This window comes from Leptodactylus fuscus, chromosome 5 (assembly GCF_031893055.1).
Source record: "Leptodactylus fuscus isolate aLepFus1 chromosome 5, aLepFus1.hap2, whole genome shotgun sequence".
Taxonomy (NCBI): Eukaryota; Metazoa; Chordata; class Amphibia; order Anura; family Leptodactylidae; genus Leptodactylus; species Leptodactylus fuscus.
In genome coordinates this window covers 79,228,573-79,372,751 of record NC_134269.1, presented here as the reverse complement: position 1 = coordinate 79,372,751, position 144,179 = coordinate 79,228,573, and positions in this window count along the sequence as shown.

Sequence of the window (144,179 nt, the reverse complement as noted above, 5' to 3'; positions counted from 1 at the left end):
ATCTCCTTCAGAGCAGGTAAACAAGCTGACTAACCTCCTCAAGTATAAAATCATAACACATTCCCAGTTATCCACTTGCATTTAGTTAAAAATACATATAATATGGTTTAAATATTTGGAAACTAGAATATGTAGAGAATAATCCTCAGTTATTATTAGAGATGAGCGAACACTAAAATGTTCGAGGTTCGAAATTCGATTCGAACAGCCGCTCACTGTTCGAGTGTTCGAATGGGTTTCGAACCCCATTATAGTCTATGGGGAACATAAACTCGTTAAGGGGGAAACCCAAATTCGTGTCTGGAGGGTCACCAAGTCCACTATGACACCCCAGGAAATGATACCAACACCCTGGAATGACACTGGGACAGCAGGGGAAGCATGTCTGGGGGCATAAAAGTCACTTTATTTCATGGAAATCCCTGTCAGTTTGCGATTTTCGCAAGCTAACTTTTCCCCATAGAAATGCATTGGCCAGTGCTGATTGGCCAGAGTACGGAACTCGACCAATCAGCGCTGGCTCTGCTGGAGGAGGCGGAGTCTAAGATCGCTCCACACCAGTCTCCATTCAGGTCCGACCTTAGACTCCGCCTCCTCCGGCAGAGCCAGCGCTGATTGGCCGAAGGCTGGCCAATGCATTCCTATGCGAATGCAGAGACTTAGCAGTGCTGAGTCAGTTTTGCTCAACTACACATCTGATGCACACTCGGCACTGCTACATCAGATGTAGCAATCTGATGTAGCAGAGCCGAGGGTGCACTAGAACCCCTGTGCAAACTCAGTTCACGCTAATAGAATGCATTGGCCAGCGCTGATTGGCCAATGCATTCTATTAGCCCGATGAAGTAGAGCTGAATGTGTGTGCTAAGCACACTCATTCAGCACTGCTTCATCACGCCAATACAATGCATTAGCCAGTGCTGATTGGCCAGAGTACGGAATTCGGCCAATCAGCGCTGGCTCTGCTGGAGGAGGCGGAGTCTAAGGTCGGACCTGAATGGAGACTGGTGTGGAGCGATCTTAGACTCCGCCTCCTCCAGCAGAGCCAGCGCTGATTGGCCGAATTCCGTACTCTGGCCAATCAGCGCTGGCCAATGCATTCTATTAGCCCGATGAAGTAGAGCTGAATGTGTGTGCTAAGCACACACATTCAGCACTGCTTCATCACGCCAATACAATGCATTAGCCAGTGCTGATTGGCCAGAGTACGGAATTCGGCTAATCAGCGCTGGCTCTGCTGGAGGAGGCGGAGTCTAAGGTCGGACCTGAATGGAGACTGGTGTGGAGCGATCTTAGACTCCGCCTCCTCCAGCAGAGCCAGCGCTGATTGGCCGAATTCCGTACTCTGGCCAATCAGCGCTGGCCAATGCATTCTATTAGCCCGATGAAGTAGAGCTGAATGTGTGTGCTTAGCACACACATTCAGCTCTACTTCATCGGGCTAATAGAATGCATTGGCCAATCAGCGCTGGCCAATGCATTCTATTAGCTTGATGAAGCAGAGTGTGCACAAGGGTTCAAGCGCACCCTCGGCTCTGATGTAGCAGAGCCGAGGGTGCACAAGGGTTCAAGTGCACCCTCGGCTCTCCTACATCAGAGCCGAGGGTGCGCTTGAACCCTTGTGCAGCCTCAGCTCTGCTACATCAGAGCCGAGGGTGCGCTTGAACCCTTGTGCACACTCTGCTTCATCAAGCTAATAGAATGCATTGGCCAGCACTGATTGGCCAGAGTACGGAATTCGGCCAATCAGCGCTGGCCAATGCATCCCTATGGGAAAAAGTTTATCTCACAAAAATCACAATTACACACCCGATAGAGCCCCAAAAAGTTATTTTTAATAACATTCCCCCCTAAATAAAGGTTATCCCTAGCTATCCCTGCCTGTACAGCTATCCCTGTCTCATAGTCACAAAGTTCACATTCTCATATGACCCGGATTTGAAATCCACTATTCGTCTAAAATGGAGGTCACCTGATTTCGGCAGCCAATGACTTTTTCCAATTTTTTTCAATGCCCCCAGTGTCGTAGTTCCTGTCCCACCTCCCCTGCGCTGTTATTGGTGCAAAAAAGGCGCCAGGGAAGGTGGGAGGGGAATCGAATTTTGGCGCACTTTACCACGCGGTGTTCGATTCGATTCGAACATGGCGAACACCCTGATATCCGATCGAACATGTGTTCGATAGAACACTGTTCGCTCATCTCTAGTTATTATATGTTAGGATTATGACAAAGCCACGATAATGCCCTTGCTCTTTAAAAATACTCTTTATACAGAGATTTGCAAAATTAAACTGTATAAAAAACTTGTAATTTATAATTTTGTTCAATTTTTTAAAAAATCTTTCTGTTTCTGGGTGGAGCTTACCTATCAGACATTTTAGTCTAAAACCACACAGCAACTTGTGTCTCATTACAGTAATAACAAGCTCATTGTGTCGGCTCATTCCCAATAACTGCCTGATCTAATTGTGTTGGTGATCAACAATCTCATGGGTCGACTCATTCCCAATAACTATCTGATCTAATTGTTCTGCCGATCTAACTGTGATCACTCCTAACAACTATATGGTCTATTTGTGCAGGTGATCAAGAAGCCCATTGGTTTGCTCATTCCTAATAACTGCCTGGTCTAATTGTGTTGGTGATCAACAATCTCATTGGTCGACTGAATCCCAATAACTATCTGGTCTAATTGTGCTGCTGATCTACGAGTGCATTGGTCGGTTCATTCCTAATAACTGCCTGGTCTAATTGTGCTGACGATCTACAAGTACATTGGTCAGCTCATTCCTAATAACTGCTTGGTCTAACTGTGCTGACGATCTACAAGTACATTGGTCAGCTCATTCCTAATAACTGCTTGGTCTAATTGTGCTGACGATCTACAAGTACATTGGTCAGCTCATTCCTAATAACTGCTTGCTCCAATTGTGCTGCCGATCTAGAAAGTGCATCGTTTGGCTCACTCCTAACAACTATATGGTCTATTTGTGCAGGTGAGGAAGAAGCCCATTGGTTTGGTTCCTAATAACTGCCTGGTCTTATTTTGCTGTCGATCTAAGTGCATTGGTTGGCTCATTCATAATAACTGCCTGGTTTAATTTTTGTTGCCAATCAACAAGCTCATTGCATATCTGTGCAGGATAAAATATGTAGATTATTGGCAGCACTTTCCTTGGCCATAATCAGGTATGTTCTGCTATTAATCAATGTAATCTACATCAATACAAATGGGCAACAATTCACATATTTCCAAACACTCTGTGCTCATCCTGGCTGAGATTGGCCATTGTAATAGGGCACTTATTCTCATCCTATGTAGGGAAACATGTAGGTCTGTTTTATAATTGTCGGTACACTTTAAATGCTATAATGTAATTTATTCTGTAAAACATTTCTGCAGCGTGTTCTCATTCCCTCTGCTACACATCAAAAAATATTACACTGCTGTATTTTTATTAATGCAACACTACAGTTATGTACCTAACATTATTATCATGCATTGCCTCATTCATGAAAAAAAATGCAGTCTTGTCCTTGTAGATTATGATACAGACCTTTATGACAAACTGAAGCCTACATCTACTGTATGAATATACTCACATTTCTATACTCCCCACACATCTAAAACAGAAATATATCCAGAAGTTGCTCCTGGGCATGGTTATTATTAGAGAAGCAAAAAGAACATTTCACATAATATTTATAAGTTGCAAAATAAAATCACTTTTAACCACATCCATTATTCATTACCTTATAGCTTTCCTGCACGATGTACAGAAGAGTGACAGCCTGGTTTTTGTTTGCTGGAATATGTCTGCGTTCCAGGATATCATTGGAATTAAGTATATTTCACAGTGTGCGAGGTCTATTAGAAATGGACAGTTCTGATTTCTTACTTGTGATCGCCTTCAAGTAGTAACTTTTCTTGGAATAAGTTAAAAAATGTAACGCAATTCCATTTCTCTATATCATATTATTTCCTTCTAGTCAAAATATGACTAATCTACATCGAATGTTTGGTAAAACTGAGCTTATGGTTTGTATAAATGTGAATTTTCTTTGGATAGAGATATTTGCTTGCTGGTATACAATGCAAATAGTCTTTTATTACTTTCAGAGACCGAAAACAAGCAATAGGATTACTGTCAAACCAATCATAGTGACTTTGGAGCCCATGGTCTCATGGGATCTTGGCCCAGAGCAGTAATGAGACGAAGGAGGTACATCAGGGACCTTGGCAAAATGTAAAAAAAAAAAACAAACCAAAAAAAAAAAAACAAGAGTGCTAGCCAAAGTTACCCTTTGCTTTTGGCATGCACATACCCACCACCAATTACGTTTATGGTTTCCTGGTATCTTGCCATTATGAAGCCAGGTCTTATGCTGCTCCCACTCTCTTTCCATTCTTGTAGTGGGAAAGAGATGGAAATTGGACTAGGTTGATGGACTGTGTATACAGGGTGGAGCGTGTCTTTTCTCAGTCCCAAAGACAGATAGTTTAAGAAGTTGGTGAAGATAGAAGCCTCACTTTAATCTGTTAAGTAGGTTATCTGTCAGGATACGGAGTCGCCGCAGTCTCCTTGCTGCGCGGCGTCTCCCTGGGAGACGTGTTAGGAGTTCTATTGGGTGTGCTTAGGTCATTAAGGGTTAATCTTTTCCTTACCTTCAGTCTCCATGTCATTAGCCATCAGGTGTGTTCTCTGCTGCTATTTAAACTCCACCCAGGCATGGATCCTTGCCAGCCATTCACTTTGTGGTTCCTGGTCCCCCTGCTCAGTCTGATTCCCTGTCTGTTAATATTCGGTCTGTTTTCTTGGTTAATCTGCCCGGCTTGTATTTTTGACTATCCCTTGTCTTTTGATTTGGTACCTTTATTATATCTCCTGGCTCGACCTCTTGCTCGTCTGACCTCGCCTTCTCTTCTGTGTCTTGCTGGGACTTGTGGTCCTCCCTGGTTCCATGCTGTTTTAGTCTTTTGTTTTGCACTTCAGTTACACTGTGCTTTCTGTTTAGGTGTGACCCCCGTGACTCCAGTCCCTAGGACTTTCAGGGCCTCCTCTCCCCTTATCCTAGCCGCCGGATAGAAGTGTCAGGAGCCTTGGTAGGCGCACTTCAATTAGGAAGTGCATGGGTCTGCCTCATCTCAGATATTACAGCATAGTTATAGCTGCAGGGCCTGCGACCCCTTTTGTCATTAGTTGCACAGTGTTGCTTTCCCATCTGTGTCACTTTGCACTGCCTGCCCCTGACTCCAATCCTTACATTATCTGCTTGAACCCACAGTGCAGGCCAACAGAGTGTCCATAAAAGTTTTAGTATTAAGAAGAAAATGTTTGTTTTTGTACTGTGTTAGCCAGTGGGTATGAAATATAAAAAACAAAAAGCTTGAGAGTCTTCAGTAGATGATACCTTTTTTAATAGCTAACTCATAATGATGAAAGAATATAACATTTCAAAGCTCTTTGGCTTCTTCTTCAGATATAACTAAGAACAATTTCTGAAGGCTGCATATTTATGTACAACATGACACATAGGGATAGGCTTTCAGGAGAGGTGAAGAAGCTTATTAGTATAAACATGTCAATAATTCACAGTTCCCAGGTTCTTATCTTTATGGCTGTCTTAGTTCAGTGATTTCTATAGCATGACATGAACCCATGTGATACATTCATTCCATTCTCCAGAGTGTTAAATAGGGTCATGCTCTTGTATTCATGAATCAGTCGCTGTTTCCTTGATTAAAAATTCCCTCTTAAAATCAAAATTTTCATGTCATTGGTGATATTATGATCTTCATTGCAGAACTGTTTTGGCATGGGAAGGTCCATTGTCTGTTCTCTAATTGTATGGCGATGTGCGTTCATTCTCTGCATGCGCAGAGTGTCAAGGAACTTTCTTTCCACTGTTATCAGGGGCTGCTGTGATACTCCACTAATCTGGAAGAAGCCTCTTTCCACTGTTTGAGAATGTGGGTAGTCATAAACTTCTGCACTACCTAAAATATAAATATCTATGTATATAGTCTAGTATATTGATATCACTGTGACAATTGGCAATTCTCAAATAATTCATAAAGACTATAGTGCAGGGTCCATGACTATACTAATGGAAAAAAGATATATATCAGTCATTTACTGATATCATTAATGGGTTAATAAAATTGAAAAAGGTATTTTGCAGTTTAGGTTGATATGCCTCGAATTTACTGAAACTGAGTCACATTTTCACGTTTTATATTTTTGCTTTCAGACCAATTACCATAAAAGAACTTTGTATGCTGCTTTTGCTATATCTTCACAGCAGCCTGTGTAAAATATTCCAATACTGATTGATGCATGTGGGGCACGTTCCTTCTCTGTGCTGGTCACCAGGTGCAGAGAAGTGAGCAGGAGTCCTATGAATGGCGACTATAGAGAAACATACTCACTTCCACTGCCTGGGTCCCACACTGTATGTGCATTATACCATGTGAGAACTGGGACATTATATCGTCTGTCAGTTCAGGACTTTATACTGTATGAGAGCTGGGGCCATTATACTGTGTGGTGACTGAGCTTGGAGATGAGGGGCATTATACTGTGTGGGGTGTGTGCAGGAGTATTATTCAGAGTGGGTGCTGGGGGCATTATATAGTGTGGGGGGTGAGCTTGGTACTGTACTATTAAGGCATAACAAGACATTATACTGTGTGGGAGTCACGGGGGGGGGGCATTATACTATGTAAGGAAACTTAATAATGCACTATATGGGGTTACTAAGAAGAGTATTACACTTTGTGGGGCAACTCCCCCCACAAAACCACGTCCTGACAGACCCTCTCTGGAAAATCTTGTGTATACTCCTGTGTAATCAATCTGCTTAGCCTCTTCTGCTGTATATCATGCTGCCTGCAGATTACACTGCATTTTCATGGTGACAAGTTCACTTCCAATTATGAGATGAAGGGGTCAATAGCGACCACAGTATCTAAACACTTGAAGGGAGGGGGCCCATGAAATATTCACAATTTAAGATGGAAAAAAATAAATAAAGGCAATATTTTTTTTTCATGAAAGAACACAAACACATTTATGGTAGCTTGTTGACTTGTTCATATGTTTGTGTGCCTTTAATGGTTCAGATATGCACAACTAACTGCACTCCATGGCTACAATATTTTCATGTCTTCATAAAACCAGTGTGAGATACACTCATAGGATTCATTTACTTGCTTAGTCTCTGGTGTAGATCACTTTACAATTACATATGCAGACAAGATTCACAGTGGTTGACCTTTGCTTTTTCATCTTGACTGAGTGTCCAGAAATGAATAGATATTTCAATGCGGGCAGACAGAAAATAAATTAGTATTAATGATATTAAAACAACCTCCAGGAAAGAGCAATAGTTTCCTAGCAAAGTAACCATGATAATGTCCCAATAGGTAAGATAACGCATGATGTGCCAATATTGTGCAGTGTGCTCAATTTAATAATAGGCACTTTAGATTAAGTCAAGGAAAATTTCATGTGAGCTCTAAGATTCATCTATATAATGTTAATCTGTCATTATTAATACAGTCAATTGTTTTCAGACAATGGGAATCTTTTTCTTGATGTTTAGAACCCAAACTGGATAACCATGCAGAGCAAGGATTCCATACACAGCAGACTATGAATATGACTAAGGCCATGAAATGGATAGTACATTAGACCCCTGCAGAAAAGCATGTGCAGATTTAACAGCTGTGCACTGTCTGTAGCACATGAAAACTCACCGTCCACTGCACGACATCTACGGAAACTTCATTTAATTCTTGTGCTTTGCATTTCCTATACAGCGTGAGTCTTTGCATCTAATATATTATGTATTGCATAGTACATGGAACTGTTAGTCTCCACATGTGGCCTTAAAACCTCGGAGCTTGATTTTACCTTAGGACGCCTATTGTAACATACCTACAACTGAGACTGGCATTTCTGGTTGTTATGATGTATTACAATAGACTGCATTGGAGTAACTCAATTGAGAAAAAACATTTTCATTAATTGGTAACTAAATGACACTAAATGTGGTCTCTGGGGCAACACCATACTGTACATAAAGCTGAAACAGCAGAATACAACAATGACCTAATACAGTATTTGTCACAACTTGGTCCTTGACTATTGATCTCAGGGATATTTTTTGCAGCCTGCTTGTGGAATATCTATGGGTGTAAATCTCCCCATGGGTCCTACATATATGTGTGCTTACTTTTACCCATGGGTAGTAGAATAACAGTAGGTCTCAATAAACATACCTAAATTACCAATACTACCTCAATAAACATACCTAAACCCAGGGTTGGACTGAGATATCTAGGAATTGATTCCCTCCAGTGGAATTGATTCTAGGGGCTCTCTTTCTTAGCCCCGGCAGATTTATCATTTACGTCAGTTTTCTGGAATAAATGATGCCACAATTCTACACCAGCAAGGAGCTGGTATGGGGTTTTGTTTAGGCACATGAACTCCTAAGGATGTGCCTAATTTATGACGTGTACTTCATTATAAGTTAGGCAATACCCCGCAAGTGGCAAATATTTTTGTTGCTAAATCAGCCTTTATATTTTCTATATTACTCAGAGGTGTCACAGTATATATTGACTGCTGCATCTGAGGGGTTAAACAACAGAAACAAATTCTGCGTCTTACAGTAGCAATGAAGTGAATGAGATTCTGGCTAATCCCGTCCACACATTGTGGAAGGCTAAGGAGAAGCTGCATTTTCAAATACACAGCAGCATGTCAATTTTACCTGCGGAGATGCTTGCGTTTTCCCAATAGATTTAATAAGGGAAGAAAAACTGCAGAAAAAAAAATCACAGGAAAATTGCATAGAAAAATGCTGCAGAAAAATACAAGTTGCATTTCTGCTGCATTTTTTTCAGCAGTGTTTTTCACAGATATTTATACATAGAATTTGTCCTCAAGACTATACTTGTGGAAATTTTAATACGAGAAACCATCAACTCTTGAATTCTATATAGATCCTTATAGATAAAAATTAATGTGAATTATGTGTATATTCACATTGACTGAAGATATTTGTATTCATTATTTTTTTTTTATTTATGCAATATCCTGGCCAGTTCTCATTTCCGTATCTAAACAACTCTATGTAAAAATCTTTGTGCACAAAGATATCCATGGGATCAGTATGCTAAAGTAATATCAACTGTATCGCATTAAACCAAGATCACTACAAGCTTATTTTGCTCACTTCCGATTATTTTGCGCTTCTTTTCTAAGTCTCTTCTGCTATTGACATTTTAAGTTGACTATATCCTTCAAGATGTTTTATAGCCTGTTCTCATGATCTAGCTCCAGGACACTAAACTATATGACACCCAGTCAAACACAGATTTTAACAACATAGAATGACCTTTGCATCATAGCTGTTGGGCTGTTTCTTGGCGTATGTCTAGTCACTTCTATTTACTATGATATGATGTTATCTACTTAGAAGACTTCAACTACCTTATTAACATAAATCTTAGGTCTACTTTGGAAAAACTTGAATCAAGTGCCTTTAGGGCTCTGTTCACATCACAATTAATCCTTTCTTCGGATGTATGTATACTTCAGGAATACTTTGTACATCTCTAAGGAAAGCCTACAACATATGCCACAGCTCAGTCGTACAGCAGCATATGTCACCCCAGGCTCCCATGTTAAAAGACATATGCAGCGCAGTATACCAGTATACATACAGTATTTTAGTATACGTATTATTGCCTACTAAGTTGCATTACAGTAAGCAGATGCTTTTTTGGCGTATATGTCAACCCTCATGGTTCTCAGATGTGAACAGAGTTTTATACAAGAATTTGCTATGCTCCTGCATACAGGCATTTCTGTGGCACCCCAGAGCAGGCTGTGGCTGGGCTGAGGGTGATCTCTGGTATAATCGTATTACATTATATCACAAGATCCTGTCCCCTGTCTGCCTAGCCAAGCCCTGAAGAAGGTCAGGCATCATCATCATCTTGTAAGCATGAGCCTGTGGAGAGAACATTCTGGAACATGAGCTCCATAGCAAGTATCACAGGATGCAGGGGCTAAGGCCAGACCTGTGAAACATCCCACCACCCTTATTACTGCACCCCAAAATTCTGACCTATCAGGTCACATAACGTGAGTGGGGATATTGTGTGCTAGTATGGTGGTGGGCATCCTCCTATAACCCAAATAGGAACCCAGATGCTCCTTAGGGCTGTATTACTGATATTTAAAGGGCAAGGAAGACCTTTCATCAAATCTGCCCTGCACCCCAGGAGTTTGCTGTGGTGGACCCTGTTACTGTGTAATGAGGAAACTGTTTAAGTGTCTCCACACCTGTGGAAGAGTTTTAAGTAAAAGTTCATCTCTGTTTCAATGCTACAACGGTTTCTGTGTCTGACTCTGCACCGACAACATCAGGGCAACCTGAACACCACCAGTCAGCAACTATAGGGGAAGCACTCCAGGGGAACAATCATCACCAACATTTGTGCAGCCCCCTCATCACCGGTACCATTGTGCATGGTAAGCATACCTTTTTTAGGTTAAACTTAAAAACGGGGGGTGGGGGTGGGGGGTGGGTCTTTTATTAAATGAGTAGCAGGGCTGGAATAGCCTTTTTAAAGGCTATTCAGCAATATGTCTATCGCATCTTGCTGAAATTAAGTGATAGAGCCCCTTTAAACTCCAAATTCCCCTAATGTAATTCTTGCCTAAGATAGGAAATTGGAGGTGAGCATTGCTTTAGACATGGACTGAAGTGGATGGATATATTCTGTGAGGCGGAATATGACCCCCTTGTCAGTAACAGTATATAACTAAAAAACAAATCTTTGTAAATGACCCTTAGTGTATAATTGGGATATTGGTCATGTACAATATTTCCCCAAACATGTCATAGTGATTTATCTGTTTTGTGATAAATGGTTACAGGTCAATTCTGCATCATCATTAATGCATTAATGCACCTGCAATATAATAGTCCTAATAGACATTTAATTAGAAAGTAAGAATTTCATTGTTACAGTTAATTAGAAGCAACAAGCTGTCAATAGAATCCCTGATATGTTCACATGTAATTAAAGCCAATAAATAATGTGTCACCAGCCCATCCAATGAAAAATTTGATTCTCTGAAATTCAGGTTTAAATATTAATAGGACACCCGAAGTTATAGAACAGGAAAACGGGAGCAATGCAAATAATGACTGAATGATTTATAACATCATTAACAAATTGGACATTTAGACTTTGATTTAATTTTGGCCACAGTCTGAGATCCATCACTGCATTAGTCAATACAAACAATCGGCAAATTGTTTGCCAGTTGATAATTCGCAGATTATGCAAGTTGATGTATATTTTATGTCTAGGCCGGTATGTTGAGATTTCATTACATAAATTAAACACTTCATTCTTTTTAAACCCTATATTATAAATGGCCAGTAAAGTATTTTTGCTTTATTGAGGTATGGGTTGCTAAAATACCTTTTACTATTTCACACTTTCCATAAGATGTGCAGAACGGTGATGAAAATCAGTCTCACACATCCAAAAACAGGTTGTTTCTGCAGCAGGTGTGTGGATTATTTTTATACAGATCCCATGTATATTTATATATGGAATAACACAGAAATATCTATAAATCCTATAACTCTGCGACATGTGAACTCATGCTATATGGATTCTTGTTCTTATAACAGTATTATAATTCAGGATACATTTCTATCTTTTCTACAGCTTAGGGTAATATTCTGTAAGATGCTAGGCCCAGTCATACTGAGCTAAAATACAAGGGAAAATTAATAGCTGCAAATTACAATATCAATATGATAAGCATAGCCCTGGATCTGTGAATGATAGAGGCTCTGGTCAAAGAATTTCAGGAGTCAATAAGGAGAATGTAGTAGAGTGTAAGTTTGTAGTTTTCTGCAGTTTGTATTGGTGCAGTACTTCCGGCAGTATTTGCATTCAATAACTATGTGAATGGTCCCTTGCATATCAGCACCATTGATGCCAAAGCACTTGGGACCTTCTACCTGCTGTCAACACAGAAATCAGTTGCTTGTTAGAAAATTCTAGATTACTCTATAAAGATCTGTGCCCAACTTATTGCGGGTACTGTGTATATGAATATCACAAGCATATAAAAATGAGCTCATCTACTGTATATACTAGTTTTTGAATGTGCTATTCTTTCTTCATTATCCACCAACCTGAGTGTAACATGAACTTGGGAAAATCTGATCTCAAGCTATGTGAATGCCTATTTAGTTTTTTATGCTTATGTACTACATTGATAGTGCTTTATAGCTTAATAGTGGCTTACATATAGTATTATACGTGTGTGGGTGCGAGGGTGTCATCATTGAGCCCTTTTTTTAATGTAGATTGTGAGCCCCATATAGGGATCACAATGTACATTTTTCCCTATCAGTATGTCTTTGGAGTATGGGAGGTAATCCACGTAAACACGTGGGAGAACATACAAACTCCTTGCAGATGTTGTCCTTGGCAGGATTCGCCCTGAGCCCTTTTTTCACGTTTTGCATATTATTCAGTAATGTTGCTGTTTTAGTTTCTCAATTATTACATTTAGCATCTTTGTTGTTACGATCCTTGAATCCACTGGATTGCAGTGACAAAGGACACCTCATAGTAATACTTTGTACATAGTCCCCTTCACACATCCTGACTTCTAAAGACAATGGGAACCCAGCAATAATTACAATTATTACCAGGAAAAAGACAAATTAATTGTAATAGTCATTTGAAAAGGAGATGACCACAGGGCCTAAGTAATGGAAAACAGTACACAGGACCATTGCCCATTATAGCTACTTACAGCGAAGCTGCTTCATTCCCCTGTGGATTTTTAATCAAGTGAATTATAAAATTATATGGCCTATGATATTGTATAGTCATAGCAATGATCACATCATTTTGAAAATATTACATTCCGTTTTATCGTGTCTGAGAATGCAGAAATGAGTGCAAATTCAAGTCTATACCTTAGAAATCAGAGCATACATAGTATAGTAGTTGCTAGGATAGTCATTCATCATTATCTCTTAGCCGATCTCTCCACAAGGAACAACTGTCAGACCAGTGCAACAGAAGCCTGAAATAATGAGCATACCTTGGGAGATCATGCTAAACACCACAGTAATTTGGCTGATAAAGCGAAATCTGGACTTGCAAATTGTTAAAAAATAGATCTTAACTGAGGTTGGGATTTGGAATAAGGCTAATTGCAATCTAATGAAAGTAAAGGGTGAACCTTTGAATTGTGCAGACATTGTAACTTTTCTATCTACCCATTAGTCTTAGCTGACACCAACAATTCTATCCAAAGGGCCCCTATGATATTTAAGAAATATTTAAGGTAAATTTATCAATTTTTAAAAGTATAACTCGCCCCTACAGGTATTATTACTAGGCCCTATAACTAAAAAAATGATAAAAGTGTAACCACCACCATCATAATATAGAAGTGGCCAGTGCACAAGAAGAATCTTCTTTACCAGCATATTTGGCACTAAATACCTTTTTATGTCTAAGCTATTCATGATACAGTCCATATAATATATAAAATACCTACATTTGCTTTAGTTTGGCCAATAGAAAGAAATGGAGTAAGGAATGGCATCTATCTGGGATACACATATACACAGAGTTGGCCTTAAGTCGGACAGTGTCCTGTGCGCAATCTTCTTTTAGTGCTTTTCCATACATTGTAAGGAGGAAAGGATATATGTACCTTCAAAACTTGGTACAACCCTTATAACCCATTCCCCACTCAGTGGCCGAACGTATTATTGAAAAAAATGAAATGTCTACATTTCTCTTCCATATTGCTTTAATTCCCATGGTTTTGCTGCTTTTTTAATGAGCCAAAGCCAAGAAAACGTTCATTTGTGCAAATTTCTTACAGGCTTCATTTTTCTTTACGGCGTTCACTCTGTGGCCAAAATGACATGTCACCTGTATTCTGTTTCAGATTGATTCCAGGGATACCAAATTTACGTAGTTTTATATACATATTAACCATTTAAGAAAATTCTAAAACTTTGCAAAAAATGTTTTTCTAAAAGTTGCCATATACCTTATAAAAAATTTCTGTGTATGGGGGTTGCATAGGGCGTCTTTTCTTGCGTGGTCAGATGTACTTTTTAGCTATATTTTTTTCCCGCTATGGCGTTCACCACACAGGAAAAGTATTTAGTATAATACAGCCTAGACCCAGTGACCATATTTAAATATTCGACATTCCCCATACTATTACGGTGGGTTTCAGGAAGTGGTTAAATACATTACTGACCTTGGCTAAAAAATACACAAAAAAAACACAACAAAATCTGCAAGAAAAATTGCTGCACTTCCGCAATGTGGGGCTTTAGCCTAAGGCAGTTTTTGGCTGTATCATTAAGGAGTTAAAATTTATTGTTGAGGTTTACCATTTGTCATGTAGACTTTGAAACATGGATAATTACATGAACTTGTATACAAAACAGTTAAAAATGACAAGCTTTAAAAAATAAAAAATATCAAGATACAGTTGAAAATCAAGTTATGTTCATCTGCTTTAGGTGTTTGCCCCTAGGGAGATTTATGCATTCTAGAAGAACATACTGTCAAAATAAGCTATGCTACATTATGAGAAAAGCCACAGGATCCATATTCTTAACCTAAAAATAGTTCTAGACAGCAAAATATCACACCTTGTACAAAAATATATAAAAAAGAAAATATTGTAAAAAAACAAAACAAAACCAACATTATATATATATATATATATATATATATATATATATATATATACACACAGTCCTATGAAAAAGTTTGGGCACCCCTATTAATCTTAATCATTTTTAGTTCTAAATATTTTGGTATTTGCAACAGCCATTTCAGTTTGATATATCTAATAACTGATGGACACAGTAATATTTCAGGATTGAAATGAGGTTTATTGTACTAACAGAAAATGTGCGATATGCATTAAACCAAAATTTGACCGGTGCAAAAGTATGGGCACCTCAACAGAAAAGTGACATTAATATTTAGTAGATCCTCCTTTTGCAAAGATAACAGCCTCTAGTCGCTTCCTGTAGCTTTTAATCAGTTCCTGGATAAAGGTATTTTGGACAAACAATTCAAGTTCAGTTAAATTAGATGGTCGCCGAGCATGGACAGCCCGCTTCAAATCATCCCACAGATGTTCAATGATATTCAGGTCTGGGGACTGGGATGGCCATTCCAGAACATTGTAATTGTTCCTCTGCATGAATGCCTGAGGATTTGGAGCGGTGTTTTGGATCATTGTCTTGCTGAAATATCCATCCCCGGCGTAACTTCAACTTCGTCACTGATTCTTGAACATTATTCTCAAGAATCTGCTGATACTGAGTGGAATCCATGCGACTCTCAACTTTAACAAGATTCCTGATGCCGGCATTGGCCACACAGCCCCAAAGCATGATGGAACCTCCACCAAATTTTACAGTGGGTAGCATGTGTTTTTCTTGGAATGCTGTTTCTTTTTGGACGCCATGCATAACGCCTTTTTTTTATAACCAAACAACTCAATTTTTGTTTCCAAAATGAAGCTGCCTTGTCCAAATGTGCTTTTTCATACCTCAGGCAACTCTATTTGTGGCGTACGTGCAGAAACGGCTTCTTTCTCATCACTCTCCCATACAGCTTCTATTTTTGCAAAGTGCGCTGTATAGTTGACCGATGCACAGTGACACCATCTGCAGCAAGATGATGCTGCAGCTCTTTGGAGGTGGTCTGTGGATTGTCCTTGACTGTTCTCACCATTCTTCTTCTCTGCCTTTCTGATATTTTTCTTGGCCTGCCACTTCTGGGCTTAACAAGAACTGTCCCTGTGGTCTTCCATTTCCCGACAGGTTAAATCTCTGAGACAACGTTTTGTATCCTTCCCCTGAACAACTATGTTGAACAATCTTTGTTTTCAGATCATTTGAGAGCGGGCTGTCCATGTTCGGCGACCATCAAACTTAACTGAACTTGAATTGTTTTGTAGAAAGAAATGGTCCAAAATACCTTCATCCAGGATCCAGGAACTGATTAAAAGCTACAGGAAGCGACTAGAGGCTGTTATCTTTGCAAAAGGAGGATGTACTAAATATTAATGTCACTTTTCTGTTGAGGTGCCCATACTTTTGCACCGGTTAAATTTTGGTTTAATGAATATTGCACATTTTCTGTTAGTACAATAAACCTCATTTCAATCCTGAAATATTACTGTGTCCATCAGTTATTAGATATATCAAACTGAAATGGCTGTTGCAAACACCAAAATATTTAGAACTAAAAATGATTAAGATTAATAGGGGTGCCCAAACTTTTTCATAGGACTGTATATATATATATATATATATATATATATATAGGTATGTATAGGGTATATTTTTTTGCGTGTGTGTGATGTTTAAACAGTACTTAGTAAATTGCATATTAATGTCTAGAAACAATATTGTTCTATTATGCTTCTTATGAAACTGATCTCAGTCTTATTGAACATGTCTGAATTAGAGAAATGAAATTATGAGCTTGGGTTATGACAGGGACAGATATATGAAGAGCAAAACTGCTGAACACGGAGGTTCTAGAAATATTGAGGACTAAATATGTACAAATTTAATAAGCGGAAACTGATGTAAAAATGACAAAATGTAATAGCTGAGTTGAGTTAGGGCAGTTTTGAAGTAATCCAATTAAGTCTGTCTGGCATACAGTATAATGCTCTTCCACTGCATTAGTTGCATTTTACAGTAGTATATAGGTAGCATTGTGCTTCATTGAATTTAATAACCCACAGGAACATTCTGCATGGATACAGCTACGAACTGATTATATATATATATATATATATATATATATATATATATATATATATATATATATTTGGGTTTTTTGTTTTTTTAATAATCAGTCATATATTAACCACTTAATTATTTGTGCATGTTTCTATAATTACCATCTGTCCTGCAATGGAATAGCATTAGTAATGTTAGGCTTTTTTTCATACCGTGGCAGATTAGGAATGGTTGCTATTTACTAGCTTCCATCCTCATTTGTGTCCATACTTAAAAAACAAAACAAAACCTATATCTCATGATTTAGGTTTTTTTTCTTAACTGGGTGCAATGGCATGGGGAAGCTTTTCCGTGCAATAAAGAAAAAAACTAAATTTTTGCTGAATGCGGGTGATGAATTAGTTACAGCAGGGGTGTCAACTTATTTTCACCCAGGGTCACATCAGCCTTACAAGTGTCTATAAAGGGTCCTTAGGAATTCTGCAACTGTATAAATGGAGCTGTGCCAGTTTGGCCTAGTTACATTTACAGCTCATTGAAAGCAACCATAAGGATGATGTTATCAAGGAGTACAATATAAACAGCTGAGGGCAGAGGACAACGGAAAAGTTAGAGGAGGAAGCAGAGGAGAGCAGCTGGGTGAGGAGCAGAGGACAGAAGCCTTCTCTGTTCTTCTTGTTCTTTATCTGATATCTCCCTTATCACTTTCTTACACTCCTCCCAACTTTATCCTACTTATGATACTATTTTAGGTGAGGAAAGAGTGCAACCTATAACAACCCTGCCCCCAAAAACAGTACAGGAAGTGGCTTGGTGGTCAATTTAGTCATCACCTAGGAACCCCAGCTGCTTTTGGCAACATAGGGAGATAATTTGTGGACAGTTCGACTCTGGAGCATGTAGTCAGTGAGCCAGGCAGCCATAAATCAGTCACTGAACTGCTGCCTGGCTTGCATGTCATGGTCACCACTATGCTCTATACTGAGCCTCTGCTGCTGGCTTGTCCAGTGTATGTTGGCTACTCCAGGCAGAGTCGCGGTTTAATACTCTGCTACCGCCATCTTTATGCCCTTGTAAGTAACAGTATATAACACACAGAAAGGGAGCTTGATCAACTGACAGCACTTTGATTTCAAATGCAACTTTATTAGAAATTCATTGTAGCATAACATATTATTTAAAACCCTATAAATCAATGACAACACAGAAAAGTGTTATTCAGCCCATGTTAGTACATCAGAAAACAAGGGTTTGCAAAAACAACACAGCTTCAAACACTTCACCACACAGGGTGTTGGGTATTCTTCAAGTGCTAAAGGATGTAAGGTCAGGATGCTCACAATCTGAACATGCATTAGTGTTTTCTTATGACAGCTGCAGATTTTTTAATATAGCAATGAAAGGGAACTAAAAATCATACAATACAAAAATACATGTAATTATAGTACAATAATAATACTTCTGAACATTTTACAGCTATGTGATATAGAGATCTGTACAACCATTTTTACTTTGTAATTCAGTAGTTTTATTTTTTTGGATATACTTCATTTTTTTTTTCTTTTTAACAAAAGGTAGCCATATACATCACCTGCATCTGCCTATGTTATTGAAAAAAAGGAGATGTACTGAATTTCATGATTGATCCTTTCTTCTCAAGGGTATGAGACCACTGCTACAGGTGTCTGGCAGTTGCTTACTCCCCTTTCCCGCTTGTCTGAAGTAAGCAGACATGTGTATGGACAGGCTGGAAGAGGAACAATGGTTTGGGTGACAGCTGTGGAAAGTATATAGTCACCTAACGGCTGAGCGTGATATCTGATATGTGATATTATCTGACAATACTCTTTGTACTGTAATATAGGAGCATGGTGGAGAGAAGTAGAATATATGAATACAAGGGTTTTGCCTCTGAACTTCTTATAGCTTGGCTTTTACCTTCTTTATAGTTTAATATGTCTCTTGAATCGCTGTTCATTAATAAGATTTGTGATATTTGATATAATCTGTTTTCTGGTCATTCTGTCATTCTAGTTAAACGTTTAAACTTTGCCAATACCATTCTACTTTGTCTGCCTGATCTCGTTTAATTCTTTTTAGATAACGTGGCCTTTTATCTTAAGCCATACTTTTTATCCAACCTTCGCATTCTTTTTTATGTGTCACCTTAATGCCCTATTCCAGTTATTTTCAGTTTCTTCAAATACTCTCAACCCCCTTGTAACTTATCTTTGTAATTTAGCAAGTGCAACAAATTCTTCATTTATACTTAGTATTTATATTAAATAATTATTGTCCTTAGTCTGTCTGTAGTATGGATACATATAGACATAACAGTGGTATCTAGTTAACCCCTTCCCGACATGCGCCGTAATAGTACGGCGCATGTCGGGTCTGTAACTATGGCGACCGCCGTAGCCGCTGGGTGTCTACTGCTTTAAGCAGTAGACAACCGGCTCTAATGCCTCCGATCGGTCCCCAGACCGATCGGAGGCATTAACCCCTCCAGCGCTGCGGTCAAAGGCGCCGGAGGCGCCATTTTCCCGGCGGCGCATGGGCGTATGTAGAAGGCTCCCAGAAGGCTCCCAGGCTTGTCTGCAAATTCTCTCTTTTGCAGGCTGGTCTATGCAGCCTGCAAAAGAGGATGATTTTTTGCAATGCATTGCAATGCATTAGTATTGTAATGCATTGCATTAGTGATCAGACCCCCTGGGGTTCAACACCCCTAGGGGTATAATAAATGCAAAAAAAATTTAAAAAAAAAAAGTAAAAAAAAAATATAAAAAGTATTAAAAGTTCAAATCACCCCCCTTTCCCTAGAACACATATAAAAGTAGTTAAAAACTGTGAAACATATACATGTTAGGTATCCCCGCGTCTGAAATCGCCCGCTCTATAAATCTATAAAGATATTTTTCCTGTTCGGTAAACGCCGTAGCAGGAAAAATAGTCAAAAGTGCCAAACCGCCGTTTTTTCACTGTTTTGATTCTGATAAAAAAATTGAATAAAAAGTGATCAAAGCAATAACATTTCCCGAAAGTGGTAGAACTAAAAAGTACACCCGGCCCCGCAAAAAAATACGCCCTATGCATCCCCGTACACTTACGTATGAAAAAGTTACGGCCGTCGGAATATGGCGATTTTTAGAAAAAAATTTTTTTAACACAGTTTTGGATTTTTTTTAAGGTGTCAAAATGTAAATAAAACCATATAAATTTGGTATCCCTGGAACCGTACCGAAACACAGAATATAGGGGACATGTCATTTTGGCTGCACAGTGAACGCCGTAAAACCAAAGCCCGTAAGAAAGTCGCAGAAATGCATTTTTTCTTCAAATCCACCCCATTCTGAATTTTTTTCCTGCTTACCAGTACATTATATAGAATAATTAATGGTGGCATCATGAAGAAAAATTTGTCCCGCAAAAATTAAGACCTCATATGGCTCTGGGAGCGGAGAAATAAAAAAGTTATGGGGTTTAGAAGGAGGGGAGTCAAAAACGAAAAACGAAAATCAAAAAATGCCATCGGCGGGAAGGGGTTAAAAAACCTCTCTACATCTCAAAGCGAAGAACCAATGCAAATAGTGTTTCTTGCTCTTACTTACTCTATGTATTTTAGCCTACAACTGTCATAGCCTGCTGGGAGTTGTAGTTTTAGAACAACTGGAGAGCCTGAGGTTGGAGAAGACTGATATGTAATATAGCCACACATTCATTAATGGTTGCCATATTGTAACATACATTCAGTGTGACAACTACAGCAGAGAAAATGATTAGCCACATACAATAGAGATATCCTACAGATATGTGAGATCTGTAGCCATCAGCTGATCTCTGGGGCTGCTTCTCTGTAAAATGGGGTTGTTTAGCCCATCTATCTCTATATCTGGTGTGGGAAAAATATGCAAATCTGTTTCCCAAGATGTAAATAGGGAAACAGTGTCTCTGTTTGCTGCCCTCTAGGGGTAGCTCCCTTGAACATCATGCCTGACTTTCCAACATGCTGTATTGAAGAGATCCAACCAGATCAAAAAAGCGCTGTCTACAGCTGGGATACTAACTTGGCAAAATCCCGCATCATAGCAGTAAAGGCTTGTTGGAAGTCGGGCATGATGTTCAAGGGAGCTACTCCTAGAGGGCAGCAAACAGAGGCACTGTTTCACTATTTACATCTTGGGAAACAGTTTTGCATATTTTTCCCATAATCCCCCCCAGTGGAGCTAAAATGGCTTTTTGTAAGACTCCATATGCCTGAGAAGGTGGTCTCTCCTTAGGGAGTGACATTATCCCCAGAATCTGGTCTAGAAGTCTCTCACCTCTGCCAAGTCAGTTTTCCCTACATTGTGCTGAAGAGATCCGACCAGATCGAAACAGCGCTGTCCAAAGCTGGGATACTGACTTGGCAAAATCCAGCATCATAGCAGTAAAGGTTTGTTGGAAAGTCGGGCATGATGTGCAAGGGAGCTACCCCTAGAGGGCAGCAAACAGAGGCACTGTTTCCCTATTTACATCTTGGGAAACAGTTTTGCATATGTTTCCCATAATCCCCCCAGTGGAGCTAAAATGGCTTTTTCTAAGACTCCATATGCCTGAGAAGGTGGTCTCTCCTTAAGGAGTGACATTATCCCCAGACTTAAATCTGGTATGGTAAGTCTAAGCTTTCATATGGGTTACTACCGGGCAAATTAAAATGTCTATGTTTGTGTTATTCCTTCCACTATATAATGTGCTTTATTGTATTCTGCTAAAGGTTGTCAGACTATTGGTTGACTACTGAAAATGGATATTATTCAGTCAGACAAGGGGTTGTCCAATTTCTTGGAAAGTCCAAAATATAGTGTGACTAGATGAAGGTGCAACCAGTGTATTACTAGAATATACAAACATATTCTGCATATATTGCCAAGATACTACCCCAATACAGTTTTAAGTTGAATTTAACCAAATCACATTCTTGCACTTTCATCAGTTTTAATTTATGGTTTTAATATAGTTTGTTTTAAATAGTTTTCTAGTTCTTCATTTATTTTTTGCAGAGAAGAAGTTTGAGCAAGAACTAATAGTCTTCTTGTCTTCCCGAAAGAAATCAATTTATAGACAGTAACTTTTTTTTGCACTTAGAGAAGACTTTACTGATCCAGAGATACAATTTTATCAAAGCACAAACCAGTAGTGACATGTGTAGTATCGATGGAAGTTAAATAATGTAAAGCCTTATGAAAATATATTTAATAAATGGTGCAGACAAGAGAAGATGCAATAAATTAAATTAAAGTCGTCTGAAGGTGAAAAGTAATTTATTTTTTAAATGTTCTCTTTATGATACTATAATAAAAGCTCAACTGGGCAAGCGTGAGTATTTATTTTATGTGTTTAAATAGATGGACTATAGATATTATTTAAAGATTTCTCATTGCAGATATATACCCTGCACCCAGTTTTTAACTAGTGTATAAGAGTATAACATAAGAAAGTTGTCAACATTGCCTTCCATGATGGCAGAAGAGCTACAATGTTTTTTGGATACTGTACAATAACCCTAGGTCCAGATGGCCCATCTTTCCTTAAAGGGGTTGAGAACTTTCAGACCAATATTAAGAGACCAATGTTATTGTTTGCATAATATAAAGTTGTAAATTCCTCACAGTTTTCTAGATCTCTGCTTGCTGTCATTCATTTTGATCACTTCTAGTAGATGACACTCTGACCATGGTCATGTGATGGACACACAGGGACACAGCTCGTTATAGTCACAGCACAGTAATCAGACATCTGCCTGGTAATCATCTGTGCACCTGTGTGTCCATCACATGACCATGGACTGTAAATCACATGACCATGGTCAGAATTTTATCCAGTAGAAGAAACAGAATGAATGACAGCAAGCAGATCTAGAAAAATGTAATTTATACAGAAAATATATTGGAAAATTGTAGATCTTTTTATTATACATATATAACATTTGTCTCTCAATATTGGTCTGAAAGTGGCCAACCCCTTTAAGTTTAAGAAATCTAAAGTTTATGAAATCTACTTTCATTCTCTCATGAGATTATCTGTTATTCCAGGCTAGTTTAACAACAGGTGTTATGCGTACATGTGTAAAAAAAAATGTCATGTCTCTATTGAACGTTTGAGGCTATTGCCCCATGTTAAGAAAAAAAAAAAACTCTTGCAGAACTTTTACTTGCAGAACCACTTGCATTTTCCCTATAGATTTGGGCTGGGGCCCCACATTGCAAAAATGCAGCATTGTGTTTTAGGGCCCGTTCTCACGATGTAACGCGGCACTCATTCTGACACCTAAACACGTGTCACAGTGAGCGCTTCAAAACAGAATCCCATTGACTTCAATGGGTGCCGTCTTACGCACGCTACACATTGAAATCAATGGATTAAAAAGCTTCCTATTGATTTCAATGTGTAGTGCCCATAAGACGGCACCCATTGAAGTCATTCAATTCTGGGATTCTGTTTTGAAGCGCTCACTCTGACACGTGTTTATGTGTTAGAAAGAGCGCCGCGTTACTTTGTGAGAACGGGCCCTTACACTACCTGCAAAGTGGATAGGATTCTGTCTAATCCCATCCACACATTGCAGAAAAAAATTTGCAGTGGAATTGCTGCAATTTCAAAAACTTTCTGTGAAAAATATGATGCATTTCTGCTGTAGTATTTATGGTACAGTATAAGTGGAGTGATCGGTTACAGACTTTGTGGTAGGACCCAAGAACTTTGGTGTCTGATGAAGCTCAGAGACTTTTTCCATACTAGATATACTGTATATGGTAGAGTTGTAAGTGGACTGTTCGGTTACGTTTTGTGTTAGGGCCCAAGAACTGTAGGCTAGCCCTTTGGAAGTTCATATTGTCTGGCTAGTAAGAAAACCACTCCAGGACTGGTCCGGCTGACTTGCAAAGACTACAATACTCATAAAATTTTCTGTATAAAAGAGTATATAGGTCTTTCTGTAATTTCAGAGTTATGGAAATTATGTTTTCTCAAGTTCAACAGGAATGAAACAGAACTTTGGTGAGAACTTGTAGTTCTAAATATATTTTAAAGCCCCTGTGTTCTTATACATATGAAAGTTATAGGTTTGGATTGTGCTTTTTAGTCGATGCAGCAATTGTGACAGCAGGTTCTTTTCCTTTGAAATGGCTAGGGGTTTGCCCTTTCTCACCTCCAGCGATGCTCTTTATTGCATTGCAATTGATAAATGTCAATTGCTGTTGTAACTTCAGTTATAGTACAGCTGAAATGGTAACTACTGTGTAGTGTGATGAGGGGTCGATGCCAGAAGAGCAATATTTTAGAAAATGTTTTTTATGAAATATAATGTGGCCTGGGATTCTGAAAACAGCAGAATTTGGAAGAGCTGTAACAGTAATATGCACACTACAGTATGAGACGCATCAAGTCATGGCACATTGCTCACATGATAAATGTCCCTTCTAATGTATGTGCTCCTTGTGTCTGCCCATAGCCTAAATTGTTGCCAGTAAGTCACAGGGGCATGACAGGGTGCATGGCTATTTATTGGGTAATGATGGGAAAACCTATTTATCAGTTTGGAGTTTGACCAAGAAACATGTAGTCTGCTAGCCGCATCAGTTTAAGAGTTTCTAAAATACAAGTTCTAAAAGATAAGATATAAGAATTCACTACAGTAAAATTCTTCAATTTAAGTGACAGATTGTCATAAAGACAATCAATTCAGTAGGGGATTAACTTTGAAGAAAGAATTAGTCCTTAATTAAATAAGTCAAAACATTCCTACAACTTCATACAAAGTCTTCTAGAGAGGCTTCTATTTAAGAACCTAGAAAGAATTGAAATATATAGAAAGATGCTGCAGTGGGAGCAAATGAGGCGCCGTCCATATGGACCAATTAAGACAATAGAAGGTGAAGGTGTCTGTTTGACCAGCAGAACAAACACAGGCACCAGGAGAGCGCTGACTGGAGAAATTCCCTCATGTCGAGGAAGGCAAGCTATAATGATTTTTGAAGATTGCTGGAGATTCATTTTACTAACTCTCATATCATATTGGAAGATTGTTTTTTTTCTTAGAAAAAGCATGAGACCAAATATATCTTGCAAATTATTTATACTGCACATAAAAAGCTATAATCCTGAAGTCTATTTCTTAAGGAGGTTGTCTATGGTGGCCTGGTAAGCAGACATCTCTGTTAGTGCCAGGCCTGCTGTAAAAAAATAAATAACGTACCATATGTGACATGGATGGGCCAGGTCTGCTATAGTACAGTATGTTTTGGTAGGGCAATAGGGTTGTCTACATGACGCAACACCTTTAACACTAAGGCCTCAGGTTACGGAAAAGTTTACTTTTTTATTGCAGATTTCACTGCGTTTTTTTGAGCTAAGGGTGCATTCACACTACGTTTCCTGAAGCTTATTCTGAACGTAAAACACGTCCAGAATAAGCGGCGTATAAAGCAGCTCCATTCATTTCTATGGGAGCTGGCATACGAGCGCTCCCCATAGAAATGAATGGGCTGCTTCTTTCACTGCGAGCAGTCCCATTGAAGTGAATGGGAAGTGCCGGCGTGTACGGCACGGCATGAGCAGAGCTATCCGTATACGCCGGCACTTCCCATTCACTTCAATGGGAGTGCTCGCAGTGAAAGAAGCAGCCCATTCATTTCTATGGGGAGCGCTCGTATGCCGGCTCCCATAGAAATGAATGGAGCTGCTTTATACGCCGCTTATTCTGAACGTGTTTTACGTTCAGAATAAGCTTCAGGAAATGTAGTGTGAATGCACCATTAGACCAGGAGTGGATTTAGGAAAAGAGAATGTATAAATGTTTATTTTATATTTCCCATCCCTTTCCAAGCCACTCTTGACTTTAGCTCAAATGCAGCAAACTTCAATTGTAATACCTAATGTTATTCAGAATTAAAAATGTAATTGATCAAACCTATCATTTTAGTATGTCCCACATAGACATATATAACAAAAATTTACACGATACCTTACATGACCAGTTAATCATAAAAAGAAAAAATGAAATATTAGATTTTAGAATCCACTACTTGTTCATTCTCAGCTAAGAAACCTAGAAGCGGTAAGTAATCTATACTGTAAAACTCTACAAGTCATAGCAGATGGGGTTCTTACTATAGGATATTTCCTACAGAAAACTAGTTACATAACATATGACGACATGAGGGCTGTAAACATGGCATCGTTTGTACATGACATACAGATTCACATACATGATGCCTATCATATAGCTTTTACACCAAGTACTATTAACTACAAACAAAATATAGAAAAGTCAAATGTTTGAAGAACTGTAGTATTGTGCATTGTTCATTTTCAATGTCATATCTGTGCCACAAATGTGCCTACGTACAGTGGCAAAAGAACTAGAGACTGATGCTGTGTGAATGATGAGTTCGGGATTTATTAAAACTGATGGAAAAAAAGAGCTGAGATCTGATTAGTTGTTTGCGGCAATTGCGATAAAAGATAAATTGCTGATCATTGAGGGTCTGACCGCTGAGACCCCCGCTGTTCATGACAATCAGCAATCAGCAATTTATTCAAAGGATAAATATTTTAAATGGCATAACCCTTTTAATACACTTTGCACCAAACTTGATAAATGTCACCATTGTGTATGAAGATGTCCAGGAGGATTTGTCTGTGCCCTGAATGGCAATATTATTCACTATAGAAAGTGTATAGGACATATGTAAAAAGCTATCTGTTGCTCTAGGAATATGTTTTCTGTAAGGAAAATAACTGTATATGGCTTCATGGCAGTCGCCATACAAAGAACAAAAAAAAAATTAAAAGGTAGACCCAATACATGTAAGTGTTGAAGGTTAAAATTTTGTAAAAAAAAAAAAAAAAAGGAGCACAATGGGTTAAAAAAAATAAAATATGCATTACTCACCTCATCGATCCTCTGCAGCTGCAGGTTCAACACTATTAGGACCTGGTAAACATCGGAAATACAGCAACAAGGGATTGGTGAGATAGTGAAGGAGAACAGGAAGTTTGTGGGGTGGAACTTTGGCCAATGGCTTGAGAATGGGAAGCAATGTCAGAGAATAAGACATTGTCTGACATCTTCTCCTCTGTGGACAGAGCACCTTGTAAATTGGGGTGCCAGAATAAACAACGTAATGACCCTGATATGATATATAACTATAGTAAATCCCTACTAGGTTCATTTAACTGCATATGAAAATGTGCCAATAGTGTTGCTGTCTTTGAAAAAGAATATAAATTTTCTGCTTCTTTCTAAATATTCAGTGAGACAGACTGAACATTGTGAGTCTCTCTGGAAAACAAAGCCTTGCAAACACTGCAGTCTATTAATAAAGCAATGCATTACCCTTTTATCACTCATTCTGATAATTTATTATATTAGCTGCCTCCTGATACTTGTTTTCTAACTTTTATCCAGATTTTATTTCCATTTTTACTATTATTACTCATTTGTTTCTATATGAACTCGCAGACAGATATTTCTATTTGATTGTGAACTCCCATCCTGGAGATTTCATTATATATCATTTTTGGCTCCTTTAATTTCTAGGTCTTAATGGATTTTTAATTGACTAGGTTTAACTTTCTTCATTTGAACCCTATACTAAACATTACTATGATTTTACTATGATGTTTAGCAATGTGCTACAATCTCACCAAAAAGAGACATTAGTTCAGATAACTATCTCCATAGTAAATAGCCTGCAGAATAGATTCAACGTCTGCACATTTATGATTTGGATACTTGTACAATAACACATGTTGAATCCAGTTGGCAGCTGCATACTGTAGGGGCTACAGAACAGGTGAGGCCTGGTTCACATCTGCGTTCAGTAATCCGTTCGGGGAGTCCGCATGGGGCTACCGAATACATTGACAAGCAGTGAGCAGTGAAAGCACACGGACCTCATAGACTATAATGGGGGCCGTGTGCTTTCCTTACAGGTTCCCTTGAATGCTGGGTAACATACAGATAAGGCCGACTAAGGACTGCCAAATTAAAATCCTCCTAACTAAACCCATATCTAAGTTATGACACATCTATCTAGCTATGTTTTTCAGGAATCTGGGAAACCTGGGTGCTTTGCACAAAGTAGTTAAAAGCAACAAACAATTAATCCTTCCGTCTCCCAGATGTAAAACCTGCCCTGGAGCTGCACGGTTTCCATTACAGCATTAGGGTTAATGGAGGCTAAATCCTGCTCCCTTCTAGATAATCCAGACAAAATTTCCAGTGATATTAGGTTCATGTTTGTGTTTATAGTGGTTCTCCATCTGGTAATGGAGATACAAGGAGGCAGGAAGGACTGTTTTCACACAAAATGTTTCCAAAATGAATGTTAAACTGTGAAGTTTTGCTGTTAATCCTGCAGTCATAACTAGAGATGAACTACATAACTATGTCATGCATATCTTTTCATATTTTATCAGTGTTTAGTGTTAATACCGCAATAGCATACCTTCCAACGTTTGAAGAACTGAAAGAGGGACAAAATGTGCGGCGCGCTTAGCGCGCCATGGCATATTTAGCCCCGCCCACTTTTATGTTGACTCCGCCCATTCTCATTAATTTTTCATGTGCCCGCACACAGTATAATCCTCCTACAGTCACCCGTAAATTATATGTCCCCCCTCTATCTCTCCCCCAGTTTCATATACACCCTTCATCTGCCCCCAGTTTCATGTCCCCTCCATCTCTGCCCCCAGATTCATGTCCCCCATCTCTGCCCACAGATTCATGTCCCCTCCATCTCTGCCCACAGATTCATGTCCCCTCCATCTCTGCCCCCAGATTCATGTCCTCTCCATCTCTGCCCCCAGATTCATGTCCCCACATCTCTGCCCCAGTGTCATGCCGCCCTCTCCTTCATCTGTCTCCAGTTTCATGTTCCACCTGAGTGTACATATTACACTTACCTTCTCCTTCGCTCTCTCGCCGCTCTCTGCGCGCCGCTCTCTCTCTCTCTCACTGGCACACAGTTGTAGACGCGATGTGACGTCATCACTTCGTGTCTACAAAGCCAGTAGCCGGCGTGCAGCGGCGAAGCAAGGAGCTGAACTGTGTTCAGCTCCTTGCTTTAGCCGCGTATGTGTTCAACTCAGATCTGTGTCCTCCAACCGGGACCGCGGGACACGTCACCGGAATCGTGAATGTCCCGCGGAAATCGGGACGGTTGGGAGGTATGCAATAGCATAAGCTATACCACTACTGTGTGCCAAGATGTCAGTATTTGCAGATACGTGATGAAAAATAAAAAAAATACCATTAGGAGTGAGGTTGATAGTAGAAATAACTATAAGGAGCAGGAAAAAATTAAATAATATACCTGAAAACAAAAGAATACCTGGCTTTCTTCCCGCAAAAATAATGTATCTCTGTATGATAATTGTATTAATTGCTAAAGTGTGCGAAGAGTAATAATAATATTTGCGTCTACCGCCAGAAGGCCAAGGATATATTCACATGTAGTGAATGTACTGCAAAGTTCCCAGTGTAGAATGGTTTGCAGAAAATCTGCAGTGTATGACAGCACAGTGGATGAGATTATATATAATCTGCATTGCACTAGTATGTCAATCTATGTAGCAGGTTTTCATCATGGGCTTGACAATTTACAATGGATAGGGCAAAGTATACAGCAAACTTGCAGCAATTCCACTATGAATTGTGCTTTGAAAACTGCAAAACTGAGGGCAAAATATAAGCAACTGCTGGACATTGGAAGCATCTCCTCTAAGGCCGAGGCCCCACATTCTGAAAATGCAGATTTTTTGTTGCAGATTTTACTGCAGTTTTTTTTTTTTTAACCAAAGTCAGCAATGGTGTGAAAAGGAATGGAAAATATATAGAAAGCTCTTAGATGTTTCCCTTCTGAAGGACACACTGCAGACTTTGGATCATAAAAACACATGTTGTGAATACATAGCATTTTGGTTGCGGCAAAAAACACTGCCCATTATGGTACCTGCAAAGTGGATGGGATCCTGGCTAATCCCATCCACACACTGCAGAAAAAAAAATCTGCAGTGGAAATGTTGTGATTTCAAACAACACAGTTTATGTAAATTGCAGCATGCCAATTATGCCTACGTTTTCCTATTTCAATTATACCTGGTGTTTTCTATGTAGGTGTAATAGAGACAAAAAGTCTGCAGAGGAGATCTCAGCAACCTTTCTGTGAAAGCGCTGCAGAAAAACGCAATGATTTTTGCCATTGTCTTTTCTGTTGCACTTTTTACCTGTGGCTAGCTATGTGGGGTTTTAGCCTTAGGCCGGGGCCGTGGGAAAAATCGCAACGTTATACAGTGCCTACAAAGTGTATGGGATTCATGCGAATCCCATGTCCACTTTGCAGTAAAATCTGCAGCGCAAACATGCTGCGATTTCCAAAACCGGCGTGGCTTCGGAAATCGTAGCATATCAATTATATCTACAGAAACGCCGGTGGCTTTCCCATAGATATAATTGTAACAGAAAGTCTGCAGAGGAAAACACCACAATCATTCTGTTTAAAGCGCTGTGGAAAGCTGCGATGTGTTCCCGCTGCGTTTTTTTTTCCTGCAGCACTTTAGCGCTGCGGATTGTACTGTGGGGCCTTAGCCTTAAAAAGGTTTCTTTCACTCTCATGTTACAGTTTAGTAAATGTGTTTATGATTTATTAAAACTGGTTTACCCAATGAATAGAGTAGTCATATTTTAAGGCTTCATGCAGTTAGTGTCATCTTCAGCTTGCTCCATACTGTATTATAGTCTAGTCTGGTTAATGGGCAGCTACACTATTACCAAAATGCAGTTTGTATTGATCCTTAAACAATAGTGAGGTCTGTATTATTTAGAATAGTCTTCATAACAAAATCAGATTTGACACATTATGGAACATATCATACATGTCCTGACAGAAACCTTTCTTAGTATATAATATTCATTTATTCCAAACAGAATCCCACTCACTGCCTACACTAACCATTGCTACAAGAAAACAACATGATGACTCCATAGATCCCAGGATACATTCAGATAAGCCAGGAGGGTCTTGACATAAAAGATCTGAACAGAATAAAGCAGAGGGGGTGGATTCTCATTTTAAGGGTCATCCTGGAAGTCAGATCAGTGAGTAATTTGTCCCACAAAGCTGGAAGTGAATCAGTCGACACAGTCAGAATGGATAAACAGTAGGCGCTCTCTGGAGAAGCAACATTTCCACACTAGCTGTAGCCAACTGAAGAAGCAAATGCTCAGACACTATATTTAGATGGAAATGTTGGTGCCTACTTGCAATACAAGATAATAAAAAGAGAATAACTGGCTTAGACAGCATTTGGCGCTTTTGATGATTTCCTCCTTCAGATTCATTTACTGCAGTTAATACCAATTCAGGCATTACTAGATTTTATACGTAGTTGGATCAGATTTATATTTAAAGGTTTCAGTCCACTTTGTGTAATTTCCATCAGTTATGTGTTCTTCAATGATTAAAGAGGGGTCTATTGCTGGTATTTTGTTGCCATTTTCATACTGACCACTAGATGTCAGTAGAAGAAACATAGGCTCCAGACAAAGGTATTATTATTATTAATATTTATTTTTAGAGCACCATTTACTCCATGGTGCTTTACCGTTAAAGAGGGTTTACATACAGTACAAAAATACAAAAAATGCACAAAAACAAGTACAACAGACTATAACAGTGTCCAGCTGGTGCTGTTGGAGGAAGGCGAGGAAGGAACCTGCTTGCAAGGGTTTACAATGTATAGGGGCAGAGGAATAGAGACAGAAGATGAGGGTAGAAACTGTCCATTTAGAGGTGTAGTGACCCTGTTGCTATGGAAGGTTGTAGAAGTATACAAAAAACTGCCCTAGTAATGTTCATGGACCGTCAACTTCTTCCGAATAAGGATCTTTGTGTTGTATGTGCTGTACATACTGTGGCACTTTTCTAGGTAATGTTATATAGTATTTTGAATAAGACATGAAGGAAAAATGCTGGTCATACCTGTTATATATTTTGTTAGTAGAAATGAGCGAGTACTGTTTGGATCAGCCGATCCGAACAGCACGCTCCATAGAAATGAATGGATGCACCTGGTACTTCCGCTTTGACGCCGGCCGGCCTCTTAACCCCCCCGCATGCCGGCTACGTCCATTCATTTCTATGCGAGCGTGCTGTTCAGATCGGCTGATCTGAACAGTACTTGCTCATCTCTATTAGTTAGGTTCAGGGCTGCTCATCCTTTTTTTCATTTCTTAGGCTAATTTTCGTATAGGTATAATGAAAGCTATAGGTATAATGGAAACAAAGTCCGCAAAGGATTTCTGTGAAAAGCGCAGCAGGAAAAACCACAATGCATTGCTGCCGTGATTGTTCCCACAGCACTTTTTTGCTGCGGCCTGCTACATGGGGCCATAACCTTAAGGCCAACAGTTTTCTATTTGTGGATGTGGTCTATCATCTTGGTCATGTTCACTTCACTTATGCAGTCAATGCATAAAATCTCATTTTGGCCAGCTGATGCAAGTGTGGCCCTTTTGTACTGCCAAGAGGTACAATAATATGGAAGCCGTATACAGTAGAAGGCTTTTGCTAAAAAGTGAAATGTTGTATGTGAACAGATGGGATAGTTTATATTGTGCATTTCGGCTTTAATGTGACATATACATATACCAGGTGCATTTTGTATTGACAGGTAAGTGTTATAGACAGCTGTTAGACTTGCTGCAACCGTTATCAGATTTCAGATTATTTTTTATGCTGCTTCTGCCTTTTAGTGTAAATCTGTATGTCCTTTACCTACAAGTGATTTTGGCTGATGTAAGATAATAAATATGCTATTAAGATCAATAGACCGCAAGTGTATATTCTCATAGTCCTGTGACATATGATGTCTACCCTAGTGAAATAGAGCTTTACCATGACTACCTCATAACCAAGGAGAATAATTGCTTGCAAGCGTGAGCATTACATTTTGTGCATATCATATGTATACAATTAATCTTTGTCTGGAAATTGTAATTCTTGCCTGTTTTTTTTTATTGAGAAGGTAGACACAATAATTTGTTATCTCTGACACCTGAAATCCAAGTATACAATTATTCTAGGAGCGGATGTCTTCAGGGGGTATGCTATCTTGGGATCATTGCCTGGTGGTGATACAGAACATCTGTCTCAGTTGCTCGATCTACTTTCTTAAGTCAGTTAAACAATAATTTACTAAGAAACTATAGAAAAGTGATAATTAAAAAGGAGATCTCCATATTTATTATTAGTCTCCCAAATCAAAGTAAGAAATATATTGAGACCGAGGAACCTTTCTAGTCATAGCCTTGAAATAGAGTTACAAGCAGGCCATATAACAGAAGCACATATCTCTTGGGAAAAGACGCAGGTACATAGCTTAGTGTCTGACTGTCCTTAGGCTGAAATAAGTATAAGAGATTATGTGTGAATATGTAACAAACTTCAATACCATACTTTGCAAAGTCTGCAAAACAAAAAGTTAGAGAACGAAACTCCAGACCGCAGAAACTACAGACTAAACATTTCTGCTTAGCAAAATTAGTGCTGTCTGTCTGTAAACACAACTCCAAAATGAGTCCCAAAGGACTCTATAATGAATTAGATTTAATAATACATTTCCAGCTGAGGCCAAGTATTCTGTCTTCAGACTTGGGTTTTCAATAATATGTAATGGCTTATGGTTAAAATAGAAATAGTATGGATGGAAGCAATAAACATTTAAACTGAATTAGTAATGATTTAATGCCCAGGCAACCTCTCTGGGATAGGCAAAAAGAATAACTGCTTGCATTGGTTTTTTATAGGGACTATATATACATACTGATGGGAATTTATTAATAATGGGGTTCAGTAAACCAGCACAAGATATCTGAAATATTAAAAGGCTCTATCTCACTCCAACTTTCTGGCATGAGTTATAGTCCGTCTTTAAATTGGGCTGGAATGCACCAAAACTCATAATTGCAAAATGTTTTTCAGCATTCTGGTTTAAGTGTGTCTGAAGGGGAATGCATAACATAAAAATTACAGTTACTTAATTCTCCTGGCTCCAGGCAGCCTTCAGGGTCCACTATGGCCCACACATGGCCTCTGCGCAAAGTATTATGTCCCATAGTCACTATGGGGCATAATACTTTGTGCAGTGGCCGGTATGGGGCATAATACTTTGTGCAGGGGACACTATGAGGCATAATAATTTGTTCAGGGGCCAATATGGGCCATAATGCTGTGCGCAGGGGTGACTATGGGGCATAATACTTTGTGCAGGGGCCACTATGGGGCATATTACTTTGTTCAGGGGCCAATATGGGCCATAATTCTGTGCGCAGGGGTGACTATGGGGCATAATACTTTGTGAAGGGGCCACTATGGGGCATAATACTTTATGAAGGGGCCACTATGGGGCATATACTTTGTGAAGGGGCCACTATGGGGCATAATACTGCGTGCAGGGGCCACTATGGGGCATAATAGTGTGTGCAGGAATGGGGGGGGGGGTGTCGGGTTGTCGGTCTGTAAGGGTTTTGGGGGAGGCAAAAGGGGGAATTATTCCAGAGTTCCCCCAAAAATTTTTCCCCAATTTAAGCACTGGTTATAGTAAACTTGTCAGGCCAAGGCATCCATGCTCCAGGATACTTTGGACACAGCCTCATTCCATCCACTTTCATAAAAAGCAGTGAACGGGGCACAGAAGACACAGTTTGACGTATGTTTGGTGCATGAAATGCCTGCAGGCTAAAGATGTTCCACATTTACAGCTATTTTGGCAGAAAACTGATAGAGGGTGTGGGGAATCGCTCAGGTAGATGCTTGTAGCAGTGCAGGAAACAGGGACACAAACTGTTATGGTCTGGGGATCCCTGACCACGGACTGGCCCTGGACTGATAACTTCTCAGTACGGTACAGGAAAAACATATATAAAAAACCAACAATAATAAGTATGAGCAGTTTGGACTTCTAGTGTGGATCCTCCTACACCCTGCCTCGCACAACTAGAAGTAGCCGTGGGCCCGACTAACTTGCCTGAATGGGCACGAGCACAGCCGGAGAAGTAGCTAACCTACCAAGGGAAATAGAGCCCCTGTCTAGCTTCACGTTTACGAAGGAGAGGCAGATACAGAACAAGCCCCCCACGGATGTCCAGATGCGGACTAACGGTGAACATGAGAACACAAAAGCATAGGAAGACCATGCGTAAAGTGGCATAAACCCATCCAACCTCCTCCCACGGCTGATGTCCCCAACATAAATAGAAAACACAATACACTCTTGGATGGTTAAATTGTGGGGGCCGGCCACAGCTTTATTAACATATACACACGTCGGCCGAACCCTGCTATCCCCCTCCCTTTTCTAGACTAAGCGCGTCACCAGAATGCCCCGCCACCGTCTTGCGGTGTGCATGTAAGTGATATTCAACGGGTGACGCGCCTCATCTTCTACACCGATGACCAGCAGGGGATGGGAAGGGGAAGGTGCAAGGTCCCGCCAACATGCAAGCTGTGACACCTGAAATAAATAGAAACAAAATAAATAACATTGCAAGAAACGAAGAACCAATAAAAAAAAAAAAAAAAAAAAAAAAAAACAAAAAAAAAACAAAACCATACCTAAATCGAACAGAAAACAAAATGGGGAGGGAGGGTGGGAAAAAACTGGCTTCTCCGACGCTGGCGGGGGATCAAGAGGAAGTCCCCGCCCAGCGCCGGAAGTTAAATACCGCGGGCAAGCCCCGCCCCCCCCCCCTCAAACTCCGCCCAGGCCAGCGTCAGCCGACGGGAGGGAGGAGAAGAGGGAGCGAGGGTACCCCACGCCAGGTCAGGACCCGGACGGCTTAAACAGCCGTCCGCATCGCAGACCATGCGTAAAGTGGCATAAACCCATCCAACCTCCTCCCACGGCTGATGTCCCCAACATAAATAGAAAACACAATACACTCTTGGATGGTTAAATTGTGGGGGCCGGCCACAGCTTTATTAACATATACACACACGTCGGCCGAACCCCGCTATCCCCCTCCCTTTTCTAGACCAAGCGCGTCACCAGAATGCCCCGCCACCGTCTTGCGGTGTGCATGTAAGTGATATTCAACGGGTGACGCGCCTCATCTTCTACACCGATGACCAGCAGGGGATGGGAAGGGGAAGGTGCAAGGTCCCGCCACCGGAACCCGACGTAAACCTACAAAGGGGTCCGACCCCCCTCCAAGAGCATAAATAGTGCACGCTCAATGCCATCCTGAAGCCCGGACAAGAAAATGTCCAGGCCGATATCAGACAGATGGACACCATCTCTCCGGAGCAGCGCCCTGTTGTCACCCTCAAGCTGCCTGTGCCGAACCACCACTCCCGACCGGGAGGGGACGTGGCGCGACACACGCAAGTTGAGTAGGCGCCTCGCACGCTCCAAAGCTGCCGGATCTCGGGCATCACGCCACCTTGCCCGAGGGACAATTTCAGACCAGACAATAATGACATCTTGAAAAAAGGCAGGAAAGCGATCCACATCAGATCGAATCAGGGAAATCAACTCGGATAAACGCATCACACCCAAATCGTTGCCACCGGCATGAAACACCAGCACCACAGGGGCCTGGGAGGTTCTTCCAATCTCAACCACTTGTGGCAGCATCTGCGACCAGCTCATCCCTCTGATTCCGTGCCATCTCAGCTCCGCTGCCTGGAAACCGAGCTGCAAACCTCCAGGTCGGATTGCGGCACGCCGCGCTGCCCAATAAATATACGAGTGGCCTAAAATCCAAACCACTGGATAAGGACCATGTGCAGACCAAGTCGCAGCCGTGACGGATTCTTGCAACAACGGGCTCAGGACTGCAGAACCAGATCCCACAGCAAAGGAGGGCACGGGCAGCCCACCAAATCCGCTCTCGGATGCATGTCTCTGAAGCGCTCCCACTGAAAACGAGAAAGAGCATCAGCAACAATGTTATCAACACCCGGGACATGGCGAGCCTTAAAAACCAAATTAAACTGTAAACATTTCAAAACCAAACGGCGGAGCAAAGACAAAACAGGTAAAGAGCTGGACGAGAGACTATTAATTACCGAAACCACGCTCTCATTGTCACACCAAAACAAAACCCGCTGATTCGCCATGTCCGCGCCCCACAACTCCAAGGCAACCACAATTGGAAACAATTCCAATAGTGTAAGGTTGCGAGTCAAACCAGCAGACAACCAGCTCTGGGGCCATGGGGCAGCGGACCAATGGGAACCGAAAACAGACCCGTAACCAGACGAACCCGCAGCGTCGGTGAAAAGCTGAAGGTCGGAATTGCACAACTCCTTCTCAGGGAAACAAGAAACCCCGGAATAATCTAACAAAAAGGACTTCCAAACCTTTAAGTCCTCCCGCAGAACACTCGTTATCCGCACATAATGATGCGGCATGCGAACTCCTGCCGTGGCCATAGACAGGCGGCGAGAAAAAACACGCCCCATAGGAAAAATCCTACACGCAAAGGCCAGCTGACCCAGCAAGGACTGCAAACGGGACAGCTGGACCTTACGGGCCGACAAGCAAAAGTCCACATCCGCACGGAGGCGAGACAACTTGTCCTGAGGGAGTTGAAGGATCATACGGTCCGAATCAATAAGTATGCCCAAAAAGGAGAGCGCCGAAACCGGACCTTCAGTCTTGTCCCGAGCAAGAGGAACCCCAAAATAACCTGCAAAGAAACGAAAAGTGTTAAGTAAATATTCACACAAACGGGAAGAAGCAGGACCAACAAAAAGAAAATCATCTAAATAATGAATTACCGCCTGGGACCCCGTCTCCTGCCGAACAACCCACTCTAAAAAAGTGCTAAACAACTCAAAGTAACGGCAAGAGATGGAGCACCCCATGGGCAAACACATGTCATAATAAAAAGAACCCCCAAACTGGCAACCCAACAAGTGATAACAATCTGGATGTACCGGCAACAGACGAAACGCCGCTTCAATATCGGATTTCGCCATGAGAGCACCCCTGCCAGCCTTGACCACTAAGGAGACCGCTCTATCAAAAGAGACATACGACACCATTGTCTCCTCCTTCGGGATACCGTCATTCACCGATTCGCCCGGAGGGAAAGACAAATGGTGGATCAATCTGAATTTACCGGCCTCCTTCTTCGGGACCAAACCCAGCGGGGACACCCTAAAATTTGGAAAAGGGGGTTGCGCAAACGGGCCAGCTAAACGGCCCAACTCAACTTCTTTATCAATCTTAGCCTGAGCTTCAACTAAATCTTTCTGGACAGAACGTAAATTATCTGACAACATAACGGAAAAACTAGGAACATGAGGGATGTAGAAACCGAACATAAAACCATTAAGCAGTAGGTCTGCTTCCTGTCTCTTGGGGTACCTGTCGAGCCAGGGGCGCATCCTTACTGCGCTCACCGGCGTCCTCGGGTTTACCCGTACCGGATTTAGTGGCTCTACCGCGTTTGGCACATCGCAAGGCGGAATGAGCTCCTCCACAAATGGAACATTCATGCTTGAAACGGCATGATGTGAAGAAACGACAGTGTCCTTCATTAAACATCCAGCAGGCGCCTGGCCTGCGAACGGCCGCGGAGGGAGAACCGGCTCCCCCAGCGGCCGCTGATGGAAAGGGAGAAGAAATCGGCTTTGGCGATAGCATCAGCTGAATCCAAATGTCAGTAGCCTTAGAGGCCCAACCGACTTCCGGCTGAAGCGCCAGCCTCCGCCGAAACTCCTCGTCGTATCTCCACCATGCCGTTCCACCATAAAGCTTATGTGCTGTAAAAATAGTTTCAAGATAAACAAAAAGGTCAGCCGCCATAGAAGGCGCCGACTGACAGAGTATACAAGAATAAATAGCAAAGGCTTGTAACCAGTTGGAGAAAGTCTTTGCAACTTTGGGCTTCTTATCATCACCCCGACCGAAACCTCTCTCTCTATCTACAGTCATCTGATCAGGGGATAACAAGAGCCATATGTCAACGTATTCATTAGAAGTAATCTTATGGCGAAGCTCAGCTGATACATGAGTACCCAACGGAACTACAGCACAAAAATATGAGTCACGAAAACGTAAACCTGAAGGAGGGGGAACCGGCTCAGGCTGTGCATTAACTGCCCCTGGGGAAGCAATTGACTGCCCCCTACCTTCCAACTGAGTAACCATTGCTTTTAAAACATCCAACACGTCACCACCAGCAGGTGGCGTCTGAGAGGACCAAGCCTGTGAACATGATAACTCACCAGCCGGAATCACTGGAATCTGCGACGACGCGATCAGGGGTGGAGGCAACGGAGCCACTACAGGAGGAGGTTCAGGAACCACAACAGCAGGCACGACTGGGACGCCCTGGGCGGAACCGTATTCACTCCTCCCACTCCGCCTCCTGGAACTCCTGCTGTAATGCGATCGACGCGACCTACGCGAATCACGCGACGAGGAAGATGAACGTGACTCAGACCTGCGCCTGCTGTAACGAGACCCACGCCGCCTGCGGCGACTCCGCGACCGAGAGCGACTACGATAACGCCGCGACCGACTTGACCGCAAAGACACATCATCAGGCCCAATGCTCCTGTAGGAGCGGGCCCCAGAACCCGGTGCGTGACTAGAAAACGAAAGGGGGTGAGTGGGAGGTAAAACATGTGGAGTTCCGGGGACATAATCTACATCAAAGAACTCCTCATCACTTTCCCGGAACAAGACAGGAGAAGCTGCGGCTGGTATGGGCGCAGATGCTGGAGCAGATACACCAACCGCCATATTCTGATTAACTGTGGCACTGTCAGTCCCCGCAGGGGTGGTAGTCGCCCTCCCAAACCACCGCGCCAATCTACCCGGCTGCGGCGGGGGGGCCATCGGGGGCACAGAGGCCCTGGAGTCAACAGGCCCCATAGGGGGCACAAGAACTAGGGGCTGCTGGGAGGCCCCCATAGGGGGAGCACTCCCTTGCAATAACAAATCAGGCCCAGGAGGCCCAATAGGCAAAGGAGGCCCAACAGACAGGGACGTCCCTGTGTCAACATCAGTAACGGCCGGGGGGGGAGGGGGGACCCGGGGAACCCCGTCCCCAACCTGCGATTCCGACACATGTGCCGGGGGCCGGCGCCCGCGAGCCCGGGCGCCCGCGCCACCCGACAGTGAAGATGCGCGCCGCCCGGTACGTGCAGGAGCCCGGGCGGCACGTGACGCTGAACGCGCAGACCCCCGAGCCGGAGCTCGGCTCCGGCTACTGGGGGCCGCATCAGGGGACAACCGCACGGGAGGCCTCGCCGTCCTACTAGGCCGGCTAGAGGTCCCCCGCTGCGGCACCGGTGGAGCGGGAGGCAGGCTGAAGCCACCGCTCGAAGTGAGCAGCGACTCCAACCACGCCGTCCCCTCGTCACCCTCTGCTGCAGCAGCTCCATGAGCTGCTGTTGCCGGGTACTGCTCTCCATGATCCACCGACGAAAAACTGGCTTCTCCGACGCTGGCGGGGGATCAAGAGGAAGTCCCCGCCCAGCGCCGGAAGTTAAATACCGCGGGCAAGCCCCGCCCCCCCCTCAAACTCCGCCCAGGCCAGCGTCAGCCGACGGGAGGGAGGAGAAGAGGGAGCGAGGGTACCCCACGCCAGGTCAGGACCCGGACGGCTTAAACAGCCGTCCGCATCGCAGAGAATAAACGTGAAAATTCCAAACTTCCAAACAGAAAAATACCTAGGGCTCGCTGCGCCTGGAACACTATGTCTGGATACAAGCTCAATACTTAGCGAACCAGTCCTGTGTGAACAGGAGCAAGAAACTGGATGGGCCAGGATGCAGATGGTAGCAACTTCAGACAACAGACATTCACTGAGAACAGGAACAGACGTTTAAGACTGGTATCAGATAGCATGTGCAACAACCTTATATAGTAAGGAGAAGGCCTCGCCCATGGCCTGTAAAGTATTCAGCACTGCAGAGAACTTAACCCCTTCAGAGGCCAAGACACACCAGGCACTGATCCATCAGGCCACTCACCACGGTATCCACGCCCAAGTGCCAGAGCAGAAACTGCATGTCTGGTGTGAACATTCCCCTGCCGTGCATCAGGTGGTTCACGCGCTGAATGCCGTCCGGACACTCTGCGCCTGAACCTAACAGGCTGAGACCGGGTCATAACACAAACACAGGATTGCACACAAGTTCAGGCTTTATTCACATGTAATGCATACACTGCTTTTGTAAAGCCACAGGATAAACAAAACAAAACCCTTCTTGGCTGAGAAAACTAACTTAAACATAAGGAAACCTTTCGCTGACTATACAGGAGACTGGCTACCAGTCTCCCATCTTGGCAACAACAATGGGTGGCACAGTACCTGCTTTGGAAGTCCGGTCTGGAAAGTTCAACTCTGTCTGTGTGTGGTGCCACCCTGCTAGTCTTCACACTCAGACTGTTATTAGGGCCTGATTGGTCAGCTGACCTCCCTGGTGTGGGTCTCACCACACACCCCTTAGGTGCCTGGCTGGAAAATACTTGTCTTCCCAGACTACAACCTTCTCTCTCTCACAATGGGTTAATAAATTCTCACCACTGTACATATAAAAAATGTTTTAAAGCTACTTTTGGTAAGGACCACATGAGCAACATCACAATATTAAAACCTATTACATGGCTTAATGGATTTACTCATACCATAAATAGGTAGTTTTGAAGTAACATAACAAATAAAGAAAACAAAACCTAAGCAGCTTTCCAATATAAAACAGTATTCAGATAGTACAGCACGATAGTAAGACTTTAATGTATACATGGACTCTATGGTGTGAAATATAATGTGTAAAGGTCACCAAACCCATGGATGCCATTGTTAAGGGGGCAATCACCCCTGGATATGTTGTCATAGTCCTAATTGATATTGGTGACGTCACAGTGCTCGGAGAACACACAGTCAGACACACAAGTATCGTGATCAGGATGTTCTAAAATTTATTACATATTACTTAGCTTTTATAGAGAAATAATGGCTGTATGCTAATTTAGGCATAACAAACTACATCATATAGAAATATAAATTATCATTGGTCAAAGTACAAAATGGGCATTCACAAATGATAAATACGTGCATAAGCAATGCATGAGTTAACACATGGTTGTCCGTGTCATCCATTTTAGTGTGTAATTATGTTAGCACAGTCTGATGAAATGGATGCCATGACTTCCAGGTTTCAGTCTAGTGGATGCTACACAAAGCAAGAGATTAGAACTGACTTCATATCTTGTGAACATTATGTGTCTTGTTATGGAACACGATGTACTTAGGAACATTCCAACCTTTCCTCTAAATAAGAGAAAAGAACAGAACTGCAAATCTCAAGGTTTAAGCAAGCTACATGACAGAAAACTTTTATATAATGGAGACTTTCAGATCAAAATGGAGACTCTCATCTCAAGATGGCGGAATGAATGCTAATCTCTCTCTTTACACAGATATTTTCCCCTCACACCATTATTTAGGGAGTTTATCTGGGCAACCACAGGCTGAACTAACTTCTCAAATGTAAAAAATGTTTTAGAAACCGGAGTGTTGCAAACTATTTTTCTTTTTCTCATACTTCCCACAGCTGATTGCCCTCTACAGTCCGGAGGCTGGGTTTGGCACCTCTAAAATACCTTACTAAATGTGGTAAGTTAGTAATATTTCACTTTTGATTTTTTAATATAGTTTACTACCTAATGACAAAGTAAGGCTGCATCATGATGCTTATTATTCTTTATTGATAATCCCTGTTCTGGTTTCATCATAAGTCAGCCGTACCCTCTGCAGGACTGTATCCCTGTGCTGAAACCCTTTTCATCTTATATTTGGCATACATTCTCACACTTCATTTGTGCCAGTAAAGTGGTGTAAGGGCTAGTTCACATGGGGCTAGGGACCGCGTATTTTGGTCTTGATTTTGACGAAGCCGTGTCAGAATAGGACCAAAATCCGCCTACCACGACTGTCGCGGCTTCCTGCTCCGGAGTAGGCCCAAATGAATTGACCTAGTCCAGAGGGTGCTGTTGAGTCGCCCCGGCTCGGGCTCTGTGGATTCACGCTGCGAGCAGGCCCGGCACCAGGGGCGGCAGCGCCTTGAAAAAGGGGAGTTTTAAGCAAAAATGAATTAAAGAAAAATAAAAGTTTGTCGTGACGCCAGTTGGGGTTTCGGCATGAAGTGAAGCCGGGCACTGTAGACAGGGCCTCTTGGAATAGGTGGTGATGCAGTGCCAGATGTTATACCCTCCCCAACCAGGGCAGGTCCCAGGGCCAGATGATATAGGTGAAGAAGGGGAGATTTCCAGGAGGAGTAACAGAGGAGTGATGATCAATGAAAGAATACAGTCCAGTCCAGTTAACCAAACACTTACAGTTTACTTCTGTAGTCAGCAGGAGATAACAGATGTTACAGGAGGATTCACCTTGCTCCAGTATAGTGAGATGCCAGTCTTCCCTTTTACCATTAGTATGATTCAGCCTTCCACTGCTGCTCACACTCTCTAATAGATTTCCTCTGGTCCTGAGTTCCAGGAGCTCAGAGGTTAAGTACAACTGGGTAGATACCCCTTCTGGACAGCAGGTAACGAGAGTTCTTTGGGATGCTGGATGCACATTCTCACCCCAACTCTGTATGTTACTGAGCCTCCAGGAAACTTGCATTCACTAGGCCTCGGTCCAGTGCGTTTCTCAATATTCTAAGTGTTTCACACACTAGTTAGGAATTGACTGCAGCAACCGCACCTGCGAGGTCTTATCTCACCTCTGCAGGTCTCCGGCCTCCTGTGCTGTGCACACCATGCGGCTCCAGTCTGTAGCTCCACCCCTCTTCCTAAAGAGGCAATGTCTGTGGAACTGTGTATGCTGACAGGTTGACTGGATCTCACTATACCTTCACAGTACACAGTGTAGATCACATAAGATGACATTTGCAGTGACCCACTCTGTGGGGCTCTACACTGTCGCGAGCCAGACCCCCCTGGCTGAATCAGCCGCGGAATCTGCCTGAAGAAAGGGCAGTTCGCTTCTTTTTTCCATGAGCGGGAACAAACTGCCCATGGTAAAAAGAACGCTATCTGTCTACATAGACCTCTATTGTGATGGGGCGGATTTTGAGGTGAATTCGGCATCAAAATCTGCCCCCTCTTGCTCCGTGTAAACGAGCCCTAAATTCTCTTAAGTCTGACATGGTTGGTCGAACCTCCCACACCACATGCCTCGCCATGCCTTGTTTTAGGAAAGTGACAAGGACTGCATAAAAGAAAGAAATTGATGGGTATAAAACGGGTGTACAAGTCATGATACATTTACTCCAATCTATTTGGTTGGACCATGTCTATTATATATTAATAAGTATGTTGTATTTGTATCTCAGTTTTGCAATTGACAGATGTCTTTGCCACAGGACCAACCTTTCACCAGCTTATTGTTCCTATAGGTAAATATATCCTGTCTCATACTAATTGAAGACCCTGCTCATTTCTTTTGTTCCTATTTACTGTCAATCTCCCACAAGAATACAATATATAGAACATCTCATAAAACACAGAAAGAAATCGATTTGATTAAGGTTAAGGAAATAGTTGACATTGCGTTCACCCACCCGCAATAATGTCCGCAATTAATTTGCTCTTGTAGTAATTCATTATTGCAATCAATGATCCATTTTTATAGTTAACTTTAACACCCAGAATTTATATTCTTCTTTTGCAGCCCTAAACTTTCTTTTATCACTCTTCTTGTAAAATAAAATAAGTCAAAGGAAGAAATACTTCAGTTGGATGTAATGTATAAAAATCTTTTCGTTCCAAACCTCACTCATTTTGAGACTTGAGTCTACTTTGGGATTTGAATGGTACATGACTGTCTGTACTGAAACGTGCAGTCATAAGCAACTGTGAACTTAATGTTTTCCAAATGTACTGTATAATATATGTTTAGTGTACACTTTTAGTGCTATACCTCTGGCGTTTTATAACCCGCTGCACAAGGTAATGAATCTGTGCGGTTTGAGATATCTCTGAGACTACAACTAGAAGAAATGACTAATAAGTGAGAATAATAGTTAGGGGAAATATATTCAATCCAGTAATGATATATTTGGTAACGTTATTTCTCTGAAGATGATTCTTATTCAGTTTGATTATTGGCTCTCTCTGCAAGACATGAGCCATATTACAATGTAAAATTATTATATAGAAATTATGTGGATTTCTCATCTTATTTTTAACTTAACATCTTAAGATCCACCTTGATTTGTGATTCTACTTAGTCAAAGGGTGAAAAAGAAATGTATAATACATAAAAATATAAAAGAAGTATTTGCATAAATTCCATTACAACCAGTCATTATGAGGACTTTATTCTTAAAGGAAATCTGTCCATATATAGAACAGGAGGTGTGGAGCAGATTGATGTATAGTTTGGTTGGAAATTATTGACTTTTGACTTTACTGTTTCTAAACTTAGAAACAGTCATCTAGTCATGGGGATGGTCCCAAAAATCTGTCAATCACTGGCAGGCCCACCCCATGGCTGGCACCGTGACACTGTAGTTCATGTTATAATGGGAAATGTAACCCTGGAAATCCTCTGGAAATTAATTGCAGTTTGCAATTAAATTAGATAATGATGCAAAGAAAAAAATGACAATAAGTAGGGAAAAGCTGGTTTCTGCCCAGTATGTGATCATCTACCGATGTTCAGGTACAGGGATTGCTGCCGGCTTGTGTTATTAGGATGGGAAAGCCCCCAAATTGTGGGTTTCTCATCATGGTAATGCAATGCTGCCGCTGTACTGGCTTTTTATAAAAATGTGGAGGACCCCACATTGTTTCATTTTTATTATTATTTTTTTAAACAAAAAAACGTAGGGACCCTTTTATTTTTCACTAGATAGTTAGATACTAGACCAAACCCTGCTCTTCTCGGCATCCCTGATGATGTGGCTACAAGGGTAATTTAATGTAATCCACCTGTAATCCACAAATCGGATCTACAAAAAAAAAATACAAAACAATTCTTAGTTTAAAAAAATATATAGTTATTATACTTACCTCTCCTGGGTCTCCTGAATTCACAGCTTACTGGATCAATGTTTTTAGTGGCAACAGCCTCAGTCCAGAAATGCAACAAGGCCAGGAACTAGTTGCACCTTGTTCATGCAGGACTTGTTCCAACACCATGCAAGGCTCATCCACCTTTTCTGGATCCCCCTCTTTGGAACATTTCCTGCCCCTATCTTCACTAGGGCAAGGCATTGCTTCCACTCCTCTTCCTCATAATTAAACCGTACCTCCAGTTATAAACAATTTTTCATAAATAAATAGTACAGGTAAAAATAGGAAACTTTGTACTATATCTTATTAAAGATATCTGTTTCCTTCTCCACTTATTAAGCTGTTCCACTATTAAACCTTATCTTTAATCTTATTACATTATATTCCTCTATCTATGTACTGAGCCTCGCATACAGAGGGACTATACCATGGCCACCTACCTGGAGAGAATATGCCACCCCAAACACAGACAGACCCTGAGCCGGTATAGACTGAGTGCCCACAAACTGGAGATGGAGACACAGGTAGACATACAAGCCACGGGAGAACAGACTGTGCCAGCACTGTGACCAGGGGGCCCTAGAAGACGAGACCCACTTCCTGCTACACTGCACAAAATACTCAGCTGTGAGGGCCGTCTACTACCAAAGACTCTCTGCACACATCCCACACCCCACATCCCAGAATTCATATCTGCAGATGAGAAGAGGAAACTACATCCTACTGGGAGAAGAAGAGGCCACTGTGGAGATCGCTGTCCAATACATGTCCAGCTGTCACCAAGCAAGAGGAAGATGAGACTCCACGGACTGTTATAACCCAAACCACCCACCCCACCCCACCTCCCCATATAGCGGTCACCAACTAAGAGGAAGATGAGACTCCACGGACTGTTATACCCCAAATCAACCACCTCACCCCCATACCCACCACTCCCCCCCCCCCCGACTCCAACTCCCCCCCCCCACTTTACTAGCTTTGGCAATGCCAAATATCTATTCGGACGTGCCAATACAGCTTGTTTGATTTGATTTGAGAAAGGAGGGGTGGAGTGGGATTCTCCTGCTGGCTAGTTAATTGATTTATTGCCTTATTCTGTGTACTAGCAGCCTGTTATATACAAACACAACAGTGTTAAAAGTTTACAGAGCAGCAGAGTATAGGAGCAAAAATGACATATGTCTTTTCTATCCCGCTCCCCTATTCATAGACTAATATATAGAAAGTAACTCTGCCTGAAAAGTGGAGAAGAAAACATATTTATTCAATAAGATATATAAAGTTTTTTTTTATTTTCACCTGTATTATTCTTTTATGCAAAGTTGCTTAACTAGAGGCATGCGTTAAATACCCAACATCTGACATACTATCACGGCGGATGTCCAGTTAGATTTTAGATATTTATCAAGACTGCAAGACAATGGGTTGAACTACAGTAGTTAGACTTATGTCTATTTCATCCTTATTACATGATTACTATATTATTTATGCCCTTTATGGCGGTATTATAGTGGTACTGTATGGTACAGAAAAAAAGATATCAGATCCAAATTAGTCAAAACCTGAGCATAAAAACATATCAGGTATTTTAATTTGGCCTTATTTTTACAACATTTGTGATATTGTACAATATATTATATTACAGCTAAAAAGCCATTCCAATGAAGTTTATCAAAGATCTACAACCATTAGCTATCTGTATATATCACATGATTCTAACCAGCTTCTAATCTAATATGCCTCCTCACAATTTATAGCATCTCCCTACTGTTTGATATAGTACTTTACTTTTATTTTCTCATTAAATCTGACCTCTCTTATGCCTTTGTGTTCTTTCTTTCCCCTTAAAGCTATTATTTTACAACCAAGCTGGCACCATACACAACCACAAAATCAGCTGCCTGCAAGTGTACAACTGAAAAAACAAAGCCAGAACATTATACCCTACCATGACCCATTCTTAATGTGCTCTAAGCATAATCCTGTAGACAACAGCTGTCACAAGTTATAGTCATCAGGTTTTCTGATTCTTCATAATAATATTTGATTTATGATCATTTGTACTTATAGAAAGCAAGGCAGAAATATGAAACGTTGAATTATTTATCTTTATTAGTATTTATATAATACAACAGAATAGACTAAACTTCACAGATAACAGTGAATATACTTAAAGGGGATGTGCTGGGGCTGTAATCTCCACAGCACCATAGAAATGAATGGAGCACTGATCGCTCAAGGCTTTAGACTTTAGGCTTCCCACCCTCCTGATCACTGGAGGAGCTGGCGATCAGCCTCCTCCTCCCCAGTAAGTGGACATTTATTTCAGGACAGGATAAGTGATAACTGTCCAAAATGGTACAACCCCTTTAAGGGGAAACCAATGTACAGTAAAAACATGTCTAGTCTATTGATCAGATCCACAAGGATTTATATTTATATCATTATATTCTATTTAGATTATTATCCTAGAGGTATAAAATGTGGGTCCAAAGCTCCCACCACAGTTAGGAAGACCACCTGGAAGCTGCCCCTCTTGAAGAGTTATAACTGGAAAAAATTTTATGTGCCCAAAAAGCATAGAGATAGACGGGAGATGATTTATCTTAAAGGGGTATTCAAATTAACATAATGAGATCTACATTTATAGATAATTAAAAGTTCAACATTTTTGCAATTATAAGTAGTTAAAAATTCTGCAGAGTTTTAAGGATTTCCTCTAACTAGCTTAGTGGTGACAGTCTGTTGTCTTGATCGGTTGCCAATATATACTACCATGAATGTTGGAACTTTCTATGGTCTGGGACTTGTCAGGAACCCAGCTATGATTTTCTTATTGTAGATGGTTTATCAGGCAGGGACACTACATGTATCAGAAGATATCCCGGCCACAATAAGGAAATCTTGGCAAATTTTCTGACTTTAGAAAGTTCCTACATTCATGGTTGTATCCACTGGCAACCGATCAAGACAACAACATTCTGACCACAAGATATTTAGAGAAAATCTTTAAAACTCTGCAGAATTTTTATTTTTACATATTTAGATTCCCCTAGGAGTCCTGAGCCCCAGGGGTCTGATCACTAAAGCAATGCATTACAATGCTAATGCATTGCAACAATCTGGCATTTTTATTGCAGGCTACATAGAGTAGCCTACAATAGAAAGTACTGAATGACAGGCTAGAGAGCCTTCACAAGACTCCCGGCTGCCATATTTATTTAAAGACTTCTAAAAGGTGACATGATAATCAGGCCGCATAGTGCATCATGCATTATCATGTGACTGAACTTTATATAAGCCTTATCTGTGTGTGTGTGTGTGTGTGTGTGTGTGTGTGTGTGTGTGTGTGATATTAGGCATCTATCCCCTCTGTGGTTTGTGCGAGTGTAACTGGATGCTTTATGGGTATTTTCATACTTGTCAACTCTAGGCTATAAATTAAGGTGAAGGCAAGTATATCTTATCAAATATGTCTCTGTACAAATAGGAAGATGAGAAGTAGATGGAATGATGCATATTTGATATATTGATACATAGATCAGTAGATAAAAATTATCATATAAATAAATCATAAAACAACAGGACTACAATGTAACAGATTGTTAAAAAATATTGTATTCACAATATATGGTACTCATGAATAACATAATAATGTAGCTACACCATGAAATTATCATATCATGTGTAATTGAAGCACCAAGTACTATGCACCCTGTAAAATACAGCCACCTTACTGTAAGATGACGATAATGATTATGCTTCCTTGGCTGATATATTGTCTTCTGTTCCTGAAACATGAGGTGGATTCATCTAAAACTGACTGACATAAAGGCTGTTTTGTCACATAGTGGCTGGCAGGGTGTTAATAAAATATCACTATGGCTCTATTATTATTGCTGCACAGCTGAGCTTCCATATAGTCAAGTGTAACGTACCAAGTTAGGTTACATTTATCCTATCAATCTTAGGATATGATATTCCCTGGCTTCCCAAAGGAACATTAAAAACAATCCTAGCAAATAAATACTGTATATTATACTGAAGCATGCATTATGGTGAGAATAGAAGATGAGGGCCACATGTTATAATGAGTGCCCTATTATCATGTACACATACTGTAGTTGTGAATTATTTAAAGCCATGCTTTACAGCTGCTATAAAAAATGCATAAAACCTGGCACAATCGCATATTTCATTTTTATTCATTGTCCGATAATAAGTACATATTCCATTTTCCTCTGGATATTCCTATGTGTGTGTCAGTTCTCTCACTTTAACATACATGTTGGCAAAACTGCTATGATCTGGCACACAAACTGACTTCCAAGAAACCTACTAGTGCTGTGATATTTAGGAGTGAATATTATAAAGATTGTATAAGAGGAAAAAACAATAATGCAATACTGGTGAAATACTGCTATATCTAAAACTCAGTGTATAATGGAATTGTGTGAAAGGCTATCAAAATATGTTAGAGTAGTCACACATGGGAAAGGTCCACTGCAGGATGTCTATATTGGACTGGATTGTGGTGAAACCCCCCCTTCCCGAAATTGTCAGGTGTTTGCTCCCACTATAAGCCATGATTATAGGGTGGATGGTCCGTTTTCCAACCTATGGGTTTTCAGTGTTTGAGGTATGAAAAAAGGGAAAACCATAGTGGAACAGGGAGCAATAATTGACCTGCTGTGGGCTCAAAACCCACAGAGTAAGTGCATGCTGGGTAAATCCACAACATTAACCTCTAAGAAGGGCTAAATTTGCTCCAATTAAAAATACCCTAAATCTAATAGACTGGGAAGTGTACAAAGCAAGGATATAGACTGTTAGTGGTAGGGTAGTAAAAAGAGAGTAGAAAATCATATTCAAAATAATAAATGGGAAATACAGTAGGATGAGGAAGAAGCAATTCTATTTTCTTTTATACTATATTTAGGAAAATAAAATAAAATGGGGAATTATATCATGTTGAGTATCAGACTGTTTTTATATGTTGATACCAAGGATTTTTATTTTTTTTACAGAAACATCACTGTATGCATTATCCCTGTCCTGTAAGATCACAGTGCATGTTATACCTCTGCTGTAACCTGGTTTGGACAAGCCCACAGGGGAATAAGTGAATACTTCTTGTGCCCCTAAACCAGGATGGTCCCCAATCTCCCCTACCCCCTACACAAGTGGTACACAGCTTTCACCACACTGCATGCAGATAGACAGTATACAGTATCACATATAGACTAAGTATCTATATAATAAACTGGCAAATTATCATTTTTAAAATTAGCGAATAAACTACTAAGTTTTTTTTTATTATATAGAAGTGTTGTGTGGCTGAGATATATGTTGAAACATTATTTTTATTTTATTAATTAAAAACAGATGGGGTACAGGTGATGACTACTTACATGTTTTGTGGCATGCTAGCCCACTAGTCGTAGAATGTCATACCAAACAAACATTAAAATATTTCAGATAAAACCTCACCATTAGAAACACACCCAGCAGAACAAGTGATCAGTCATAGAAAATCAAAAATACATACCTGGCATGAATGCTGTCCGGATGACGTGTGAAATGGGCGAATCGGTTTGTACTTAGTCGGGTTCGACCTGAAAATTTCAAATTGGTTTTTTTCTTTTATGAAATCAAATGAAGATTCATCTTGGTCAAACTAAAATGTCTGCCGATTTATACTCTTCAGACCCAGGGGTGTAATAGGCAGTACTACTTACCTGGACACAATTGACTTGACCCTTTGGCTTCCTTTTCACCTGCTTCTCCACTTACACCGATACACTGAGGAAGGTCTATTCATGACCAAAACGTTTGTATATATCGGAAGTAATAAATAATATCACACATTGGAAGCTTCAAATCTGAGTGCCGGTAACTCTTTTATTATTGGTTATGGCAGTGAGAAGCCTTTTCCGGGCACCATCTACACTGACCGAGTGACGGTATATTACTATGTATGTTGGTTGTATGGAATCTTATTGTATTAGGGAGTTTCTATTTACTACTTTAATTCTTGTTGAAATAGCTCTAATGTTACTTCTACTTCATTTTTATATTTGTCTATTGATGACACAAATTCTATTTTGGTTACAGGCTATGCCCTGCTTAAAAAAAGAACATACAACCAATAGAGATGAGCGAACAGTGTTCTATCGAACTCATGTTCGATCGGATATTAGGCTGTTCGGCATGTTCGAATCGAATCGAACACCGCGTGGTAAAGTGCGCCATTACTCGATTCCCCTCCCACCTTCCCTGGCGCCTTTTTTGCTCCAATAACAGCGCTGGGTAGGTGGGACAGGAACTACGACACCGGTGACGTTGAAAAAAGTAGGCAAAACCCATTGGCTGCCGAAAACATGTGACCTCTAATTTAAAAGAACAGCGACGCCCAGCTTCGCGTCATTCTGAGCTTGCAATTCACCGAGGACGGAGGTTTCCGTCCAGCTAGCTAGGGCTTAGATTCTGGGTAGGCAGGGACAGGCTAGGATAGGAAGGAGAAGACAACCAACAGCTCTTGTAAGAGCTAAATTGCAGGGAGAAGCTTGTCAGTGTAACGTGGCACTGACGGGCTCAATCGCCGCAACCCAGCTTTCCCAGGATCCTGAATGGAATACACTGTCAGTGTATTCCCGTATACCCGATATATACCCCGATACCCGTTCCAACGGTGTGCCCCCCCACCTTCACCCCAGAAATACCCTGCAAGTCCCCTAGCAATAGAATTGGGGCTATATACACCCACAATTTTTACTACTGGTATACAGTGCCATTGTCTGACTGGGAATTCAAAGAATATATTGGGAATACAAATACCCTCATTTCTTGCTACTGCCATATAGTGCCAGTTTCTGACTGGTAATTCAAAGAATATATTGGGGTTACGTGCACCCACAATTTTTACTACTGGTATACAGTGCCATTGTCTGACTGGGAATTCAAAGAATATATTGGGAATACAAATACCCTCATTTCTTGCTACTGCCATATAGTGCCAGTGTCTGACTGGGAATTCAAAGAATATATTGGGGTTACGTGCACCCACAATTTTTACTACTGGTATACAGTGCCATTGTCTGACTGGGAATTCAAAGAGTATATTGGGAATACAAATACCCTCATTTCTTGCTACTGCCATATAGTGCCAGTTTCTGACTGGTAATTCAAAGAATATATTGGGGTTACGTGCACCCACAATTTTTACTACTGGTATACAGTGCCATTGTCTGACTGGGAATTCAAAGAGTATATTGGGAATACAAATACCCTCATTTCTTGCTACTGCCATATAGTGCCAGTGTCTGACTGGGAATTCAAAGAATATATTGGGGTTACGTGCACCCACAATTTTTACTACTGGTATACAGTGCCATTGTCTGACTGGGAATTCAAAGAGTATATTGGGAATACAAATACCCTCATTTCTTGCTACTGCCATATAGTGCCAGTTTCTGACTGGGAATTCAAAGAATATATTGGGGTTACGTGCACCCACAATTTTTACTACTGGTATACAGTGCCATTGTCTGACTGGGAATTCAAAGAATATATTGGGGTTATAAATACCCTCATTTCTTGCTACTGCCATATAGTGCCAGTTTCTGACTGGTAATTCAAAGAATATATTGGGGTTACGTGCACCCACAATTTTTACTACTGGTATACAGTGCCATTGTCTGACTGGGAATTCAAAGAGTATATTGGGAATACAAATACCCTCATTTCTTGCTACTGCCATATAGTGCCAGTGTCTGACTGGGAATTCAAAGAATATATTGGGGTTACGTGCACCCACAATTTTTACTACTGGTATACAGTGCCATTGTCTGACTGGGAATTCAAAGAGTATATTGGGAATACAAATACCCTCATTTCTTGCTACTGCCATATAGTGCCAGTGTCTGACTGGGAATTCAAAGAATATATTGGGGTTACGTGCACCCACAATTTTTACTACTGGTATACAGTGCCATTGTCTGACTGGGAATTCAAAGAGTATATTGGGAATACAAATACCCTCATTTCTTGCTACTGCCATATAGTGCCAGTGTCTGACTGGGAATTCAAAGAATATATTGGGGTTACGTGCACCCACAATTTTTACTACTGGTATACAGTGCCATTGTCTGACTGGGAATTCAAAGAGTATATTGGGAATACAAATACCCTCATTTCTTGCTACTGCCATATAGTGCCAGTTTCTGACTGGGAATTCAAAGAATATATTGGGGTTACGTGCACCCACAATTTTTACTACTGGTATACAGTGCCATTGTCTGACTGGGAATTCAAAGAGTATATTGGGAATACAAATACCCTCATTTCTTGCTACTGCCATATAGTGCCAGTGTCTGACTGGGAATTCAAAGAATATATTGGGGTTACGTGCACCCACAATTTTTACTACTGGTATACAGTGCCATTGTCTGACTGGGAATTCAAAGAATATATTGGGAATACAAATACCCTCATTTCTTGCTACTGCCATATAGTGCCAGTGTCTGACTGGGAATTCAAAGAATATATTGGGGTTACGTGCACCCACAATTTTTACTACTGGTATACAGTGCCATTGTCTGACTGGGAATTCAAAGAGTATATTGGGAATACAAATACCCTCATTTCTTGCTACTGCCATATAGTGCCAGTTTCTGACTGGTAATTCAAAGAATATATTGGGGTTACGTGCACCCACAATTTTTACTACTGGTATACAGTGCCATTGTCTGACTGGGAATTCAAAGAGTATATTGGGAATACAAATACCCTCATTTCTTGCTACTGCCATATAGTGCCAGTGTCTGACTGGGAATTCAAAGAATATATTGGGGTTACGTGCACCCACAATTTTTACTACTGGTATACAGTGCCATTGTCTGACTGGGAATTCAAAGAGTATATTGGGAATACAAATACCCTCATTTCTTGCTACTGCCATATAGTGCCAGTTTCTGACTGGGAATTCAAAGAATATATTGGGGTTACGTGCACCCACAATTTTTACTACTGGTATACAGTGCCATTGTCTGACTGGGAATTCAAAGAATATATTGGGGTTATAAATACCCTCATTTCTTGCTACTGCCATATAGTGCCAGTTTCTGACTGGTAATTCAAAGAATATATTGGGGTTACGTGCACCCACAATTTTTACTACTGGTATACAGTGCCATTGTCTGACTGGGAATTCAAAGAGTATATTGGGAATACAAATACCCTCATTTCTTGCTACTGCCATATAGTGCCAGTGTCTGACTGGGAATTCAAAGAATATATTGGGGTTACGTGCACCCACAATTTTTACTACTGGTATACAGTGCCATTGTCTGACTGGGAATTCAAAGAGTATATTGGGAATACAAATACCCTCATTTCTTGCTACTGCCATATAGTGCCAGTTTCTGACTGGTAATTCAAAGAATATATTGGGGTTACGTGCACCCACAATTTTTACTACTGGTATACAGTGCCATTGTCTGACTGGGAATTCAAAGAGTATATTGGGAATACAAATACCCTCATTTCTTGCTACTGCCATATAGTGCCAGTGTCTGACTGGGAATTCAAAGAATATATTGGGGTTACGTGCACCCACAATTTTTACTACTGGTATACAGTGCCATTGTCTGACTGGGAATTCAAAGAGTATATTGGGAATACAAATACCCTCATTTCTTGCTACTGCCATATAGTGCCAGTGTCTGACTGGGAATTCAAAGAATATATTGGGGTTACGTGCACCCACAATTTTTACTACTGGTATACAGTGCCATTGTCTGACTGGGAATTCAAAGAGTATATTGGGAATACAAATACCCTCATTTCTTGCTACTGCCATATAGTGCCAGTTTCTGACTGGGAATTCAAAGAATATATTGGGGTTACGTGCACCCACAATTTTTACTACTGGTATACAGTGCCATTGTCTGACTGGGAATTCAAAGAGTATATTGGGAATACAAATACCCTCATTTCTTGCTACTGCCATATAGTGCCAGTGTCTGACTGGGAATTCAAAGAATATATTGGGGTTACGTGCACCCACAATTTTTACTACTGGTATACAGTGCCATTGTCTGACTGGGAATTCAAAGAGTATATTGGGAATACAAATACCCTCATTTCTTGCTACTGCCATATAGTGCCAGTTTCTGACTGGGAATTCAAAGAATATATTGGGGTTACGTGCACCCACAATTTTTACTACTGGTATACAGTGCCATTGTCTGACTGGGAATTCAAAGAGTATATTGGGAATACAAATACCCTCATTTCTTGCTACTGCCATATAGTGCCAGTGTCTGACTGGGAATTCAAAGAATATATTGGGGTTACGTGCACCCACAATTTTTACTACTGGTATACAGTGCCATTGTCTGACTGGGAATTCAAAGAATATATTGGGAATACAAATACCCTCATTTCTTGCTACTGCCATATAGTGCCAGTGTCTGACTGGGAATTCAAAGAATATATTGGGGTTACGTGCACCCACAATTTTTACTACTGGTATACAGTGCCATTGTCTGACTGGGAATTCAAAGAGTATATTGGGAATACAAATACCCTCATTTCTTGCTACTGCCATATAGTGCCAGTTTCTGACTGGTAATTCAAAGAATATATTGGGGTTACGTGCACCCACAATTTTTACTACTGGTATACAGTGCCATTGTCTGACTGGGAATTCAAAGAGTATATTGGGAATACAAATACCCTCATTTCTTGCTACTGCCATATAGTGCCAGTGTCTGACTGGGAATTCAAAGAATATATTGGGGTTACGTGCACCCACAATTTTTACTACTGGTATACAGTGCCATTGTCTGACTGGGAATTCAAAGAGTATATTGGGAATACAAATACCCTCATTTCTTGCTACTGCCATATAGTGCCAGTGTCTGACTGGGAATTCAAAGAATATATTGGGGTTACGTGCACCCACAATTTTTACTACTGGTATACAGTGCCATTGTCTGACTGGGAATTCAAAGAGTATATTGGGAATACAAATACCCTCATTTCTTGCTACTGCCATATAGTGCCAGTTTCTGACTGGGAATTCAAAGAATATATTGGGGTTACGTGCACCCACAATTTTTACTACTGGTATACAGTGCCATTGTCTGACTGGGAATTCAAAGAGTATATTGGGAATACAAATACCCTCATTTCTTGCTACTGCCATATAGTGCCAGTGTCTGACTGGGAATTCAAAGAATATATTGGGGTTACGTGCACCCACAATTTTTACTACTGGTATACAGTGCCATTGTCTGACTGGGAATTCAAAGAGTATATTGGGAATACAAATACCCTCATTTCTTGCTACTGCCATATAGTGCCAGTTTCTGACTGGTAATTCAAAGAATATATTGGGGTTACGTGCACCCACAATTTTTACTACTGGTATACAGTGCCATTGTCTGACTGGGAATTCAAAGAGTATATTGGGAATACAAATACCCTCATTTCTTGCTACTGCCATATAGTGCCAGTGTCTGACTGGGAATTCAAAGAATATATTGGGGTTACGTGCACCCACAATTTTTACTACTGGTATACAGTGCCAATTTCTAACTAGGAATTCAAAATGCGCAAGGCTCCCGGAAAGGGACGTGGACGAGGCCGTGGGCGAGGTCGGGGGAATGGTTCTGGGGAGCAAGGTAGCAGTGAAGCCACAGGGCGTCCCGTGCCTACTCCTGTGGGGCAGCAAGCATTGCGCCACTCCACAGTGCCAGGGTTGCTTGCCACATTAACTAAACTGCAGGGTACAAACCTTAGTAGGCCCGAGAACCAGGAACAGGTCTTGCAATGGCTGTCAGAGAACGCTTACAGCACATTGTCCAGCAGCCAGTCAGACTCTGCCTCCTCTCCTCCTATTACCCAACAGTCTTGTCTTCCTTCCTCCCAAAATTCCGAAGCTTTACAGAACAATAACCCAAACTGTCCCTGCTCCCCAGAGCTGTTCTCCGCTCCTTTCATTGTCCCTCAACCTGCCTCTCCACGTCACGATTCCACGAACCTAACAGAGGAGCATCTGTATCCAGATGCTCAAACACTAGAGTCTCCTCCATCTCCGTTCGATTTGGTGGTGGATGACCAGCAACCCACCCTCATCGACGATGATGTGACGCAGTTGCCGTCAGGGCATCCAGTTGACCGGCGCATTGTGCGGGAGGAGGAGATGAGACAGGAGTTGGAAGAGGAAGTGGTGGATGATGAGGACACTGACCCGACCTGGACAGGGGGGATGTCAAGCGGGGAAAGTAGTGTGGATGTTGAGGCAGGTGCAGCACCAAAAAGGGTAGCTAGAGGCAGAGGCAGAGGTCAGCAGCTTAGGCGAAGCCAGGCCACACCCGGAATCTCCCAAGATGTTCCAGTTCGTACCCAGCCCCGAAAAACTCCCACCTCGAGGGCACGTTTCTCGAAGGTGTGGAGTTTTTTCAAGGAATGCGCCGAGGACAGATATAGTGTTGTCTGCACAATTTGCCTCTCGAAATTGATTAGGGGCTCTGAGAAGAGCAACCTGTCCACCACTTCAATGCGCCGTCATTTGGAATCCAAGCACTGGAATCAGTGGCAGGCAGCAACGGCAGGACAAAGGCCGACTGCCGTTCACGCCACTGCCACTGCCTCTGCCTCTGCCACTGCCACTGCTGACTGTGCTGGCGATGCACTCCAGAGGACGAGCCAGGACACCACTTCATCTGCCTCCGCCACTTTGTTGACTTCTACCTCATCCTCCCCTGGTCCTGTCTTATCTCCTTCTCCTGCACCATCAAAGGCACCATCAGGCGTTTCTTTACAACAACCCACCATCTCTCAGACATTGGAGCGGCGGCAGAAATACACTGCTAACCACCCACACGCGCAAGCCTTGAACGCCAACATCGCTAAACTGCTGGCCCAGGAGATGTTGGCGTTCCGGCTTGTTGAAACTCCCGCCTTCCTGGACCTGATGGCAACTGCGGCACCTCGCTATGCCGTCCCTAGCCGTCACTACTTCTCCCGGTGTGCCGTCCCCGCCTTGCACCAGCACGTGTCACTCAACATCAGGCGGGCCCTTAGTTCCGCGCTTTGCACAAAGGTCCACTTGACCACCGACGCGTGGACAAGTGCATGCGGACAGGGACGCTACATTTCACTGACGGCACACTGGGTGAATGTAGTTGAGGCTGGGACTGCTTCCCAAACTGGCCCGGTGTACCTCGTCTCCCCGCCTAACATTCCTGGCAGGGACACGAGAAGAACACCCCCCTCCTCCTCCTCCTCTACCGCCTCCTCCTCCGCCACCGCCTCCTCCTCCGCCACCGCCTCCTCCTCCGCTGTTAGATTGACCCCAGCTACGAGTTGGAAACGTTGCAGCACTGGCGTTGGTAGACGTCAGCAGGCTGTGCTGAAGCTGATCAGCTTGGGGGACAGACAGCACACTGCCTCCGAGGTGAGGGATGCCCTCCTCGATGAGACGGCAATATGGTTTGAGCCGCTGCACCTGGGCCCAGGCATGGTCGTTTGTGATAACGGCCGGAACCTGGTAGCAGCTCTGGAGCTTGCCGGACTCCAACATGTTCCATGCCTGGCCCACGTCTTCAACCTAGTGGTGCAACGTTTCCTAAAGAGCTACCCCAATGTTCCAGAGCTACTGGTGAAAGTGCGGCGCATGTGCGCCCACTTTCGCAAGTCGACAGTAGCCGCTGCTAGCTTAAAATCTCTCCAGCAACGCCTGCATGTGCCACAACACCGGCTTTTGTGCGACGTCCCCACACGCTGGAACTCAACGTTTCAGATGTTGAATAGAGTGGTTGAGCAGCAGAGACCTTTGATGGAATACCAGCTACAAAACCCTAGGGTGCCACAAAGTCAGCTGCCTCAGTTTCACATCCATGAGTGGCCATGGATGAGAGACCTTTGTGACATCCTACGGGTCTTTGAGGAGTCCACAAGGAGGGTGAGCTCTGAGGATGCGATGGTGAGCCTTACAATCCCGCTCTTGTGTGTTCTGAGAGAATCCCTGATTGACATCAGGGATAACTCAGATCACACAGAGGAGTTAGGGATAGCATCCGATCCGTCACAGCTGGAGAGTAGGTCCACACATCTGTCCGCTTCACTGCGTTTAATGGAGGAGGAGGAGGAGGAGGAGGAGGAAGAAGAGTTGTCCGATGATGTGATGGTGATACAGGAGGCTTCCGGGCAACTTCGAATCGTCCCATTGTTGCAGCGCGGATGGGTAGACATGGAGGATGAGGAGGAAATGGAGATTGAACTTTCCGGTGGGGCCAGAGGAGTCATGCCAACTAACACTGTGGCAGACATGGCTGAGTTCATGTTGGGGTGCTTTACAACCGACAAGCGTATTGTCAAAATCATGGAGGACAACCAGTACTGGATCTTTGCTATCCTTGACCCCCGGTATAAAAACAACATCTCGTCTTTTATTCCGGTAGAGGGGAGGGCCAATCGCATCAATGCTTGCCACAGGCAATTGGTGCAGAATATGATGGAGATGTTTCCAGCATGTGACGTTGGCGGCAGGGAGGGCAGTTCCTCCAGTAGGCAACCAAGTTCTCACCGGTCCACACAAACGAGGGGCACACTGTCTAAGGTCTGGGACACCTTGATGGCACCCCCTCGCCAAAGTGCCGCCACGGAGGGTCCTAGTGTCACCAGGCGTGAGAAGTATAGGCGCATGTTGCGGGAATACCTTTCCGACCACAGCCCTGTCCTCTCCGACCCCTCTGCGCCCTACACGTATTGGGTGTCGAAGTTGGACCTGTGGCTTGAACTTGCCCTATATGCCTTGGAGGTGCTGTCCTGTCCTGCCGCCAGCGTCCTATCTGAGAGGGTGTTCAGTGCAGCCGGTGGCATCATCACTGACAAGCGCACCCGTCTGTCAGCTGAGAGTGCCGACCGGCTCACTTTGATAAAAATGAACCACCACTGGGTAGAGCCGTCATTTTTGTGCCCACCTGTGTAAAGCACCCCAACATGAAACTCCATGTCTGTACTCAACCTCTCCAATTCCTCCGCATCCTCATACTCATCCACCATAAGCGTTGCACAATTCTGCTAATACTAGGCTCCCTCCACCCTGATTTCCCCCAACTCTGCTGGTTAGAGGCTCCCTCCACCATGAATTTGCCCAAACTGGGCTGGTTAGAGGCTCCCTCCACCATTAATTGGTCCAAACTGGGCTAATTAGAGGCTCCCTCCACCATGAATTGGTCCAAACTGGGTTTTTTAGAGGCTCCCTCCACCATGAATTTCCCAAAACTTGGCTGTTTAGAGGCTCCCTCCACCATGAATTGGTCCAAACTGGGTTTTTTAGAGGCTCCCTCCACCATGAATTTCCCAAAACTTGGCTGTTTAGAGGCTCCCTCCACCATGAATTGGTCCAAACTGGGGTTTTTAGAGGCTCCCTCCACCATGAATTTGCCCAAACTGGGCTGTTTAGAGGCTCCCTCCACCATGAATTTGCCCAAACTGGGCTGTTTAGAGGCTCCCTCCACCATGAATTGGTCCAAACTGGGCTGGTTAGAGGCTCCCTCCACCATGAATTTCCCAAAACTTGGCTGTTTAGAGGCTCCCTCCACCATTAATTGGTCCAAACTGGGCTGGTTAGAGGCTCCCTCCACAATTAATTGGTCCAAACTGGGCTAATTAGAGGCTCCCTCCACCATGAATTGGTCCAAACTGGGTTTTTTAGAGGCTCCCTCCACCATGAATTTCCCAAAACTTGGCTGTTTAGAGGCTCCCTCCACCATGAATTGGTCCAAACTGGGTTTTTTAGAGGCTCCCTCCACCATGAATTTCCCAAAACTTGGCTGTTTAGAGGCTCCCTCCACCATTAATTGGTCCAAACTGGGCTGGTTAGAGGCTCCCTCCACCATGAATTTGCCCAAACTGGGCTGTTTAGAGGCTCCCTCCACCATGAATTTGCCCAAACTGGGCTGTTTAGAGGCTCCCTCCACCATGAATTTGCCCAAACTGGGCTGTTTAGAGGCTCCCTCCACCATGAATTGGTCCAAACTGGGCTGGTTAGAGGCTCCCTCCACCATGAATTTCCCAAAACTTGGCTGTTTAGAGGCTCCCTCCACCATTAATTGGTCCAAACTGGGCTGGTTAGAGGCTCCCTCCACCATGAATTTGCCCAAACTGGGCTGTTTAGAGGCTCCCTCCACCATGAATTTGCCCAAACTGGGCTGTTTAGAGGCTCCCTCCACCATGAATTGGTCCAAACTGGGCTGGTTAGAGGCTCCCTCCACCATGAATTTCCCAAAACTTGGCTGTTTAGAGGCTCCCTCCACCATTAATTGGTCCAAACTGGGGTGGTTAGAGGCTCCCTCCACCATTAATTGGTCCAAACTGGGCTGGTTAGAGGCTCCCTCCACAATTAATTGGTCCAAACTGGGCTAATTAGAGGCTCCCTCCACCATGAATTGGTCCAAACTGGGTTTTTTAGAGGCTCCCTCCACCATGAATTTCCCAAAACTTGGCTGTTTAGAGGCTCCCTCCACCATGAATTGGTCCAAACTGGGTTTTTTAGAGGCTCCCTCCACCATGAATTTCCCAAAACTTGGCTGTTTAGAGGCTCCCTCCACCATGAATTGGTCCAAACTGGGGTTTTTAGAGGCTCCCTCCACCATGAATTTGCCCAAACTGGGCTGTTTAGAGGCTCCCTCCACCATGAATTTGCCCAAACTGGGCTGTTTAGAGGCTCCCTCCACCATGAATTGGTCCAAACTGGGCTGGTTAGAGGCTCCCTCCACCATGAATTTCCCAAAACTTGGCTGTTTAGAGGCTCCCTCCACCATTAATTGGTCCAAACTGGGCTGGTTAGAGGCTCCCTCCACAATTAATTGGTCCAAACTGGGCTAATTAGAGGCTCCCTCCACCATGAATTGGTCCAAACTGGGTTTTTTAGAGGCTCCCTCCACCATGAATTTCCCAAAACTTGGCTGTTTAGAGGCTCCCTCCACCATGAATTGGTCCAAACTGGGTTTTTTAGAGGCTCCCTCCACCATGAATTTCCCAAAACTTGGCTGTTTAGAGGCTCCCTCCACCATTAATTGGTCCAAACTGGGCTGGTTAGAGGCTCCCTCCACCATGAATTTGCCCAAACTGGGCTGTTTAGAGGCTCCCTCCACCATGAATTTGCCCAAACTGGGCTGTTTAGAGGCTCCCTCCACCATGAATTTGCCCAAACTGGGCTGTTTAGAGGCTCCCTCCACCATGAATTGTTCCAAACTGGGCTGGTTAGAGGCTCCCTCCACCATGAATTTCCCAAAACTTGGCTGTTTAGAGGCTCCCTCCACCATTAATTGGTCCAAACTGGGCTGGTTAGAGGCTCCCTCCACCATGAATTTGCCCAAACTGGGCTGTTTAGAGGCTCCCTCCACCATGAATTTGCCCAAACTGGGCTGTTTAGAGGCTCCCTCCACCATGAATTGGTCCAAACTGGGCTGGTTAGAGGCTCCCTCCACCATGAATTTCCCAAAACTTGGCTGTTTAGAGGCTCCCTCCACCATTAATTGGTCCAAACTGGGGTGGTTAGAGGCTCCCTCCACCATTAATTGGTCCAAACTGGGCTGGTTAGAGGCTCCCTCCACAATTAATTGGTCCAAACTGGGCTAATTAGAGGCTCCCTCCACCATGAATTGGTCCAAACTGGGTTTTTTAGAGGCTCCCTCCACCATGAATTTCCCAAAACTTGGCTGTTTAGAGGCTCCCTCCACCATGAATTGGTCCAAACTGGGCTGGTTAGAGGCTCCCTCCACCATTAATTGGTCCAAACTGGGCTGGTTAGAGGCTCCCTCCACCATGAATTGGTCCAAACTGGGTTTTTTAGAGGCTCCCTCCACCATTAATTGGTCCAAACTGGGCTGGTTAGAGGCTCCCTCCACCATGAATTTCCCAAAACTTGGCTGTTTAGAGGCTCCCTCCACCATTAATTGGTCCAAACTGGGCTGGTTAGAGGCTCCCTCCACCATTAATTGGTCCAAACTGGGCTGGTTAGAGGCTCCCTCCACCATTAATTGGTCCAAACTGGGCTGTTTAGAGGCTCCCTCCACCATTAATTGGTCCAAACTGGGCTGGTTAGAGGCTCCCTCCACCATGAATTTGCCCAAACTGGGCTGTTTAGAGGCTCCCTCCACCATGAATTGGTCCAAACTGGGCTGGTTAGAGGCTCCCTCCACCATGAATTTCCCAAAACTTGGCTGTTTAGAGGCTCCCTCCACCATTAATTGGTCCAAACTGGGCTGGTTAGAGGCTCCCTCCACCATGAATTTGCCCAAACTGGGCTGGTTAGAGGCTCCCTCCACCATGAATTGGTCCAAACTGGGTTTTTTAGAGGCTCCCTCCACCATGAATTGGTCCAAACTGGGGTTTTTAGAGGCTCCCTCCACCATGAATTTGCCCAAACTGGGGTGTTTAGAGGCTCCCTCCACCATGAATTTGCCCAAACTCTGCTGGTTAGAGGCTCAATCCACCCTGATTTTCAAAACAAATGTTGGTGCCAACCTCAACTTACTACAAGGGCCAAATTCACTGCTGGTGACAAGCTCTCCTCACTGCAAGTGCCAAATACACATGTTTCAAGGTGTTTTCCTACTGTCAGAGAGGTGGTATTGAGTGTGTAAAGTGTGTAGTTGTTAGGCTGTGATGTTGGGGTAATAGAGGGTCTTTGGTGTGTTAGATGCCCCCAGACATGCTTCCCCTGCTGTCCCAGTGTCATTCCAGAGGTGTTGGCATCATTTCCTGGGGTGTCATAGTGGACTTGGTGACCCTCCAGACACGGATTTGGGTTTCCCCCTTAACGAGTATCTGTTCCCCATAGACTATAATGGGGTTCGAAACCCGTTCGAACACACGAACATTGAGCGGCTGTTCGAATCGAATTTCGAACCTCGAACATTTTAGTGTTCGCTCATCTCTAACAACCAACATTCAGTGCATACGCATCTTGCCATAATTCAGAAATATATTTCTTATGTTTTAAAGAAAAACAAGCATGAAGGAATTCTCCCCTCAGCTGGATAAAAACTAGTTTTGGTAAAGACATGAATCAACGTAGTGTGTCAGCCACATTTCCTATATGGGTCTAGGTCTTGCTGTGCTTTCATGGGATTTTTGTAAATTGAGTTTTGCTGTGACAAATAGAATCTATGTCTTTATAAAAAATATACGGCTGGATGACAAGTTCTTCCACCATACAAAATTCTATTAGCATGAAGTTGGATTTCAGGAAATATAGATTTTGAAAAGAAAGTTGTTTTAGTGTTACATTGCTGTATAATAGCTTTGTATAAAATATCTTTAGCTTTATATTTTTATAATTTTTTCACTTCCAATTTCACAGTCACCATATTGTGAAGAAGGAGTATATACAGTACTTCCCAATATCTTTATCAGAAATTATCTCAAATATTCATGTTACTGTATGTTTGAGATTTCAGGAATGCTATCATATATAGTAAATTTAGAAATAAGGCTTAAAGGGGTTGTCCTATCTCAAAGATCCTATCTATACTGGTAGATTATGCAAATTGAAGCCTTTTTCTAAATACATTGCTTTAGAAATTCTGCTTTGTTTGCCTGTTAGGTGAATTTATTCCTACCATTGTTTACACAGCGTTGCTATAACCACAGACCTGGGAGATAGGACAAGTGACGTCACTTACTCAGTGCCAGCAGGACAATCTATTCAGCTAAATGCAGTTTGCTGATAAAAACGAGTCTGATATCTCTCTATGATAACTCTGCGCCTGTTCTGTACAAGAATCTGCAGATTGTCTAATCTGTATAAGTGTTGTGTGTCCCGTTCAGCCAGAGGGAGGAGGGGGAAGAGAAATACAGGAAGTGAGAAGAGGACACTGCAGGCAGACTACTAAGACACTGAGATGGGAAAACACCTTTAAAGGAGTTGTTCTATTAAGTACAGTTATCCCCTATCCTCAGATTACTGGGGGTCCAACCATTGGGTTCCCCTGCGATCAGCAGCGTCCTCCTTGAGAATGGAGTACTAATGGACTTGCATTACCGGCACCCCATTCCCTGCTGTGGGGCTGCTCGGACCCCCATGTTTACTGCAGTTAGCACACCTCCTTCAGTCTAGTACTTTCTGGAAAAGAAATTGGTACTATGATTCTAATCAGATAGGCAGAACCCAGCTATGTCTATTGGTTGTGTCACAGATTCAATGCACTTTTCTCACCATCTGTGGTCTTAAGAGATGCTGAACAAGTTCGACCTGAAATTAATTGAATGGCCAAATCTCACGAATATTTGATGAAAAAAATTTCATAAAGTTCTCCCATTCTACATTGATACCATGAAATTCATTGAAACTTAGGTATCAAATAAGAAAATTTCAGGTCAAGCAATATCTGCTACCATACCTAGATTAATTGGAAAATGTACAATATTACTATAATTATGGGAGAAATGATGGTTACAGCAAGGCTAGCCACATGGCAAAAGTTTCATAGTAGCAGTCAATGTCTTTGTGCGATTGGACTTGACAACTTTATGTTGAACCAATAATAAGATTTTCATATTATGCTCTTGTGCCCAATAAAGGGTTCTCAATTTTATGGGTGGCTTTTGGTTACTTTCTTGTTTACACTTTTGGGGGGAATTTATCATCTCATCTTCTTCAGTTTTCTGGCATGGTTGGGTGATAATGTGGTGCATCTTGCTCCAAAGATACTTCACATCTCCTGTTCTGCGCCTCGTTTCCAATTTTTGAGAATGTAGATGGATTGCATGGAAAGCTGGGTATGTCTCATTCTGACATATTTATTATAACTCATACCATAGAGGTGGTGTGCAAGATATCTATGCCAATTCTTGACTGGTGTACATTTACATTCTGGTGCACGGATGTGCGCCTGATTTATTATGAGGATAGAGCCATTTGATAATACAGGTGCAACTCAGTCCAATCGGGGCCTTAATTAAGACTGATGTAGGAAACACCAGTGTTAATAAATTTCCCCATTGTATCATCTAATTATTTTAACAGAAATAACTGCAGATTAAGGCATGTATGATAATGTAAGGACCAGATAAGGTGATGCTTATTTACTTTAGAATAATAATATCATTGAATGTAAGAAACATTGCCAGTGTGTACATAACCAAATAATAAATTCTCAGTCTCATAAAAAGTATCTTCATAAAATGTTAGTGTTGAGTACACACTTTCACCAAATTCCTGAAGCAAGAATTGAATCCATTGCACCTTATGATTGCAGAATGAGTGATCTCCTTCCTCAAATTCATCCATCTCATGAAAATAACCTACAGGAAATCTGACCTTTTCAAATAACCAACTTTACAGTCAGCAGCACTTAGTGGTTAGTGGTTCGCCTAAAGCTGGGAAATAAGAAATAGTTCATGTTTACACAAGACTTTTGCTTCTGTTCTTCCTACAGGGAAAATATCTTTGTACCGTGTTAGCCAGTGGATATGAAATAAAAAATTTTGAGAGAAGTCTTCAGTAGTTGATACCTTTATTAATGGCTAACTTAAAAAAATGAGTTGTACACGAAATAAAAGCAAAGATAAAAAGCAAAGATAAAAAAAATTAAACGTTTCAAAATAATGGAGAGCAAATCCTATACAGTATATTAAGATATTACATATATACACATGTGGACAAAATTTTGGTATCCCTCGTTTAATGAAGGAAGAAGCCACAATGGTCACAGAAATAACTTGAATCTGACAAAAATAATAATAAATAAAAATTAATTGAAAATAAACAAATTAAAGTCAGACATTGCTTTTCAACCATGCTTCAACAGAATTAAAAAAAAAAAAATAAAGCTCATGAAACAGGCCTAGACAGAAATGATGGCATCCCTGAAAATAATGTGACCAAAGGGACATGTTAAATAATCAAGGTGTCCTCTAATTAGCATCACAGGTATCTACAATCTTGTAATCAGCCAGCGGCCTGTATATAGGGCTACAGATACTCACTGTGCTGTTTGGTGACATGGTGTGTACCACACTCAACATGGACCAGAGGAAGCAAAGGAACGGGTTGTCTCAGGAACTTAAAAGAAAATTATAGACCAGCATGTTAAAGGTAAAGGTTATAAGACCACCTCCAAGCAGCTTGATGTTCCTCTGACTACAGTTGCACGTATTATTATTCAGAAATGTAAGATCCATGAGAATGTAGCCATCCTCCCTGGACGTGGCCACAGTAGGAAAATTGATGGCAAATCAAAGAGACGGATCATACATATGGTAACAAAAGAGCCCAGAAAAACTTCTAAAAAGATTAAAGGTGAACTTCAAGTTCAGATCACACAATTTGTCAATGTTTCAGCCAAAGTGGACTTCATGGGAGATGACCAAGGAGGACACCATTGTTGAAAAAAGCCAGACTGGAATTTGCCAAACTACATGTTGACAAGCCACAAAGCTTCTGGGAGAATCTCCTATGGACAGATGAGACAAAAATCAAACTTTATGGCAAGGCACATTAGCTCTATGTTCACAGATGGAAAAGTGAAGGATATCTTGAAAAGAACACTGTCTCTACTGTGAAACATGGAGGAAGCTCTGTTATGTTCTGAAAAAAAAAAAAAAACCCAGAATAAATCTCAAATAAAGTCCCAATCTACAATGAACATAACCACCAAATGAAAAACTTATAGACTATTCAAGAGTATAATAAAAAATATGAAAAATATTTATTAATGACACAAAAATATAATAACCACAGAGAGAGATACAAAGATGAATCACTATAAATAGTGAACAGACACTAGAACCATCCCACACAGTGGTATACAGTGCATCCCCTAATAATAAATAGGTAAAAAATAGGGTTGAGGATCAGGATCGGAAAAGATCAGATTCGGATCGAGCAAATTTTCAAAAATCGAGATCGGGATCGAGATTGGCGGGAAAATGATTGGAAATCAGATTTTAAAATCGATCTTGAAATCTCAAGATCAGCTCAACCCTAGTGAAAAACCATCTATAAGTCAAAAAATATAGTGGACAAGGAAAACTGGCATCAAATATATTCAGAGATCGATTATATGACAGAACCAATTGTCCAATAGTACATACCCAAAAACATGATGGAGAATAGTAACACACGGGGTCCACTGCACACCATGAATAGGACAAATGCTACACGCCTAATTGGGCTCAGCAGTGACATGGGCACGCTGAATGTCATGAAGCAAACACAGAGAAAAGTACTGAAGAGACCCCAGAGTATAATAATTTACTTGTGGCAGCCATTTTATTTCATCTGAGATGAATCCTACATTGTTCGGTTTTGCTAAAAACCAAACAATTTGAAATATTTGGGTTGTAGCATGCAGTACTGCCTTCTAAATGAGAATGTGAATTTGTAGTAGTTTGTAAGGGTTATAAAACATCACTGCTTATTGGACCTCAGAATTAATACAGTACTTTCTATCCCCAGCTGTACAGTTCAATGCCCAGATGTAAGATGTTCTGTCTGTAATGAGATACCCGGTTGTACAAAAAGAATGTTTGTAATAGATGTTTTTTTCCAATGTTTCTGGGTAGCTATGGTTACACAACATCATAACATGCAACCGACTATTGTGCACAATTCCTTTTGGAAAATATCTTGAGAAAAAGTATGCAATGAAAACTAAACATATTCAGGATCTATTATCCTCTCTTTAAATAGGACTCTAATCAAAGTTAACCCACTACACCAAAATAGCTGCACAAGATTGTTCCAATTCCCTCTTTCAAATTCATTAATATTGACTTACTATATGGTCATTTTGAACATATATTGTAGGTTATGGAATAGACTGAAGAAAATAATTACACAAGAAAGCATCTTCTGTCCATGTCCAGCTAAATGGAAAACTTGCAAGGTTCGGTAGTTGACATGATAAACAGTCAAAAACAGGTAGAATAGATAAAGCGAGAGGAAACAGCATGTGAGATAAAAGAAAGGAATCAAAGAAGTCAGTGAGATAAAAGAGAATTTAACTGGGAATTTAACAGATGAAGAAAAAAGAAAATGGAAAGTCAAGCAAAAAATAGTGGATAAAATAAAAGTAGCAGGTAACCATAGAAGCAAGAAAAACAAATTTAGTCAAGAATTATACATATGTGTAGGAAAGGTACTTAAAGAGATAATCCTATATATTTATAGTCATCTAGTATTATCTTATTTAGTTATTCCTTTCTATCTGACAATACATGAGATACACTTTCAGTGTATCATTTGTGGGCTTTGTTTCTTCCCCTCTTTCCCTTGCTGTTGGGGTTCCTCAGGGATCAGTCCTAGCCCCCCTGCTTTTCTCTCTCTACACAGCCCTATTGGACAAACCATCACCAGATTTGAATTCCAGTACCATCTTTATGCCGATGACACCCAGCTATATACCTCATCCCGTGACATCACCCCTGCACTAATATAGAACACCAGTGACTCTCTCTCTGCTGTCTCAAATATTGTGTCTTTGCTCTATCTGAATCTGAATCTCTCTAAGACTGAACTACTACTGTTTCCACCATCTAATAGATGGTGGATGGTGGTTTGTCCCTGATAGATTCTATATTAGTCCACTGCATTCTCAGACCTTACTATAACTCCTACGCAGTAGACCCGCTGCTTCGGGGGTTATGTTTGACTAAAAAGTTTCCTTCATCCCCATATCTAATTACTTGCACATTCATGCCATCTCCACCACAAAAACATCTCCAGAATCCGTCCTTTCCTTACCAGAGATACATAAAAGACCCTTATTGTCACCCTAATTCACTCTCAACTTGACTATTGCAACTCCCTTCTAATCGTTCCTTCCCTTTACTAAGCTCTCCCCTCTACAATCTATTCTGAATGCAGCGACCAGGCTCATCTATCAGTGTAGACGCTTCAGCGATGACTTCGGTCTGTGCCAGTCACTACATTGGCTGCCTATTCAATACAGAATACACAAGTTATCACCCTCATCCGCAAGGCTCTCCATAATGCCGCACCTCCCTACATTTCCTCCCTCATCTCTATCGCCCAACCCGTGTTCTCCGTTCACTCAATGACCTAAGACTTACATCCTCTATTATCAGAACCTCCCACTCCCATACCCAAGACTCCTCACAAGTTGCACCGCTTCTTTGGAATGTTCTACCCCGGACAATCAGATTAACTCACAATTTCTACAGCTTCAAGTGCAAACTAAAGACCCTTCTGCAGTTAGAATCCCTAAAACGAACCCTCCTCTGTCCCACATTACCCTACATGATATGATACTGTATTATACTGTAACTTTATATGTCCAGGCACCATCTGCCCAGTAAAGGACATTGAATGGTAACGGCTCATACAGCTTTATTTATGGGTAATGAAAAAAACATCTATCACGTAAACGTCTTCTCCTCTGTATAAGCAATGCTACCACCGATGCCGCTCCTGCTACCTCTTGTGTCACCCCTCTACTTCATAGGATGTAAGCTCTTGTGAGCAGGGCCTTCAGCCCCATTGGGTGAATTGACTATTACTCTGTAATGAATCTTTTTGTCTGTACTTGAATCCTACAGTTAGTGAAGTGCTGTGGAATATGTTGGGGCAATATAAATAAAATGTATTCTTATTCTTATTTTCTTTCATGTGGGTGTAGTTTTTTTTAGCCAAAGCCAGGGGTGGATTAAGCAGAAGGTAGAAGTATAAATATTTTCTACATATTTCCCTTTCCTTCTGTAGCCATTCTTGGCTTTGGCTCAAAAAACGCAGCAAAAGCTGCAACAAAAAAATGTTGCATTTCCGCAATATGGAGCTTCACCACGAGGGGTATTCCAAGCTCAAAGATCATCTTCAGACTTGTAGTTTAAGCTAACTGAAATATTTTTCCCAATACATTGCTATATATATATATATATATATATATATATATATATATATATATATATGTATATATATATATATATATATATATATATATATATATATATATTGCTCGGTTTACCAGATAAAGCTAAATTTCTCAACTAATTGTTTACAGCTGGTTGCCTAGGTTACAGTCCTGCTCATGGATCAGCATGATCACTCAAGTCCTTGCTCCCAGCCAGCTAAATTTTCTTCTGTGTTAAGTGTTAAGCACTGTCTCTGTGATATGTGTATGCAACTCCTGAGATAAGTGTGCCATTTAGAACAAGCAGGAGCAGAATGAACAGAAGGATTTAACCACTTGCGGACCGCCCATAGACTATATACGTCCGGGAAGTGGTTGCCTAGTTCTGACAGGACGTACCTGTACGTCCAGTCAGAACACAGCAGCTGCACGGAGATTGTGTAGCTGCTTTCACTAGGAGCCAGCTGTAACTTCAGCCGGAGCTCCCAGAGAGATAGCAGGGAAGATTTATTACCTCCTCTGCTATCTCGATCGCTGTGTATACAGCGCTCAATGAGCGCTGTATACACAGCTATGGACGCTGTCATAAATCAGCTGCCCTCTGACCCGGCAGACACGTGATCCGCAGGGAGCAGTGTCCTGCCAGAGCTGCTGGGTCCTACAGGACCCCAGATCAGCTCTGTATACTGTGTATACAGTGTGCAGGAGTCTGTATTTCTCCTGTAACTGAGGTTAAATGTAGCAGCCCCAGTTATAGGAGAAATCAGCCTCAAGTACAAAAAAAAAAGTGATCAGATGTCCCCAAAGGTCTCTTATCACCTTATGGGGACACAATCTGGAAAAAAAATAAAATAAAAATATAATAAAAAAGTTTTAAAAAAATGTAAATAAAATAATAATAATAAATAAATAAATAATACGCTAATAAAACGCCGTTATTAAAGGTTATAGTCCCACCCCCGACGACACCATACAAAATAAAAATTACCCTAACGGAGAGGAAAAACTATATTATAAAGTTTTTCAGTGACACTTTGTGTTATTAAATAAAAAAAAAATTATAAATTGAAAAGCAGACACAATTTCCCTCCTATTTTGTTTATATTTTCCTGGATATAAAAAAAATTAAAACACATTTGAAAATAAAAATAACATAAAAATAAAGCCCTGTGTGTCCCGAAAAAAGACGCAAAAATTAGTTGACTAAGACATACAAGAAAAATTTTACAGACCTCAAAACCGCACATACATAATAAACCTAAAATGTGTCTGGTCCTGGACCACAAATTGGCCCGGTACTGAAGTGGTTAAGGAAGTCTACATCAATGGGACATCTGAGGTGTCTGTTCCTTCATAAACTGTGTGCAAGTGTACATAGAAGAATTGATGATTTGAAGACAAAGGGTGGTCACACAAAATATTGATTTGACTTAGATTTTTCTTTTGTTTGTTCGTTTTGTATCTTGTTAATTGATAATAAACTATTAACACTTCTGTTTGTGAAAGTATTCTTACCTTGCAGTATTTTTTACCACATCTCTGTAAAACTTTTGCACAGTACTATGTAATAGAAGGTTGTAATGTATCCCTGTAGGATAAATACTACTCTCCATGTAGTGCGTTACTACTAGATAGATCTATGTTCACAGATAAATGGAACCACTGTATGGTATGTGTATTGGATGAGTTTGTACAATTCGCTCCTGAATTATATTAACTGGGACAGTTTTCGCTCATTTATTGCATTGGTGTGGAAAGCCTTAGCACTTTGTTATGTTAAGGAAAGCATCTCACATTTCAATCTAGAGAAAATATGTGTTTGTTCCATTTTCATATTAAACAAATTGACTTGACATTCTAATTTGAGTTTCTGCATCTACATGACAGGTCTCTCTAAACAGGGTTGTGCTGGTGAAGGATCGTCTTGATGGGTTCACAGACATTCATTCATTACAAGGCACTGCAAGTGCATGCTGATCCTCCGCATATCAATGTTGAAAGAAGCATGCCTACAGATTTGTTCTGCAGAAGAAAAGATCTGTTATTGTGCCTCAGGCACCTCTTATTTGTCAAATACATACAGTTAAAGATTATATAATATATATATTTGCAATACTTTTTTCAGTATGTAACATAAGAACCTGTTGCTCCTATTCTGACCTTACATGTGTGGGATGATGTACAAGGCCACTTTGAAGAAATCACATTTCTACTGCATGAATTAGAAATAGCCTACCCGTCTGTGTTCAGTTTAGAACAGGACGCCACTTAAGAGAAAAAAGTGATAAAACTCACATAAAATATTGAGCATTAACTACATTTGACTATGGTATTACATTATTACATTTAATTTTTATTACTTTATATTTTCAGTTATAACATTATATCCATCATGTTCCATATATTAAAATTAATAATTTAATCGGTACCAATTATGATCATTGTAGCCTCTAAACCACAGATCTTAGAACTCTCCACCATAATTCTTTAGTGAATCAGACATGTTATTCAACGGCATAAATAGGGTTGTAAAGGTTGACAGATAACAAAGAAACAAAATATAATTTTGTTAGATAACTAACAAAAAAACAATAACCAAAAAATTGTCAATATAAATTTCTGTACATTTCTTTATTTTATTAATTAGTACAGAAAAAAAAACACTAAAAATCTGAAAATTCAAGTTTTCCTGCACTTAAAGGGGTTTTACCATCTCACTGTTTACGCAGTTTGCCTGTTGTCTCTTCTTCTCACTTCATGTATTTCTCCACCCTCTCCCTCCCTTTTGCTGAATGGGACACTGAAGTATCACAATACTCATGCAGATCAGATAATATGCACATGTTTGTAGAGAACAGAGTGAGTCTTATCTGAATGTTTACATAGAAAGATAATGGACTCAGCTTTATCAGCAAACTGCAATTAGCTGAACTGATTGTACTGCCAGAAGAGCAATGAGTGATGTCACTTATTATCATTGTCACTGGTTATGGTAATGCTGTGTTTTGCTCTTTGGGCTGATAAGACTGTATGTACTGATAAGCACAGATTTAAATGAAATGTTCAGGAATTTTCTTTATATTGCCTTCCTGTGTCTTTTTTGTGTTTGTTGGTTTGATTTGATTTATTTTATTAGTTCCATCTTATAATGCAATACATTTTGTATTTTTAGAATGTTATAGGTGTTAGTTTCTCTTTTTTTTTGTGGTTAAGTTCAATTAAACCACAATGTACAATGTACAGATTTAGACTGGATTTAAAGGGAAATCTTTTACCAAAGTCAGTCTCTGAATCAAACAGTGTTTTCCCATTGTGTCTCTGTTGCTGAGATATTGCAATGATCTTGTAGTGTCAAAGGGCTAATTTGCATATTGAAAAATACAGCAGTATTCAGTATATCTTAGTAGAAGAGCACCTATTCACAAGCTCACATAGCGGAAACCGCATATGACCAAAATGCCATACACATGTGGCCACCAATGATTGTATGGTTATGCATTATAATCTTGCTATCATTGGCAGTCGCATATTGCACCATGAGCATGCACCCTGGGGCTTTTTGGCTAACAGGTCTTTTCATGTCATTTGTTTTAAGTAAAATGCCATGGTTTTGTTGTATTTTGTTCAACATCTTTGGTGTTTTTTTCTGTTGGTCTTTTTTGTTCTTACATAGCTTGAGTCTGAAGCCATTAATTGTGTAAAATTTGCATTTGTTTTTTGCTTCAGACTTTGCTGTGTTTTTTTACCCTAAGCTCCCTTGCAGACTACCTTATATCTGGTCAGTGTGCTATCCGTGTTTTTCAGAATAGCACACTGACCCATTCATTTCGATGGGCCCATACACATGACTGTGAATTACATGGTTTTGTGTGCAGACTGATAGTCCGGGCCACAAAATATGGAATAGGTCCTGTTCCTTTTCGATTTTGTGGCACTGCTTCCACGGCTCTTATTCATTGAATGAAAGGTGCCATGGTACATGGGAGACATCCGTCTGTCGCCCTTGCCTTTTATTAATAGCAGCTGGTTAGCACATGGTCGTGTGCAATTGGCTTAAGGCTAGGGAAAAGTTGGCTGTGCATTTTTTTACGGATGTCACATGGCATGATTAACTTCACTGTCAGTGAATGGGGGCTATCCACACAACCACTATTTTGACGGTCTGTTGTTACGGACCGTCAAAATAGAGGTCATGTTCTATTTTCGGCTATTTCATAGATCCCTCCTGAAACATAAATGTATGGGGTGTCTATGAAAATGGGACCCCCTTGGGTGCAAGACATGTGCAAAACATTAATTTTTATGGAAATTTTACACCTTGGTCGTGTGTATCTAAGCTAGGAGAGGATTCAGTGATTCAGTAGAAGGAAGAAGTATAGGAGTTTCCTTTATATTTATGATTTCTTTTGAAGCCACTTTTGCTCAAAAGAATGCAGTAGAATCTACAAAGTGCAATATGCATTGTAAAGGTGCATGCACATTTAGCAGGGGACGTTCTCCTGCCAATTATTGCACAGTTATATTGTATTCTCCTACATGCAGCCACCGCTACATGATCATGCCACAGGCAAGAAGAATGGTGGCCATTAAAGACATTGCGTTCCTTGAGATATATTCAAAACAATGGGATGAGAATTGTGTGGCTTCTCATGTGCTCCTAGGAAGACAAAATATGTTTATTTACTAAGGCTAGGGAAACAGAAACATGACAAAACCAATGCAAACAAACAACCAAGCAGTTTAAACAGCAACTGAAATCAATGGCTCAGATTTACTAATAGCTACACAGTGCAAACTTAGACAGGTAGGTTAGGATTTTGGAGTCATGTAGTCTGAAAATTTTAGCCCAAACTAGATGCACCAAAGATGCACCAGCCATAAATAGATGAGGAATAGAGATGAGCGAACGGCGTTCAATTGAATTGGTATTCGATCAAATATCAGGCTGTTCGAGGTATTCGATTCCAATTGAATACCATGCGGAAAACGCACTAAAAATTCATATCCCCTCCCACCTTCCCTGGCGTTTTTTTACACCAATAAATGTGCAGGAAATGTGGGATAGGAAGTAGGAAAACGTAGGCATCGAAAAAAAAATCAGAAAAAGTAATTGGCTGGCTAAATCAGATGACCTCCACTTTATATGAATAGTGGATTTCAGATTCGGTTCTTATGAGACTGTGAACTAGACAGGGATAGATGTACTGGCAGGGTTAGCTAGGAATTAGCTTTATTTAGATAGGAATCTTACTCTATATACCTTCCTTGCCAGCCCGAGATACATGCAAGAGTACGGTCAATGCATTCCTATGGGAAAAAGTCAGCTCCCACATACCGCAAGCTGCCAGCAATCCCGACTAGCATATGGTGCGCTGCCACGATGTGTTTGCATTGAATTTACTCTCCCATTTAGCTTGGGCTGGCAAGGTCTCTTCACTTTCAAACTTCACCTGCAAACACATCTTGTGGCAGCACAGTATATGCTAGCCGGGATCCCTGGCAGCTTGCGTTTATGCGGGAGCTGACTTTTTCTCATAGAAATGCATTGACCAGCGTTGATTGGCCGAATGCCATACAGTGTACAGAATTCGGCCAATCAATGCTGGTTCTGCTGGAGGAGGAGGAGTCTAAGAACGGTCCACAGCAGTCTCCATTGTGGTCCAATCTCAGATGTAGTAGAGTTCAGCGCACAGCCAAGTCTGCTACATCTCAGATGTAACAGAGTTCAGCACACAGCCAGCACTGGTAAATCTGAGATGTAGCAGAGTTCAGCGCACAGCCAGCTCTGCTTCTTCTCAGATGTAGCAGAGTTAAGCGCACAGCCAACTCTGCTACATCTCATGTAGCAGAGTTCAGCGCACAGCCAGCACTGGTACATCTTAGATGTAGCAGAGTTCAGTGCGCACAGCCAGCACTGGTACATCTCATATGTAGCAGAGTTCAGTGCACAGTCAGCTCTACTACATCTCAGATATAGGAGCCAAGAACCAGAGGTTCGTGTAGGATCTGCGCTCACTGGTAGTGAGCGCAGATCCTACACGAACCTCTGGTTCTTGGCTCCTACATTTTCTCCGGTCACTCGGTGTATCGTTGTTTCTGCTGCCACTCCCACCTGATTTTCAACCAAATGTGTTTAGAGGTTGTGACTATTCACAACCCGTTCAGGTGAGAGGACAACTGGTTCTTATTTCTATCACAGATTTTATCCAATCTACAAACTAACTTTGATACTGCACTTAGAGCGCTCGATGTCTCTTTTTTTTGTCTTTTCACATCTCAGATGTAGCAGAGTTCAGCGCACAGCCAGTTCTGCTACATCTCAGATGTAAGAGAGTTCAGCCAGCTCTGCTACATCTGAGATGTAGCAGAGCTGTGCGCTGAACTCTGCTACATCTGAGATTGGACCACAATGGAGACTGCTGTGGACCGATCTTAGACTCCGCCTCCTCCAGCAGAACCAGCGTTGATTGGCCGAATGCTGTACACTGTATGGCATTCGGCCAATCAACGCTGGTCAATGCATTCCTATGGGAAAAAGTCAGCTCCCGCTGTGTGCTCAACTCTGCTATACCTGAGATGTAGCAGAGCTGTGTGCTGAACTCTGCTACATCTGAGATTGGACCACAATGGAGACTGCTGTGGAGCGATCTTAGACTCCGCCTCCTCTGGCAGAGTCAGTGTTGATTGGCCAAATGCTGTACACTGTATGGCATTCGGCCAATCAACACTGGTCAATGCATTCCTATGGGAAAAAGTCAGCTCCTGCATTATTAGTGGCATAATACAGTGACTTGGGCGTGTTAGATGCTCCCAGGCATGCTTCCCCTGATGTCCCAGTTGCATTCCAGAGGTGTTGACATCGTTTCCTGAGGTGTCATAGTGGACTTGGTGACTCTCCTGAGTCGAAGTGTGGCTTCCCCTGAAACAAAGCATTTTTCCCCATAGACTATAATGGAGTTCGATATTCGTTCGTATAGTCGAATATTGAGGTGCTATTCGAAACGAATATCGAATATTTCACTGTTCGCTCATCTCCAATGAGGAATAGCTTGTTCACTTTGTCAACCCTTTCAGATTTTCACAATATTTTAAGTAAACCTTTAAAATAGTGTTTTGAATATTTTGAAGAGCGCAGTTTTTAAAATAGGGTTATACATGGGGGGGGGGGGGGGGTTTCTCATGTTTAAGCCCTTAAGGACACAGGGTAGTTTGTACATTAATGCTTGGTGACTTTTTTCATATTTGTCCCCATCATCTCTAATTATTAGTATTATTTTATTTTTTTTTTGTCGATTGAGAGCCCCATATAGGGCTCACAATGTACATTTTTTTCCCCTATCAGTATGTCTTTTGTAGAATGGGAGGAAATCGATGCAAACACGGGGAGAACATACAAACTCCTTCCTGGCAGGTTTTGAACCCAGAGCTCCAGAGCTGCAGTGCTAACCACTGAGCCACTGTGTTGCCCCTTATTATTAGCATTATTTTATCTGTTAGTTATGTGTAATAAAAATTTTAAAATTTTTTTTTTCCTCTAGCTAACAACCCCAAAACGTCTGACATGCTCTATGACAAAGGAGAAACAAAGGAAGCAGCAACTTCAATAGCAAATAGTTGTAAATAAGACATCAACTCTTGGTGAACTAGTAAATGCCCAAGACTGCCGGTATATGTATGTAGTGTGTAGTAAATGCCAGTAAGACTGCCAGTATATGTATGTATTGCGGATTGTGTAGTAGGCCAGTGGGGATGCACTAATTGTAATTTTTGTTATGAGTGATCTACTATACATAAGCTATTGCTTGTTTTTTTTAGGTTCCTTACAAAAGACAGAAGAACAAAAATATGTGATAAATGGTTAGTGTATTATATTCATCAGACATGCATTTCTGTTGAAATGAAAGTAGTGAATGCATACATTATTCATCTTGGATTGATGGAGACTGACTGTAGAAAATGACTGGAGTTTACTTAAGTGAAAATCCAAATATAAAGATCTTCTGATGTATAATAGATCAGGGCATCTCTAGTGCAAAAGATCTGGGGAATACATACTAGATATTATTGCAGTGTCCTAAATGTCTGAGGACCTCACAATCAACTGTATTGGCATCCTCTGATACAACTGATTACTGTAGCGGTATACAAGGGTCTAACCCCCACCATTCAGACACATATGCCACAGGCTGTTTTAGACTTGTAGTTTATGAGGGAGCATTCAACAGTGCTGGCAGCACAATGTCATCATTGCAGTCACCTTAACCACTTCAGTACCGGGCCAATTTGTGGTCCAGGACCAGTCACATTTTAGGTTTATTTTGTATGTTCGGTTTTGAGGGCTGTAACATTTTTCCCGTATGTCTCAGTCAACTAATTTTTGTGTCTTTCTTTGGGGACACATAGGGATTTATTTTTATGTTGTTTTTATTTTCGAATGTGTTTTAATTTTTTTTATATCCGGGAAAATATAAACACAATAGGAGGGAAATTGTGTCTGGTTTTCAATTTATTATTATTTTTTATTTAATAACACAAAGTGTCACTGAAAAACTTTAAAAAATAGTTTTTCCTCTCCGTTACGGTAATTTTTATTTTGTATGGTGTCGTCGGGGGTGGGGCTAAAACCTTTAATAATGGCGTTTTATTAGCGTATTATTATTATTTTTTTATTTACATTTTATTTACATTTTTAAAAAACTTTTTTATTATATTTTTATTTATTATTTTTTTTCAGATTGTGTCCCCATAAGGTGATAAGAGACCTTTGGGGACATCTGATCACTTTTTTTTTGTATTGGAGGCTGATTTCCCCTGCAACTGAGGCTGGTACATTTAGCCTCAGTTGCAGGAGGAATACAGCCTCCTGCACGCTGTATACACAGTATACAGAGCTGATCTGGGTCCTGTAGGACCCAGCAGCTCTTGTAAGACGCTGCTCCCGGCAGATCACGTGACCGCTGGGTCAGAGGGCGGCCGCATCATGGCGACGCCCATAGCCGTGTATACAGCGCTCATTGAGCGCTGTATGCACAGCGATCGAGATGACAGGGAAGGGAATAAACCTTCCCTGCCATCTCTCTGGGAGCTCCAGCTGAAGTTACGGTACAGTACGTCCTGTCAGAACAAGGCAACCACTTCCCGGACGTTTATAGTCTATGGGCAGTCCGGAAGTGGTTAAAGAGCCTGTCCAGGATTAAAATTTTTTTTTTAATTAGGAATGGGAAAATGAAAAGATTTTTTAAAAAACAAACTCACCTGTCCCCAATTCTCCAGTGCCTTCCAGTGCAGTCTGGTCCTGCTGCTTTCCTGTCTTCTTTTGCTAGACGTCTTTGCCGGCTGTGATGTCCCGTGTCCCTTTAATAATAATAATTAATACATTTTATTTATATAGCGCCAACATATTCCGCAGCAGCACTGTACAATTTGTAGGGTTCAAATATAGACAAAAAGATACACTATGAAGAAATAGTCACTTCACACAATGGGACTGAGGGCCCTGCTCGCAAGAGCTTACAATCTATGAGGTAGAGGGGGTGACACAAGAGGTAGCAGGGGCGGCATCGGAGGTAGCATTGCTTATACAGTGGTCAGACAATTTTGTAATAGAGGTTACTGTCATTACACAAACATAAAACTTTATGAGCTGTCACTAGTCGTATCCTTTAACATGTGGATGGTGCTTGGACATATAGAGTTAGCCTGAAACGGCATCATATCACGTGGGGTAATGTGGGAGCTGGAACAGAGAAGGGTTAATTTTAGGGATTCTAATTACGGTACGGAAGGGTTTACATTAAGAATTGTGATAGGCCTGTCTAAAAAGATGCGTCTTTAGTTTGCGCTTGAAGCTGTAGAAATTTGGAGTTAACCTGATTGTCCGGGATAGACCATTCCAGAGGAGTGGTGCAACTCAGGGGAAGTGTTTTATACGAGCGTGGGAAGTTATGATAGTAGAGAATGTAAGTGTTAGGTCATTGAGTGAACGAAGAGCACGGGTTGGGTGGTAGACCAAGATGATGGAGGAAATGTAGGGGGGTGCAGTATTAGGGAGAGCCTTGTGGATGAGGGTGATAACTTTATATTTTATTCTATTCTATAATGAATAGGCAGCCAATGTAACGACTGGCACAGACCGGAGGCATCGCTGTAGCGTCTAGACTGATAGATGAGCCTGGCCGCTGCATTTAGAATAGATTGTAGAGGGGAGAGTTTAGTGAGGGGAAGACCGATTAGTAAGAAGTTACAGTAGTCAAGGCGAGAATGAATCAGAGAGACAATAAGTGTCTTTAATGTATCTCTGGTAGGCTTAGCCTCAGCTGCCTAATGAAAGGACATGGGATGTGACAGATCATGTGCAGTGAAGACTACAGCTGGAAGAAAACAGCGGAGCTGCAGGACTGGACTGATATGAGATACACTGGAGCTCCGAGGAGAAGGTGTGAATGTTTTTTTTTTTTTTTTTTTTACACCTTCCCTGGCCTACTTGCATGTACCAGTATTGGTGTTTAGATGCTTACTTGCTCATGTTTTCAAGCAACAGTGCTCTCAGTACTTGGGAAATTATGCAAGAACATTTGGATCTTTATTACGACATGCATTGCACATACGCAAACCAAACCTGTACACACGGGCTCATTGCTAACATGTCATGCTCAAGATTAATATGGTCATTGCATTTTCATGATTTTAGTATAGTGGATGTGCGTTACCTTCATTCAACCAACCAGATGGTCTATGATTCATTATGTGAGCATGATCACCTGTGGGGACCCCTCTGTCACAGCCCCCCGGCTGTGCAGGGGCAAAACGTGTTTTTTTTTTTTTTTTTACTTTTCATTGTATTGCAGCCCTGATTTGCCCTCATGCTTTTACCTTCAATGCAAAATCTATAATGGTGCCCTGTCTATCTTGTGCCCTTTAAAATTGTGATATATTTTATGTGGTAGAGGAACCTTTGAAGCCACTTTAGGGTTCAGGGCCCAGAAGCAACTGCTCCTGCATCCCCTATAGATTCAGCCTGTCTCCTTCATAGGGGTGTAACAAAAGACTTATGAATCCTTGTGCAGAAGGTGAGGTGTACATTTTAGCAGCATAAAATTTCCCTTTTTTTTAAACTCTGCAGTAAATCTTTATGGGTACCAGAGATGGACTAATCTTTGAAGATTCATTTCATTTTGGGTTTGGACAAATCAATCCTCTGGTTTGTTTCAGTCCAATCCTGAAGTGGAAATATTATACTGTAGAGTCTCTTCAGACCCAAAAATATAATAGTTAGAGGTCCAGCGGAAGGGTAATAAAATAACAAACTTTTATGCTAACCTTCCATTACCTCTTTTTGGGCATTCCTCACTCTTTCTCAGCCACATGGGTGAAGTCATGCACCCAGGGTCATCATTGAGGCCTGTGATTGGGCCTCAGCAGTCACATGGAGTCTGCTGAGCATCATGGTAACTTTAAAGCGATGGCTGCAAGCTGGAGAAACAGGAACACTGACAATGTGATAACCGACAGGGACTTAGTCTCTTGGAACATGCAAATAAAACCCACAGGAGTGGTATTAAAGGTGACTTTTTGCCACCTTCACCAACTCCAGTTCTTAGCATCTGTTAATAGACACTGCTCCACTGGTGCCAGAGCAGTTGTAATTTTTTCTCTAGTTCCCACCACTCCCAAGCAATCAGTGCAGTTAGTTTTGGTGCCTGGTATGTTACTTAGGGTCTTTCAGGTGGGCAGTGTAATACTGGAGCAAGAAAGGGGACATGATTCAGCACTCTGGTCAGTGGCAGACAGTGGAGTAGATCAGAATCCCACCCCGTGTGAGGCACTAAAAATAATCAGCACTTATTGCTTAGGAACTGTGTGTGTGTGTGTGTGTGTGGGGGGGGGGGGGGTAGAGGGGGATTAAAAAAAAACTGAATAAATCTAGCTACACCTACATTAACGATGCAAAGAATTAGACTTGGCGGCAGTGCTGAAATATCCTCTTTAAAGCTGATGTAATGAATTCCCATTGTGATAGTTTGTTATAAATATTTTTTCCAAGTAAAATTTGGAATGTAACACGTTGGTTAAAATTAGTAACCTAGAATATTTTCATTGCAGTAATGCCTGGCTGTTATTAAGGTTAATTGACGCGTTGCTATAAGATATATTCTCATTTCTATGTGAGGAACGCTAATTGATCCGCGAATGCTGGCACACTTTACATCTAGGTAAACTCCAGCTGCTTTGATTTAATTAGAAAGACACAATTCACTTGACATTTTTGCCTAGGTAGACGTGTGAGCTGTGATAAAAAAAAATCTTACAGGTGGTATTCTAAGGAGAGAAGGGAGTTAATGCTCTGTATGGAAGCACTGAAGACACTTAAGAAGGACTAAAGGAACTTCTTATCCTTTTGTAGATGATTCTCAAGCTTCAGGCAATAATGCATGTTACATAAAAATGACCTTTCTTAAAAAGTAAAGTTAGAGAGTAAGACTTTGTTAAAAGGTGAGTCAAATTCTATACATCTTAGACTAGGTATGTGGTTTGAATCCTGATAAGGAGAGATTTTATTATTCTTTATAAAACCAAAGCACTTATAGGCTATGTTAAAGAATAGAGATGAGCGAACAGTGTTCTATCGAACACATGTTCGATCGGATATCAGGGTGTTCGCCATGTTCGAATCGAATCGAACACCACGTGGTAAAGTGCGCCAAAATTCGATTCCCCTCCCACCTTCCCTGGCGCCTTTTTTGCACCAATAACAGCGCAGGGGAGGTGGGACAGGAACTACGACACCGGGGGCATTGAAAAAAATTGGAAAAAGTCATTGGCTGCCGAAATCAGGTGACCTCCATTTTAGACGAATAGTGGATTTCAAATCCGGGTCATATGAGAATGTGAACTTTGTGACTATGAGACAGGGATAGCTGTACAGGCAGGGATAGCTAGGGATAACCTTTATTTAGGGGGGAATGTTATTAAAAATAACTTTTTGGGGCTCTATCGGGTGTGTAATTGTGATTTTTGTGAGATAAACTTTTTCCCATAGGGATGCATTGGCCAGCGCTGATTGGCCGAATTCCGTACTCTGGCCAATCAGTGCTGGCCAATGCATTCTATTAGCTTGATGAAGCAGAGTGTGCACAAGGGTTCAAGCGCACCCTCGGCTCTGATGTAGCAGAGCCGAGGCTGCACAAGGGTTCAAGCGCACCCTCGGCTCTGATGTAGGAGAGCCGAGGGTGCACTTGAACCCTTGTGCACCCTCAGCTCTGCTACATCAGAGCCGAGGGTGCGCTTGAACCCTTGTGCACACTCTGCTTCATCAAGCTAATAGAATGCATTGGCCAGCGCTGATTGGCCAATGTATTCTATTAGCCTGATGAAGTAGAGCTGAATGTGTGTGCTAAGCACACACATTCAGCTCTACTTCATCGGGCTAATAGAATGCATTGGCCAGCGCTGATTGGCCAGAGTACGGAACTCGACCAATCAGCGCTGGCTCTGCTGGAGGAGGCGGAGTCTAAGATCGCTCCACACCAGTCTCCATTCAGGTCCGACCTTAGACTCCGCCTCCTCCGGCAGAGCCAGCGCTGATTGGCCGAAGGCTGGCCAATGCATTCCTATGCGAATGCAGACTTAGCAGTGCTGAGTCAGTTTTGCTCAACTACACATCTGATGCACACTCGGCACTGCTACATCAGATGTAGCAATCTGATGTAGCAGAGCCGAGGGTGCACTAGAACCCCTGTGCAAACTCAGTTCACGCTAATAGAATGCATTGGCCAGCGCTGATTGGCCAATGCATTCTATTAGCCCGATGAAGTAGAGCTGAATGTGTGTGCTAAGCACACACATTCAGCACTGCTTCATCACGCCAATACAATGCATTAGCCAGTGCTGATTGGCCAGAGTACGGAATTCGGCCAATCAGCGCTGGCTCTGCTGGAGGAGGCGGAGTCTAAGATCGCTCCACACCAGTCTCCATTCAGGTCCGACCTTAGACTCCGCCTCCTCCGGCAGAGCCAGCGCTGATTGGCCGAAGGCTGGCCAATGCATTCCTATGCGAATGCAGACTTAGCAGTGCTGAGTCAGTTTTGCTCAACTACACATCTGATGCACACTCGGCACTGCTACATCAGATGTAGCAATCTGATGTAGCAGAGCCGAGGGTGCACTAGAACCCCTGTGCAAACTCAGTTCACGCTAATAGAATGCATTGGCCAGCGCTGATTGGCCAATGCATTCTATTAGCCCGATGAAGTAGAGCTGAATGTGTGTGCTAAGCACACTCATTCAGCACTGCTTCATCACGCCAATACAATGCATTAGCCAGTGCTGATTGGCCAGAGTACGGAATTCGGCCAATCAGCGCTGGCCAATGCATTCTATTAGCCCGATGAAGTAGAGCTGAATGTGTGTGCTAAGCACACTCATTCAGCACTGCTTCATCACGCCAATACAATGCATTAGCCAGTGCTGATTGGCCAGAGTACGGAATTCGGCCAATCAGCGCTGGCCAATGCATTCTATTAGCCCGATGAAGTAGAGCTGAATGTGTGTGCTAAGCACACACATTCAGCACTGCTTCATCACGCCAATACAATGCATTAGCCAGTGCTGATTGGCCAGAGTACGGAATTCGGCCAATCAGCGCTGGCTCTGCTGGAGGAGGCGGAGTCTAAGGTCGGACCTGAATGGAGACTGGTGTGGAGCGATCTTAGACTCCGCCTCCTCCAGCAGAGCCAGCGCTGATTGGCCGAATTCCGTACTCTGGCCAATCAGCACTGGCTAATGCATTGTATTGGCGTGATGAAGCAGTGCTGAATGTGTGTGCTTAGCACACACATTCAGCTCTACTTCATCGGGCTAATAGAATGCATTGGCCAGCGCTGATTGGCCGAATTCCGTACTCTGGCCAATCAGCACTGGCTAATGCATTGTATTGGCGGGATGAAGCAGTGCTGAATGTGTGTGCTTAGCACACACATTCAGCTCTACTTCATCGGGCTAATAGAATGCATTGGCCAGCGCTGATTGGCCGAATTCCGTACTCTGGCCAATCAGCACTGGCTAATGCATTGTATTGGCGTGATGAAGCAGTGCTGAATGAGTGTGCTTAGCACACACATTCAGCTCTACTTCATCGGGCTAATAGAATGCATTGGCCAATCAGCGCTGGCCAATGCATTCTATTAGCGTGAACTGAGTTTGCACAGGGGTTCTAGTGCACCCTCGGCTCTGCTACATCAGATTGCTACATCTGATGTAGCAGTGCCGAGTGTGCATCAGATGTGTAGTTGAGCAAAACTGACTCAGCACTGCTAAGTCTGCATTCGCATAGGAATGCATTGGCCAGCCTTCGGCCAATCAGCGCTGGCTCTGCCGGAGGAGGCGGAGTCTAAGGTCGGACCTGAATGGAGACTGGTGTGGAGCTATCTTAGACTCCGCCTCCTCCAGCAGAGCCAGCGCTGATTGGTCGAGTTCCGTACTCTGGCCAATCAGCACTGGCCAATGCATTTCTATGGGGAAAAGTTAGCTTGCGAAAATCGCAAACTGACAGGGATTTCCATGAAATAAAGTGACTTTTATGCCCCCAGACATGCTTCCCCTGCTGTCCCAGTGTCATTCCAGGGTGTTGGTATCATTTCCTGGGGTGTCATAGTGGACTTGGTGACCCTCCAGACACGAATTTGGGTTTCCCCCTTAACGAGTTTATGTTCCCCATAGACTATAATGGGGTTCGAAACCCATTCGAACACTCGAACAGTGAGCGGCTGTTCGAATCGAATTTCGAACCTCGAACATTTTAGTGTTCGCTCATCTCTATTAAAGAAGAAAAGAAAGTATTACAGCTCCATTTTGTACAGATCTGTGATATGGCTACCATAGACATGTATCAGATCTTTACTGTAACTCTATACAATCATGGTTTCATTCTGAGTATATGCATACCTCCCAACTTTTGAAGAACAGAAAGAGCGACAAAATGTGCAACGCGCTATGCGTGCTGTGGCAAATTTAGCCCTGCCCACTTTTATGTTGAATCCGCCCATTCTCATTCATTTTTCATGTGCCCCCACACAGTATAATTCTCCTAAGTCACCCTAACATTATAATGTTCCCTTCCAATTGCCCCACAGTATTAAGTCCCTCTCCTGGTGTCCCAGTTTAAACTGGGGGAATCCAGAGGGGGATATGAAACTGGAACAGCTGGAAGGTGACATTAAACAGTGGGGGTAGTTGGAGCGGGACAATAAATTAAAAGCAGGTGAAGTAAGACATTAAACTGTGGGCAACTAAAAGGGGACATTAAACTTGGGCAGTTGGAAGGGGACATTAAACCGTAGGGGTAGCGGGAAGGTGACATTAAACTGGGGGCAACTAGCTAGTTCCACGGTTTAATATCCCCCTCCAGTTGTCCCCAGTTTAATGTCCTCCTTAATATCCCACCAGTTTAAGTGCCCCCTTCATCTAACCCTAGTTTCATGTCTCCCCTCCATCTGCCCCCAGTTTCGTGTCCCCCCTCCATCTACCTCAAGTTTCATGTCCCCCTTCATCTCTGTCCCCAGTTTCATGTCCCCCTCCATCTCTGTCCCCAGTTTCATGTCCCCCTCCATCTCTGTCCCTAATTTCATGTCATTCCCCCCCTTCATTTGCCCCTAGTTTCATGGGCCCCCTTCATTATGTTCCCCCTCAATTTGACCTCAATGTTTAACATAAAAACTGTGATACTCACCCTTCCCTTGCTACCCCGCTGCGAATGACATCATCACATCGCCCCAACATCTCCAGGAGCCGGAGTTCAACGGTGAAGTAGGAGCTGATGACAGTTCCTACTTCACTTGCCTGAGCATTCAACTCCTCTGCATCTTCTGGACGCAGAGAAGTTGAAACCGGGACATATCTCCCACCGACCTGGACTGTGGGACAGGACCCCGAATCTGGAATCCATAGAAAGGAATGGGTTGCTAGTGTCATATGTACACAAAGTATGACCCCTAGAAGAATCACTGTTTAGGCTAAAGCCCCACATAGCAGGCCACAGTGGAAAAGCAGACCTTTGCAGACTTTCCGCCTCTATTATACCTATACAGAAAACAACAGTATTTCTGCAAGCATTTTAGAAATCGCAACATTTCCACTGCAGATTTTTTTCTGCAATGTGTGGAAGGGAATGTGCACTGTTTTTTGCAAAACACTATGTCTATGCAACATGGGGTCCCAGATTCATGGTTCTTATTGCCGCTTAGCTTCGTTATAGTTTTCTAAACTTTCCTCATTTTTGGATAATCTGCCCAGACAAAAGAAAAATAAAGTTGCCCACTAAGTACCCAGAAAATATGGCCTTCATGTGTATTTTTGTGCTTACTGTAGATGAATGAATGCCTACCTGACTTTAGATATCCAGATGTCTTAATGCATCCTTGGCACTAGTTGTGTAGACTAGTAAGCATGCATCTCTTTGTGAGTGTATAAATAAGTAAATGAGAATCAGATAAAGGATTTATGGACGAGTTTCCTAGTGTCCAGTCCATTAATAGACTAAAGTCCCACATAGCGGTCCACAGCAAAAAAGCACTGCGGGAAAAACTGCAGCTACAAAGCATTGCAGTTTTTCATGCAGCACCTTCTGCCTCCATTATACCTATAGGGAAAACACTGGTGTTTCCATAGGTATAATTGACATGCTGCGATTTCCAAAACTGCAAGCTTTGTGGAAATTGCAGCATGTCTGTAGCCAGTATTTTCCTGCACTGTGGGGATGAGATTTTCTAGAATCCCATCTCCACAGCATAGTGACTGTGACAGTTTTTCCATACTGCGGCCTTTACGCCACATGGGGCTCTGGCCATAAAGTGTATTACTGGTTCTGATTTCCCAAGTAAGTGGTTATCTGGACAAATCACCTGTGGTGCTTGTTTGAAGAGTATCAATTCCTTGTTATCAGAACAACTAAGCAGGTATGTATTGTATGTTATTATTTCTGGAACACTGCTATTTGTGCTTATTAAAACTAACTCTATGATCTGAATTGTATTTTACTTTTCTTATAATTTATGACATATACAGCGATATTGTTTGACTTTTTGATTTTGAGTTTCTGTGGTTTTGTAATTGTCACCTGTCTTGACTTTTTGTTCCTTACATGGCTGTTATTTGCACTGTGTATGCCATGAATAGATTATTTTCTGTACCAGGTATATTGTAGTTAGCTGTGTCCTGTACATTTTACGGTCTACAGCTACAGTCCTATGAAAAAGTTTGGGCACCCCTATTAATCTTAATCATTTTTAGTTCTAAATATTTTGGTGTTTGCAACAGCCATTTCAGTTTGATATATCTAATAACTGATGGACACAGTAATATTTCAGGATTGAAATGAGGTTTATTGTACTAACAGAAAATGCGCAATATGCATTAAACCAAAATTTGACCGGTGCAAAAATATGGGCACCTCAACAGAAAAGTGACATTAATATTTAGTACATCCTCCTTTTGCAAAGATAACAGCCCCTAGTCGCTTCCTGTAGCTTTTAATCAGTTCCTGAATCCTGGATGAAGGTATTTTGGACCATTTCTTTCTACAAAACAATTCAAGTTCAGTTAAGTTTGATGGTCGCCGAACATGGACAGCCCGCTCTCAAATGATCTGAAAACAAAGATTGTTCAACATACTTGTTCAGGGGAAGGATACAAAACGTTGTCTCAGAGATTTAACCTGTCAGTTTCCACTGTGAGGAACATAGTAAGGAAATGGAAGACCACAGGGACAGTTCTTGTTAAGCCCAGAAGTGGCAGGCCAAGAAAAATATCAGAAAGGCAGAGAAGAAGAATGGTGAGAACAGTCAAGGACAATCCACAGACCACCTCCAAAGAGCTGCAGCATCATCTTGCTGCAGATGGTGTCACTGTTCATCAGTCAGCAATACAGCGCACTTTGCACAAGGAGAAGCTGTATGGGAGAGTGATGAGAAAGAAGCCGTTTCTGCACGTACGCCACAAATAGAGTTGCCTGAGGTATGCAAAAGCACATTTGGAGAAGCCAACTTAATTTTGGAAACAAAGATTGAGTTGTTTGGTTATAAAAAAGGCGTTATGCATGGCGTCCAAAAAGAAACAGCATTCCAAGAAAAACACTTGCTACCCACTGTAAAATTTGGTGGAGGTTCCATCATGCTTTGGGGCTGTGTGGCCAATGCCGGCATCGGGAATCTTGTTAAAGTTGAGGGTCACATGGATTCCACTCAGTATCAGCAGATTCTTGAGAATAATGTTCAAGAATCAGTGACGAAGTTGAAGTTACGCCGGGGATGGATATTTCAGCAAGACAATGATCCAAAACACTGCTCCAAATCAACTCAGGCATTCATGCAGAGGAACAATTACAATGTTCTGGAATGGCCATCCCAGTCCCCAGACCTGAATATCATTGAACATCTGTGGGATGATTTGAAGCGGGCTGTCCATGCTCGGCGACCATCTAACTTAACTGAACTTGAATTGTTTGTCCAAAATACCTTTATCCAGGATCCAGGAACTGATTAAAAGCTACAGGAAGCGACTAGAGGCTGTTATCTTTGCAAAAGGAGGATCTACTAAATATTAATGTCACTTTTCTGTTGAGGTGCCCATACTTTTGCACCGGTCAAATTTTGGTTTAATGCATATTGCACATTGCATATTCCACTCCTGAAATATTACTGTGTCCATCAGTTATTAGATATATCAAACTGAAATGGCTGTTGCAAATACCAAAATATTTAGAACTAAAAATGATTAAGATTAATAGGGGTGCCCAAACTTTTTCATAGGACTGTATGTCCTTTCTAATTTTTAATTTTTTTTTGTGTGTGTTGCAAGATGACCCCATTAGAAGAAAACCTGATTTTACAATACTTTGTCATGAGCTGTCTATTCTATACATTGTCTACCAATAAGTATTTGGACACCCATGCAAATGAAGATATGTACGGTCATGATACACGTTACGCCTTGGTCCCAGTGCATGGTAAACTCAATGATGACGCCTATTGCACTATTTTAGATAACAGTGTGCTTCCTACATTATGGCGGTTCTATGGGTCGGACCAATGTTACTTCCAGGATGACAATACCAGCTGTCATGTAGCGAGGTCTACCATGGCTTGGTAAAGTGACAATCAGGTAAACCGACTGGACTGGCCTGCCCAGACTTGAACCCTATTGAGCACTTCTGGGACTAAGGGGTGCAGCATCTGTCCAAAATCGCTTAAAGAACTTGCTTGTCTTCTCCAAGCTGAATGGAATAAAATACCACTAGCCGTCATACAAGGACTTGTGGAAGCATGGCCCGGAGGATTGAGGCTGTAATTGCTGCTCATGGAGGTTCTACTAACTATTGAATGTGAATAAATGTTGTTTTTCTATTCTACCACAGGTGTCCAAATACTTATTGGTAGACAGTGTATATATGTTTCTGTATAGCTGTCACAGGTTTATTGCAGCTTATCATGGGTTTTGTTAGCATATTTTGATTTTGTTTGTTTAACTCCATAGACAAACTTGACCAAAGGTACAGGAGGACATATCTATGTTTTCTGCCATCTGTTAATTTATAATTTTAGTCTGTTAATTTAAAATATAGCTGTTTTGGGGATGACCAGTTGTTATTGACTTAGAAGGAGTTCATACTACCGTTACTAATGTCTATTGCTGTCTTCCATCACAGGATGACAGCAACGGACATTAAACTGTCAAAGAGAACTGTCAAATAATGATTCTGTGTCTGTTCCCATTGACACTAATGTTAACATCATAATGGAAGCCATCTTCTATGATGTTTGTTTCTCTTTGTAACGGAAGATAGAGTTCTGCATGCAGGACAGATATGCTGTTACAAAAATAACATGCTCTAAAGAAGAGTGAAAAATGTGGAAGGGAATTGTTCTGTTGCATGATAACACCAGCCTTGCACTGCAGCTCAAACATTGGATATTCTCAGACAACTGAAGTCGGAGGCTACGGAGCGCGTCATCTGATTTGCACATTTTTGGACCACTCAAAGAAACTTTAAGGTTAAGGGTGCATTCACACTGAGTAAACGCTAGCTTATTCTGAACGTAAAACACGTTCAGAATAAGCGGCGTCTAAAGCAGCTCCATTCATTTCTATGGGAGCCGGCATACGAGCGCTCCCCATAGAAATGAATGGGCTGCTTCTTTCACTCCGTGCAGTCCCATTGAAGTGAATGGGGAGTGCCGGCGTATACGGCAAGCTATGCTCATGCCGGAGCGTACACGCCGGCACTCCCCATTCACTACAATGGGACTGCACGGAGTGAAAGAAGCAGCCCATTCATTTCTATGGGGAGCGCTCGTATCCCCGCTCCCATAGAAATGAATGGAGCTGCTTTAGACGCCGCTTATTCTGAACGTGTTTTACGTTCAGAATAAGCTAGCGTTTACTCAGTGTGAATTCACCCTAAGGGTGCATTCACACGGAGTAAAATGGAGTGTAATTTGGAGTGTAATTTTTACACGTTTAAAAAATTTACACGTGTATTTTGGAGTGGTTTTTTACACGTGGCGTTTACGGAGCGTAAACGCTCCGTAAACGCTCCATAAACGCCACATGTAAAAAAAACACTCCAAAATACACGTGTAAATTTTTTAGGGTGCATTCACACTGAGTAAACGCTAGCTTATTTTGTGGAGTAAAATTACACTTGTAAATTTTGCTATCCCATTGACTTCAATGATATTTTTTTACAAGTGTAAAAATACGCCTGTAAAAAATACGCCTGTAAAAAATACGCCTGTAAAAATACGCCTGTAAAATGTCATTGAAGTCAATGGGATAGCAAAATTTACAAGTGTAATTTTACTCTACAAAATAAGCTAGCGTTTACTCAGTGTGAATGCACCCTTACACGTGTAAAAATTACACTCCAAATTACACTCCATTTTACTCCGTGTGAATGCACCCTAAGGGTGCATGCACACTGAGTAACGCCGGGCGTGTATGAGAGCCGTACACGCCGGCGTTACAGCAGGGCTGCCGAACACTTCCCATTCACTTCAATGGGAGCGCTCGTAAACGCCGCTGTTACGAGCGCTCCCATTGAAGTGAATGGGAAGTGTTCGGCAGTCTGCTGTAATGCCGGCGTGTACGGCTCTCATACACGCCCGGCGTTACTCAGTGTGCATGCACCCTAAGGGTGAATTCACACTGAGTAAACGCTAGCTTATTCTGAACATAAAACACGTTCAGAATAAGCGGCGTCTAAAGCAGCTCCATTCATTTCTATGGGAGCGGGGATACGAGCGCTCCCCATAGAAATGAATGGGCTGCTTCTTTCACTCCGTGCAGTCCCATTGAAGTGAATGGGGAGTGCCGGCGTATACGGCAAGCTCTGCTCATGCGTAAACACGGCGCTATGTGCAAAAATAAGCACAAAAAACGCCAGCGTTACTCAGTGTAAATACACCCTAAGACATGAATTGGAAACACATTGCATTATTTTTCCATCTTTTGTCACAGAAACTCCGGACTCTATGGACTTTTTGTCCCTATTATACCTATAAGGAAAACACTAGCGATTACGTAGGTATGATTGACATGCTGTGATTTACTAAAACTCAAGCGTCTTTTGCAGGTACTGTAGAATGCAGCATTTTTTGCAGCAGCATTTCCGCAACATGGGGGCCCAGCCTGAGGATGAGGCCCCATGTTACACAAAGGCAGATTTTTTAAAATTTTTATTGCAGGCTATGCTGCATTTTCTTGAGCCAAAGCCAGGAGTGGATTGAGCAGAAGGAAGAAGTATAAGAGCTTCTATATATTTTCCTTCTTTTTGTAGTCATTCTTGGTTTTGGCTAAAAAAAAACACAATAAAATCTACAACAAATAAAGCTGCGTTCCCGCAATATGGAGCCTCAGTCATAGGCTGGGTTCACACAGGTTTTTTTGGACCGGATTTTGACGCGAAACCCGCCTCAGAATCCAGTCCAAAAAACCCTTCTCAGAGACTTCAATGGTAGCCGTTCACTTCTTTTTTTTTTTTTGCAAGCAGTTTCTTCCTGCTTGCGGAAAAAAGAAACAACCTGCCCTTTCTAGCCACAGACTCCACGGCTGAATCAGCCGCAGGCATCCGTGGCGCGACACTCCCTCCTGACTAGCCGGAGTGGAATGCCGCAACTGTGCATTGTAAAGAAAGGTGACAAATTGAAACTTGTTGAATACACCTTGTAGCTTGTTATTTGTATACTCTATTTTGACAGATATATTTTAACAAACGATCCATGTACATATTATTACCATGGGGAAGTATAACTGTTAACTATAATGTGCTTTTTTTCTGCTAAATTAGTGTATTTTGCCTCAATTTTACTAAATGGTTTCCTTTTATTGTTCGATAGATTTGGCAGTGAAGTAGTGGGTGGCACAAAAAAATCTTACACGTGGCGTCATGTATGATAAGATTCTGCATTTATGCCTGAGACAAGTTTTGTATCCCTAACATTTCTAGACTGGTCCTGATAATACAGGTAAAGCTCTATCGAGTCAACATGTGATGTACTGATAGTGGTTTAGAGGGTTAATTCGAGCTAACAGGTTCCCTTTAATTTTGGCAGGTGTATGCACATATGTAGAATTCTCTTAAACACTTCTGTGCTTGTAGGAAAGTGAATGCTGGATTAAGATAACATTTAGGTGATATTACTAAGTGTCTTGCCATGTCAGATTGTGAAAAATGCTTTACTTTTCATTGTGTTCCTAACCTTCACAGATAAGAAGAAATTGAACTTCGCTAATGTATTAGATAAGTGATGATGTTGATTTATTGGTGTTCATACCAAGATTAAAGCTAAAAGAAATTGAGCTCCTGAAGTCTATACTGGACAGGTTTGGGGTATTTTTAGAAGAGTATAGTTTACATACATGCAACACAGAACTGCCTCTTTGATTTTGCAAATTATTATAAGTAATATGTAAAATACATAAATATTTGAATACTAAATGAGATGTTATTTCGAGCTTAGATTAAAGGGGTATTCCCAGGTCGCATACTCACCACTCTTCGCTGCAGTAAATACTTCTGTCTTCCGGCTTTGTTGTGTCATTGGTGGGCGGGGTTACATATGCAAAGCCAGCGGCGAGAAGTCGTCGCTTCTATGCCGCTGGCCCTGCGTGTGCGCTGTCGATGCACTAGGCATCGGACGTACAGCCTTCACAATGTAATACAGACCCGATGCTGCTATTCTGCTCCTCCGCCCCCCCTCCCCTCCGGAATAGCAGCATCGCTCCTGCCGCTGCTGACTTCACCTGTGCCGGCATCTACACTCCCCGGCATCAGTCTCTCTATTACAGCGGATGCCGGGTCTGTATTGGTGGCCCTTCCCTCCCCCCAAAGTGTAAACTACCCCCCTCCAGGCTCGCTCCCGTGCACTTAGCCCCTCCTCCCTCCCCCCTCAGAGCAGCAGATACATCACTTGACTTATGACCAGATAAGTCAAGGGATGTGTCAAAAAAAAAATGAATAAAGTAAGATAGTGGACAAACAAAGCAGTTTTGCTGAAGCAATGTATTTAGGAAAAGTCTTACATTCGCATTAACAAGCAGTATAGATAGGATCCTTGTGATGGGACAACCCCTTTAAACTGTTAGAATTAGGAGCAGCTACATTGTACTTCCATTTCCATTCTTGTGCAAATTAGCTGAAAACTACTTAAGACTAAGAGCCCGTGCACACAGAGTTAACGCGCGTGCATTTTAGCATAATACACTTATAGAATATACGTGCAAAAAATTTCATTGAAGTCTATAGGAGTGTTATTTTTACACGTGTATTCTGCTAAAATGCACATGCGTTAACTCCGTGTGCACGGGCCCTAAGGCCCCACATTGCGGAAATGCAGCACTTGCTGCATTTGATTGAGCCAAAGTTGAGAGTGGATTTAACAGAAGGGAAATGTCTAAGAGCTTCTTTTATATTTTCCATTACTTTTCAAGCCACTCCTGACTTTGCCTCAAAAAATTCACAACAAAATATGCAAATAAAAATGCTGTGTTTCCACAGTGTGGGGCCTTAACCTTAGGGACATTTCTTCTGCAAGGATTTTGCTCTATGCCATAGATAACAGCCCCTAAGTCAGGGTTCACACGGGGTTTTTTGGACAAGATTTTGAAGCGGAATCATTGTCAAAATCTGGTTCAAAAAAACGTCTCCCATTGAATTCAATGAGTTCCTTTTTCTGTGAGCAGTTTGTTCCCGCTTGCGGAAAAAAAGAAGCAACATGCCTTTTCTTGAGGTGGATTCTGCGATGGAATCCACTGCAGAGTCCATGGCGTGACCTTCCCTCCCGACTAGGCCCAAACATGTGGGCCTAATCTGGAGCGGAATGCCGCAACTGGATGCCGGTGCACTGTATGCACTGCACTGGCATCCATTCACGTCTAGCCAATTTTTTGGACCGGATTCTGAGGCGGCCTCTGTCTTAAAATCCAGTCCAAAAGACCCTGTCTGAACCACATGGGGATCCTCCGGAATGGACTACCGAACGCATTGGCAAGCGGTGTGCAGTGAGAGCACACGGACCCCATAGAACATAATGGTGTCTGTGTGCTTTCTGCACGGTCTCCGCATGGAACATGTGGACAGAAATGTAGTTCACAATCTACTTTCCTGTCTGCATGACTCATGTGGAGACCATGCGGAAAGCACACGGACCCCATTATAGTCTATGGGGTCCGTGTGCTCTCACTGCACACCACTTACCAATGAGTTCGGTAGTCCATTCGGGGGGTTCCCCATGTCGACTCCCCGAGCGGATTACTGACGCAAATGTGAACCAGGCCTGAGTTTGATACTTGATATTCCTGCTAACAGACTCCTTTTAATTACAATTAGTATCCTAAACAAAAACTAGGGCAATTACGGGTAGTAATATCAATACAACTACATTAGCCTAAAACGGGCTAACTACCTCACAAGAAACAATATTTTTCTAAAATATGCAAATTTATTGAAAAAATATATTAATAAATAATGAACATGAATTCAGAGATAAATGGTACAACCACAATAAGTGCAATGAGATACATACTAATAGGCTTCCATAAGACAATATACATTATGGTGAGTCAATGCAAAGTTTAATAAAGGGAGACTCTCCATGAATTGAAGAAAGATAATTGTCATTTACAATATAACCGGAGTAATACATGGACGGACCCTGGATGACTAACACTTGTTATCAAAGAACAAAATCTTCATTTAGCATTGCACACATATAAGAACATATGAAATAATTAATCATTACCTTGCATGTATATCATGCACCAGTACGCGCTCCTTTTAATTACAGTACAGGCAACAGATAGAAATACTGTACTCAGAAGTATCATACTTATCTACATTTAGTTTCTAAAAAAACTATATAGAAACTATATTGTAGTTTATAAAAAAAAGCTCCAGTAACTTGTCATTTATTTTTATTAATATCTACGATCTTACTTGGTTGTCAAGTAGGGAACCCAGCTTTCTGACTGACAGATATCTTTCAATGCACTCTCATACATAGAGTGCTGCTAGTTACTGAAAAGTTAGTGTGGTACCTGCAGGAAACAGGTTATAAAGACACTTTCAGCCTTCCTATAATCCAACACTTTTTTCAATATCAGTTGAAACTGTCTCGTTGTATTGAAACAATTATAAAAGTTGTGCAGTTTTGTGGTATACCCCAGAACTTTCTTGATGGTTATCATATTTGAGTTTACTCTGCTAAGTATATAGATACTGTAACTTGTGTTATCTTTGTAAAAGATAGAAACTCTATTTTTAATTTTGTTACTGTTCCCTGAACTCTTATATAACAATTGTTGAACTGCTGAGGCTTTCATATCCTTACAAGTATTCTGAACCCTTGAGTCTTGCAAAATCATATTGTGGGTACTAAGACTTTAGCAATTTGTCCCATTAGGATGAGATTGCTGCATTTTTATTTATTTCACTTGAACATTCTGTTCAAAGAAAAAATTGTTTGCTGACTCAGATGTGGATGTAACTGAATTACAGACACTATGCGTTATGTATCGATAGGATCATGATGTGTTTTCTGTTATTATGGAGACTGCATCCTACCCAAGAAGGGTACACAATGTAAAATGGCCTTGTAGTCTGATAGCTCCTGATATTACTATGGCAAAATCAATATATTTTATGCACTTTATTGTGTACTTCAATATATGCTATTATGTTCCTTTTTCAACAACTGTACTGTACATGTAGTGATCAGTATTAAGTGACTGTAAAAGTTGACCCTTACAATTACTAAATCATTTATATTAAAGAAGACCTTTCATGTCCTCATGAAAGTGCGGTTTTATATACTGCTAGAAAGCCAACAGTGCACTGAATTCAGTGTCATCGCAGAGCTATGAAGAATGACCTTCTGACAGTGGAGAGATACCGGTGCCAAAACTAACGGCACCGATACCCTGGGGCACATCCTCAAGAAGGCCGACAGTGCGCTGCATTCAGCTCACTGTTGGCTTTCTAGTGGTATATAAAACTGAACATTCATGAGGACATGAAAGGTCCTCTTTAAATAGATTTCCTACTGTCAGAAGTCGTTATTGGTAGCTTTTAAAAAAATGTTAGTGTTTTCTCATATGACAGGGGGCTTTTTTCTCCCTAAAGGCGACCATGTTCTTTTGATGCCTGTCATATGATTTCTATCTCTGCCAATGTCATCCTGATCATTATAAAAGTGTCTATTAAATGAATACAAATTAAATAATAAATAAAACCTAATATAAATTACACCTACTTCCCTTATGAATATGTATGTATTTTCTAGACATACCTGTATACAGACGTAGCAGAGTTAACCCAAACTTCTGCAGTCGGTTAAACTGCTGCAGCATAACATGTTCTCACAGAAGGAAACAAAAACAATGAAAAGTCATTGGAAAAACATTTTCCAAAGACTTTTCAAACAGATATTAAAGTGTATTAGCCATAATACGTCTCTTATTGAGGTCAGTGAGTAACAGACTATAAATGGATGGAAACTGATCTTAATTACTGGTAAGGCCAAACAATATTGTTGCACTTGGAAGAACTATAAGAGGAGACATAAAGGGAGGCCATTTAATGCAATTTTCTCAATTTTAATGCTTTCTAAATGCATGTATCCTATGACAGTATTGATCTATCTCTCCGATTTTGCTCTACTGAAATAAAGTTCTGAGAGTAAAATTAACATCAAGATATAATGTGTTGTGACTAGACAAATACAGCTTTCTTATACAGTGTTTATACATGGACATGTATATTACTAATATACAGTACCTCTACTAAAAAATAATAGTTTAGAAGCGTCCATATTTATAATCATGGAAAGTTGTTTTTTTTCTGAAAACTTTAGGAAGATTTCCACAATGGATTTTGCATGGTGGGTCTTGCCACAAAATCTGTGCCCTTAGCTAATACATTTGACCTACAGAAAACAAGGCAAAAGTAGTTGCCTGTAATGTGGCCTCATTGTAGTGCCTGTATTGCGGCCATAAAAGAGGACCCCCTAAGGTTCCATTGAACTGAAATTTCATCACAATATAGTTCTATGGATCCAGGTGAACAATTGGTCCTCTGAGTTTTACAGCTATATTGTTGGCGCTAAAAAGTGGCCACATTCGATTGTCTTAAAATGAACAAAATCGAAGTAAATTTAGATAATCTGATCATCACTTGTTATTATGGAAGCCTCAAGGCACACTACTGCAGTAGATGTTTATGCAGTATGCCAATATGGTGTTAAAGCATTAAATAGTAGAAATGTATTTTTTTTTATGAAAAAGTAAAGGCACAGTGTTTCATTCCTTTTGCTAGATATTAAGAAAACAAATTACAATAGTTTCAGAACTTTGATCTGAGCATGAAACTCATCTTCAATTTCCTTGCTTGGCACAAAGAAAGATGTTGAAGCAGTTATCACAGTGATGAAAAATGGTCCCTTGATACACCGCATGACATATGGATACAACTATCCAAGTCCTGACATTCTTATCACTCTGTCACTCCCTGAACTAATAAAGCATCTGTTTAATATCGAGAACTTTGTGAAAGGCTAAAACATTTTATCATGAAATTACTGCTAATGTCCTTTGCTGAAATATGCAGAAGAAATACATCACCATCAGTATGTTATGGAGAGTATTCCATGTGCATATGACTGTGTGTTCATTTAGTCCCTTTGCCATCTTTTGTAAATTTAAATAAACCAGAAAAATATCAGTAAGTTCAAAAATTAAAGAGGACCTTTCATGTCCTTGGTGATGGGCAGTATTATATACCGCTAGAAAGCTGACTTTCTAGCAGCCTAGTGGCATCGCTGGGCAGTGAGGCATATCCCCCCAACAGTACTCTTCCATAGCCTTGTATGGGTGGGTCTTCCTTACAGCCCAGCAATGAATCTAGACTTTAAGGCCTGCCGCTTGACAATGGAGGATGCCGAAACTAATGACACTGATATCTCCGGCAGTGGGGCATATACCAAACTGACAGTGTGCTGAATCACAGTTTTAGAAATCACAGCATGTCAATTATACCTACAGAATCGCCGGTGGGTTCCCAATACGTATAATTTAAGCAGAAACTCTGCTGAGGAAACCTCTGTGAACTTTCTCTGAAAAGTACTGCGCTTTTTTCCAAATGCTTTTTTTTTTTACTGTTGGATCTTAGCCTAAGACATTTTCCCCTTTTAGAGCATATGGATGTCAACATTTTATTGCCCATGAGTTACAAAAAAACACAACTTCTAATAACCTCAAAGTTTCTAAATTTTTTTATATGTAGATTGTGAGCCCCATATAGGGCTCACAATGTTGATTTTCCCTATCAGTATGTCTTTGGAGTATGGGAGGAAATCCATGCAAACACAGGGAGAACATACAAACTCCTTGCAGATGTTGTTTCTGGCGGGATTCGAACCCAAGACTCCAGCATTGCAAGGCTGCAGTGCTAACCACTGAGCCACCATGTTGTCCCTAAAGTTTCTAAATTTGGGAAAAAGTTGTGTGAAAATTACAAGAATTTCAACATTTTATTGTATCGCATGCACCAGCTTGTTTTAAACTTCTGCTATTTAAGGGGGCCTATTATTTTCACAAACGTCTTTTAAATCATAGTGGCACGGGTGTGGGGGCTTCAGCAATCACTAAAACTATGGGACAAGAGCAATATAAACAAGCAGCTACAAACAATGTGCAAATTCATAGAAAATCTGTGGGCTTTCTATGAATCGATACAACACCTTCTCTGCTCTCCATGGAGAGCCATACAGAGCCAAGCAAAAATAACAGGGCACAGTACTCAGATTGTGCTACTTAATTTTAGCAATTGTTGGAGATTTCAACAACCAGACTTCCACTGATCAAACCATCTGACGTGACATTGTGGGACTGCAACCTCTTCATAAGTCACTCAGATGTCCCTGCATCAGAATGGATATCTACACCACTTAGGAATTGGTGTAGATTTCCATTATAATTCATGCCAGACAACTGGCAAGAGTTATAAAGAATGTTGGGTCTAGATGTCTTCATCCACATTTGCACAATGTAGCGAGCAAGGTGCAGATCGGGTCTTGTGGCACACGTTTGGTGCAAGAAAGTACCTTGTGCGAAATGTGCATCACAATATCATACTTCTACGCCAGAAAACTGGAATAGAGGGATTGACAAATTCTCCCTTACGAGTTTAAAGGGGCTCTATCATTGGAAAAAGTCATTTTTAGATAAGCACATCCTTGCATAGCCTTTAGAAAAGCTATGTACCTTTTGTATGTAAATTGTCTCAGTACATTTTGAATAAGTCGATTTTTATTCATATGCTAATTAGCCTCCTCCATGCACTGGAAGTCTCATTGTGCACATTCTGCTCTATGTGTATGTACAGCAGAGATGAGTCATCAGCACAGCAGCCTCTGTTATACATACACATAGAGAATAGCAGAGAGAAGTACATGCTGAGACTTCTGGAGTGCACAGAGAAGATAATTAGCATATGAATAAAAAAAACAGACTTATTCAAAAACTACTGAGGCAATTTACATACAAAAGGTACGCGTGAAATAGCCTTTCTATGTGCTTACCTAAAAATGAAGTTTCCCAATGATAGAGCCCCTTTAATAAAGAATAAAACACAAACTAATTCCCCCATGAGGATTTGATGACTAAGGAAAGTCAAGCTGCGGGCAGCCCTGTTTCCTTTGAAGAGATGGTAGAGGAGAAATGTTATATCTCACAGTGTTCTTTCATATGATTGAATGACCATGTTATATACGGAAAGCTGAATGTTTCAGTGCAGAAGTTGCAGTTTTCTGTGGTTTTTTTTCTCATAAGATGGGAGAATAGTATACACACCTGAAATAGAGGATCAGCATTTACTCTACGTTTATTATTATTATTATTATTAATATTATTATTATTATTTTGAGATTTAGTGACCTTACACTTCTCCCTGCACATCTTTAAATCCTTATACTGCAGTACTGACCTTTCACTTACTACTTTCAGTAGAAGATTGTAGATGAAGCCTGTTGGATAAGTATAGATCTCAAAGATCTATAGTCTTGTTACATTGTTTCCTGTACATTGTTATCTGATGTACAGTTTGCAGGAGGCAAGTTATAAATATAATGTATTTAATCAATTAGTCCAGACTTGTGATCCATACACACTATAGCAGAAAAATACATTATTATTTAGGATAACTATTAAAGCACAATATTACTACAGTTTTATTTATTAATAGAGATGAGCGAACACTGTTCGGATCAGCCGATCTGAACAGCAGGCTCCCATAGAAATGCATGGAAGCACCTGTGACGCTGACTTTGCCGGTGGCCGGCCGGCGTCACAGGTGCTTCCATTCATTTCTATGGGAGCGTGCTGTTCGGATCGGCTGATCCGAACAGTGTTCGCTTATCTCTATTTATTAATTATTAAATTAATTATTAAATAATGATTAAAACAATGTCCACAGGCACATTGAGGGAATTGTATTTATACGCCAGTCTTAATTCCAGTGCTAGCACAAAATGTATCTGTATTATTAAGAGGCTACAATTTCTCAGTAATTCAGGTACACCTTGGGAGGTCCCTTTGGTCAGAAATACAATCTACGCCATTCAGCAACTGGCATGGATTTCTGTTATATCCCAGGCTAGTTTTCTAGCATGAGTTATATTTGTCAGGTCAAGTTCTCCCTCCTCTGTCTTGGTTTCTAGATTGAGATGGCCAAGTTTTATTCATCAAACTCAGTCTGTGTGTTCACTGGATTTACCGACCTGACCTTTATGCCGTGAGCAGGACTCTTAGTATCATTGCTATCTATGATGCTAGGAGTCCGGCTCCTGGCATGAAGGTAAGGCCAATAAATCTGGCGAACACATGGACTGAGTTTCACAGGAGAAACTTGGTAGTGTAATTGTGGCCTAATTGTGGTTGAACTAGAAATATCCCCTACATCCTGCTTTCACCAGTCATCTACATGGGGAAAGGTATTACTCCAAAGAAATTCCAGTCATGGAAGCATTGGGTTATTTTTTTCACCACAGACATACATAATGTCTTGGGGAGATAAGAATGAAGACAGTTGGGCCCTAAAATCCACACATGAAAGTACAATATGCTGGCAGTAAAAGTATTCTATGTACAGTTATATAGTTATAGCTATATACAGTCACACTTACGCCAGTGTCGACCCGCCGGGTCTCCGTCCTATTCTCTGGAGAAACTGCATAGAGGATGGCTTCCCAGCGGTCAGTTTTAAAACCCTTTCATTTGAATGGGTTTTAAAAGCAAACCGCCAGTGTCCACCTGCAGCCTCTCTGCGGGGAAACAGTTTTTTTTGGACGGACACAAAGTCAGATATGCATGACTTTGTGTCTGGCCAAAGGAAACGGTTTCCCTGCGGAGAGACTGCATATGTACACCAGCGTTTTGCTTTTAAAACCGGCGGGCAGGCAAGTATGAATGCCCCCTTACTCTGGTATTTAACCGATCCTTACTCTGCACTTTGTAGAAAATCTATATTTTCGTTATACTAAACACTACGCCTGTTCCTTTGATATAATTGCGCTGCCTTTATCATTCTGTACTTTGTATGCAACCTTTACCGAGGTCCTTTCTACCATTTTCCTCTAAACTTTACAATTATAAAATAGACAAGTCTTCTGAAATGTTTTGTACGTTTTTGATATAATAATAGAAATTGCAACTGTCAATAAGAAATAGAAAGAAAATTCAAATCAGTATTAAGACAATCTCCCTGTCTGCAAGTCTGTGTACTGCTGTCATATAGGGATGTTGTGTTCTGCATACATGAAATATCATTAAAATAAAATGCTAATCTTAGATCATTGCCTGGAAATTATTTAAATGTATCCTGTGAGCAAGAAAATCCTCGACGAAGCAGTGTAAATATTTAAATAGCAAAGTTTTCCTCTATTTAATTTCTTTTCACTTCCCTGTAATGACGCCCAGACACTACATGGGGATCAAGTGCTTCATTCTGCTAAGTAATACTTTACTCCCCATGTCTCAGGGTGGGTCTGGCTTTAATTACAGGTCTACAGGGCAAGGCAAAGCAAAAACCCATGACCGAGAAATCATAGATGTGTTTTATTAATTGCAAGAGCTGATACTGTTACTTTCTGCATACGATGCCAGCAACCTATTAAATCCAGCTAAATCAAACTGCTTTTCAGTTAATATGCCACATCTATCATTTGAGATTCCTGAAGCTTGTCAAGCCTCTGCATAATGAAGGCAGCTTTCCAAGATACTGTTCAGAGGATCCCCAGCTATCCAAGGTAGATAATTTATAGTAATAGGCTCATGAAATCTACATGTTGTTTTAAAGTAATCACCCTTAATGCCCTATGCAGGGGTTCACTGGAGACTAAAGCAGACCTCCTCTACAGACTGAGGCGTAACTGGAAGCTCCTGGGCCCCAATTCTAAATATGTAATGGGACCCCACTTACCATGTTCTAGCTATAATGCTGCTCTCTGCTTAAATTTTAAATTTTGGGCTGCCTTGGGATTCAGGGCCAAGTAGCAATTGATACCTCTGCACCAGTTATTCTATGACCCTGTTCAGAGGATGTAGATGGTTAACCTGGAAAACCTACTTAATCTTTTCCACCTATTATGGTTTATGGTGTGGTGAGTATATATGATTTAAGGAAGCCACACCTTGAATACAAATCCAGAATAATAAAAGGCAAAGACAACTTCTGCATTATTATAGTCTATAATCTATATAAGAGCTTGTGTTCAAATGGCCGTCTGGTTTTGAAATCCCAATTTTATATACCCTACAAGAAAAATATACAGCTATTGAAAGGGAAATCCCTCAATCAGGACTTTCTATCAGTAAGAACATGGAGCAGCTGCAAAGACCACCTCTCATTTTGGATAGCATTCTGGATAAAGCATTAAGGTTCGGATTTATCAAGACTGGTGTTTAGTATGCCTTTTTGATCATCTTTGCAGTGCCAGAGGATGCCTCATTTATGAGAAGGGCTACAAAACTGGCAAACAAGGCATGAAAAAGTTTCCTTATAAGTTTATCTCCGTAAATAAGGAATCTTATTGGAAATTTGTGAATAAATTGACAACTGGGTGTTGCCAATTGGGGATGTGCCCCAACACACTCTGACACTGGTCACAGCTAATTGCTACAGACAATATCAGATTGTTTAGGGACACGCCCCTTTGACAAGAGGAATGAAATGCCCAGTTGTCAATTTTTTCATAAATAACAGAAGAATGGCACAACAGTGAAAAAGATACTGCAGAATTGCTATTACATGGAAAGTGTCAGGAATGGTTGTCTTTAATCCAGCCATCTTTTCCAATTTTCTGTTGCTGCCGTTGCAAGGATATAACTTATTAATTGATTTTTTTATAATTTCTGACACACTGCAGGGAATTTAATAAGACTATTTTTCCTTAATTTACACGCTGGTGTGAGATGTGCCAGAACTATTAATAATTCCTGAGGCGCACATTTGTGCACAAGGCCCTTTCATGTGCCAAATGTGTGGCACAAGACCTAATGCACACCTCACCCTCCTCATTGGGCAGAGTGGAGCAGGGATTGGCGTAAGTGGTGATGGAAATACTTGGGCCTGGCTGATTGATTATAACTCATGCCAGTTTATGCCCGTTCCTGCCTGGTATAGATTTCCATTGTAGGGCTGGAAAGTCCAACAGATTTAAGAAGAGGTCGCAGCATCTGTAAAACTAGTAAAAACCATATTGACTGCAATTTAGGCCTATATTGGGATTTTATATTGAATGTATTTACAATGGCTCTGTAGACATTGCAAAGATTGTTAATTAAGTTCAGTGCATTTATTATAGGATAGATTAGGTTACACTGTTGTCAGGTCATTATATCGAGCGGTAGCCTTGACCTTCACAAACACTTTTTATTGAAAATGGACAGGTAGTCATCGAGCTGCTCCAGAAACCCCCAGTAAACATTGATCTCAGCTGTGACCACTAGGGGACGCTGCAGAGTGCTAGACATTCTTCTGTAAATTGGTAATTCAAATGTTAGTCCAAGATAGATGGTCAAGCAAACCAGAGCAAAAGTTGCTTGTCAGTCTACTAAATAGAAGGGTAACATATTAGTGAATGACCATATTCCCTGTTAAATAATTTGGGTGTATTTTGCATTCTGTGGCTCCTCCTAATATATAAAAAATATTTGGATAGATATGGTATGTGTACTACAAAAGTGACACAGAAAATAGGGAGAGATGTAGTACACTAAAATATAACTTTTAATATATGATAAAATTGTGTATTCAAACACGTTTCTATAATAATGAAGTGTGTGCGTCTATAAGGTGCTGGACCAGCAAAAACACCCCAATAATAGCAGATTGCCCAATTAGTAACCATAAGGTGGTGCAGAACACACTAGGACAAGCAATAGAAACTAGTGAGTGTGAAGATGCAGTGTTTAATCACTGAACCACCCAAAATAGGGCAACTATTCCTTAAAAAACTTTGTAGGAATAGTTTAAGTTTACACCTAGTGGCTTACTGCGTATTACACTGAACCTTAGCATAGCCCTATATACCTAAAGCATCTACTTGTATATTAGCTTAGGCATATCTCAAACTAGTTCCACCACCCCCTTAAGAAAACTAGGGTAGGCTGACTGAAGATTAGACCAGCTTCATCAGAGGTATGGTATTAACTTTAATTGAACGTAGAGTTAGTAGAGCGCATTCACAGGCATAGTAATTGTGTATTGCCTGGACGGCCAAGGTGCTTAGCCGCCATTAGGGGCAGTAGAAACGCGTTAGGGGTTGGAGATATGCCATGATGGTGGCGATGTGTGTGTGTGTACTAACGGGTTTACACCTGATAGAAATTCCAATGCACTAGTCAGAATACAATCCCAGTTAGCTTACCCTATTTCCTTTAGTGGATGGTGGATGAAGAATTGTTGCATGCTTGAGCTGATACATAACGTTACTTCTCAGCATAATAGGGCAAGACATAGATTCAATACGAGAATCAGTCTAATCTTCAGTCAGCCAACCCTAGTTTTCTTAAGGGGGGTGGGGGTGGAACTAGTTTGAGATATGCCTGAGCTAATATACAAGAAGATGCTTTAGGTATATAGGGCTATGCTAAGGTTCAGTGCAATCCTCAGTAAGCCACTAGGTGTAAACTTAAACTATTCCTACAAAGTCTTTTAAGGAATATTTGCCCTATTTTGGGTGGTTCAGTGGTTAAACACTGCATCTTCACAATCACTAGTTTCTATTGCTTGTCCTAGTGTGTTCTGCACCACCTTATGGTTACTAATTAGAATTGGGCAATCTGCTATTATTGGGGTGTTTTTGCTGGTCCAGTGCCTTATAGACGCACACACTTCATTATTATAGGAACGTGTTTGAATACACAATTTTATCATCTTGTACTTTTATATATTTACTATTAAAAGTTATATTTTAGTGTACTACATATCTCCCTATTTTCTTCTTCCTCCTAATATATATACACATTTCCAGGGTGAATAACAGAGGGATAGTACAAAGTTCTATGAAAAGGTGCCGCAGAATTCTTATTTCTTATGTAAGATTTATTTGCTAACACAGACATAGCAAGTGATCTGAAGGGACATTAATAACTTAATATACTACCAATTCTTTTCCCCAATAACTTAACTCTTAACTATAGCTTTAACTATAGCTTTGTGCTATAAAATGCATTCACATTCCTATTTTGCTTTGAAATATTGTCACCTAATAGAAAGCTATTTTTTGCATCCACGTTGTCACACATCAGTGATCAGTTTCATGTAAGTTAATCTCTTCATATGTGACATGATTAATAGGCTTTACCTAAAACAGCCATTTCACTAAGTGCTTTATTATGAACATTCACATGTGTCAAATCCCTCATGCATCATCCTGCTTAAAGGTTGTATTTGATGAACAGATCATTTAGGCCTGTACAAACTAGAATTAATTTGGGTATGATTGATGATCCACATGCCAATTGCTTTGTTGGTGTAGTTTGTGTAGTCTGTACATAGAGGTTCTTCTATCATACTCACAGTACTAACTATGTGACTTGGATACTGTATAAGCTTCTGATTCCTCAACCCTATACCTCATGACTGCTGGATTCAAAACAATGTTCCAGATTCCTGACATAATACTTTATGTACACTGCTTTGTGATTGAAGTACTGATCCGTGATTGGTACATTCTATTGGTAATTCTGTATGGATACATCTAATTCATTGCTATTATACACTCACCGGCCACTTTATTAGGTACACCATGCTAGTAACGGGTTGGACCCCCTTTTGCCTTCAGAACTGCCTCAATTCTTCATGGCATAGATTCAACAAGGTGCTGGAAGCATTCCTCAGAGATTTTGGTCCATATTGACATGATGGCATCACACAGTTGCCGCAGATTTGTCGGCTGCACATCCATGATGCGAATCTCCCGTTCCACCACATCCCAAAGATGCTCTATTGGATTGAGATCTGGTGACTGTGGAGGCCATTTCAGTACAGTGAACTCATTGTCATGTTCAAGAAACCAGTCTGAGATGATTCCAGCTTTATGACATGGCGCATTATCCTGCTGAAAGTAGCCATCAGATGTTGGGTACATTGTGGTCATAAAGGGATGGACATGGTCAGCAACAATACTCAGGTAGGCTTTGGCGTTGCAACGATGCTCAATTGGTACCAAGGGGCCCAAAGAGTGCCAAGAAAATATTCCCCACACCATGACACCACCACCACCAGCCTGAACCGTTGATACAAGGCAGGATGGATCCATGCTTTCATGTTGTTGACGCCAAATTCTGACCCTACCATCCGAATGTCGCAGCAGAAATCGAGACTCATCAGACCAGGCAACGTTTTTCCAATCTTCAATTGTCCAATTTCGATGAGCTTGTGCAAATTGTAGCCTCAGTTTCCTGTTCTTAGCTGAAAGGAGTAGCACCCGGTGTGGTCTTCTGCTGCTGTAGCCCATCTGCCTCAAAGTTCGACATACTGTGCGTTCAGAGATGCTCTTCTGGCTACCTTGGTTGTAACGGGTGGCTATTTGAGTCACTGTTGCCTTTCTATCAGCTCGAACCAGTCTGGCCATTCTCCTCTGACCTCTGGCATCAACAACGCATTTCCGCCCACAGAACTGCCGCTCACTGGATGTTTTTTCTTTTTCGGACCATTCTCTGTAAACCCTAGAGATAGTTGTGCGTGAAAATCCCAGTAGATCAGCAGTTTCTGAAATACTCAGACCAGCCCTTCTGGCACCAACAACCATGCCACGTTCAAAGGCACTCAAATCACCTTTCTTCCCCATACTGATGCTCGGTTTGAACTGCAAGAGATTGTCTTGACCATGTCTACATGCCTAAATGCACTGAGTTGCCGCCATGTGATTGGCTGATTAGAACTTAAGTGTTAACGAGCAGTTGGACAGGTGTACCTAATAAAGTGGCCGGTGAGTGTACAGTATATGTCTATTTGGCATGGATACCATATTATGAAATACCTACCTGATTTTACCACTGTATGGTCCTAGTTTAGGGGCAAAACACTATTTACACCAGACATAATAAAAGTGAGTGCCAATGATCTCTCCCTGCCTTTTGGAATACTGACGTCTGGAGGGAAATTGAACTAGATGATCATAACATCTGAGAACTGTTTGCAATCTCACTGTGCTGTCCATATTAGTTTTTTTTTTTTTTATACAGGACTAGGTAGGAGAGTCTACTATGAACTCTCCTATTTTACAAGATTTTGGTTGACATAGATCTGCAGGCTGAGATGTTTAACTTATATTCTGGACTGAATGTTTGCCAAGGATTTGTAGACCTAGCTAAGGGAACAATATACATCTAAAAAAAAATCACTTGGGTATGAACTTCCCGATTTCCATCCCCAGCTCATGAATGGAAGCCATTGTGGCTTATATATTCTACATTACAGTATAATTTTTATTAATATATCTTCAGAATATACTTTATTTCTGCTTTCAAAAACATATTTTATGTGCATGTTCATCTTCAAATACCATTAACCACTTCCGGACTGCCCATAGACTATATACGTCCGGGAAGTGGTTGCCTTGTTCTGACAGGACGTACCTGTACGTCCAGTCAGAACACAGCAGCTGCACAGAGATTGTGCAGCTGCTTTCAAAGGGAGCCGGCTGTAACTTCAGCCGGAGCTCCCAGAGAGATAGCAGAGAAGATTTATTCCCTTCCCTGCTATCTGTATACACAGCTATGGACGCTGCCATAAATCAGCTGCCCTCTGACCCGGCGGACACGTGATCCGACGGGAGCAGAGTCTTGCAAAAGCTGTTGGGTCCTACAGATCAGCTCAGTAAGCTGTATATACAGCGTGCAGGAGGCTGGATTTCTCCTGCAACTGGGGTTAAATGTACCAGCCCCAGTTATAGGAGAAATCAGCCTCAAGTACAAAAAAAAAGTGATCAGATGTCCCCAAAGGTCTCTTATCACCTTATGGGGACACAATCTGGAAAAAAAAATAAAAAAAAAATATAATAAGAAAGTTTTTAAAAAATGTAAATAAAATAATAATAAAAAATAAATAAATAATACGCTAATAAAACGCTATTATTAAAGATTATAGCCCCACCCCCGACGACACCATGCAAAATAAAAATTACCATAACGGAGAGGAAAAACTATATTATAAAGTTTTTCAGAGACACTTTGTGTTATTAAATTAAAAAAAAAAAAAATAATTGAAAACCAGACACAATTTCCCTCCTATTTTGTTTATATTTTCCTGGATAAAAAAAAATTAAAACACATTTGAAAATAAAAATAACATAAAAATAAAGCCCTATGTGTCCCCCAAAAAAGACGCAAAAATTAGTTGACTAAGACATACGAGAAAAATTTTACAGACCTCAAAACTGCACATACAAAATAAACCTAAAATGTGTCTGGTTCTGGACCACAAATTGGCCCAGTACTGAAGTGGTTAAAGGGGTTGGCCACTTTCAGACTAATATTGACAAACAAATGCACAATAAAAAGATATATAATTTTCCAATATACTTTCTGTATCAATTCCTCACGGTTCTCTAGATCTCTGCTTGTTGTGATTCATTCTGTTACTTCTAGAGGATAAAACTCTGACCATGGTCATGTGATGAGGACACAGGCGCCGCTCGTTATAGTCACAGCACAGTAATCAGTACAATCAGTACAGTAATCAGTACAGTAATCAGCTGTACACACAGGTGTACAGCTGGTAATCAGCTGTGCACCTGTGTGCTCATCACATGACCATGGACCGTAAATCACATGACCATGGGCCACTTTCAGCTGCTTCCCTCTCGGTTTCTAACATCTTTTTAAATGTTGGGGTTGTTGTGTCCTACACAACCCCTTAAGGTGAGTGGCTTTCCATTTGCTTACCTTTACTCATACCTGTGCTGAATTTACTACACTAGGGTCGGCTCGGTGCCGTATTTTTCTTCTTATCATTGGAAAAAGTCATTTTTAGATAAGCACATCCTTGCATAGCCTTTAGAAAGGCTATGCCACATGTACCTTTTGTATGCAAATTGCCTCAGTAGTTTTTGAATAAGTTTGTTTTTATTCATATGCTAATTAGCCTTCTCTGTGCACTGGAAGTGTCTGTGTGACCCTCTCTGCTATACTCTATGTGAGTGAGAGCAGAGAGGCTGCTGTGGTGATGGCTCATCTCCCTGCTCTCTCACACGTAGAGAATAGCAGACTGTGACACTTCTGGGTGCACAGAAAAGGCTAATTAGCATATGAATAAAAACAGACTTATCCAAAAACTACTGAGGCAATTTACATACAAAAGGTAGGTGGGAAATAGCCTTTCTAAAAGCTATGCAAGTATGTACTTAGCTAAAAATGACTCTTCCCAATGATAGAGCCCCTTTAACAATTTACTGACAAGGAACTAAATATACAGTGAATAAAGAAATGAATGATGGCAAACATCTAAGAGCACTTATTACATTGTATACCGATGAGCAAACCTTCGATCAGTGGCATAACTAGAGTTTTGTGGGCCCTGGTGCAATCTATTGTCTGGTGCCCCCTACCTCATCAATACAGTGAATTCTTGATAGTTGGTTGTGGGTGCTAAGGAGTTTAATCAGCCTTAGTGTGGTTAGAGTGATCTGTAAGTCTCCTTGGCTTATTGGCCAGATGGAAGCTGCAATCTCAATACTGATGCCAGTGCTTATGGGCCCCCTAAGGCTCCTGGGCCCCAGAGTGACTGCACCCTCTGCACCCCTCAAGTTATGCTCCTGCCTTCAATGATTCTTCCACTCTTGCAGAGGTCTCCAAGGTTGTCCTCTCTGGAAGCTCCTCAATCATCTTCATCACAATATTCCCTCCATTGGCTATATGCACTGTTTCCTTCACTAGCTGTGAAACAGCCAGCGCCTCTTACTGGACTGATGGCCGGCTACAAATGATCACAACTATTGCATTTACTACATCTATAGTACATACAACATGGTTACTGGGAGAGGAAATCCTTGTTAGCTGAGGACAAGTAAGCCATCCGAAGATGCAAAAGAGAGTTTGAATGGAAAATGCACATCAGTGGGTTATAATGTATTTTTTTTTTTATTATTGCTAGATTACTAAAAATTGGTTTTACAAGAGGAACAAGACTTTAACCAAATAGCATGTACTATTTGTGTAGGTCTATAAAGCTGTCCTGTCCTAGAACGAGGAGCCAGTAATCTGGAGAACAATCCTCTATGCTTTTCTATAATGAAGCACAGTAATGCCTTTCATTTTGCAACCAACTATCCTCACAAAATCCAATAGCATAACTTATACTTACATTAGTACGTGGATTTTACATGCTCAAGGTAGGTTAAGTTACATTATTTTCCAATTACTTCCTCCGCGGCAGATCTGAGCTGTGCGCCTGTGTAATTGAGGTTCTGCTTGTAGAAAAATTCAGGTGGTTAATGACTTCCTTCATTTGTCATTACCCAAATGTGTTCTGTTTGGCACTGAATATAAATGATGTTCTTTTTATGCAAATAAGCATTAATCTATAGAAACATTATTTACTGTCTTGACTTTTTCTTTCTGAGTAAGCAATTCATAAAACGATAAAATGTAGTTGCTATAACTAGATATTAATTATTATAGTAAGAAAAGACAGCATTTTATTCTAATGAAAATATAGAATACATATAGAGAAGCATTAACAAAATAAGAATTTCAGTAACCCCTTCCCGCTGGTGACATTTTTCAATTTTCGTTTTCGACTCCCTGCCTTCCATAACCCATAATTTTGTTTTTCCATTTACAGAGCAATATGAGGGCTTAATGTTTGCAAGACAAATTTTTCTCCATGATGCTACCATTTATTATTCTGCACAATGTACTGGGAACCTGGAAAAAAATTCAGAATGGGGTGGAATTGGAGAAAAAGTGCATTTGTGCGGCTTTCTTATGGCTTTGTTTTTACTTGTTTGTTGTGCAGCCAAAATGACATGTTACGTGTATTGTATGTTTCTGTACAATTCCGGGAATATTAAATTTATATAGTTTGTTTACATTTCAACCCCTTAAAAATTTCCAAAACTTTGCAGAAAAAAAAATATATATTTTTTTATTACAGTCACCATATGCATAGGGCATGTTTTTTTTGTGAACTGAATTGTACGTTTTAGTTGCATCATTTTGGGTAATGACTATTGCTTTGATCACTTTTTCTTAAAATTTTTATCAAAGGCGAAACAGTGAAAAAACAGCCGTTCAGCACATCTGATTTTTTTCCGAGCTACAGCGTTCACCGGAAGGGAAAAATATTTTGTAAAGTTTGCAGATCAGGCTTTTTTGGACAAAGGGATACCTAATGTGTATGTGCTTCACAGTTTTTCGCTTTTATATGTATTTTAGGGAAAGGGTTAGTGAGTAGAGATGAGCGAGTAGTGTTCAATCGAGTAGGTGTTCGAAATACTCGTACTTGATCGAACACTACTAGCTGTTCGAAGTTTAAGGTTTGATGCAGAACCAGCGTTGATTGGCAGAATGCTATACATTCTGCCAATCAACGCTGGTTCTTCTCTTACCTTTAGAAGTCTTCTCCGTGCAGCGTCCCCGCGGCGTCTTCTGGCTGCAATTCACTCTGCCTAGGCATCCGGCCTAGGCAGAGCCGACTGCGCATGCGTGGGCATGCCCTTGCATGTGCAGTCAGCTCTGCTCAGGCGTCAGGCCGGGCAGAGCCGAACTCGCATGCGCAGTCGGCTCTGCCTAGGCCCCGATGCCTAGGCAGAGTGAATTCCAGCCAGAAGATGCCGTGGGGGCGCTGCGCCGGGAGAAGACTTCAAGGAGAATCCAGCCCGAACGTCACTGGTGGACTTGGTAAGTATAATTTTATCGAATGTTGCCTACCCCTGAAACGAGCATTTCCCCCCACAAACTATAATGGGGTTCGAAATCCGTTCGAACAGCCGAACAGTGTGTAGCTGTTCGAATCGGATTTCGAAACTCGGACATTTTAGTGTTCGCTCATCTCTATTAGTGAGTAGACTTTTTTATTCTTTATATATTTTTTATTTTTTTTAGACTTTTTTTTTCTTATATTTATTAGACTTCCTAGGGGTCTGGAACACAAATGCAATGCATTACAATGTATAAAGCAGCCTATCATACAAATCAATGCCAGAAAAGCCGGGGAGTCACCAATAGTCCCCGGACATCTCGGCAAAAGATCACTGACCCTGGATCTTGTTCAGGATGCTAGCAATCCTCTCCAAAATGGCGGTGCCCCAGGAAAAATGTGCCTTGGTTAGTTTCTAGAGATGAGCGAGTACTGTTCGGATCAGCCGATCCGAACAGCACGCTCCATAGAAATGAATGGATGCACCTGGTACTTCCGCTTTGACGGCGGCCGACCGCTTAACCCCCCGCGTGCCGGCTACGTCCATTCATTTCTATGCGAGCGTGCTGTTCGGATCGGCTGATTCGAACAGTTCTCGCTCATCTCTATGAGTCTCAAGTGAGGGTCAGGAACCTTAATGCACACAGATACTGTTACATTTCTGGAAATCACAGAATGTCAATTATATCTACAGAAACGCTGTCCATTTCTGTATAGGTGTAATAGAAGCACAAAATCTGCAGAGGAAAACGCTTCAGATTTTCTCTGAAAAACACCATGGGAAAATCTTCAATGCATTCCTGTCACGGTTTTTCCTGCAGCACTTTTTGGCTATGGCCTGCTTTTTGGGGCGTTAGCCTAAGGCTGGGTCCCCACATGGAGTAAGTGCTGCAGTTTCGCTGCAACGGAAAGGCCATGGAAAAAAATGTGGCATTTTACAGGAACTGCAAAGTGGATGGGATTCTAGTAAATCCCATCCACACTTTGCAGACATCCTGTGATTTTCAAAACTGTCCGGGTTCTGGAAATTGTAACATGCCAATTATACCGACGGAAAGGCCGGCTGTTTCCTTATAAGTATAATGGAAGCAGAAGGTCTGCAGAGGGACTTTCTATGACAAGTGCTATGGGAAAAACCTTGATTTGTTGCTGCCGTGGTTTTTCACACATTGCTTTTTTGCTACGGCCCACCATGTTGGGCTTTAGCCTAAAGGAGTTTTCCAGGATTTTGATATTGGTGACTTATCCTTAGGATCAAAGATCAATTACAGAACTTTGGAGACCCAAGATCCAGCTGACTAGCTTCTTGAGGAGGCAGTAGACAAGTGCTGCAATCTCTTTATTTCTTAGCAAGCACAGAAGCATACATTATTTAGTTGTTATACTTGGTATTACAGCTCAAAACCTTTCACTTGAATGGAACTGAGCTGTAAACAGGCCATGTGACCAATGAAGGTGACGTCACTGAGCATAGGTCCTTAGTATTTAAACCCTGGAAACTTATTTAGAAGGAATATTCTGGCAAATAAAAAGGATGTAGTCATGTATGATACTATAATTTGCATGTATTATGGCTTTGAGTGGCAAAAATTATAATACGTTATGCTTTGTGATTTTATTCTTACAAAATATAGAAAATTACGTTGTTTTGGGTTTTATTCTATTACTCTTGTAACAGTATACAGCATGCTATGCCCATTTCTGTGTTTGCAACAGGGCTGTCTGACAGTGTGTATCTGCTCTAGGGAAGAATTAGATTTCTTTGACTGACTGGACTCAGCAAACCTTTTAAACCTTTAACCCTTTAACTTCCCATAACCCAAATAATGACAGGACACTGCTTTAACACTCAATTTTGTGGACGGGGTTGGCCACAGCTTTATTGATAACCCAAGGAACGTTAACTCTTTAACCGCAAGGATTCAACTTTGCTTCAACATGCCAACACAGGTAGGCGTGGCGTGGTATGCCGGCCGCGGGACTCCCCGCGGGCATGTCACCTCCACTCCCATTTTCTGTACTCTAAACCGCCAGCTGTGACTTCAAATCCGCAGGGTCTAAAAAGGAGACAGGCATCAGTAACAACCACCAGCACATACAGAAACAATACAAAAGGGGAGGGAGGGCGGGAAAGCTTCTCTGCAGGGGGATCAGGATAAGAGGCCGAGCAATTGAGAACTCTGAGGTTTATAAACAGGGATAAACCAAAAGACAGTAGCCAATAACCTGACAGGGGGGAAGAGAGGAACTCTGACCATAAAGTTATACAAACTTAGTGTAGAGAAGGAAGAGGGGATACCCCTGCAAGAATGAGACATTCCCACAGCTACTAACACGAACTTAGCCCCCATATAAATTAACCACTTATGGGAAGGAATACCTAGCTAAAGCAGAAGAAGGGGACGCCATTCAGTCAGTAACGCCCAACCCTAGGCGGGCGGGCGTTATTCCAGACTGACTGGACTCAACAAACCTTTTAAACCTTTAACCCTTTAACTTCCCATAACCCAAATAATGACAGGACACTGCTTTAACACTCAATTTTGTGGACGGGGTTGGCCACAGCTTTATTGATAACCCAAGGAACGTTAACTCTTTAACCGCAAGGATTCAACTTTGCTTCAACATGCCAACACAGGTAGGCGTGGCGTGGTATGCCGGCCGTGGGACTCCCCGCGGGCATGTCACCTCCACTCCCATTTTCTGTACTCTAAACCGCCACGGAGGAGGCCAGACTCAGACTGGGCTCCGACCCCCCCCCCCCCCCCAACAGAAAGAGGGCCTGCTCAACCCCGTCCTGCAAACCCGAAAGGAATATATCCAGGCCTATTTCATTGAGGTGAACACCGTCAGGACGCATTAAACGACGGTTATCGCCCTCCAGCTGCCTATGGCGAACTACTACACCACCCTTAGACCTAACAAAACGTGCAAGACGCGAATTAATAGTCCTGCGGGACTTCTCCACAGCTGCAGCGTCCCTGGCGCCCTGCCATGTAACCCTAGGGACTATCTCGGACCAGACAATTATAACCTCAGAAAAATAGCTAGACATGCGATCGATATCGGCCCTCATCAGGGTAATCAATTCGGAAACACCCAGAAAACACAAATCATTCCCCCCGGCGTGAAGGACTAAAATAACCGGAGAGGGGGCAAACTGTCCAACAGTGATGACCTCGGGCAGCACCTGGCACCATTTCAGACCTCGGATGCCACGCCAATCGACCTCGATGTCTCGAAAACCCAAGGACTTACCCCCGGGTCTATCTTGGGCCCTCTGGGCAGCCCAGAAAATATAACTGTGACCAAGGAAACAGACAAACGGTCTCCGAACACCTAAAAAAGAAACATCACAACAATTCAGGGCGAATATACCGTGCATAGCATGACGAACTCCATCTACCTATCCGCTGGACCGACTCAGATGGCAAACCCGCCCTAGACGCCTCAGTCGCTGCCCCAATCCTAAATGAGTGGGTCCCGTACTCCCCAGGCTCCAACCCCAAATTGACTAGGGCCTGGCGAAAAATAGATCTAAACTGGAAGACTGTTAAAGGTTCGCCAGAAGAATGGGCCAAGAACGGAACCGCCGCAGGGCGCACTTGGATAAACGAACCCACCGCCCGTACCACACATACCTCCCCCGCAACCGCCTTTAACAAAAGCCAGGAACCCCTACCCCTTTGGTCGGTCTTAGACCGACGAATACGGATTCTCACAGACCCATTGGCAAGGACAACGTCCTCAGCCATAAGACCACCCGGCTTAGACCTTGACGGGGAAACAAGTTCCCCAACTCGGAGGGCACCAAAAAACGCCAGAGAAAAACCGGCCGAGAAAAGAGAAACCTCGTAAGGAGACGAACAAACCGTGGAAAGGGAAGAAACAAGGCGACATAAAAGATCGTACGACACCGGACGCCTGGTATCATGGGTGGAACCCTCCCTACGCCAACCCTTAAGAGCTTGGCGAAATAAGAAAGAGCCAAACAGATTACCCCAACCCCGCAGCTGAAAGAAAAAATTCAACCCCGAAAAACGACGCGCCGCCACCGACGCAGAAACCCCCATATCCCTCAACCGAAACAAATAACGAAACACCACATCCCACCTGTCACTCTCACAATTCAGAACATCCTTATCCCCAATCAGCTCACACCATTCTCTCCACGCCTTACCATACCCTGCCCATGTGGGAGGGGCCACCGACTGCTGGATCAGAGGCATCACCCGGTCATAGGAAGGTCCCACAGGTACCGAGGGCAGGAAAGGCCCTCCAACGAAGCTCCCGGAAGCAAACTCCTGAACACCTGCCATTGGAATCGGGAGAGAGAGTCAACCACATTATTCTTACAACCAGGGATATGACATGCCCTGAACCATATGTTCAATTCCAAACACCGGAGAACCAAGTGACGGAGGAGGGACAAAACAGGAGGAGAAGAGGAAGATAGGTGGTTGATAGCATGTACAACACTCTCATTATCTGTCCAAAAAATCACACGACGGTCCTTTAACCGACTACCCCACAAAACCAGGGAAACGACTATGGGGAATAATTCCAAAAGAGTTAAATTGCCGCAGAAACCCGCCCGCCTCCAATCCTCGGGCCATGCTTCCGCACACCATTCAACACCAAAAATAGCCCCAAATCCCGTGGACCCGGCGGCATCCGTAAAGAGGGACAAATCTGAATTGGTAGCCTCCACCGCCTGAACACAGGTATGACCATTATACCTACCCAGGAAGCTCAGCCACACCGATATGTCCGCCTTTAGGGAACGTGTTAGGCGTATCCTATGGGAGGGGGATGACATGCCCCTTGTAGAAAGCGACAATCTACGGGAAAATACCCTACCCATTGGCATGATACGGCAAGCGAAAACTAGCAGGCCCAGTAGAGACTGCATCTGCCGAAGAGTTACCTTGCGAACCGACAGGAAACCCTGGAGAAGTGATGACAGGCGTTCCAGTTTATCCCGAGGAAGGCGGAAGAGCATATGCACCGAATCTAATTCGATGCCTAGAAAGGAAAGAACAGTCGTCGGGCCTTCCGTCTTCTCCTGGGATAAAGGAACGCCAAACCTGCTCATAAGGGACCGAAACGAATCCAACAATCTCTGACAGAGGGAATCACCAGCGGGGGCAACAAAAAGGAAGTCGTCCAGGTAATGTATAATGGACCTGGACCGAGTATCATACCTGACCACCCATTCTAGAAACGAGCTAAACAGTTCGAAAAATTGGCAGGAAATGGAACAACCCATGGGCAAGCACGAATCGTAGTAATACAGGCCGTCCAGGGAACAACCGAGGAGGTGATAGCAGTCCGGGTGGACTGGGAGAAGGCGAAACGCCGACTCAATATCCGATTTTGCCATGAGAGCTCCAGGACCCGCCACACGCAACAACGCTACCGCCCGGTCAAAGGAAACGTAAGAGACCGAAACATCAGACCGGGGGATACCGTCATTGACCGAAGAACCTTTAGGATGGGAAAGGTGATGTATCAGCCTGTACTTACCGGCCTCCTTCTTGGGAACTACCCCCAGTGGTGACACCCTAAGGTTGTGAAAAGGAGGGGACCTAAAGGGGCCAACTATCCTACCTAATTCCACCTCCTTAGCTATCTTGGCCCTAAGGACATCGGGGAGATCCCTGGCCGACTTCAAGTTATCGGAAAAATATGGCTCGTCAGAGTAAATGAAAGGAATAAAGAAACCAAACGTAAATCCCTCAAATAACAGAACAGCAGCCTCACGGTTGGGATACAGGTCTAGACACAGCCGCATCGCGGCCGCGCTCACTGGGGTCTTTCCCTTCAGAGGGGCTTGCTTGCTTAGCGGGCTTTGCCGGACGAGTGCACCGCACTGCGGAATGATTACCTCCGCAGTAGGAGCACTCGTGCTTATATTTGCACAGGCCAAAGAACCGGCAGTGGCCCTCATTAAAGAGCCAGCAGGCCCCTGGTCTGCGCGAGGGGAAAGGGCTGTTTTTGAGACATCATTAGACGGAGCCAAAGCTCAGTCGCCTTAACACCCCAACCTATGGATGGCTGAAGCGCAAGGCGGCGGCGGAATTCTTCATCATACCGCCACCATGCGTTCCCGCCATGCGATTTAAAAGCATTGTACACGGATCCATGTAAAGAAACAACTCCGAGCAACGCTCCGGATGACGCTCACCCATAACATGACCCAAAACAAAGAAAGCCTGTAACCAGTTATTCATTGTTTTTGCAACCTTGGGCTTATGCTCAACGGGCCTATCCGAAAAAGGTCTCCTCTCCCTATCCACAGTGTGCTGGTCCGTAGAAACCAGGGACCATATATCAACATATTGGTTCTCCCAAAGTTTTTGCTTAACTTCCTCTTCCAAGTGGGCCCCCAATGGGGGGACCCCGCAGAAGAAGGATTCTTTGTGGACACTGGCGGAAGGGGGAGGAGAAGACTTCGCAGCATTAACTGAGGAAGAAGCAAGAAAAGCCTTAAGCGCAGGGAGCAAAGCAGATAAATCCTGCCCTGATCCCCATGCCCCAGCAAAATCAAACTCACCTGGCGGTGGAGCAGCGGAACCCACGGCTTGCATCGGAGGGGCCGCCGACGAAGCTTCAGGAACCGTGCGAGCGACGACCTCTCCACGGGGCGGCGTTGCAGCCGACAAAGGAGGCTCCAGCCTATCACGCCTCGAACGCGCCGATCTCCTGTAGCCACCAGAACTGCCAGAATCCTCGCTCGAAGATGGGGAACGCCAGCGAGAAGGCCTAGGCCTCCGGGAACTCCTGCTACGTCCGGAGCAATGAGAGCTGTGGCGGGAGCACCGGCTACGGGACCCAGCGGACCTACGGCTCCTACGCCTCTGGGGTCCCCGGTAAGAGGCCCCCGAGGAGGATCTCGATCTACAGCGACCACGGGACCTCTCAGACATATCAGCAACACGGGGTTCGGCAGGACTGCCACCTGAAGCTATGATAGGAAACGAAGGGGCAGTTAAAGGAGGGCCCAGGGCAGCCACTGCAGAAGTAGGGAAAGACTGCACTGAAAGAGCAGGCACCGTCTGCAGTACATATGTCACAGCCCCCAATGAGGACGAGCTAACAGGGGGCAGAGGGGTGCCCTAGGCTGCAAGGGGGAGGGGGCCCGCCACAGTTACCGGCATCACAGGCCTAGACTCCCCCACCTCAACTACCGGGCCACTGGGAGGTTGGGCTGGGACCTGAGCTGCTGGACCATGCACAGCCGGGGGAACTACATCCTCCGCTCCTGAGGAGGAACTATGCCGCCCGCCCATGCTGCTGGAAGGAGAGGAGCCAAAAAGGAGTGGGGAACCCTGCGAAACCGCGCGGCTGACTAAAGCCCGCGAACCGGAAATGATGCCAAAGCCACTCCCTCCGGGGGCGTGGCTATTCTCCGAGTGGCCGCGGCGCGCGCCGCTTGAAGAAACAGCCGCCGAAGGAGCTACTAGAGCCCTGGTAAGTCTACTGGGAAGGCAGGGGGAAGCACTGGGGCTCAACCTGACTGGGGGGGCGCGATATCCGAGGGGAGCGACGCTCCGCACGAGAGGACTCACCGGACACAGCTGGGGTAGGAGCCGGAGTAAGCTGGGACACCAGCCCCTGCAACCAACCCGGTCCTTCCGCATCCATCCTGGATTGCAGCAGCTGGACAATGCTCTGATCCGCCATCACCCCTTCAGGCCCACAGTCAAAACCACGATACTGGCAGCACAGAAAGCTTCTCTGCAGGGGGATCAGGATAAGAGGCCGAGCAATTGAGAACTCTGAGGTTTATAAACAGGGATAAACCAAAAGACAGTAGCCAATAACCTGACAGGGGGGAAGAGAGGAACTCTGACCATAAAGTTATACAAACTTAGTGTAGAGAAGGAAGAGGGGATACCCCTGCAAGAATGAGACATTCCCACAGCTACTAACACGAACTTAACCCCCATATATATTAACCACTTATGGGAAGGAATACCTAGCTAAAGCAGAAGAAGGGGACGCCATTCAGTCAGTAACGCCCAACCCTAGGCGGGCGGGCGTTATTCCATTATAGCAAGTCCTGTAAGGCCCAGTTCACATCTGCGTTCAGTTTTCCATAAAGGAAATCACACGGACCCCATAGACTAAAATAGGGTCTGTGTGGTTTCTGCTCAGTTTCCGTGCGAATCATGCAGAGAGAAAAGTGCTGCTTGCCATGGGGTTCACGGGTTTTCCAGGTAACTGCTTTTTATAATGAGTACAGGTTTCCGTTCGGGGGTCCCCAAGCGGACTCCCCGAATGGAAACTCGAATGCAGATATGAATAGGGCCTAAAACAGCAGATGTGGACAGACTGTGCCATTAAACTGCTTTGGCTTAAGGATATTGCTGAGAGCATTAAGTGATTCTATGGTTTTCACCTTTTACCTCCCAAACAAATTCTGTTTTTTAGGAACAGATTTCTAGAGGACGCTGCCTGTAGAAGTAATCTTAGTGATGGCTGAACCAGGGGGATTGAGAACCACTGGTGCATGGTGCTGAAGGGACAAACATAGGGGTGGGCAGAGTTTGTGTATAATGGTATTCAGAGGTCAGGACAGGTTTCTAGATAGAGGTCAGGGCAGGCAGCAAAGGTATGGAGTTAGTAAAACTATGTAAGTAAATAGTGAGTAGAGAACACCTTCACAGGAACTAAACAAACTAGGAAACTTCATGCTTCGGCACATTTCTGTTCCGGCAAGGTGCCTTATATAATCTTAAAACAGAGGGTATAGGCAGTGGCGGATCCAGGGTTTGCGGGGCCCTGGGCAATTGACTTTGGCGGGGCCCTACTTACTGGGGGTCTCGCACTTCTAACCTGTACTTCCCAACTGTTGAAGACTAGAAAGAGGGAACAAAACGTGCGGCGCGCAAATTAGGCCCCGCCCACTTTTATTTTGACTCCACCCATTCTCATTCAATTTTGATGTGATTCCACACAGTATAATCCTCTTACAGTCACCCGTAAATTATATCTCCCCCCCATTTTCATATACACCCTTCATCTACCCCTAGTTTCATGTCCCCCCCTCTATCTCTGTCCCCAGTTTCATGCCATTCTCCCCCTTTATCTGCCCAGTTTCATTTCCCCCCCCCGTCTCTGTCCCAGTGTCATGCCGTTCTTCCCCCTTCATCTGCCCCAATGTCATGCCGTTCTCCCCCTTCATCTGCCCCAATGTCATGCCATTCCCCCCTTCATCTGCCCTAGTGTCATGCCGTTCTCCCCCTCCATCTGCCCCAGTGTCATGCTGTTCTCCCCCCTTCATCTACCCCAGTGTCATGCCGTTCTCCCCCCTCCATCTGCCCCAGTGTCATGCCGTTCTCCCCCCTCCATCTGGCCCAGTGTCATGCTGTTCTCTCCCCCTCTATCTGCCCCAGTGTCATGCTGTTCTCTCCCCCTCTATCTGCCCCAGTGTCATGCTGTTCTCTCCCCCTCTATCTGCCCCAGTGTCATGCCATTCTCCCCCCTCCATCTGCCCCAGTGTCATGCCATTCTCCCCCCTCCATCTGCCCCAGTGTCATGCCATTCTCCCCCTCCATCTGCCCCAGTGTCATGCTGTTCTTCCCCCCTTCATCTGCCCCGGTGCCATGCCATTCTCCCCCCTCCATCTGCCCTAGTGTCATGCTGTTCTTCCCCCCTTCATCTGCCCCAGTGTCATGCCATTCTCCCCCCTCCATCTGCCCCAGTGTCATGCTGTTCTCTCCCTCCATCTGCCCCAGTGTCATGCCATTCTCCCCCTCCATCTGCCCCAGTGTCATGCTGTTCTCTCCCTCCATCTGCCCCAGTGTCATGCTGTTCTCCCCCCCTCCATCTTCCCCAGTGTCATGCCGTTCTCCCCCCTCCATCTACCCCAGTGTCATGCCGTTCTCCCCCCTCCATCTGCCCCAGTGTCATGCCGTTCTCCCCCCTCCATCTGCCCCAGTGTCATGCCGTTCTCCCCCCTCCATCTGGCCTAGTGTCATGCTGTTCTCTCCCCCTCTATCTGCCCCAGTGTCATGCCATTCTCCCCCTCCATCTGCCCCAGTGTCATGCCATTCTCCCCCCTCCATCTGCCCCAGTGTCATGCCATTCTCCCCCTCCATCTGCCCCAGTGTCATGCTGTTCTTCCCCCCTTCATCTGCCCCAGTGCCATGCTATTCTCCCCCCTCCATCTGCCCTAGTGTCATGCTGTTCTTCCCCCCTTCATCTGCCCCAGTATCATGCCATTCTCCCCCCTCCATCTGCCCCAGTGTCATGCTGTTCTCTCCCTCCATCTGCCCCAGTGTCATGCCATTCTCCCCCCTTCATCTGCCCCAGTGTCATGCCATTCTCCCCCCTCCATCTGCCCCAGTGTCATGCTGTTCTCTCCCCCTCTTCATCTGCCCCAGTGCCATGCCGTTCTCCCCCTTCCTCTGCCCCAGTGTCATGCCGTTCTCACTCACTCACTCACTCACTCACTCACTCACTCACTCACTCACTCACTCACACACACACACACTCACCATTCCTCGTTCCCTCGCAGCTCTCTCCCTCATACACATATTGTAGCCGCGATGTGATGACGTCATCACATCGCGGCTACAAATGCCGGAGGCCGGAGCTCAGCGTTAAAGCAGGAGCTGAGCTGTGACAGCTCCGGCTTTAAACGCCTATGTATTCGGCTCATCGGCGTCCTACCGCCGATGAGCCGAATACATAGGCGTTTAAAGCAGGAGCTGTGAGCTCAGCTCCTGCTTTAACGCTGAGCTCAGTTGGAGTCGGGACATGCCGACCGGGACCATTTTGTTAGGTCCCGGCCGCGCCGCGGGGCCCCGCTAAGTGCGGGGCCCCGGGCGGTTGCCCGGCTCGCCCGGCCCTGGATCCGCCCCTGGGTATAGGCCACGGACAGAACTGAGTATGTTCACTCTAGCCCTTTAATAACAAGGTAGAGAACATGTACATGCCCTATTAAGATGTGCACTAGAAGAATCTAGCAGAAATCCTGAAGGTTCTGCAAGAGGAAGCACCACCATGTTAGAAGGAATTATGATTGAGATTGACCATGATCGCCAGGAGCAAATAGATGCCAGCAGTCATGGACTGCTGATAGTACAATAGTTTTTAGCCCCAACTCTAATTCATGACAATGGTATTTTATTTGCCCATGCTTACAAAGTTGCATAATCAGTCTTGGTCCCTATACAAGAGATATGAGCATAACATGGTGTCACCATTGCATCTGGTAGCATAAATTTCAAATAATGGGTCTGCAGGGCAAGGAAAAAATCCCTTAGCTTTGTTGAGCCACTTTTTTGGGGGGTGCAACTTTCTAATCGATTTCAATGGGAGTGAATGGGAATGTTTACTGCCACCAGTCCAACCAACTTTCAGGCAGGCTGCACTCTGGTTGAATGTGGAGCAGGAGATAAGTCCTGCAGACTTCACTTTGTGGGAAATTTTTTTAATTTAAGTTGGAAATTCTATTTAAAGTGAACCTGTCAGGTGATATCTGCTACCCTATATGAAAGCAAGTTAAAAAGGAGAAAAGTTGAGCATAGCAACAAGCAGGTTTATATGGCTTATTAGAGGATGTATGGGTAAAAAGCAGATTAAATCCTGAATGGTCTTCTATAAAAGACTGTAAGGCTGGGACCCTACATGGCGTAAATGCCTTGGTTTGGCCACGGCTGAAATGGCAAACCAAAACCATCAATAGGCCATCCATATTAGATCTGTGGGGCCCGTCACCGGTACCGCAACAGCATGGTTCATATTGTTTACATGCCTCCAGCTGTGTGTTTCACTCGCCATACAAACTGTAGCAGCGAATGTGGGTACTGCAGCGCTGTCACATTGAAATCTATGTGGCAACACTGCAGCACCCACACTTGCCACTATAGTTTGTATTGTGAGTCAGTAGTGTAGCTTCTGGTATGTAAACAATATATTAGACTCCTGCAAATCTAATATTGTAATATCGATATCCTAAGCATAGGCCATCAATGAACCCCTTTAGGCTAAGGTCCCAAATAGCAGGCTGCAGCAAATAAGCGCTGTGGGTAAAACTGCAGTGGCAACCCATCACAGTTTCTCCCTTAGCACTTTCACAGATAGTCTGCAGAGATTTCCTCTGCAGACCTTCTGCTTCCATTAAACCTATAGGTAAACCGCTGATGTTTCTGGAATTCGCTGCGTGTCTGCTGCAGGTATTTTCCTGCAATGTGTGGATAGGATTCACTAGAATCCCATCCACATTGCAGGGACAGTAAAACACTGTGATTTTTCCCCGGTCTTAAGACTTTGATTATAGGTGTGCTTTATTCTTCCTACCCAAAAAATGTATACATACTGTCACAAACATAGAAAACCAATTTGTAAAGTGTAACGTAGCCCAAATAATATTACTACATAAAAATATAACTACTAGACAGAAAAAGGGACTAGAATAAAGTTCCTTTAAGATGAAACATTCATAAAAGACAGCAGCTTTGCAAAAAGTCTTAGAAATTATTCCTGCATTGCCTTTTTTCATTGAACATGAAGAAGTATGTTAGAAGTACCAAAGAGCAGCAAAATTGCTTTTCAACACATAATTGAACAGCCATCACTTGTCAAAGGGTTCAAGGCAGGTTACTTTGTAAACATCTGTTTATGTAAGAAAATTGAAAAAAATAATTAGGGTGCTGAAAATTAGTCATTTTAACTAATATTGGCATTTTTAATTCTGTATCCTGTGGAACGACAAGAAATAACAGGTTTTCCAAGCACCACAGTCTCTATTGAGAGCTAGACTTGATGTCTTTAAGAAAGGTTCCATTTAGTGTATAATGTCTTCTTATAAACATATTAAGGCCACTTAGCATAATTGATTAAAAGGACTTTCACAAAAGAGATTTTTATGTGTTTCACAACAAATTAGATTTGGTATAATTATGGGAACTATTTCATTAATCACACATTTAGATAAAAATAATTATCATCAACGTCACCTCTGCTAAGAGATTCTCATCAACATCCTGAGCAGAAAATGACCATTAGTAAGTAACATTCATTAACTCAGCATAATGGGATGTTATTTCTTCTACATTTATTACAACAATATCACATATTGTCAGCAATCAGGAAAAATTGTTCTGGCAAAATCTGGACTCGGTGTTCAAAAATATGCAGAAAATGCAAAAGTTTGAAGCGATTCTGCACTTTGGACAGGACAGGTCCTCCCGAAATGAACTTTATAACTGCTCTCCTCTGGTTAAAAAATGAGGAACTGAAACAGATGTTCCAAGATTGACTCAAAAATCTCTATTAGGGTAAGTTCAGATGGAGTTTTTTGGTCAGGATTCAGTTCTTTTTTCCGGAGCCGGTTTGCTCCGGCTCTCGGAAAAAGAAGCAAGATGCTCATTCTTCAGGCTGTTTCGCCTCACGATTCGGCCTGAGGACACTCCCTCCTTCTGACTAGGCTCATTCATTGGTCCTAATCCAGAGCGGAGTGCATGACTGGATGCCGGTGCAGTGCACCCGCTTTCAGTCGCGGCTACCCGGTTTTGGTCCGGAACCAGAAGCGGCCTCTGCCTCAGGTTCCGGACCAAATAACCCTGTGTGGACCCGGCCTTAAGGTATACTGAAGTGTGTTTCCTACTGGACAAGTCATTTAAGGTAGACATGTGAGCAGGTCCATTTATTATTGCCTGACTATACTGGAGAGATATAGTAGTTTGCCAGTATATTATATCAGACCAGTAAAGTTGTAATGTATTGGATTCAGTCTATTGCATTATATACAAGATTCAGTTGAAGAAAATATTTAATAATTGTAAATTGAAGATATCTGATAGCCAGTGGGTGGCCCGACTGTACTGAATTTTATTTAGCATAATTGTGAAGTACATACAACATGTGTAAGAGATTTAATAGGGTTTTCTGGTCTTTTTATGGTCTATCCTCGGGTAGGCCATCAATATCTGAAAGAAGACTGTATGGAAATGATTCAGTGCCACGTACTATACAATGTATGGAGCCAGAAATATTGGGCTCAGTTTGTTTCAATGGAAGCTGAACAGAATTATTGTTGTCCACTATACAATGTACAGAGCCTTCTGCACCCGGCTCCATGCACTGTATAGTATAGGACAGACAACAGTTATGAACAGCTGATCTTGCAGAGGACAGATATATGGCTAAGTTCACACGTGAGGGGCCACAGGGTGGCTCAGTGGTTAGCACTGCAGCCTTGCAGCACTGGAGTCCTGGTGTTCAAATCCCGCCATGGGCAAAAAAACATCTGCAAGGAGTTTGTATGTTCTCCCCGTGTTTGCATGGATTTCCATCCCATATTCCAAAAAAAAGACATACTAGGGAAAATAGGGAAAAATGTACATTGTGAGCTCTATGTAGGGCTCACAATCTACATTAAAAAAAAAAAAAAAGTTCACACGTGAATTGCATGTGGCAAAATTTTGTCCGGAAAGAAAACTCTTCCTAATTAGGAAGCAGTTTTTTGACCTTGAGGCGTTTTTTGGAGCGATTTCTGGATCAGTTTTTGCAAAAAAACGCAACGCAGTTTCCGCCTGCCTTTCACTTCTATTGCCTTCCTGAGGCAGAATCCGCCTCAAGAAAGGTCATGTCACTTCTTTTTTCTGCTGGCGGCAACATGCTGCTAGCAGAAAAAAGAATGCTAGCGGTCTCCATAGACCACCATTTTGAGGGGGACATTTATAACGTGGATTCAGCTGTTTGTCCCTTACTGATGAGATATTGATGGCTTATCCTGAGGATAGCCCAGCCAAAGGGTTAACATTATAACGCAAGTATGAGTTACATGGGGCACAATTGGTGAATGTGTAGAGGTTATTTTTTAGATTTATCTGTCTTCTGTATAAAAATATTGCACACAAAAATATAAAACTACAGTAACAAGAAATCGTCTCATTGATGTTGTCTCAGAGGCAGCGAGTCATTTCCTGTAGCACGGTTAAGGGGATTTGAAGTCTCTCTGCTTGTTGTCTATCAAAAAGCACTGTATGAATAAAAGATTCATCATCCATTGTTATGTGTCAGAGCAACGCTACTTCAAATCCGCCTTATAGACTTTTCTTCACTTGTTTATGGATCCGCCTTCGGTGAATCTGCAAAGGTGCTGGGAACAAACAGCCCCATGACTTTACCAACAACTGAAAATTCAATGGAGCTGTCTCTATTGTAGCACAGGCCAACAAAGTTATTTTTTGTTGTCTTGTTTTTACCTAACTTACTACAATCCTTAGAACCTGCTGTACTATAAGCACTGACTATTTTTGTATCATCAATACAGTGTCTGTGCTATAGCCACGATTTCATGCATGAACAGTATTTCTTGTAACAGGGACCTGTAGTCAGTATTGGGCCCCACTGCTAGAGGACTAGAGGGTTTACTATAGGAGCAGACTACATGTAGTGAGTGCCTCATTCAGAATGAGCAATCGCTTCATCTTGGAATACACCGTGTGCATTGTTACCGAGCAAAATGTTGCAGTATAATAGTTTGCACAAAGTGCTCACTTAAGGGGCGTTCTGTCCCAAACCCTGGGGAAACTGGACAGGGGACAGCTTGCTGGCGGACAGCTTTAAAACCCATTCATTTGAATGGGTTTTTAAAAGTAACCGCTGGTGTCTGCCTGTGGCCTCTCCGCTTTTGCATGGACACAAAGTCCTGCATGTACGACTTTGTATCTGTGCATAGCCTGGACCTACTATACATAATATTTTAACCTTTCTCAAGTTCCTGTAAGGACCGATACATGGTGTACTGCTTTTCCAATAAAAGGACATTTTCCATCTATGCATGTTGCTGGCAGACCGGATTGTTTTTTCTATTGGGAACGCTCTTAGCTATAGAGGGGTTTCTGCTGTGCAATTTATGGGATGTTCCCCAGATTTGTTGGCACTGCTGCAATTACTTTTTAAATTTATATATGATAATACTTAAATCACTAAAGCGAAGACATTTTACACTGAGTGACAAACTCTTGAAATACCAGCACTATGACAGCTAGTTATTGTCTAATGCAACAATGACAAACCATCATACTTTTCCTCTTTGTCAGTATTTGTACCATAAGTAAAATTAGATTATAGCTTGAACAATGTATTTCATATTCTCTAACACACACATTCACTTTTATAGATGAGTCATTTTATACATATTTCTAGAGTCACAGCGACTAACTACTGTATCGTGTTGTCCTCACCTCTATTGTCCACTATCCTTCTGTCATATGGTGTGTTTCCCCCACTGGCTCATTTCTGACAAGGCTTGGTGTAGTGCTATGTGCATGGGTGGAATTCCAGAACACATCACTGTCTATACCTGGTAAGTGGAATATAGATCTGAGGCACGTGTACGGCTAGCTTTGCTCATGCCGAGCCGTACACGCGAGCACTTCCCATTCACTTCAATGGGAGTGCACGGAGTGAAAAAAGAAGCCCGTTCATTTCTATGGGGAGCGCTCGTATGCCGGCTCCCATAGAAATGAATGGGAACTGCTTTATACGCCGCTGATTCTGAACGTGTTTTACGTTCAGAATAAGCTGGCATATACTCAGTATGAACTCACCCTAGGGCTCGGGAAAAAAAGAAAAAAAGTGACATGCCTTTTCTTCAGGAGGATTCCGCGGCTGATTCAGCTACAGACATCCACCTTGCGCCACTCCCTCTGGACTAGGCCCATTCATTTGGGCTTAATCCAGAGCAGAAGGTCGCGACTGGATGCCGGTGCACTGGATGCACTGCATCAGCATCCAGTTGCGGCTACCGTTTTTTTGCAAATTACAGCGTGTCCACACTGTGTTTTTTTCCACAAAGTGGGCATGAGATTTGCATGAATCCCATCCCCTTTGCTTGCACTGTAAAACGCTGCGATTTTTCCCACAGTGTGTTCGCTGCGGGCAAATCGCGCCATTTACGTTCCGTGGGGCCCTGGCCTTAGGCTAAAGCCCCACGTTGCAGAAAGTTTTTATTTTGTTGCAGATTTTGCTGCAGTTTTTTGAATCAAAGCCAAGAGTGGATTCAGCAGAAGGTAGATATATAAGAGCTTCTCATATATTCACTATTTCTTTTGTAGCCATGCTTGGCTTTGAGTCAAAAAAATGCAACAAAATCTGCCGCAAAAAGACTGTATTTCCGCAACGTGTGTCCTTGGCCTTAAATAACAGAAAGACTAACTACAACTTAGACTTTTTGGCATCATGCTGGATCAGAGGAGTTAATTCTTTGTTGCACACTGGTTACTGTTCCCCAAAATAGTCTTCCATCATTTAGACATGATTCTTTATGCTATTCTAGCACTACAGTACTTGGACACTAACTTATGTTCATGCCCCTAGACTATATTGTAGTCGGATGGAACATAATATAATGAATATAAAACTTGGACACAAGTGGTTAATGTATAAGCACTGAAATTACCTTTTATATCTTAAATGTATGACTTGTGCTGCTTGTATTCTGTCCTTCCTGGTGCTCCTTATATTGTCTGATTTGAGACTGTCATGTATCCAGCTGCCAGGTTGGCTCAGCCTCATTGCAGGGACCGATACAGCAGTTTTCAAATATTTGAGGTTACAAATGATATGTCAGCAGCAGATGCTCTTGGGCCATCTGGGTAGTGGAATAGAGCATAACTCATCTTGGGATTTTAAATAATGGATGAAGTCACAGGACACAGGTTTTAAAGGACACATGAAACACTAAGGGCTCTTAATACTAGATATGAGTAGATCAGATCCTTTTACTCCTATCCTCCAGCTGCAGGCTGGTTGGCTAAATGATTAAACGGATGGAAACTCCATTTCATTTAGAATTGTGATGTGTCGTGTGTGGAAAAAGGTGAAAAAGAAAATGTAATTCTACTTTAAGGCCAGGGCCCCATGTGGCTTAAATGCTGCAGAAAAAAACGCATGGTTTTACAGTCACTGTGTAGTGGATGGCAATCCAGTGAATCCCATCCCCACACTGTGGTACAATACGATGCAGTTTTGGAAATTGCAGCATGTCCATTATATCTACAGAAATGCTGGCAGTTTCCCTATAGATATAATTAAAGCAGAAAGTCTGCAGAGGAAACCTGCATTAACACTGTGTTTCTCTTGCAGGGCTTTTTGCGGGTCAACTACATTAGGCCTCAGCCTTACCTGGTCTTATTTTTACAAGAGTAATCCCAGCTACATGATAATAACTGCAGACCTTGGTAATTTATGCCTAATGCGGGTGAAAGCAGCTTAAATCCCATGTAGAATGCAGTTACAGATTGAAAATTACTTATTGATAATCATCGCCTTACAATGGGGCAAATTTATTAAAGGGAGTCTATCATTAGAAAATCATGTTTTTAAGGAATGGCACATTGGAATATCCTTTAAAACAGCTATTCTACTCATACCTTTCATTATCTTCTGGTTCCCGCTGTTTCTGTAAAAAAAAAAAAAAAAAAAAAGTTTCTTCTGATATGCAAATTATGCTCAGGGAGCACATGGCGCATTCCCCCTGTGCTCAGAGTACACCAGAATCATTAACTGCATGCTTATCCTGTTCACTCCCCCCTGTTCATCTTCTCCTTTTCTCAGCCTTCTGTTGGCATCTGACGCCGTGCTTTACGTGGTTGAAATCCTGCGTATGCGCAGTCAGCCAGTGGTGGGGATGATTATAATTGGCATAGAAATACCATTTTTAATAAATTATCCCCCCAGTACTTGTTGTAAAACATCACTACATTTTTTGATACAGTTTTTGAGCCACAGACAGAAGTGGATTTGGATGAGTGGGAAATAAAAAGGAGGGATTTATACTTTTCCAACCTGCTCAATCTACTTCTAACATCGGCTTAAAAAACTGCAGTGACAATTCTCCAAAAAACATACTGAAATCACCCAATATATCTTCACAGTGAATAATGAGAAGGAACAATGTAACAGACTGCTTTACCCACAATTCTTTTTTGTGGTGTAGTTTGCAAGTCCTCAAGACACGTTATGCAAGTAAATATTTAGGAACTGCTTCTAAAAGTGCTATTGTATACCATTTCAGAGTGACATGTTTATGCATAGCCTTTGCAGTCGCTATATCCTTTGCTGCACTTCTGAATCTTATTTAAGTTGATAGGAGGTTATTCAGAATTCTGTGAAGAGGAGACAGGTGAGTCTGGTGCAGAGGAAGCGTGACAACACAATAAAGAAAGAGATTGTAATCTTTTCCATCACACACTGAAATTGCCTTGACATCCTACAAACCATTTTAAGAGCAACTTATAGCAGCTGGTAATTGAACTGGTTGGCTAGTACAACACTTTGAGAATTTTTACATAAGTAGTAACACACATGCATAATATCTATTCATTATCCACAGGAATAAAATATATAAATCAGATGTGACCAGAACACCTGTGAATCTCAGTCCTGTGTTAGCCAGATTTACTGACTTGAACTTCATTCTGGGAGAGGGACTCCTAGCATCCTAGTTATCTTTGATGGTAGGGATCCCTGCCTCCCTGCAACATACTGTCCTGTACCAATCACAGTATGGGACAGTATGCCCCTGCGAGGCAGGGACTCCAAGCATCATAGATAACTATACTGCTAAGAGTCCCGTTCCCAGCATTCAAGATCAAGCTGATAAATCTAGTTAACACATGGACTGAGTTTCACGGGTGAAATTTGGTCGTGCGCAGCTACCCTAAGGCTAACGCCTCACATTGCAGAAAAGCTGCATTTTTTTTGCAGATTTTGCTGTGGTTTTTTAAGCCAAAGCCAAGAATGGCTGCAAAGGGAATTGGAAATCTATAGGAAGCAGGTTAAGAGGAAGAGGTTAAAGCTCCTTGTAGTGAGACGCAGTAAAAAAAAAAAAAAAAAAAAAAAACAGTGTGGAAAAAAAACATGACGGAAACACATCATTATTTTTTCCGCAGAGTTTTCCTCTATTTCCTGTATGTATACCTATATGGAAAACAGCAGTGTTTCCATAGGTATAATTGACATGCTACTATTTCCAAAAATGAGAGCGCTTTTAAAAATGTAGCTTTTCCGCTGCAGACTTTTTTTCTGCAATGTGGGGATGGAATTAGCCAGCATCTCATCCACTTTGCAGGTACAGTTAAAAAACAGCATTTTCGCAATGTGGGGCCCCGGCCATAAGCTGCCTCAAAATGTATTTTATTGTATCCTTTATGCTGTAATTTTCCCCGTGATAGGACAATGTCAACAGTGCCAAATATCAATTTAATGTATTTGGCTGGGGAGGAAGCAGTGGAAGGATGTGCCCTGGGCGTAGTGGGGACAGACTGCAGTGACACCAGAATTCCTATCAGTGGAGTAACATAGCACTTTTTAGGATACATGGCTGTAATGGTTTGGCAAGCAAAATAGGTAGGTAACAGTGAGTCCTTAGAAATGTGTGGACCAGTAAACAAATTCCTGGGTTTAACCAACTTTATTGACCTCTGCACATACTTAGGACTGAACAATATGGTCCATGTGTTGGATGCATTCCTAGTGTGATTGCTTGTATGAACAAAACTCACAGCAATATACTGGTTTTTGATACTGTGAGATTCCAAAGTACTGTAACTCCAGTGTGCAGCATTCAGATGATGCTGTGAATACTGTACACTACAGCTGTAGTAACTGGGAGTCTCATAACATTAAAAAATGTATAAGGCCAGGGCCCCACATGGTGAATTCCATCCACTCCTTGCAGGAAAAATATGTGCAGTGGAAATGCTGCAATTTCCAAAAATGTTGCGTTTTTGGAAATTGTAGCATGTCTATGGTAACACTGGTGGTTTGCCTATAGGTATAAGTGAAGCAGAAACTTGGCAGAGGAAAACTCTGTGGACATTCTGTTAAAAGCCCTGTGAGAAAAGCAGTGATGCGTTCCAGCAGTGGTTTTTCCCGCATTGCTTTTTTGCTGCTGCTTGTTACGTGGGGCCATAGCCTTCCTGTGATGCTTTGATAAGACTATCTATGCAACTTGTGTTCTCTACAGACAAAAGCAGCCACATTAAAGGCTTCCTACCAGCACCTTACCTTGTAATGATGAGCTGTCTACATATGTGTGTCATTTTCCTTTTGGAGAAACTATGGTTTACGGACATTGACTTACCCCTCCAGAAACCTTCTCTATCAATTGTAATTTCTGCAAGATATGTATGCTATGTTTTACATTTTCCAAAAGTGGCTTTTATGAACGCAGGTTGCCCTGGATTCCTTTCCTGACCCTGAGACTTTATACCCCAGCATTTCCACAGCATATATGTTATATATACCTATACATATATATGTTGATGGCTTCCATTGTCTGAGGTTTGATGTCTCCAGAAGGTGGTTATTGGAATTTCCCACTATCTGTGTTTCACAGTGTTTTGTGGCCAAAGAAGGTCTCATACTGTTAGAATACAAAAGAAAAGTTGGCTCTTGAAATATCATGACTTTGTCCTTATAGCAACTCCTTTATTGTGAAATAATGATACTAAATACTCATTTTCAGTTCTATGTGGATATCAAAACCCTATATGTTGTCATAATAATGTATTTTACTTTAATAATTATTAGATAATCTGCACACAACACTAATAATACGATGTATGCATAGTGGACATAAAACTATGATGGTCATGTTGGCTAGATAATGATATACAATAAGAATATACAAACACAATTGTGCATATTCACAGCAGATGTTCACATTTAGTCATCACTGCTTCAAATGCATCTTTGGTGCAGAACAGTATAAGAGTGGAATAAAATAAAAAAAAAAATCCTAACTTTCATAGGAGCTCGCAAACGCCATGAGAACAGCTGCGGCAGCATAGTGTCCATTCGTAAATAGCTCTCATGAAGTAGTTCTATCAAAAATCGCTCCACAATCAAGTTTCAAGTAAACTCACAAGGTCACTTTTAACATGATGTCTAGAGCAGAGAACATCTTATACAAAATCTCTCAGGAAAATAAGTAGAGCTTCCCTGGAACACAGCAGTGTATTTGTGACCAGTAACCTATAATGATCATAATACCTTAGCTAATCCTACTGTTCAGTGTTCAAGTCTTAAAAAAAAAAAAAAAAAGCCATGTAGCGTCTGCCTCCAGGTCCTTAAAATGATGAGATTGTACTGGCAGACAAAACAATAACTATTAGATTTTATTAAAGGGTTTGCCCAGGATTTAGAATTTATGGTCTATCCTTAGGATATCTAATTTTACTTCTGGTTATTACAACATTGTATGATACTAAATAGGAGATAAACTTCCCAAATTGTTTCATAATTTGCAGCATTTTCTACATTTAGGTCAGTCCCTGCAAAGTGGTGAATCCCCTCCACCTATTACAGAAAAATACCCACCGTGGAAATGCTGTAATTCCAAAAATGTTGTGCAAGTCGCAGCATGTCAATTATACCTACGGAAACACTGGAGGTTTCCCTATAGGCGTAATGAAAACGGATAACTCTGTGGAGTTTCTGTGAAAAGGGATGCGGGAAAAATGTGATGCGTTTCCGCCTTAACCTTACAGAATCAGCAAACAAACAGTCTTGTGTCTCAAGATCAAGCATATGTAGATCCACTGCTACGGATTTGACTTGAAGCTAAATCTGATAGTGCAGTCTTAGGGTGCATTCACACGGAGGAAAATGGTGAGGAATTTGGTGTGGAATTTCAGTGCAGAAAAAAAGCCTCCCATTGACTTCAATTCACTTGAAGTCAGTGGAATCCTTTTTTTTTCAGCGCTGAAATTCGACACCAAATTCCTCACCATTTTCCTCCGTGTGAATGGACCCTAAAGGGAGTGTGTGAGTAGGAAAATTAGTATCAAACTAATAAGAGTACTTTGCAGGTCTGTTTCTTCTCTTTCTTATTCTGTATTTTAGCTTAATTTTAGTGAAAATCAGAGTCTTATTCTTATGCAAATTACCTGAAAACATCTTTAGGGGCATTTTTTCTCCTGCTGGGGTTTGTTCCAGATAATTCCCCCAACCTGCAGACAAGGTGGCAGATATCATTCAAATAATGGAGGGAGGGGGCAAAGTACTAACGCTGTATCCCTTTCAAGCATCTGAGATAACGCTTCAGCGCCCATAACCGCCACTATCGAAAATTCTCTCTAGGAAGGGGGTAGGGGGCCTTGTACAAAAATTTGCACCCAGGCAAACAAGACTTTCTTTACGCCACTGGTACTGTCGTTAGTTTGATATTGGTTTTCCTGCTAACAGACACCCTTTAACTTTTGCATTGCAAACCCTGAAATCCTCTGTTAAAACATACCACAGTAGAAGGGCAACACAGTGGCTCAGTGGTTAGCATTGCTGTATGTTCTCCCCGTGATTGCGTGGATTTCCTCCCATTGTACAAAGACATACTGATAGGAAAATAAATAAATACATGTATATTGTGATTCCTATATGAGGTTCACAATCTACATTAAAAAAACAAACAAACAAACAAAACACAGTATGTGAATGCTGTAACTATAAAATACAGAATATACAGAGGCTAACCCACATCACACTGTGCCCCTGGCCTAAGGGATTCCCTTGCATTGCTGCAGGAAATCCCTAGATCACAACCATAGGAGTAGTTTCTATTAGCAACAGCTAGCATGACACTAGCAGATGAAACCAAATGGGGTGAAAAATTGTGAGGCAGCAGTCAGTGGGCGGAAGTAGGGGCTGGTGGAGTTCAAGGAATACAATCGGCAAGTAGAAAGGTCAGGACAAGCCTAGTCAGTACCAGGTATAGATAAAGGACACAATGGTAAGGTGAGAATTATTGAGTTTATTTTATAGAATTCTCAGGTTTTGGTTAAAAAAATATCAAGTGGTTGGAAAAGCCTTTTAATGTCTATTTGTAAAAAAAAACATGCTTATACGTTGAGGGATTAATCTTAGTAGCTATTTAAGACTGGCAGATACTATAGGAAAATGTCCAATTTACAATATAAAAATGTCATTTTCAAAGCTTTATTTAAAAATGTGTTTCTGTTAGGTTAGATAATATTTGACTTTATAAATGGTAATGGTGGCTCCCTTCCATTTACCACACTCACATTTTAGAGTTAGTGACTATTTAACAGGCTGTCGCTGTCATTTTATTGTAGTTTGCATCTGATATGCAATAAACCAAATGACTCTAGTGCTTGTTCCTGAGCTCTTCTATATACGTATTTATTGCTGGGCCCTGTCAGTTTCAGCACTTTTATTGCACTAGCTAATAGCACTTTTATACATTATTTATTCCTCGTGATATTTGGCCGCAGAGTCAGCTTTTTATAATCTAAGTTCAACCTCTATCTTCTGGATTCCCCTTCATAAATGGAAAATGAGCCTAAATGAAGCAACATGGAGTTTCTACTTAAAGCAAGATCTGCCCTTGGCCATAGTGATTGAATAAGATTAATAGTGTACCATAAGAATACACATACACAGAGCCTGAGCAATGATTTCCCCAGGATTTTGACAAGTGATCGATGAAGTAAATAAAAGCTGAAAAAAAACTATACAAAATCTTTCTATGGTTCTAAGAAATTAGTGTAACAAATGTAAAGATTGCTTGTAACCTAGATATCCATTGCACTTTCACACAATCCTTGAAATATCCCATGGAGGAGAAATAAGAAAGATGCTTAGGTATGTTAATTCCAGCTGTGACTTATGGGATTGAGGCTCAGCCCTATGGCAGGCATCTTGGCACATTGATGGCATTGATTTAGGATAGTGAACTGACACCAGAGAGGGATAGAGTAAGAATAATTAACATATAATTAGTTAGCATATTTGGAATATTTTCTACTAATTGCTGATCATCCATATACGATGGTTTTCCTCAAGGTCTTCCCTGAATACAAAATTTCACTTGATGGTTCAGTATTTACAGTGTTTGTACACTTTTTAATATATATTATATAGACATTCAGATGTTATCAATACTATTGTTCTCTTCTTCGCTGAGTATTATCATGTTTGAGGGTTTAAAATTGAGTAAGATAGATATTGCAAACTTTATTAGATTGTGTAGATTAGTAGATAGTGATACCGATGGAAAAGGACAATTCCAGGTCTTCTCTATAGACCGTCCAGTTAATAGTCATTTATGTAATCTGGTTTTTGGAAGCAGGATTAGTTGATCAGCGCACAGTTTGGGTGTTGGACCCCACTGGTCAGATAATGTTGACCTGTCCACTATCTTCTTTCTTAACAGACTATATACCTCAACTTGCTGGGGCTACAAAGGCGGCTTTCTTTTTTCTGGATATGAGATTATCTGTATATGTTTTTCCCAGAGAGGATTGTCTGGTATTACCAGACTCCATATGCCTTCTCTGGTGCTCTCAAAAAGGGGACACGTAGCCCCTGAGACCTACATTAATGGACTCTCAACAGGCCATTTATGAGCCTTGCACTGTGTTGATGAATGGTAAGAACAGTTTTGTTTTTTTTTTGTTTTGTTTTGAAGTCAATGGGAGGCTTTTTTTTCAGCACTGAAATTGCACACCAAATTCCTCACCATTCTCCTCCGTGTGAATGGACCCTAAGGTGGCACAAGATTGATCCCCCTTCAATCCCCCAATGGAAGGAAAAAGTTCATCTATCTATCTATCTATCTATCTATCTATCTATCTATCTATCTATCTATCTATCTAGTGTTATTCCCTCTCTAAATTCTAAGGAGTAAATTATTTAGAAATTAGAATTCAGTTCAGCTGACTATTTTAAACTGGTCAGAATTTGGAATATACTCTATAAATACTACTCTACTCTAGAAATACTATTTGCATATTCAGTACCTCAATGAAAAACTCAAGCTTCATTGGTTAACTAGACTTTCTTCATACATGTAGTGCATAGATGGGCATGGCTGCGTGAAGAGACTACGATTATAATTCAGGCCTGGTTCACATCTGCATTCGGTATTCCATTCGGGAAGTCCGCTTAGGGACCCCGAGAATGGAATACCAAATGCATTGACAGACAGTGAGCAATGAAAGCACACGGAACCCATAGACTATAATGGGATCCGTGTGTTTTCCACGCCGTGTCCACACAAGTCATGCGGACAGGAAGGTACTTCAAGAATTAATTCAAATAAATCACATACATAGAAACAGGCACAACTTAAGATCTAGAGTTTTCTTATTTTCTTGTATTTGAATTTGCTACATTTCATGTATTTATTACATTACTCAGATTAAATGGTGTGTAACTTCTAAAAATGCATTGTGAATTGTATTATTCCATCAACTACAGAGCGTTTAATTTGGGTCTATGGGCTTTATCAAGCTGAGTCTTATTGCATTGTATGTTCTATTTCCCTGCCAGCAACAAATTGTCATGTTAGCAGACATAGCCTGACGATAAAAAAGGAAAAAAACGTCCGTTTCTAATTGACAGACGGATAATTGCATAGAGCGCTTTTCACTCAGTGCATTTCATTTTCTCATTCCAATCCCCAAGAGCAAATTGACGTTTCAGCGGTATAGGACTGGTGGAGCTAAATGAAAGAGATATTGCATACTACACAGAGAGGGAAAGCAGTTTAAAGGAATTTTCTGTAATCTGACTGGACAGAGCTTACAGTTTCCATTTCCTACACTGAATTTACATAAATTGCACCTATTTGTAAGCCTGTGTTCTATTCCTTGCTAGTCAAGTCTGCACTTAATTACAGTCTCCATGACCTATGGACACGCATATAATTCTCTGTGCAGCCTTATTTATGTGGATTTTGGGTATAAACAAATATTTTCTATATTATCTGATAATCTGTCTGTGTGATAATGAGCGCTTCTGATAATTGGAAATAATTATCTGAACCAAAGGACTTGTCTCATCTGCAGGCCATGAAACGGCTTCTCTTACTAAGTATTGTATGTATTTGATGTGACAGTTTACAATCCAGTGATGTGTAACTCTTTGGTACTGGCATAGCTTCCAGTACATTTCTGGAAGTAATGGAGGTCAAATATATTCCAGTTAATATTCATTTCGTGCTCTAAGAAACTTTATAATTCTGTTAGCAGAGAATTTATATGACTTCACATGCCTAAGCATACCTATTTACTGTCAAATTCATACAAATAATGGCAACTTCTCAAAAACTACTTGGCAATCCAATCATTTTATACTGAGCACTCCCTATTAGGTTCATTAAATACGTTCTGTAGGCTCCAGGATGTTATAGGAACGGATCGTCAGCTCCATCAATTTTGACTGCCAGTTGGGCGAGAGGGAGGTTAGTACCTGAGATCAAAGTGGGTACTGATTGAGGGCACTGCCTATGACTGTGGCTTTGGGCTCAGATCCTGAGCACCAACCATATTTAAATACAACTATTAAACATAGGTACACCCTGTTTTGAACCCCTCAAGCAGTGTCATTGTTTCTTTTGTAAACCCACCTTGCCTATTTCTATCTACTGATGCAAATCCCTCACATCCTATACACTCTGACACTTTTACAGAGTGTTCAAGGAAAGGAGTTGAACCACAATAAAAGACAATGGACAATAGTGGTTTAAAGATTTTATATAATCCCTTTTACCATTGAATAATAACATTTACTGGCTTTTACAATTTCTGAGTTTGCATAAAAGAATCTGTTGCCATAACATAGCTGAAAACTAACCTTGAATAATATATAGCTTGCTACCTATCCTTATAGAACAACTGTAGCACTTTTTTTGTAGATTATTTTTTGAGCATTGAAAACCATTTTAGACTAAAGCCCTACATTACAGAAACACAGCATTGTTTTGTTGCAGATTTTGCTGTGTTTTTTTTGACCAAAGTCAAGAGTGGTCTAAAAAGGTATGGAAAATATAAAGGAAGTACATTCTGTTAATTCCTCTCCTGGCTCAAAAACCACAGCAAAATCAACCCCTAAAATAAAATTGGTATGTCATTTATTCTATACTATCCTCTACCCGTCTGCGTTTTGTTGGCATCGATGATCCGCCTATATTCAGCAAATTGCTGCCGTCAATGATTCTCCTTCTCCGGCGTTTCGGTAGCTCTCAAGCTGCCCTGCTGCTGAACTTGCTCCTCGCGCTGTGCCTGTGATTGTTCTGGCATCTCAGCAACTGGCTGGGACACCACATAATGAGCGTGTTGTTGGCATCAATGATCTACCTGCTCCGGGATTTCGGCAGCTGTCAAGCTGGCCTGCCGCTAAACTCGTTCCTCGCACTGTGCTGTGATTGTTCCAGCATCTCAGCAGCTCACTGAGATGCCATATAATGAGCGTGTTGTTGGCATCGATGATCCACCTGCTCCGACATTTCAGCAACTCAAGCTGGCCAGCTGTTAAAATTGTTCCTCACACCGTGCCGTGCCTGTGATTGTTCCAGCATCTCAGCAGC